We start from the raw sequence: 144,179 nt of genomic DNA, 5'->3' as shown, positions 1-144,179 counted from the left end.
GGACATCAAGGTGTAGAGTCTTCCAGAGTCTTGCACCTGTGCATAAACCTTCTATTCGGCCACCACTAACCAATGCTCACAAGCAGAAATGGCTGCATTGGGCAGAAAAATATATGAAGACTAATTTTCAAACAGTCCTGTTCACTGATGAGTGCTGTGCAACCCTGGATGATCCAGATGGAGGGAGAAGCAGATGGTTGGTATACAGCCACCCTGTTTCAACAAGGCTGCGACGTCAGCAAGGCGGTGGTGGAGTCATGTTTTGCGCCGGAATCATGGGATGAGAGCTGGTCAGCCCCTTTAGGGTCCCCAATGTGTAAAGATGACTTCTGCAAAGTATGTAGAGTTTCTGGCTGACCTCTTTCTTCCCTGGTACAGAAGGAAGAACTATGCTTTCCGTAATAAAATCATCTTCCTGCATGACAATGCACCAGAACATGCTGCAAATAATACCTCTGCATCAATGGCTGCTATGGGGATAAAAGAGAGAAAGTCATGGTGTGGCCTCCATCCTCCCCTGACCTCAATCCTATTGAGAACCTTTGGAGCATCCTCAAGCAAAAGGTCTATGTGTGAGGCAGTTTACATCCAAACAGCAGCTCTGGGAGGCTATTGTGACATCTTGCAAACAAATTTGAGCAGAAACTGTCCAAAAACTCATAAGTTCAATGGATGCAAGACTTGTGAAGCTGCTATCAAATAAGGGGTCCTATGTTAAAATGTAACGTGACCTGTTAAAATGTTTAAAAACTTTAAATGTTGTTAAAAGTTTGATTGAAATAGCTTTTGATTTCAGTAACTATGCTGCAAACACAACAAATGACAATTTTCAGTTCTTTACAACCTATAAAGTGTTTTGAAACTTACAGGCCCTCGTTTACTAACAGGATTCTGACTCTTTTTATCAGGATTTGCGCCTAAATTCTGTCACACAGAATGTGGGACAGGATGTGCAACAGAAGAAAACTGACAGAATCTGAATCACTCACTGGGTGTTGTTTTCGGGAAAAGGGGCGTGCTCCCTACATTTCATCCAAAATCACTCATCTTTTCTGAAAACCACTCTGAAAACCATGTGCATTTTCTGGGAAGAAACCCCTACACTTTAAATCATGTTTAAAGTTTCAGAAAGCAGAGTAAATTCTCTGGCTGTTTGCTCCTTTGCCAAGCGATTCTTTTTCAAGCGATTCTTACTTATGATTTTTTATTAATTTTTTTGCACAATTTAATTTTTAAACAACGTTTTAGCTTCATTTTCACATTCACATCTTTTCAACCCGTTTTTTTTCCTATTGTTTCAGTAATAATGGTGAATCAAAAAAGAAATATATAAAAAAATATATAAAAAAAAAATATATATATATATACTCATTTTAAGACATCTATCTATATGTGTGTGTATATACACATATGTATGGAAAAAAATAATATATATATATATATATATATATATTGATATATAAGATTTATTATCAGTAAACATATACTCCACCACCTTGGGTGAATATTTTAAAATTCAAAAAGTTCCAAGGGGGATGCGGGTACAGCCGAAAACGCTTATGCACATGACGCCGAGTGTAGGAGCCGCTATGAATCTATTTTAAATAAGTACTCCTTCGACCTCCTACTGCTGAACCTAGAATTTCTACACAAAGACATTGATGCCACAAAAGTAAAGGTTGCCGAGCTGTAAACTAACTGGACATACTTTCTGATAACGATTGTGAAGTTTTTATCTCCAAACAGACTGAATACCTACAGAAACTTAAACGAGAAACGGAAAATATCAAAAGACAAAAATGGTCCCAGGATCCCCAGGCCTATATCAATGGACGGGTATAATAATGTAACCTTTTCCTCTAAAAATCTAGGAAAACAAAGGACACTAAATCATCTGTTGTCACGATTCGGCTTCCAGGTAGTGGATCCTCTGTGTCAGCGAGGGATTGGCGTGGACCGTGCTAGTGGACCGGTTCTAAGAGGCTACTGGTTTTCACCAGAGCCCGCCGCAAAGCGGGATGGTCTTGCTGCGGCAGTAGCAACCAGGTCGTATCCACTAGCAACGGCTCTACCTCGCTGACTGCTGAGAAGGCGTGGGACAGAAGGACTAGGCAGAGGCAAGGTCAGACGTAGCAGAAGGTCGGGGGCAGGCGGCAAGGTTCGTAGTCAGGATGGGTAGCAGAAGTTCAGGTACACAGGCTTTGGACACACTAAACGCTTTCACTGGCACAAGGCAACAAGATCCGGCAAGGGAGTGCATGGGAGGAGGTCAGATAAAGGCAGGGAGCAGATGGAAGCCAATTAAGCTAATTGGGCCAGGCACCAATCATTGGTGCACTGGCCCTTTAAGTCTCAGAGAGCTGGCGCGCGCGCGCCCTAGAGAGCGGAGCCGCGCGTGCCAGCACATGACAGCAGGGGACCGGGACGGGTAAGTGACCTGGGATGCGATTCGCGAGCGGGCGCGTCCCGCTGTGCGAATCGCATCCCCAACGGCCATGACAGTGCAGCGCTCCCGGTCAGCGGGACTGACCGGGGCGCTGCAGGGAGAAAGACGCCGTGAGCGCTCCGGGGAGGAGCGGGGACCCGGAGCGCTAGGCGTAACAGTACCCCCCCCCCCTTAGGTCTCCCCTTCACTTTGTCCGGTAACTGCCTCCCCTGGGATGAGGACACCGGGAAAGAATGGAGGGTTTCCTCAACGGCAGGCAGTACAGCAGGAGTGGGAATGGGGAGGGAGGGCAGAGGGCGAGGCCTGGCACGGGGCAGTGTGACACCAGGACGGGGGCCATGGGGAGGCACAGAGGCTTGCCTGACGGGACTGGGAGGGGGGGAGAGGCACTTCCTGTGGCAGGCAGAGTCCCAGTTCCTGATCTCCCCGGTGGTCCAATCAATGGTGGGGGAATGAAGCCGGAGCCAAGGCAGACCGAGGAGGACCTCAGAGGTACAGTTGGGAAGAATGAAGAACTCAATCCTCTCAAAGTGGGGTCCAATAGACATGAGGAGGGGCTCTGTGCGGTAACGCACGGTGCAGTCCAATCTGGCTCCGTTGACCGCGGAAATGTAGAGCGGCTTGACGAGCCGGGTCACCGGGATGCTGAATTTATTAACAAACGACTCCAAAATAAAATTTCCAGAGGCACCGGAGTCCAAGCAGGCCACGGCTGAGAGGGAGGAGTTGCCTGAAGAAGAAATCCGCACGGGTAGCGTGAGACGTGGAGGAGCAGACTTGGAACCAAGAGACGCCACACCCACGTGAGCTGGGTGCGTGCGTGCGTTTCCCAGGCGTGGAGGACGGATAGGGCAATCCACCAAGAAATGCTCGGTACTGGCACAGTAAAGACAGAGATTTTCTTCCCTACGGCGATTCCTCTCTTCCTGGGTCAGGCGAGACTTATCCACTTGCATGGCCTCCTCGGCGGGAGGCCCAGGCGTAGATTGCAACGGATACTGTGGGAGAGGTGCCCAGAGATCTAAGTCTTTTTCCTGGCGGAGCTCTTGGTGTCGCTCAGAAAAACGCATGTCAATGCGGGTAGCTAGATGGATGAGTTCTTGCAGATTGGCAGGAATCTCTCGTGCGGCCAGCACATCCTTGATGCGACTGGATAGGCCTTTTTTAAAGGTCGCGCAGAGAGCCTCGTTATTCCATGATAACTCGGAAGCAAGAGTACGAAATTGGATGGCGTACTCGCCCACTGAAGAATTACCCTGGACCAGGTTCAACAGGGCAGTCTCGGCAGAAGAAGCTCGGGCTGGCTCCTCGAAGACACTCCGGAGTTCAGCGAAGAAGGCCTGGACTGTGGCTGTGGCAGGATCATTGCGGTCCCAGAGCGGTGTGGCCCAAGACAAGGCCTTTCCTGAAAGAAGGCTTACTACGAACGCCACCTTAGACCGTTCAGAAGGAAACAAGTCCGACAACATCTCCATATGCAGGGAACACTGAGACAAAAATCCACGGCAGAGTTTAGAGTCCCCATCAAATTTGTCCGGCAGGGACAAGCGGAGGTTAGGAGCGGCCACTCGCTGCGGAGGAGGTGCAGGAGCTGGCGGAGGAGATGGTTGCTGCTGTAGCAGAGGCAGAAGTTGCTGTAACATGGCGGTCAACTGCGACAGCTGCTGTCCTTGTTGGGCAATCTGCTGCGATTGCTGAGCGACCACCGTGGGAAGATCAGCGAGACTTGGCAGCGGCACCTCAGCGGGATCCATGGCCGGATCTACTGTCACGATTCGGCTTCCAGGTAGTGGATCCTCTGTGTCAGCGAGGGATTGGCGTGGACCGTGCTAGTGGACCGGTTCTAAGAGGCTACTGGTTTTCACCAGAGCCCGCCGCAAAGCGGGATGGTCTTGCTGCGGCAGTAGCAACCAGGTCGTATCCACTAGCAACGGCTCTACCTCGCTGACTGCTGAGAAGGCGTGGGACAGAAGGACTAGGCAGAGGCAAGGTCAGACGTAGCAGAAGGTCGGGGGCAGGCGGCAAGGTTCGTAGTCAGGATGGGTAGCAGAAGTTCAGGTACACAGGCTTTGGACACACTAAACGCTTTCACTGGCACAAGGCAACAAGATCCGGCAAGGGAGTGCATGGGAGGAGGTCAGATAAAGGCAGGGAGCAGATGGAAGCCAATTAAGCTAATTGGGCCAGGCACCAATCATTGGTGCACTGGCCCTTTAAGTCTCAGAGAGCTGGTGCGCGCGCGCCCTAGAGAGCGGAGCCGCGCGCGCCAGCACATGACAGCAGGGGACCGGGACGGGTAAGTGACCTGGGATGCGATTCGCGAGCGGGCGCGTCCCGCTGTGCGAATCGCATCCCCAACGGCCATGACAGTGCAGCGCTCCCGGTCAGCGGGACTGACCGGGGCGCTGCAGGGAGAAAGACGCCGTGAGCGCTCCGGGGAGGAGCGGGGACCCGGAGCGCTAGGCGTAACATCTGTGACTACTAACATGCTTTTACTCCCTCCCTAACAATACTGCTGCTGCTTTTTTAGAACAGAGCAACGACAAGCAATGAGACCAACAAGAAGAGGAGGTATACACTACCACCGAACAAGTAAGAACCAGAGGACAACGAGCAGGGAAGCAACCACAACAGATTCAACTGAAATTTCATCCCCGAAAGAAGTGGTAAATATCTAATGAACAAATATGGCTACTCAGTAAAGGGTTGAATTATTGTCTGACGAATGTTCCAGACTGGTTTCAGACCGAGTTAGACCATAACCAGTTCCTGAGGAATGTCAAATTAAAGATTTGGTTTCATGAAAAAACTGATATTGATAATGCTAGTGTTCCTACTGGTGTTAATGCTTTCCATGCTAAAGACTTTTCCCTAAAAAACCCTAGTGATTTTCAACCCCCCATCGCATCCAATACAGTGGAGACATTCCGCACATTGGTGCGTAGGGAGATTGAAAACTTGAAATATTCTGAAATATCTAGCCATTTTTTATAAGTTAACATCATCTGAGTTACAGGCACTACAAGAGTTGGTCCATGATCACAATTTGATCATCAAGCCCGCCGACAAAGGCGGAGCAATTGTGATCATGGACCGCTCTAAATATGTAGCAGAAGTCATGAGGCAACTTAACGACACTTCCACATATAAGGTGTTAAAATCTGACCCTCGTCCCCATATTGAATATAAAATTAAATCAACACTACAAAAGGTTCTCACCTCAGGTATAATTGAGCAAGCCTTATACCAATAACTGTTGGTCGCTAACCCCAAAACCCCTCTTTTATAAATACTCCCTAAAATCCACAAGTCTCTTGGGGACCTTCCCAGGCGACCAATTGTCTCCCGGAGGGAATCCATCACAATTCATCTGTCGATATTCCTCGACAGGGTATTGAGGGGATACGCCACCAAAGCTAAACCCTACATTAGAGACACATTGGACTTTCTGATGAAAATGGAAAACATCACATTGACAGACCAAGTAATTTTAGTTATTTTAGACATAACAAGTCTTTATACGTTGATTCCTCACATCAAAGGTATTAAGGCTGTCAAGGACGCATCATTCCAGATTTTCTGGACGATAAGGTCTCTATTCGTGTCCCATTACTTACACTGGTCTTAGAAAACAGTTTCATGGTCAAATAGTGAGCACTGCGATGGGTACGAATGTTGCGCCAACATATGCAAATATTTTTGTTGCAACCCTTGAGGACACGTTCATCTATGTTTCGCACCACTTCAGCCTCATGATGGGGTGGTGGCGTTACATAGATGACGTGTTCCTCATTTGGTGAGAAAATGAAAAACAGCTACATGACTTCCATAATTTTCTGAATCCGATTGACTCAAATATTCAATTTACATTACACCGGTCATATCAATCTGTTCAATTTTTTTGATACAACTGTTACAGTGGATGGAACCAAACTTAATACGGACTTATATATAAAAAGGACAGACTTCAATTCCATTCTATGCTTTGATAGCAATCACCCTAAACATATAGTTAAATCACTAACAACAAGCCAAATGATGAGGGCCCGCCAAATCATTAGTAAGGAGGAGAATATTAAGCCAACAATCGATTCTATCGCACAGAGTTTCATCCAAAGAGGGTATCCCCCCAATTTAGTCACACATAGCAAAGACAAAGTTATGGCTATGGATAGACACTCTTTGATACATACCACTAAACAGAAAACTACTAATCCCAACTCTAATAAAATTTCAATAATTGTAAGAAAATACAGGCATATTATAAATAAAAGCGAGTTATCCAAACATTAGAGAATTTAGAGAACCACCTCTTATGTCATACCGCAGGCCTCCAAGCCTACGAAACAAACTAGTCAAAGCAGATATTTCAGCAACTGTGGGGGGATCAACAATCCTATTTGACAGTTCAGAACAAGGGTTCCTACCCTTGTCGAAATTGTGTAAATTGCCAGTATATGATCAAAGGTGTAGAATATAAAATTAAGTTCTATCTAACATGTACATCGGATCATATTATTTATGTTTTAATATGCCCATGCAATTTAATATACGTAGGAGAGACAACTTTGGAGTTTAAACAGCGATTAAACCAGCACAGATACTCAATTCTCAAACAACGAGTCAATTTACCTGTATATAAACACTTCTAGGGATGCTGGACATCGCGAGAAGGATTTAAAGTTCATGTTAATTGACCACATCTCCCCCCCCCCCTTAAATATGGTGGCGATCACACTAACATAAAAAAAAAAACGTGAATTACGTTGGATTTACAATTTGAACTCATTGCAACCTAACGGCTTGAATGCCGAGTTCATTATTACACAGGGCATTCTAAATGCTACATAATATTCAGTAGCATGCAATTTATATTGTTTGTATTTAGTGATATAATTTTTTTGTATAATTTTTGTATGAATTTTATACAGATATTTGTATCTTTTTATTTATCATATAGATGCTCGGGAGGAGGCAGTGGCATGCATCAGAAGAACTCACAAAAATGTCTGCAGATATGTTATTCCATCTCTTTATTACATTTGGCACAACAGGTTGTTCTATATATGCTCCGTTTGCACAGTGGCCTTATATATGTGTTTATCCTGGATTACCGAATTGGACAGACTCCAACAGCGTTTTCAGGTCTCTGAACCCCGATGACCCATTTGGTGTCCCCCTGCACACTATTGGTGTGTAGTGGGCCCATCAGCATCGGTCCGATTCTGTCTTTCCAGCAAATTATTCTACATTCCAATATTTATGTAAAGTTCATCATACGCCAATGGTAAATATGACCACCTGGTATTTGTTTTCCCCACTGCGCCTGTGCAGGCATGACAGGGATATGCTTCCATGACTACCGGAGATGCCTATCTATGATTGGCTGAGCGTATGACAAGCGCGCATGCGCACTAGTAAACACGCCACATGACGATAAACTACCTGAATGCGGCGTTCTTTGCCACGAGGGACCTGTACATGCAGACAATATGATTGTGGGTGAGTGTATGTATGCCACGCCCCTTCCCCCCGATTTCTATAATTGAATCTATCATATATAACACACTTAATGAGAAATGGCAATATTAATGTATATTTTACATCTTCATGAATATTGTATGTTTCTTATGACTGTCACTAATGCACTTTACACTTACGTAATGGATCCTCTTATTACTGTCTATATGGAATCCTTGGAATATGCACTTTGTTACACTATTTGTTAATGAGCTGATTACTAATGTATTGGATTCACTTGTATAAATACCTGGTATGGATCACAATTTGTTATGCTTGAAAATGGCTACAAGTGAGTAACGAAACTTCGCATAGACACGGATGAATGAACTACCTTGGTTTTTCACTATATCAGAGTGTTGTTGGATTACTTGAATAGATTGCTAGATAGGCTATTTTATTACATTTATTAATATCTAGAGATCTCTCTCTCTCTCCAAAAATGGGCTGGACAAAATTATTAGCACCCTTTCAAAATTGTGGAAAAATAAGATTGATTCAAGCATGTGATGCTCCTTTAAAGGAAAACTGTCAGATATTTTCTCCCGCACTGTCCACACTACTGGTGGATAGTGTGGGAGACGCTGATTAAAACGAGCCCTACCTTACCCGGATCCACCCGGCTGTTCGCCCGCAATTGTAGTTTTAATCTATGTGTATATCTTGCTGTAACTGGCACGGGGGCATGGGCGGGGCTTCTGCACAATCCTTTTCTGTGAGAAATACTTCACTTTCTTTCAGGGGTGCCAACATTTATGGCCATGACTGTATATTTCTATACATAAATATTTTTGCTAATTATTATACTTTTTTCTTTTCCCGGTTTTTACAAAAATAAAAAAAAATTCATTGCGACAGATTTATGCATGCGTCAGTTTTTAATGTGCGACAGTATTAACACTGCAACAGATTTGACAGTACGACAGAAGTTACCGTGTGTCAGATTTTTTCCCTGCGAATCGGGATCGGGATAAGTGTGACAGATTAGTAAATACCAAGAGAGGTTGGAAAAGCAATTAAACACAAACCGACACTCCACTCTTAGTAAATGAGGGCCACTGTGCATAATAATTTTGAACAGTGCATTGTAAGTTTTTTATGTTTAAAAAAAAGTTCTGTTATCATTGGAAGGTTTGTTCAATAAAATTTTAATTGTACTATTAATAGTTGATAACATGAGAATTATGCTGAATGTTATTTACATTAATTATTTAGGTAAATGAGAAAAATATAATTTGAATAATAATTTGGAACAGGGTGTAGATAAAGCAAGTCCTTACATATAAAAGTAAGAAAGAGCTGCTGGGAGCTTCTTCAGGATCCTGTAAAGTACACGCAATATCCTATAAAAGTAAAATTGAGCCACCCTTACTTACTGTCCAAAGAAGCAGCTAACCCTGGCGCACAGGTAAAGAGTAGTACAGAACAAGTAGTACCACTCTGTACTGTAGGGAGGCGCTACCAAACAGCCAGTCAGTGCATGCACTTCAGTAATACAGGTGTTTTACCAGTAAAATGCCCATTCCGATTGGTCAATTCTTCCAGCCATTGACACATTTCAAAGATCTGGATTGTATGTTGAGTCTGGTTTCAAGTTACAATGGTCCAGAAAAGACCATAGTATGTGGAAACTATTGTATGCTGAGTCCATTGTAAGTTGAGGGATCACTGTATTATATTCAGGGGTACAGTGTGTGGCAGTATTATATTCAGAGGTTACAGTGTGTGGCAGTATTATATTCAGAGGGTACAGTGTGTGGCAGTATTATATTCAGGGGTACAGTGTGTGGCAGTATTATATTCAGGGGTACAGTGTATGGCAGTATTCAGGTCATACATCCTCCACACTTCAGTCACTCGTTTGCTGTTTCCTTTATGGCCCCGAGGCCACTAGGTGTGAACCAGGCCTTAGCATTAAGCTCGGACCTTTACCGGATGGCAGACCTGAATAAGAATAAAAATAGTTGAGTACCCCTGGTCTAGATAGTATGTGGGACTATATACCTAGCCACTGACAATAATGGTGTCTTTATGTTTGTAGAGATATCATCACTTTATATCTATCAAGAAGTCTTTTTTGTTAAGAACCGTGGAACGTGCTCAAACCACCCAAGTGCAAAAAAAAGTGCAAAACCAGTTCCCACAAAAAAGTGCACGAGGATGCAGTCTATCTCTTAGTCTTTCTCCTAAAGGAAAGAGCCCCCCCCCCCCCACCCCCAACAAACCATATCCTTTGCCTGTGGGCCAAAAGGCACCTGAAAGATACCAGGTTCAAAGTCACCAATCGCCAGAAGGGACCAACAATGCTCCTAGCATCCACCTAGCATCCAAATATCAACCATGCACCAGGGCTTGCAAGGAGGTGAGAACCCTGATGGTCAAACACACAAACAAACTATGTAAAGTGACCCAGTGACAAAACATAAATCAGTGCAGTGCAGTGAGTGCCGTGAATTACTGCCCAGTCATCTGGCCGGATCTATAAAAATTATTGGGTCCCTAGACAGAAGGCAAAAAATCAAGGTACGATTATAGTGCCTGTGCCAATGCTTACTGGACTATCCACCACCCAGTAAGATCAGACACTTTAGGGCTATCACTCCCTAAGCCACAAAGTACCTCTGGTCTTATCACATACAACCTGAGAACAGGTATGGTGTTTTACAGATAAAAAGTGCTCTGTTTTTTTTTTTTTTTTTATCCTCTTTAAATAAGGGATATCCAACTATTGATATAATCATTCCTATCATTTCTTATTATGTTTGTTGTTTTTCTACCAATGATTACCAAATGTATTTCCTAGAAATTCAGGATGTTGGTGTCCATTTGTTTAAAATGTCTTTCCTTCAAATTTCCTTCAAAACATATGTGTGCTGCTTATCCATTTGCTTAATTTGCTTAATCTAATCCAGCTTAATCTACTTTCCAGAAATTGTGCCAGTTGTGTGCCAGTTGTGTCCCCTTTCACACTGCCGTTGCGCCCCGTCGAGAATGGCCGTGCCGTTAAGGTCTCTTTTTTTTTTTTGCCTTTAACGGCCATTATCTGGACGGGGCACAACGGGCAACAACGTGTCCCAATGGATTATAGTCAATGGGGTCCATTGGGCACCGTTGTTTTTAAGTGGAAGTAGCAGGAGAAAAAGACGGTGCTTGCAGTAATTTTTCTCCTTCTATTCTCCCCTGATTTTCTTTGTGACAACGGCAGTATGAAAGGAGCCGTCTATTTCACATTAGGCTCCTTTCACACTATCTGTTGCTCCATTTTAAAGACCTGTTACAATGCTCCATTAAGAAAACCTTTAAAAACGGCCGTTAAACGGCCGTTACAAAATCCCATTCAAGTCTATGGGATCTTTTGATTATCTATTATCACCCGTTATAGCCCGTTATGAATATCGGACATTTTTTGTGATGGGAGAAAAATTAGTGCATGTAAAGTTTTTTCGGCCGTCACAAATAACGTCCGTTATTCATAACGGGCTATAATGGGTGGGAACAGATAATCAAAAAATCCCATAGACTTGAATGGGATTTTGTAAATGGCCATTTTTAAGGCTTTTCTTAATGGGACATTGTAACAGGTCTTTAAAAGGGGGCAACATATAGTGTGAAAGGAGCCTTAGCGCTAGCAGTGTGCTGCTGTAATTCTTTTGTTTGTACTTGTTGTTCAGTTGCAGCAGCTTGCACATTTGTACTTGTTATATATAATAGTTGTGTAGGATGTGCTGACCAATATTTGCTTTTTATTTTTCTGTCCTTGCTGTAATGAGTTTTTGGTCAGTTTGTGCCGGGCTTGTGCTAATACATAACAGACTATCTGACCAGGCAGAGCTGCTAAGTAAAACATGGCAAATGAGAGGAAGCAGATTAGACTATGTAGTTTAGTTGCAGTGGTTCTATTCCAACAATGAAATTAAAACCAGCCAACACTGAAGAAATTGAATAGCAGGTTAGAATTACTCGTAGAAAGTCATTTTTATTTGTATTTTCATTAAGTTCACCACTGTGCGTCTGCATTAGAAGAGGTTAAATCCTTGAGGTTAACAGTGTGCTTTCCATATATATGCATTTTAATTCTGAAACAATGAACAATGTAATTGTTACCACTGATGTATATAAAAGCTGAGTAAAGAATGTTAGCGGGACAATGCCAAATCCTGAGAACCTTGTCTGTCCCTAGAAAAATTATTTTACATTGGCTACTTTTTAGACACATAATTGTGGTTGTGGGAATTCAGATATTTAAAAACAGGATCTATTAGCCACCCTGGCTTGTTTGTTTTTGTGCATACTTGTGTTCCTCAAGAATTAACAATTCTGGAACATATTTCCTATATCTCTGTGTTGTACAGTTCCTTTGTTATTACTCCTAAATTTATAACCAGGTGTTCTTATTCCCCTCGTCAACAGGGTGTGTCCTGTCACTACGCCAGTGATTGGATAGTGGTAGAATTTGCAGTAAATTTTATGGTGGAGAAGGATTTAGGTAAGCGTAATCCAATCAAGGTGGTGCTCTTACCCAAGCGTAAGATATTGATACAATACCCAATCAGGAAGTGTCGAAGGGGTACGGCACTCAGCGACAGGCTCTTTCTTTTGTCTTAAAGGCATCTGACAATTTGACAGGAAGGCAGTTCAGGGATACATTGAACTCTTCCAGCCTTGTATCACAACACTGCTCTGGCTGTGTGAAGATAAGGGTGTGCGCAACCGTCATCAAGGCAACAAGTAAACAAAAGTACCAGATGATATAACAACAGGTTTATGTAAAGTAGAAAGCACAAATGATATCTATTATCAATATGATAGAAATAAAGACCGGTCATTCCTTTTGTTTTGTCCCATAGGGCCCTCTGTACCTAACTCCAGCAGGCTTTTGCCTGTAGCAACAACTTATGCTGATCTTCATTTCTGACAGAAGTATTACCCTTTCTAAACCCCCAAACTTCAGGATCTCTCTGCATTTTTCATGTGCTTCTCTAAAATGGGAGGTAAGATGGAAAACACCTATTCTTGTTTTTTATAGAATAAAAGTGTTCTCTTATTCTTACACCAAGCTATCGCTTGGTGTTCCCAATATAGAAGAAACCCAAGGAGCAGATAAGATAGTACATGATGTACGTGCATTTGCAAGTAGTCAGCTGTCTAACAGTGTAAGGGAAACCACCTAGTCAACATGTTTACCTAGATACATTGTATCTGCAATTAGAGCAGTGACCACAGGCACAATTTCCTACCGGAGCATTATTGGGCAACCAATTTTCTTTACTCTTATCTCTAGAGTTGGTGTTCTTCCTATTCTTAAAGGAAAACTGTCACATATTTTCTCCCGCACTATCCACAGGTATTGGTGAATAGTGCGGGAGACGCTGATTAAAACGAGCCCTACCTTGGTCTGATCCGCGCCGCCGTTCACCCGCAATTGTAGTTTTAATCTCTGTGTATATCCTGCTGTAACTGGCAAAGGCGGGGCTTCTGCGGGCTAACGGACACTGACGTCAGCGTCGCTCATGAATATTCATTCCTCCTGTTCTCCCTCTCTTTGCCGCTCCTAACCAGAGGGAGGGATGGATATTCATGAGCGGCGCTGACGCCAGTGTCCGTTAGCCCGCAGAAGCCCCGCCTTTGCCAGTTACAGCAGGATATACACAGAGATTAAAACTACAATTGCAGGCGAACGGCGGCGCGGATCAGACCAAGGTAGGGCTCGTTTTAATCAGCGTCTCCCGCACTATCCACCAATACCTGTGGATAGTGCGGGAGAAAATATGTGACAGTTTTCCTTTAATGAAATCCCTTTTAGCTTTATTTCTTCTATAGTGATAACTGGTTTCCTCTCTGCTACTGTTGTCAAATCTGGATCCCCCTCAAACATAAACCAATACCTGTGAACGACTCTGTTAATAACTGCATTTAGTTGTGTGTTCCTAAAGGAATAACAGGGGATCAACACAATGATGTTACCAAAAAGTTCCTTTGTGGAAAGGAGTTAAATACTGTTGTTAGGTAAATTGCACTTTAAAAGATCACAAAAAAAAAAAAAATCTCAAATTATCGTCTCTTATTTTTGTCCTTAACAAGTCTCTAAGAAGCATTATAGTTATCAAAGAAAAAGAGGTGTCAAGAAAGCGCCTGTATTTGCATCACAAACAACAACTAATTAGAAAAGGATAATAATCTAAGCTTTGGAGAGATGGAAGTGTCTGCTTTGTCTTTCCAGTCTGGGCTTCTTCTTTTTTATCATTCTTCCTGTTATTGATCTGAAGGCTGTGAAAGGGTGTTACATGGCTCAGAGCTAGTGAATCACTTTCCTGCTTAGTCATCTGTTGCTCAAATATTTTAAAGGTAAAAAAAACAGGAAGATAATTTCAAAGAAAAAACAAAAAGTAAAGGAAGGAACAACAAACACAACTCTCTGGTTAAAGAACTTAGTCATTTCATTTCCATAAACAAGCAGAACTGTTCATTGGCCACAGCTAGAGTCATTTCTGCCTCCATTATTCTGATTGTCTATCATAACTTTCCAGGGGTGTAGCTAGGGAGAGCATGAAGGTGGATCAGTGGGGATCCGGTGGGTTTGGAGGGAAATGGGGATGAGGGGCACTATCAGGTCTCTTTGCCTTGGTCAGAATATTGAGATTTATGGCTCAATTATTATCTACTACATTCACACAAGCAACTACCCAAAACAATTTAGCTGCTTTGTAAATGTATTGTTTGCAAATAACTATATAAATGATGAGATAAACCACTTATGATGAGATAAACCACATACAGAAATGTAATATAAAAAAAAGTTACAAGTTTAAAGAAATGTCTCAAGGGAAAATGTTTACACAGGAAAAGTTTTTAGCTAAAACCATTTAAAACTGTTAATGTGCTTAGATGTTGATATTACACACTTATTATGGCACCCTATGGTGTTCTTTTCATTTCCTCTCAGAATACTCACCTAATCTGTTCTGTACCAGTGGTCGCACATGTTCAGTAGCTTAGTAGCACCCCAAGGATCCTCTTGGTGTACAGACAGAGTGATTCCTGTTATTAAGCAACATGCCAAAAAGATTGGAGCACTAGAAGTGGCTTTTTCTCAAAAAGCAACATTAGGTCGTTCACATGGCGGAATTTCTGAACATAATCCGGCAGAAAGATTTAGCTTAGAAATTCTGGAAATTTGCAGTAATACAAATCTAAGACTCTGCAGAAAAAAATGACAAATAAATTCTTGGGACAAAATCTGCCCGTAAATGAATTACCATCTAAGGAAAAGGCACAATTCTGAGCGGTTCTAGCGCTGGCATGTTCTGCCGGCTTCTGTAGCCTGCAGAATGCCTGCCTGGAAATTTTCTGCCATTTGAACACAAGAGGGAATCAAAAGAACATTGGGGCACCATAACGAGTATGTTCCAAGAGCATTTTTTAATTGTTCCAAATGAAAATGTGTTCTATTTTGCATAAATCAATATTTAATCGTATAGGATAGAGATGAGCGAACTTACAGTAAATTCGATTTGTCACAAACTTCTCGGCTCGGCAGTTGATGACTTATCCTGCATAAATTAGTTCAGCGTTCAGGTGCTCCCGTGGGCTGGAAAAGGTGGATACAGTCCTAGGAGACTCTTTCGCTCATCTCTAATATAGGAAAAAATGACTAACAGTGTACCCCTTTAACCCCTTAAGGACGCAGGACGTAAATGTACGTCCTGGTGCGGTGGTACTTAACGCACCAGGACGTACATTTACGTCCTGTGCATAACCGCGGGCATCGGAGCGATGCCCGTGTCATGCGCGGCTGATCCCGGCTGCTGATCGCAGCCAGGGACCCGCCGGCAATGGCCGACGCCCGCGATCTCGTGGGCGTCCGCCATTAACCCCTCAGGTGCCGGGATCAATACAGATCCCGGCATCTGCGGCAGTGCACGATTTCAATGAACGATCGGATTGCCCGCAGCGCTGCTGCGGGGATCCGATCATTTAGAACGCCGCATGGAGGTCCCCTCACCTTCCTCCTTCCGGCTCCCGGCGTCTTCTGCTCTGGTCTGAGATCGAGCAGACCAGAACAGAAGATAGCCGATAACACTGATCTGTTCTATGTCCTATACATAGAACAGATCAGTATTAGCAATCATGGTATTGCTATGAATAGTCCCCAAATGTAAAAAAATGTAAAAGTAAAAGTAAAAAAAATGTGAAAAATCCCCATCCCCAATAAAAAAGTAAAACGTCCGTTTTTTCCTATTTTACCCCCAAAAAGCGTAAAAAATAAATTTTATAGACATATTTGGTATCGTCGCGTGCGTAAATGTCCGAACTATTAAAATAAAATGTTAATGATCCCGTACGGTGAACGGCGTGAACGTAAAAAAAAAAAAAAAGTCCAAAATTGCTACTTTTTTAATACATTTTATTTAAAAAAAATTATAAAAAATGTATTAAAAGTTTTTTATATGCAAATGTGGTATAAAAAAAAAGTACAGATCATGGCGCAAAAAATGAGCCCTCATACCGCCGCTTATACGGAAAAATAAAAAAGTTAGAGGTCATCAAAATAAAGGGATTATAAACGTACTAATTTGGTTAAAAAGTTTGTGATTTTTTTTAAGCAGAACAATAATATAAAAGTATATAATATTGGGTATCATTTTAATCGTATTGACCCTCAGAATAAAGAGCACATGTCATTTTTACTGTAAATTGTACGGCGTGAAAACTAAACCTTACAAAATTAGCAAAATTGCGTTTTTCTTTTTAATTTCCCCCACAAAAATAGTGTTTTTTGGTTGCGCCATACATTTTATGATATAATGAGTAATGTAATTACAAAGGACAACTGGTCGCGCAAAAAACAAGCCCTCATACTAGTCTGTGGATGAAAATATAAAAGAGTTATGATTTTTAGAAGGCGAGGAGGAAAAAATGAAAACGTAAAAATTTAATTGTCTGAGTCCTTAAGGCCAAAATGGGCTGAGTCCTTAAGGGGTTAAGGCCTCATACACTGGAATTTATTATGGTTCCCTTTCATACAGAGCCCTAATAGGGCACTGCACTCATAGCAGTGCAAAAGTTCTTTTTTTTCCTAATCCAATAGGAACAATTGTGGAATATTCCACAAATACCATTTTATTAAGATTTTTTTCCCTAAAAGAAGATGAGAATAGAAATATTCTACAATGCAACCTCCTCCATGTACATTATACCAGTGTTAGTAAATAACATTAACTAGTGATTGCTGAATATAGAAAAATAATTGTGTCACCAATGTTTCCACTGTAAAATGTTTGCTGTTGACTACAGACAAGGTGACATATATGCTTATTTTGGTGCTACAGTCAAATGAGAACTGACTTGTGTTTGCAGAACTGCCAAGTATTTTTATTATGTATGTCATAATGATAACAACTTCACTTATAACACTTCTCAAATTCTTAACTTACTCTATGGAACATTTGGTTAAAAAAACTGAAGCTCTTACTGATTCTAATGATACAATGACAACTGTATGCTAACATGGGACAACAACATGTATAAGTTACTTAATAATCTTATTGTATGGTTTCAACACTCGAGTGATATTTTAACCTGTTAAGGACCAAGGGCATAACTGTATGCCCTGAGCCGCTCCCTTTCTATAACGCGGGGCCACAGCGTTCAATGTTGATCGCCGCATCTAAAGTGACACTAAACTACCCCCGGCTAGCTCAGTGGGCTGTTCGAGACCGCCGCGGTTAAATTGCGGCATCCCGAACAGCTGTAGGACACAAGGAGGGTCCCTTTACCTGCCTCCTGGTGTCCGATCGCCGAATGACTGCTCAGTGAATGAGATCCAGGCATGAGCAGTCAAGCGGCAGAATCATCGTTTGAAAAACCATTGATCAATGTAAAAGGCCAGTGTGTGCAGTATTATAGCCCCCTATGGGAAAAGTGAAAAAAAAAAAGTTAATAAAGATCATTTAACCCCTTCCCTAATAAAAGTTTGAATCACCCCCTTTTCCTACTTAAAAAAAAAACCTGTGTAAATAAAAAAAAAAAAATGTGGTATCACCACGTGCGAAAATGTCAGAATTATATATCGTTAATTAAACCGCACAGTCAAAGGCATATGCATAAAAATAATTCCAAAGTCCAAAATAGCGTATTTTTGGTCACTTTTTATATCATGAAAAAATTTATAAAAAGCGATCAAAAAGTCTGATCAATACAAAAATGGTACTTCAGAACACGACGCAAAAAATGAGCCCTCATACCGCCCCGTAAGCAGAAAAAAAAAAGTTAAATAGGGGTCAAAAGATGACAATTTTAAACTAATACATTTTCTTGCATGTAGTTATGATTTTTTCCAGAAGTACGACAAAATCAAACCTATATAAGTAGGGTATCAATTTAATCAAATGGACCTACAGAATAAAGAGATGGTGTCATTTTTACCGGAAAATGTACTACGTAGAAACGGAAGCCCCCAAAATTTACAAAACGGCATTTTTTCTTCAATTTTGTCGCACAATGATTTTTTTTCCGTTTCGTCGTAGATTTTTGGGTAACATTACTGATGTCATTACAAGGTAGAATTGGTGGCGCAAAAAATAAGCCATAGTATGGATTTTTCGGTGCAAAATTGAAAGTGTTATGATTTTTTAAAGGTAAGGAGGAAAAAACGAAAGTGCAAAAATGGAAAAAACCCTGTTCCTTAAGGGGTTAAAAATACTGTACACCAAGTGTCTGCCGCCATTAAAGACCTACCTTTTATTCTTTGAAGAGGAAATAGAATCTTGGGATAAAGGGGAACATTTACTTTACTTTTTATTGTTACACTATTAGAAAAGACTTTGCTTGCTATATTATGTAGCCCAAGCAAGGGACGGGCTGGGTGTCCCTAGGTATCTTTCCCCAGAACTTTCATAAAGTAATTACAGTATATGATTTTTTAAAGTATAATATTTTGAAAGAGGTCAGTATTAGAATTATTAAACTTTTTGCATAAGAAAGACATGTTAAAAGTTTTGATCAGTCACATCTCCCGCCTCGGTCAGTGATTGGCTATATTACGTATTGATGAGAAGAAAGACTGGTGCTGGGGCTCAATACGTCACATTGGCGCTCAGCCAATCACTGGCCTAGGCGGGACATTCGTTACACAAACTATACTATATTTTGTGCATAACTACCATGAGTTCTATCAGATCTGCATAAGGATTGTGGTTTGTGCAATAGCAAATATATTTGCCAATAAGAACTGCTTGCACTGCGTGCTTGGACTTTAAATGAATAAATAAATACCGTAACTAACTAAATAAATAAATAATACAATTCTGTTTAGTTGTCTTAGATTCTATAAACATAAGGACAATAGCAAGCGTTCGGCCTCCCTGCAGTGTTCCATCCACTGAACTAGAACATAATGATGCAGGCTCACATTCAACTAAACCCTGCTAATGGTTGTTGGCTTGATGGCTAAGCCTTTATGTGTATGAAATACAAATTGCTGACAAAATTGATAGGAGACATACAGGACATTCGAGTTGGCAATAAATTAGAGAAATATAATAAATATAAAGGAAAAACTATCAATTATTTATATTCACTATTTGTAAGTTGAGTTATTACATGTTTTTTTTAAAGCCACACTATATCATACATGTCTTATTTTAGTCTCAGTCATGATCCATTTTACTCTCTAATCAACTTAAATGGAAAATACTGCAGACTTACTGTAGGAACTGTATGTAAAAGCTAGGCTTTATACGCAGTTTTTTTTTTTTTTTAAACAAACAACAAAAAACGTGGTCTTAAATGGCTGGAGGTGCTCAACCCCAAATGCAGTTGTGCATTTATACTGGGGGAGGAGATCCTGCCCTTGTAGTCCGTTGCTAGGGTCGATCCCCAGCATAAAAATGCATACAATGGAGGATGCCTGTAGTGGACTACAAGTGCCACAATAGAATCCGACACCAGATAGACGGTGTGGATGTGTGACAATTAGAATAATACAATACAGGAATATGGGTGCACTACTGTGGTAGATGTATACAATGACATTGGCTAATCCCTCAACACTGATGTTAAAATTGAGACATTCGCCAGTGTATCCTTATATGAAGGACACACCACAGCCCGCACACCAATGCCAAGGTTTCTCAAAATGGTGCGAGACCTAACGCTAATCCTACCTGTGCTTGATAAGCAAAACAGGGGCCAGTGGGCAATTACGGCAGCATTCGGTTGACTCACAACTTCCTTCCAGATACCCTCCAGTGTGACTGAGCACACATGCAATGGGAGGAGGGAGGCAAGCTGCAAGCCCCACCTGAGTTGGCTAATATGGGTGCCTGGCCTCACAGGTGCTACCTTAATGCTGCCTTGTAGATATTCAAGGCGCATTAATGTTGGAGTTTACACACCTCCAAGTATAAAATTTAAACAAACAACAAAAGACGTGGTCTCAAATGGCTGGAGGTGCTCAACCCCAAATGCGGTTGTGCATTTATACTGGGGGAGCAGATCCTGCCCTTGTAGTCCGTTGCTAGGGGCGATCCCCAGCATAAAAATGCATACAATGGAGGATGCCTGCAGCGGACTACAAGTGCCACAATAGAATCCGACACCAGATAGACGGTGTGGATGTGTGACAATTAGAATAATACAATACAGGAATATGGGTGCACTACTGTGGTAGATGTATACAATGACATTGGCTATCCCTCAACACTGATGTTAAAATTGAGACATTCGCCAGTGTATCCTTATATGAAGGACACACTAGAGCCCGCACACCAATGCCAAGGTTTCTCAAAATGGTGCGAGACCTAACGCTAATCCTACCTGTGCTTGATAAGCAAAACAGGGGCCAGTGGGCAATTACGGCAGCATTCGGTTGACTCACAACTTCCTTCCAGATACCCTCCAGCGTGACTGAGCACACATGCAATGGGAGGAGGGAGGCAAGCTGCAAGCCCCATCTGAGTTGGCTAATATGGGTGCCTGGCCTCACAGGTGCTACCTTAATGCCGCCTTGTAGATATTCAAGGCGCATTAATGTTGGAGTTTACACACCTCCAAGTATAAAATTTAAACAAACAACAAAAGACGTGGTCTCAAATGGCTGGAGGTGCTCAACCCCAAATGCGGTTGTGCATTTATACTGGGGGAGCAGATCCTGCCCTTGTAGTCCGTTGCTAGGGGCGATCCCCAGCATAAAAATGCATACAATGGAGGATGCCTGCAGCGGACTACAAGTGCCACAATAGAATCCTACACCAGATAAACGGTGTGGATGTGTAACAATTAGAATACAATACAGGAATATGGGTGCACTACTGTGGTAAATGTAAACAATACATTGGCTATCCCTCAACACTGATGTTAAAATTGAGACATTCGCCAGTGTATCCTTATATGAAGGACACACCAGAGCCCGCACACCAACGCCAAGGTTTCTCAAAATGGCTTGGGACCTAACGCTAATCCTACCTGTGTGTGATAAGCACCTGTGAGGCCATGCACCTATATTAGCCAACTCAGGTGGGGCTTGCAGCTTGCCTCCCTCCTCCCATTGTATTTGTGCTCAGTCACGCTGGAGGGTACCTGGGAGGAGGCTGTGAGTCGACCGAATGCTGCCGTAATTGCCCACTGGCCCCTGTTTTGCTTATCACGCACAGGTAGGATTAACGTTAGGTCCCGTGCCATTTTGAGAAACCTTGGCGTTGGTGTGCGGCTCTGGTATGTCCTTCATATAAGGATATGCTGGCGAATGTCTCAATTTTAACATCAGTGTTGAGGGATAGCCAATGTCATTGTATACATCTACCACAGTAGTGCACCTAAATTCCTGTATTTTATACGCAGTATTGTAATGAGTGATCTCTAAAAACAATAGAAAAAAAGAGGTGTCAAAAGCTTTTACCAGTCTACAAGTACATAAAAGTACTTACCAAACACTGGTACTATAAAATACTAGCAATGGGTGAACAATGGTTAAAACAAGCTTCGAGGCTGGCGTCATCAGGGCTCAAGTAGCTGGAGTTCTACAGGACCAGCCTTTGATTTGAAATCTTGGATGAGTTCCCTCACATTTTTTCCAGTACTTGAACCCTGGGCGTCATCCTGTTTCTTTGGGATTCAAATGGGCCAGTATAGCCCACTGGTGTGAGAAATGTTTACATTCTATTAAAGGGTTCAACCAACATAGACTTTTATATCCCCTTTCCACAGGAAAGAGGACAAGCATATGATCATTGGGGGTCTGACTGCTAGGAATACCCGCAATCTCGGGAGCAGGCCTCCCTAACAGGCTACAGTGTGCAGGCTCGACTGCCACTCAGTTTATTGTCAGTAGAATTTCTGAAGATATCTGGAGTGCAGCACTTGGCTATCGTTTGCACTCTTATAAACATTGAATAGAGCGAAGGTCTAGTCTACACAATGACACTCAGAATACCATTCGAAATTTCCTTTCTCGAGTTCATGGGGCGTACAGTGGTCAATAATTGGGGCAAAAGTGGCCCTATATAAAGCTGTCTGTAGTGCTGCTCTAACCATGCACCTATGTAAGATGGTGTAACACTTACTAAGATAATTTGTTTAGCAGAACTGAGTTGCTATGTACTCAGGTTGATACTTTAGGTATATGCAGTCAAGTTTGCCTCCTACAATAATTCTGTATCTCTGCTCTGTGCAATCCATTAGGGAGACTGAACTGGACTCTACTAACTTTAAAGGAACTCTGTCACTATGTTCATGTTGCCTATCTGAAGGCAGCAAAAGTTAGTTGTAGACATGCTGCCCTATAGCAACTGTGATGCACTTTTTGTAAACCTCATAGTTTAGGGCTTTGTTCCCACACAGTTTTTTTCAGCGGTTTTCAGTTGTGGACTGTTCTTCAGCTGGTACTTAAGGACGGAGGGCGTACCTGTACGCCCGTGGGAATTTCTGTCCCGCCACGCGCCGGGCGGGGACTGGACCGGGATGACTGCTGATATCTACCAGAAGGCATCCCATAGCAATGCCTAGGGGGGTCCTGAGACTCCCTCCCCCCCATGTCAGCAATCACCGCAAATCGCCGGTCAATTCAGACCTGCGACTTGCGGTGATTCCGGGCCAATCGGGTCACTGGTGACCCGATCGCCCCCAAAAAAAGAATGATCGGAACTGTCAGAGACAGCTAAAGGATAGGAGCAAGGTGGTAGTGCTGCCACCTCCTCCTATTCCCTGCCATTGGTGGGTCAGTACGTCCACCAATGGCAGTTGGGGGCGGGGAGTTAAAGTTCATTTCCCTGCTCTGCCCACTGATCGAAGTCCGGGCAGAGTGGGGGGGAACACGAGCGGCGAGGGGGGGGGGGCATGGCCGGCTTACCAGGCGGCATGGAGCAGGAGGAGTGCGGCCGGAAAGTGCAGCAGTGGAGGAGGCTGCAGTGAAGATCGCCGGTAAGGCTGTCTGGGCATTCAGGGAGTTGTAGTTTTGCAACATCTGGAGGGCCACAGTTTGGAGACCACTGGGTAGTGGTTTCTAAACTGTGGTCCTTCAGATGTTGCAAAACTACAACTTTCAGAATGCACTGACTGTCTGGGCATGCTGGGAGTTGTAGTTTTGCAACATCTGAAGTGGAACAGTTTGGAGACCACTATACGGTGGTCTCCAAACTGTAGCCCTCCGGATGTTGAAAAACTACAATTCCCAGCATGCCCAGACAGTCAGGAATACTGGGCATGTAGTTCTGCAATATCTGGCCCTTCATATGTTGCAGAACTACAACTACCAGCATGCCTTGACAGTCTGGGCATGCTGGGAGTTGTAGTTTTGCAACATCTGGAGGGCTACAGTTTGGAGACCACTACTTAACGGTCTCCAAACTTTTCTTCCCCAGTTGTTGCATAACTAAAACCCCAAACATGCCCAGACTGTCCAGGCATGCTGGGAGTTTTAGTTCTGCAACATCTGAAGGGCCAGATATTGAAGAACTACACGCCCAGCATCCCTGACTGCCTGGCCATGCTGGGAATTGTAGTTTTGCAACAGCAGTTGGGAAACAGTGAGCTAGAGTCTGTTTCTTAACTCAGTGATTCTAACCTGTGTGCCTCCAGCTGTTGCAAAACTACAACTCCCAGAATGCACTGACAGACCGTACATGCTGGGAGTTGTAGTTTTGCAACAGCTGGAGGCACACGGGTTGGAAGCAATGAGCTAGAGTCTGTTTCCTAACTCAGTGGTTCCCCACCAGTGTGCCTACAGCTGATGCAAAACTACAACTCCCAGCATGTACGGTCAGTCAGTTCCTTTCTGGGAGTTGAAGTTTTGCCACAGCTGAAGGTTTGGGGCACCCCCTACCCCCCCCCCCCCCCCATTGTGAATGTACAGGATACATTCACACGGGCAGGGGTTTACAGTGGGTTTCCTTCTACATGTTTGAGTTGCGGCAAATTTTCCGCCACAGCTCAAACTCTTAGCGGAACACTCACTGTGAACCCCCACCTGTGTGAATGTACCCTAAAAACACTACACTACTCCTACACAAAATAAAAAGTAGAACACTACATATACATATATCCCTACACAGTTACCCCCTCCAATAAAAAAAAAAAAAAGTGTTTGGTACGGCAGTGTTTCCTAAACGGAGCCTCCAGCTATTGCAAAACAACAACTCCCAGTATTGCCGGACAGCCATTGACTGTCCTGACAGGCTGGGAGTCTTGCTACAGCTGGAGGCACCCTGTTTGGGAAACACTGCTGTAGGGTTTTGGTGGAGACAAGCCCCATCCTTGTATCTGGGTACACCCATATTGCAAATTCCTCATTAAGGCCTCAAATGCACATGGTGCTCTCCCACATATGGCTCAAGAGCCACATATGGGGTATTTCCGTACTCCCGAGAAATTGCGTTACACATTTTGGGGGGCTTTTTCTCCTTTTACTCCTTATGAAAAGGTAAAGTTGGGGTTTACACTATCATGTTAAAGTAAAAAAATAAAAATGTTTACACTAACAAGCTGGTGTTGCCCCATACTTTTCATTTTCTCAAGGGGTAAAAGGAGAAAAAGACCCCCAACATTTGTAATGAAATTTCTCCTGAGTACGGAAATACCCCATATGTGGATGTAAAATGCTCTGTGGAAGAACTACATGGATCAGTGAGTGAGTGAGAGAGTGCCATGTACATTTGAAGCCTAAATTGGTGATTTGCACAGAGGTGGCTGATAGTTACAGCAGTGCTGTCATGAACGGAAAAAAATAAAATAAAAATACCCACATTTGACACCAGTTTGGAAACTACACCCCTCACGGAACGTAACAAGGGGTATAGTGAGCCTTAACACCCCACCGGTCTTTGACAAATTTTCGTTAAAGTTGCACATAAAAAAAAATAAAAAATTTCCATGAAATGCTAGCGTTACCCCAAATTTTTCATTTTCACAAGGGGTAATAGGAAAAAAGCCTCCCAAAATTTGTAACTCCATTTTTTCTGAGTATGGAAATACCCCATATGTGGATGTAAAATTCTCTGCCGGCGAACTACAATGCTCAGAAGAGGAGCGCCATTGGGTTTTTGAAAGATAATTAGGCTGGAATGAAAGGCCATGTGTGTTTACAAAGCCCCCATGGTGCCAGAACAGTGGACATTTTGGAAACTACACCCCTCACGGAATGTAACAGTGAGCATTTAAACCCCCCAGGTGTCTGACAGATTCTTTGAACAGTTGTCCTTAAAAATTTCATTTTTCATTTGCACAGCCACTCTTCCAAACATCTGTCAAATGCCAGTGGGGTGTAAATGCTCACTGCACACCTTATTAAACTCTGTGAGGGGTGTAGTTTCCAAAAAGGCATCACATGTGGGGGGGGGGGGTCCACAGTTCTGGCACCACGGGGGGCTTTGTAAATGCACGTGGCCCCCGACTTCCATTCCAACCAAATTCTCTCTCCAAAAGCCCAATGGCGCTCCTTTTCTTATGAGCATTGTAGTTCGCCCGCAAAGCACTTTACATCCACATATGGGGTATTTCCATACTCAGAAGAAATGGGGTTGGAAATTTTGGGGGGCTTTTTCTCCTATTACCCCTTGTGAAAATGAAAAATTTGGGGGTAACACCAGCATTTTATTGGAAAATTTAAATTTTTTATTTTTACGTCCCAATTTAACGAAAGTTTGTCAATCACCTGTGGGGTGTTAAGGCTCACTGTACCCCTTGTTACGTTCCTTGAGGGGTGTAGTTTCCAAAATAGTATGCCATGTGTTTTTTTTTGTTACTGTTCTGGTATCATGGGGGCTTCCTAAATGACACATGCCCCCCAAAAACCATACAAACGTTTGTATGGCACACCCATACAAACGGGGTGCCGCGTGCATGATCACGGGCGTCCCCAGCTGCGGGACTTCCGCGATCAGGCATCTTATCCCCTATCCTTTGGATAGGGGATAAGTTGTGTAAGCACTGGAGTACCCCTTAAATGCATAAAGTAATAGAGGTCAGATTTGCTAAAAATTCTCCCGTCCTTAGGGTTATAATGGGCTCCGTTCCCAAGGGGTTAAAGAAAATGCTCCAAAATGTCATTTTTTTAGTGGGAAAAAAAATGCTCTGGCCAGATGTTAGCTGGAAATCAATATAAAAATATATATCAAAAATATTTAGAAAATATAAATCAAACATTAGAGGAAGGCAGCTGGATCTTTCTCAAGCATAAAACAACAAGGGGAAGATAAATCTGGTTATGCTAAAAATTTGGTGCAATTTGTACCAAGAAAGAAAATTAATTTACATGACTTGCACCACATTTTCAATGTGTTTTAGACACTTTTGCCGCTCATCTGAACATTACTGTCACAAACTGGGTTCTACTGTGTGGATATTGGTAACTGCTTATACTTCTAGTTTTTTAGATGCATCATAGCAGACAATAAAAAAACTGCTATTTTAACGTATATATTGTTTTCCTGTTTCATTGTTTCCATGATTTATACAGGGGGTGAAATATGTTTTAAACATGTCACCATTTTTCTACTTTTACTCAAATTTTCAGCAGACATTGGTAAAAATCAGGGGCGTCACTAGGGAGGCTAATGGGGCTCTATATAGCCCCGGGTGTCACTGTGCCGTTTTTAATTATTTATTTTGCCACCGTTGCTTCAAAAGCGCAGTGGCTCATGGAAAGTGTGGTGTGGCATGGGGGGCAGGCGTGAGCACAGCACGCCAAAAGATACTAAGGCAATGACAGGTCGGCGGGGCGCAGCCGCGCTTACACCAGTGGCGGATCCTGGCGGTATGTACCATCTGAATTAGATAAGGAAAGACTGTAGAGAAGACATTACCTGTAATCACTGATATTGTGTATGCACCCACCCTTAAAACTTAACTTTTATTGTGAATTATTTAAAATATAAACTTATAAGGTAACCTAATAGTTAAAAACCCAGCAGCTTAGCCACACTGACTATATATGAACTCTCATTCGAGATTGTGTTTGTGCCCTGTGCAGCACTACAGGGTCTCATTAGTGGATACACAGCTGATATTAAAACTGTAGTTGCACAGCCTCCCCTACATGTTTTGTGACCACAGTCATGTCATCAGAGGTGTCTGAGGCTTATGGCCTGCCGAGACTAGGCTCTGGATCCGCCCCTGACTTACACAGGGGAGGAGAGCAAAGAAGAACGTACCTCCCTCTCCCCTGTGTCCCGTCCTGTTTGTGCTTTGCTTCCTGCTCCACCACATTCCTTGACACCCACGTGTGCGCCGGAAAGAAGTCTTCCAATCTGATGCCGCCCATCGCGTAAGTGATTTACTACTAATAGAACAAGGGCCTGCAATAGGGGTGTGCGGCCTGTGCATCAGCTTCTCCTACTGAAGGAGGCGCACACATTGCATTTCTGTAATGGCAGCAGGAAATTATATTGGCAGCAGGAAATTCTATCAGAAAAGTGTCCAGCCATCCCATATACCAGTGTTCCCCAACCAGGGTGCCTCCAGTTGCAGCATGCCTGGACAGCCAAAGGCATGCTGAGAGTTGTAGTTTTGCAACAGCTTGAGGTACATTGGTTGGGTAACGCTGCCTTAAAAGCCATTCAAGGCAGTGTATCACAACCAGGGTGCCCCCAGGTTTGGCAAAACAACAACTCCCAGCATGCCCAGGCAGCCAAAGGCTGTTTGAGCATGCTGAGAGTTGTAGTTCTGCAACAGCTCGAAGTACATTGGTTGGGGAACGCTGCCTTAGAAGCCTTCCAAGGCAGTGTTCAACAACAAGGGTGCCTCCAGATATTGCAAAACTACAACTCCCAGCATGCCCAGACAGCCAAAAGCTGTTTGAGCATGCTGAGAGTTGTAGTTTTGCAACAGCTTGAGCTACATTGGTTGGAGAACGCTGCCTTAGAAGCCTTCCAAGGCAGTGTTCCACAACCAGGGTGCCTCCAGGTGTTGCAAAACTACAACTCCCAGCATGCCTAGACAGCCAAAGGCTGTTTGCTAAGAGTTGTAGTTTTGCAACAGCTGAAGGCAACCTGGTTGGGAAATACTCACCTACTGTCATACCTGGCTACCTAACTTATCTACATACTTGCCTACCAAGCTACCTACCTACTTACCTAAAAAAACTGGCTACCTAACTATCTACTAGTTACCTACCTATATACCTAACTATTTGGCTACCTACGTGCCCATTTTTACTGAGCGGGGCACCAAGGGGCCATTTTTATAGTGTGGAGGCCTATAGATGGGGAGATTGTGTAGAGGAGGAGTCTAACATGTTTGTCCTGCAGATGCCGAGGAGATGAAGTTTTGGCTGGAAGTAGCCGTCATGTTGGTCTGATCTGAATGGAGAAGAAAAGTAAAGAGGACGCTGCTTATCAGAAAAAATGCCATCTATGAGTCCCTAGATGTAATTTTATGTCTACGTTCACACCTGCGTATTTTCTGCTTAGATTTGCTTTAGTAGATTTTGCTGCCAACTGACTTTATGCGGTAGCAAAATCTGCTATAGCAAATCTCCAGCAGAAAATATGCAGGTGTGAATGTATCCTTAATCACTTATGGAGTCCAACTCCAAGGTTTTGGTGATCAAATCAGGGCTTAAGATTTATTGCACCATATAACATAAAGTGCTTAAAGGGGTACTCCGGTGGAAAACATTATAATTTTTTTTTCTTATGAACTGGTGCCAGAAACTTAAACAGATTTGTAAATTACTTCTATTAAAAAATCTTAGCAGCTGTATGCTACAGAGGAAATTCTGTGCTTTTTAAATTTCTTTTTTGTCCTGTCCACAGTGCTCTCTGCTGACACCTGATGTCCGTATCAGGAACTGTCCAGATCAGGAGAAAATCCCCATAGCAAACCTATGCTGCTCTGGACAGTTCCTGACCCGGACAAAGGTGTCAGCAGAGAGCACTGTGGACAAGACAGAAAAGAAATTCAAAAAGAACAGAATTTCCTTTGTAGCATACAGCTGCTAAAATGTACTGGAAGGGAAAAGATTTTTTTCATTTACAAATCTGTTTAACTTTCTGATACCAATTGACTTATAAAGACCTAAAAAAAAAATGTTTTCTACATGAGTACCCCTTTAATGTTTTCTGGTGCAATAAATCTTCAGCTCTGATTTGATAACCAAAACCTTGGAGTTGTGCTGTTACTTTCTTTGTCTTTCTGTACTGTGTACAGCTGGTATCTACCTCTATATGGTCCTGAATATAATCATTTACATGGTATAAATATCCTGTGCACAGCTGGTATCTACCTCTGTATAGTGAATGTATTTGGGAATATGGTCTTTTGCATAGTTTATTTAATTCAGTAACAAATATAGTGTTATTAGTCAGTGGTAATGGTGGTCATGGTATGGCGGTATTATTTGTTCCTACTGGTAACACACAAAACTGGCAGTGTGCACGTGCTTCATTTGTTTGGAGATGCTGAGAATTTTTGTTTTTTTGTACTGGTATTATTGGTAATATTGGTTTTAGTTTTGGATAGATACTAACAGTATGGCGGTAATATGTATGGTGATAATATTTCTCCTTGTATACTGTGTGCGATTGGGTGTGATTAGGGGCGTGACTAGTGTGTGGTTGGGGTGTGACTGGTGTGTGGTTAGGGGCATGACTGGGGTGTGATTAGGGGTGTGACTTGGGTTATGGGCTCTAGCCCCTGGTCTTTTGCAGTCCTACCAATACCCCTGGTAACAACCCAAGTAATCTATACATACAAAGAAACCAAAACAAATAAGCTCAGATATTAAGTTATGAAAAATAATATGAAATGACACAGGGAAAAAAGTACTAAACACACTTACTGATATTTATTTAAAGGAGAACTACGGGATTGAAAAATTCATCCCCTATCCTAAGGATAGGAGATAAGTTTCAGATCGCGGGGGTCCGACTGCTGGGGCCCCCCACGATCTCCCGTACGGGGCCCCAGCTCTCTGGTTAGAGAGGGCGTGTTGACCACCGCATGAAGCAGCGGCCGACACGCCCCCTCCATACACTGTTATGGGAGAGCCGGAAATTGCCGAAGGCAGCGCTTCGGCTCTCCCATAACAGTAAATGGAGGGCGCGTGTCAGCCGCCTCCTCGTGCGGTGGTCGACACGCGCTCTCGATGCAGAGAGCCTCGGCCCCGTACGGGAGATCGTGGGGGGCCCCAGCGGTCGGACCCCCCGCGATCTGAAACTTATCCCCTATCCTTAGGATAGGGGATAAAACTTTCAATCCCGTAGTTCTCCTTTAATATTTTGCACAAAAGCCTTTGTTGGTAATGACTGCTTCAAGACGCCTTCTGTATGGAGAAACTAGTCACATGGATTGCTCTGGTGGGATTTCACACAGTCTTCATATCTTGAAGGTTCCATGAGCCTCTTCTATGAGTAATGATTTTTAGTTCTTTCCATAGGTTTTCTATGGAATATAAGACTGGCTGGCCAATTCTAGCAGTTTTACCTTTTTTGAAACCATTTGAGAGTTTCTTTACCTGTGTCTTTGGGATCATTGTCTTGCTGAAATGTCCATCCTTGTTTCATTTTCATCATCCTGGTAGATGGCAGCAGATTTTTGTCAAGAATGTCTCAGTAAATCATGCTTCCTTCTATTTTGTGAAGTTTACCAGGAACATTTTGCAGACAAGCAGCCTTACACCATGATTTTCCTACCACCAAACTTTACTGTTGGTATGGTGTTTTTAGTGTGATATGCAGCGCCAATTTTGCTCTCATCTGACCAAACTAGATTCTCCCAGTATTTTACTGTATTTTCCAAATGTTGTGCAGTAAACTTCAAATGAGCTTCAACATGCTTTTTGTTGAGCAATGGGGGCCATGGTGGCGGAGTGCATTACTTACTGTACCTGCTAATTCCAAGTCTTTTTAAAGCTCTTCACAAGTGTCCTTGGAACCTGGACAACTTTTTACTCCTCTGTCAGAAATCCTACGGGGAGAATCTGGTTGAGGCAAATTTATGGTAAAATGATTTTCTTTCTACTTCCATATTATGGCCCAAACATTTAGAATCTTAGAAATATACCTGTAACCAATGCCATTGTTATGTTTTGCAACAGTTAGGTTGCGAAGGTCTTGAGAGAGCTCTTTGCTTTTACCCATCATACCATGTCTTGTGTGATACCTTGGCAATGAGATCTTTTTGTAGGCCATCAGTTGGGACTTTACCAGCTAGTATTAATTTGCACTGACAAGGGGCTGGATTGTTTTTTTCATTTATAATAGATCTCAGATCTCAGCTGCTTTCCAAGCCTTTTTGCAGCTTCCATTCTTCATGCCAAAAGAAAAAGTAGTCCAGCGTTTTCACTATGTGGAGTAACAAACACAAAATAGCAAGCACAATCTTGTGCATCATCAAATACAGCTGAGAGGATGCTAATTTACATACAAACATGAGTGCGAAAGCTCTAACTAACAAAACACGTACATATTTGAACCATTACTTGAACATACAAGATACAAACTTTTTAGCTCCATACATGTTCATATGGATGCATTGTTTTTGAAACCCCATATCATATCCATACATGCATACATCAGTATTATATGGTACACCTTTAATAAATGCAAAAATTTTGAATAAAGACTAAAAACGTGTCATTTTTTTTCTACTGTTGCTTTATTTCCTTTTTTTATAAGTATGTAAACATGGATGCAACTTATAAGCAAGTATACTACAAAAGAAATTCTACATTCTACCGTATCTGCACTACCATTGCTCCTGCGATCATTCTTTGGTCTGTATAGTGTGTTAGGGCCATGAGTTACTTGATTGTTTTCAGTCACTTAGCGCTTTAACTTTATCTTTGCACTGTATTGAGTTTACCCTTTCAATGTACATTTATATTTTATTTTTCCCAGTGCATTTTTTCTGTGCCACAACTGAGTCCTAATTTTTATGCAACATCCTTCCCAGCTGTTGTACTCTGACCTACCACTGTGACATTATTGTATCTTGTATGATTTAACGTGCAGATCTGGTGATATCGTCTTATTGTTGATGTCTGGGTTCCTCCTTATATTTACGGTATATATACACTGCTCAAAAAATAAAGGGAACACTAAGATAACACACCCTATATCTGAATGAATGACCTAATTGTATGAAATACTTTCATCTTTACATAGTTGAATGTGCTGACAACAAAATCACACAAAAATTATCAATGGAAATCAAATTTATCAACCCATGGAGGTCTGGATATAGAGTCACACTCAAAATCAAAGTGGAAAACCACATTACAGGCTGATCCAACTTTGATGTAATGTCCTTAAACAAGTCAAAATGAGGCTCAGTAGTGTGTGTGGCCTCCACGTGCCCGTATGACCTCCCTACAACGCCTGGGCATGCTCCTGATGAGAGGGCGATCTCCTGAGGGATGTGCTCCCAGACCTGGACTAATGCATACGCCAAATCCTGGACAGTCTGTGGTGCAATGTGGCGTTGGTGGATGGAGCGAGACATGATGTCCCAGATGTGCTAAATCAGATTCAGGTTTGGGGAACGGGCGGGCCAGTCCATAGCAACAATGCCTTCCTCTTGCAGGAACTGCTGACACACTCCAGCCACATGAGGTCTAGCATTGCCTTGCATTAGGAGGAACTCCGGGCCAACCGCAGCAGCATATGGTCTCACAAGGGGTCTAAGGATCTCATCTTCGTACATGGCAGTCAGGCTACTTCTGGCAAGCACCTGGAGGGCTGTGTGGTCCACCAAAGAAATGCCACCCCACACCATTACTGACCCACCACCAAATCGGTCATGCTGGAGAGTGTTGCAGGCAGCAGAACGTTCTCCACGGCGTCTCCAGACTCTTTCACGTCTGTCACATGTACTCAGTGTGAACCTGCTTTTATCTATGAAGAGCACAAGAGCATCAGTGGTGAATTTGCCAATCTTGGTGTTCTCTAGCAAATGCCAAACGTCCTGCACGGTGTTGGGCTGTAAGCACAACCCCCACCTGTGGACGTCGGGCCCTTATACCACCTTCATGGAGTCTGTTTCTGACCATTTGAGTGGACACATGCACATTTGTGGCCTGCTAAAGGTCATTTTGCATCGCTCTGGCAGTGCTCCTCCTTGCACAAAGGCGGTGGTAGCAGTCCTGCTGCTGTGTTGTTGCCCTCCTATGGCCTCCTCCATGTCTCCTGATGTACTGACCTGTCTCCTGGTAGCGCCTCCATGCTCTGGACACTACGCTGACAGACACAGCAAACTTTCTTGCCACAGCTCGCATTGATGTGCCATCCTGGATGAGCTGCACTACCTGAGCCACTTGTGTGGGTTGTAGACTCCGTCTCTTGCTACCCCTAGAGTGAAAGCACTGCCAGCATTCAAAAGTGACCAAAACATCAGCCAGGAAGCATAGGAACCGAGAAGTGGTCTGTGGACACCACCTGCAGAACCACTCCTTTATTGGGGGTGTCTTGCTAATTGCCTATAATTTCCATCTGTTGTCTGTTGCATTTGCACAACAGCATGTGAAATTGATTGTCAATCAGTGTTGCTTCCTGAGTGGACAGTGTCATTTCATGTGTGATTGACTTGGAGTTACAGTGTGTTGTTTAAGTGTTCCCTTAATTTTTTTGAGCAGTGTATTTACACTTGTCTGTATTTTACAATCATGTTTCAATAAAAAATTTTTATTTCAATACATTTTTTAATGTCTATTGACACAATTTTTATACAGATGACTGTTTTTTTTGTACATGGAGTTGTTATAGAGTACACCATATGATGCCAAATTACATATAGGGGATAACACTAGTTATTGGCATTTTCTGTTCACCCTATTTTGCCTCTTTTTTATCTTTTACTAATAGACTTAGAATAGCTCTATCAGTAATTTTTTTAAATATTAAAATACTATATCAGTGCTTTTCCTTTAAAAGAGTTCTCTGGCTAGATGAAGTTCCTCATTTTCCAACGTTAACTTTTGGCTTTGTGCTGACTCAGACCGACAACCTTTCCCCTGGTTTGAATGGGGGTTGGGCTGTTATCGTGGGACAGGTACTATTTGGTGACAGCCGCATACAGGCAAAATCACTCCTGCATGTGATGGTCAATATATGCACGATGTTGGTGCAACATTGATGTTACGCCGAGCGCTCCGGCTCCTCCTCCGGAGCGCTCGCGGCGTCTTCTGCCCTCCAGCGCTCCGGTCGGCAGTGCTGACCGGAGACGCTGCTCTGTTGTGCCCGGCGGGGATGCGATCCGCCTAGCGGGACGTGCCCGCTCGCGGATCGCACCCCATTCCACTCACCTGTCCCAATCTCCTGCTGGGTCCCGGTGCGCGCGGCCCTCCTCTCTAAGGCGCGCGCACGGGGATCTCAGATTTAAAGGACCAGCGCACCGCTAATTGGTGCCTGGCCCAATCTTCCTAATTAGCTCGCACCTGCTCCTTGTGAATAAAAACCCACTTCCCCTTCCTGTCCTTGCCGTATCTTGTTTCCTTAGTGTCCTGTGAAAGCGTTTAGTGTGTTCCCAAGCCTGCGTACCCAGACCTTCTGCTGTTGCCCCTGACTACGACTCTTGCTGCCTGCCCTGACCTTCTGCTCTTGCCTTGTCCCTGTGTATCGCGCCTGTCTCAGCTGTCAGTTGCGGTTGAGTCGCTATCGGGTAGAACGACCTGGGGGTTACCTGCCGCTGCAAGTCCATCCCGCTTTGCGGCGGGCTCTGGTGAAAACCAGTTACCCCTTAGACTCTGTTCCCTTGGTACGGCCCACGCCATTACCCCACTGACACAGAGGATCCACCTCCAGTGTCCTCGCTGCATACCACTCCGGATCCTGACAGAAGATCCGGCCATGGATCCCGCTGAGGTCCTGCTGCCTAGTGTCGCTGACCTAACCATGGTGGTCGCCCAGCAATCACAACAGATCGCGCAACAAGGACAGCAGCTGACTCAACTGACCGTTATGCTGCAACAGCTTCTGCCACAACTACAGCAATCATCTCCTCCGCCAGCTCCTGCATCTCCTCCGCAGCGAGTGGCTGCTCCCAGCTTCCGTCTGTCTCTAAAGGACAAGTTTGATGGGGACTCTAAACAGTGCTGTGGATTCTTGTCCCAGTGTTCCCTACACCAATTCCCTACAGAACGGTCTAAGGTGGCTTTCAAGGTCAGCCTCCTGTCTGGAAAGGTCTTTTCATGGGCCACACCGCTCTGGGACCGCAAAGATCCCGCCACCGCTACTATCCAGTCCTTCTTCTCAGAAGTACGTAGTGTCTTTGAGGAGCCAGCCCGGGCCTCCTCAGCCGAGACTGCTTTGCTGAACCTCGTCCAAGTGAGTTCTTCTGTGGGTGAATACGCCATCCAATTCCGTACCCTCGACTCTGAGCTATCCTGGAACAATGAGGCCCTCTGCGCGACCTTCAAGAAAGGCTTATCCAGTAACATCAAAGATGTCCTGGCCGTACGAGAAATTCCTGCAAATCTGTCTGAACTTATCCATTTGGCCACCCGCATCGACATGCGTTTCTCGGAAAGACGCCAGGAACTTCGACAGGAAAAGGATCTTGTTCGCACCAGGCAATTTCTCTCCCCGGCTCCTCTCTTCCAAAGTCCTTTGCAATCTGTTCCTGTGCCTTCCGCCGAGGAGGCTATGCAAGTGGATCGGTCCCGCCTGACCCTACAAGAGAGGACTCGCCGCCGTAATGAGAATCTGTGCCTGTACTGTGCTAGTACTGAACACTTCCTAAAAGACTGTCCTATCCTCCCTCCGCGTCAGGAGAAACGCACTCATTCACTTCACAAGGGTGAGACGACTCTTGGTGTGAATTCTGCCTCTCCACGTCTGACTGTACCTGTGCGGATTTCTCCTTCCGCCAACTCCTCCTTCTCTGCAGTGGCCTCTTGGACTCAGGTTCTGCAGGAAACTTTATTTTGGCCTCTTTCGTTAATAGGGTCAGCATCCCAGTAACCCGTCTCATCAAACCGCTCTATATCTATTCTGTTAACAGAGAAAAATTGGACTGCACTGTGCGCTACCGCACAGAACCCCTGCCCATGAGCATTGGACTGCACCATGAAAAAATAGAATTTTTCGTCCTGCCCAACTGCACCTCTGAAGTTCTTCTCGGTCTGCCGTGGCTCCAACATCATGCTCCTACCCTCGACTGGACCACCGGGGAGATCAAAAGTTGGGGCCCTTCTTGTCACAAACGATGCCTCACATCTCCTCCCACTTGTCAAACCCCTGAGGCTCCACCTTTATCGGGCCTTCCCAAGGCTTACCAGGACTTTTCAGATGTTTTCTGCAAAAAGCAAGCAGAGATCTTACCACCACATAGGCCTTATGCTTGTCCCATTGACCTCCTTCCTGGTACCACTCTGCCCCGTGGCAGGATTTACCCTCTGTCAGCCCCAGAGACTCAAGCCATGTCTGAGTATATCCAAGAGAACCTAAAGAGAGGTTTTATTCGGAAGTCCTCATCCCCTGCTGGAGCGGGGTTCCTCTTTGTTTCTAAAAAGGATGGATCCTTACGACCATGTATTGACTACCGCGGTTTAAATAAAATTACCATCAAAAACCGCTATCCCCTGCCTTTGATCTCTGAACTCTTTGACCGTCTTCGCGGAGCAAATATCTTCACTAAATTGGACTTAAGGGGCGCGTATAATCTTATTCGCATCCGGAAAGGTGATGAGTGGAAGACCGCTTTCAATACCAGAGATGGACATTTTGAATATCTAGTTATGCCCTTTGGGCTCTGCAACGCCCCTGCAGTCTTCCAGGACTTCGTTAATGAGATCTTTCAGGACTTATTGCATACCTGTGTTGTGGTTTACTTGGACAACATCTGGATTTTTTCCTCTAACTTAGAGGAACACCGTCGTCATGTCCGTCAAGTACTCCAAAGACTTTGTGAAAACCACCTGTATGCTAAATCTGAAAAATGTCTCTTTGAATGCAACAGTCTTCCTTTCCTAGGTTACCTAGTCTCTGGCCAAGGGCTTCAAATGGATCCAGATAAACTGTTTTGGATTGGCCACGCCCTTCTGGACTCCGTGCTATCCAACGTTTCCTGGGATTTGCCAACTATTATCGACAGTTTATTCCCCACTTCCCCACCATAGTGGCCCCTATTGTGGCCCTGACCAGGAAGAATGCTAATCCTAAATCATGGCATCCTCAAGCAGATGAGGCCTTCAATCGTCTCAAAACTGCTTTTGCCTCTGCACCAGTGCTGTCCAGACCTGATCCTTTGAAGCCATTCTTCCTGGAAGTTGACGGTTCCTCAGTCGGAACCGGAGCCATACTTCTTCAAAAAAACGCTACCGGACGTAACATTACTTGTGTTTTTTTCTCAAAAACGTTCTCTCCGGCAGAAAAGAATTACTCCATTGGAGATTGTGAACTTCTGGCCATCAAGTTAGCACTTGAGGAGTGGAGGCATCTATTGGAGGGTTCCAAACACCCCATTGTCATTTACACTGACCACAAGAATCTCTCGTACCTCCAGTCCGCTAAGCATCTGAATCCTCGCCAGGCTAGATGGTCGTTGTTTTTTGCCCGCTTTAACTTCGAGATACACTTCCGTCCCGCTGACAAGAATGTCAGAGCTGACGCCCTTTCTCATTCCTCTGATGCCTCCGAATCTGAAACCCCTCTGCAGCATATCGTACCGCCTGAGTGCCTGGTCTCCTCTTCTCCAGCCTCACTGGGACAAACCACCCCTGGAAAGACTTTTGTTCCTCCACGCCTTCGCCTCAAGATCCTCAGATGGGGGCATTCCTCTCACCTGGCTGGTCATGCTGGCATTAAAAAGTCCATTCAGCTCATTTCCTGTATGTATTGGTGGCCTACACTAGATGGTGATGTTACTGATTTCGTTCGGGCCTGTACTATTTGTGCCCGGTATAAAACCCCTCGCCAGAAGCCTGCTGGACTCCTCCTTCCTTTGCCCGTCCCTGAGCAACCATGGTCCCAAATTGCCATGGATTTTATTACTGATCTTCCCGTATCCCATGGCAATACCGTCATCTGGGTGGTCATTGATCGTTTTTACAAAATGGCTCACTTTATTCCGCTTCCAGGTCTTCCTTCTGCGCCACAGTTGGCGAAGCAATTTTTTCTGCACATTTTTTGCCTTCACGGGCTTCCCACGCATATCGTCTTGGATAGAGGCGTTCAATTTGTGTCAAAATTTTGGAGAGCTCTCTGTAACCAATTAAAGATCAAATTAAATTTCTCGTCCTCCTATCACCCCCAATCCAATGGACAAGTAGAGAGAGTAAACCAGATTCTTGGTGACTACTTGCGACATTTTGTCTCCTCCCGCCAAGACGATTGGGTCGACCTTCTGCCCTGGGCTGAATTCTCGTACAATTTCAAAAATTCGGAATCCTCCACCAAATCCCCATTCTTTGTGGTGTACGGCCGTCACCCTCTGCCCCCCCTCCCCATTCCCACTTCTTCTGGAGTTCCTGCCGTAGATGAAGTAACCCGGGACTTCTCTGTTATCTGGAAGGAGACTCAAAAGATTGCTCCTACTAGCCTCGTCTCGTATGAAGAGACAGGCAGATAAGAAGAGAAGAACTCCTCTTGTCTTCGCTCCTGGGGACAAAGTGTGGCTCTCTGCCAAATATATCCGGTTTCGTGTTCCTAGCTACAAGCTGGGTCCATGTTACCTTGGACCATTTAAAGTCAAATCAATTCTTTCTCCTACAAGCTTCATCTTCCTCCTTCTCTTCGCATTCCTAACTCCTTTCATGGTTCCCTTCTCAAACCTCTCATTCTTAACTGCATTTCCCCCAAGGTCACCGTTCCTGCTCCTGTCTCTGGCTCCTCTGATATCTTCACGGTAAAAGAAATCCTCGCCTCCAAGCTTGTCAGAGGTCTCTCGTTGACTGGGAGAATTGTGGCCCCGAAGAGAGGTCTTGGGAGCCCGAGGACAATATCCTCGACAAGGAACTCATCCATAGGTTCCTGGGCTCCAAAAAGAGGGGGGAGACCTAAGGGGGGGGGTACTGTTACGCCGAGCGCTCCCCCTCCTCCTCCGGAACGCTCGCGGCGTCCTCTGTCCTGCAGCGCTGACCGGAGACGCTGCTCTGTTGTGCCCGGCGGGGATGCGATCCGCCTAGCGGGATGTGCCCGCTCGCGGATCGCACCCCGTTCCACTCACCTGTCCCGATCTCTTGCTTGGACCCGGTGCGCGCGGCCCCGCTCTCTAGGGCGTGCGTGCGCCGGGGCTCTCAGATTTAAAGGGCCAGCGCACCGCTAATTGGTGCCTGGCCCAATCTTCCTAATTAGCTCCCACCTGCTCCTTGTGAATAAAAACCCACTTCCCCTTCCTGTCCTTGCCGGATCTTGTTGCCTTAGTACCCTGTGAAAGCGTTTAGTGTGTTCCCAAGCCTGTGTACCCAGACCTTCTGCTGTTGCCCCTGACTACGACTCTTGCTGCCTGCCCTGACCTTCTGCTACGTCCGACCTTGCTCTTGCCTTGTCTCTGTGTACCGCGCCTGTCTCAGCTGTCAGTTGGGGTTGAGTCGCTAACGGGTGGAACGACCTGGGGGTTACCTGCCGCTGCAAGTCCATCCCGCTTTGCGGCGGGCTCTGGTGAAAACCAGTAACCCCTTAGATTCCGTTCCCTTGGTACGGCCCACGCCATCACCCCACTGACACAGAGGATCCACCTCCAGTGTCCTCGCTGCATACCACTCTGGATCCTGACAATTGAACAGCCATTGGCTACTGCATGTGGGCATGGTTTTACTCGCATAAAGTTGTCACAACATAGGACCTGCCCCACAGACACAGCCCACCCCCTTGAAGAGAATGAGGTATCAGGTTTAGACAGCAAGTTGGAAATGAGCCACCAGGGAGCAAGGAAAGGCAATAACTTTTCAGTTCCCTGGATAACCCAATGAAGAAACTGCATTTTGAAAGCTATATATTTTGAAAGTGAGAGGCATTTGTTAATTTTCCACCCCATTAACTGTGTAGCTACAAATTTTTCAGTGATGTTGAGTTAATATTAGAATTGTTGTGTAGTTTGAACAACCCTCTGCAACTCTTAATGAATGCTGAGGGCTACAAAAGGATAGTTCAGACTACTGAAACCAGCAGAAGTCTAAGTCAACCTGAGACGGGTTACAGAAATTCTCAAGTTTTCAAGTCACTTGCTAAGATAACCGCACAGTATAAATCTTAAACTGTATACAATGATGAGCCATAAAATTAAAACCCCTGACAGGCAAAGTGAATGACATTAATCTTGTGAAAAAGGCCTCTCTCAAGGGGTATGCTATACTGAGTAGCAAGGAAACAGTGAGTTTTTGAAGGTGATTTGTTGGGGAAAAAAAATAGGAAAGTGTATGGAGGATATGGGGTCTTGTGTAGAGTTTTCAGTAAGAAAGGGTTAGCACCCAACAAAAATGGTCCCAAAAAAAGGTGTTGGCAGTAAAAGCTATCTAATCTGGTCTGATCCTACAGAACAGTTACTGTAGCACAATTGCTGAATAAAAGAAAAAAATAGGTTATCAAGCATTAGAAAAACATAGCTACTTTCTTTCAAAAAACAGCACCACAGTTAGAACTCAGCTCTATTTACTTCAAATGGACTGAGCTGCCCTACCACAAACTGAGGATAAGAGTGGCACTGGTTTTCAAAAAAAGCAGCTATGTTTTTATATCCCTGGATAACTCCTTTAAAGGGATATGTCAGCTCTTTTTGCTGCTAAAAGCTGCAGACAGCATTGGATAGTTGTTAGGGTATAAGTGCAAACTATACCTTTACTAGAGCAGATGGTGGTTGCCAACCTCAAAAATCGCCTTTTATTTCTTAGCCAACTGTCCAGGTGGTGAGGTCAATCTGCTTGGTCACAGCCTGGAGGGCTCACCTCCCAGACCCTCTGTGACTGACATTCAGATAAGGTGGGGATGGGTGAAAGGGAACAAGAAGGTGTTCCATGCTGTGGCACTTAAAGGAAATCTGTCATCAGTATCACCCTCACTAAACCTGTTACACAGGCTTGTAGTGCGGGTGATCCTGATTAAAACGCTTCTTACTTGGTTAAAAATGGTTGAGCGGTTCTTCAGATATCTATATTTTTAGTTTTCTGTTATTCCCTGGCTTGGGACTCAGTGGGAGGTGTTATCATCTGGGACTCGGCTATACGTCATTCTAGCTGCGCGAAGCGGCCGCCCGGCTCATGAATATTCATGACCTTATCCTCATGCGCGGTCCTCCCCACCAGACCTTGAAAAAGGAGTTAGACCATGAGGATAGGTTCATGAATATTCATGAGCTGGGCGGCCGCTCCGCCCAGCTAGAATGACGTGTAGCTGAGTCCCAGATGATAAGACCTCCCACTGAGTCCCAAGCAAGGGAATAACAGAAAACTAAAAATAAAGATATCTGAAGAACCGCTGAACCATTTTTAACCAGGTAAGAAGCGTTTTAATCAGGATCACCAGCACTACAAGCCTGTGTAACCGGTTTAGTGCGGGTGATTCTGATGACAGATTTCCTTTAAGTAGCTCAGCCCCACCACCTGGACAGTTAACTATGAAATAAGCGATTTTTGAGGTTGGCAGCCACTATCAGCTCTAGGAACGGTACAGTACGTCAAGTGAAGGATGGTAAAGAGACATTCCAGCCTATGGCACTCGAGCAGGTCAGCTCTGCCTTCTTGACACTTGGCTGAAAAAAATAAATAAATAAATAAAAGGCAACCACCCTTAGCTCCAGGAAATGTACAGTTTGCTCTTATACCCTAACAGCTATTTAGGATACAACGGGTGTCTGCAGCTCTAAGCAGCAAATACAGCAAACAGATTCCCTTTGAAGCTGGCTATGAAAGAAATGTGTAAGAACATGTATTGCATCACAATTAGCTGTGTTTAAGTTTGCATAGCTGTAGAAAGATCAGAGTAACCATGCTGATCCCTGTCCGCCACTGAAAGCACCTACATTGTGCACATTAGCATCAAGAAAATCCCATGAAAGAAGTGCCTGTGCATCATTTACCTGAAGAAGGCAAGTTGGCAGAGGCAACGTGATGTTATGTTCTGCTAGGCAACTGTGGGTCCTGACATTATGAGGGTGTTACTTTGGCACATACCACCTGCCTAAACATGATTTCAGATCAAGGACACCTCTTCATGAAAAAGATATTACCCAATACTAATGACTTCTCTTAGCAGGATAATGTGCCCTGCCACACTGCAAAAATTGCTCATGGTTTGAGGAACATAAAGGGGGACATTTGTCAATATTTGCTTATGTATTCCTTTTTTTAGTTATTTATTTCTTACAATTTTTTTGCTTATGTGCAACTTATTTATCAACTGGTTTCAGCCTGTTAATACATTTTTTTCACATAAGAAATTAATTTTTTTGCTTTGGTGGTGGAGCTGGAGTAAATTTAGTAGGTTTTTTCATGTGATGCAACTTTTTTGCGACTTTCTCACTTGATAAACCTCTGACCACTGCAAGTCAAAAATCACTTTTTGCTTTGGTAAACAAGTTTATTTATTTTTTATTTTTTGCTTAGGGCACTGCACAATCAAAAAGTCGCACAAAAAATAGAGTAGTCGCACATGCGACTTTTTTGCGACAATTTTAAGCAAAAAAACCTACTAAATGCTTTGATAAATGTCCCCTAAAGTGTTTTCGCTTTTTCCTCCTTACCTTTTAAAAATCATAACCCTTTCAAATTTCCCACCTAAAAATCCATATTATGGCTTATTTTTTACGCCACCAATTCTACTTTGTAATGACATCAGTCATTTTACCCAAAAATCCATGGCGAAATGGAAAACAAAATAATTGTGCGACAAAATTGAAGAAAAAACGCCATTTTGTAACTTTTGGGGGCTTCCGTTTCTACACAGTGCATATTTCGGTAAAAATGACACCTTATCTTTATTATGTAGGTCCATACAGTTAAAATGATACCCTACTTATATAGGTTTGATTTTGTCGTACTTCTGGAAAAAATCATAACTACATGCAGGAAAAACTTTTTTATTTTTCCGCATACGGGGTGGTTTGATTGGACTTTTTGATTGCTTTTTATAAATTTTTTAATGGTATAAAAAGTGACCAAAAATACGATATTTTGGACTTTTTTTTTAAGTGTACGCCATTGACCGTGCGGTTTAATTAACAATATATTTTTATAGTTCGGGCATTTAACCCTTTAAGGACCCAGCCAATTTTCACTGTAGGACCCGGCCATTTTTTGAACATCTGACCACTGTCACTTTAAACATTAATAACTCTGGAATGCTTTTAGTTATCATTCTGATTCCGAGATTGTTTTTTCGTGACATATTCTACTTTAACATAGTGGTAACATTTTGTGGTAACTTGCATCATTTCTTGGTGAAAAATCCCAAAATTTTATGAAAAATTAGAAAATTTTGCATTTTTCTAACTTTAAAGCTCTCTGCTTGTAAGGAAAATGGATATTCCAAATAAAAAAAATTTTGATTCACATATACAATATGTCTACTTTATGTTTGCATAATAAAATTGACAAGTTTTTACTTTTGGAAGACACCAGAGGGCTTCAAAGTTCAGCAGCAATTTTCCAATTTTTCACAAAATTTTCAAACTCACAATTTTTCCGGGACCAGTTCAGGTTTGAAGTGGATTTGAAGGGTCTTCATATTAGAAATACCCCACAAATGACCCCATTATAAAAACTGCACCCCCCAAAGTATTCAAAATGACATTCAGTAAGTGTTTTAACCCTTTAGGTATTTCACAAGAATAGCAGCAAAGTGAAGGAGAAAATTCACAATCTTCATTTTTTACACTCGCATGTTCTTGTAGACCCAATTTTTGAATTTTTACAAGGGGTAAAAGGAGCAAAATGTATACTTATGTTTGTAGCCCAATTTCTCTCAAGTAAGCACATACCTCATATGTCTATTTAAATTGTTCGGCGGGCGCAGTAGAGGGCTCAGAAGCGAAGGAGCGACAAGGGGATTTTGGAGAGTACGTTTTTCTGAAATGGTTTTTGGGGGGCATGTTGCCTTTAGGAAGCCCCTATGGTGCCAGAACAGCAAAAAAAAAAAAAAACACATGCCATACCATTTTGGAAACTAGACCCCTTGAGGAACGTAACACGGAATAAAGTGAGCCTTAATACCAAACAGGTGTTTCACGACTTTTGCATATGTAAAAAAAAAATTTTTTTTTTTCACTAAAATGTGTGTTTCCCCCCAAATTTCACTTTTTTGCAAGGGTTAATAGCAGAAAAGACCTCCCAAAATTTGTAACCCCATCTCTTCTGAGTATGGAGGTACCCCATAAGTTGACCTGAAGTGCACTACGGGTGAACTACAATGCTCAGAAGAGAAGGAGTCATATTTGGCTTTTTGAGAGCAAATTTTGCTCGGGGGGCATGTTGCATTTAGGAAGCCCCTATGGTGCCAGAACAGCAAAAAAAAAAACACATGGCATACCATTTTGGAAACTAGACCCCTTGAGTAACAAGGAATAAAGTGAGCCTTAATACCTCACAGGGGTTTCACGACTTTTGCATATGTAAAAAAAATAAAATAAAAATTCACTAAAATGTGTGCTTCCCCCCAAATTTCACATTTTTGCAAGGGTTAATAGCAGAAAAGACCCCCCAAAATTTGTAATCCCATCTCTTCTGAGTATGGAAATACCCCATGTGTGGACGTCAAGTGCTCTGCTGGCGTACTACAATGCTCAGAAGAGAAGGAGCGCCATTGAGCTTTTGGGAAAAAAATTGTTTGGAATGGAAGTCAGGGGCCATGTGCGTTTACAAAGCCCCCCGTGGTGCCAGAACAGTGGACCCTATTTTGGAAACTACACCCCTCACAGAATTTAATAAGGGGTGCAGTGAGTATTTACACCCCACTGGCGTTTGACAGATCTTTGGAACAGTGGGCTGTGCAAATGAAAAATTTAATTTTTCATTTTCACGGACCACTGTTCCAAAAATCTGTCAGACACCTGTGGGGCGTAAATGCTCACTGTACCCCTTAATACACTACATGAGGGGTGTAGTTTCCAAAATGGGGTCACATGTGGGTATTTATATTTTTGCGTTTATGTCAGAACCGCTGTAAAATCATCCACCCCTGTGCAAATCACCAATTTAGGTCTCAAATGTACATAGTGCGCTCTCACTCCTGAGCCTTGTTGTGCGCCCGCAGAGCATTTTACGCCCACATCTGGGGTATTTCCGTACTCAGGAGAAATTGCTTTACAAATTTTGGGGGTCTTTTTTTCCTTTTAACGCTTGTGGAAAAAAAAAGTATAGGGCAACACCAGCATGTTAGTGTAATTTTTTTACACTAACAAGCTGGTGTAGCCCCAACTTTTCCTTTTCATAAGTAGTAAAAGGAGAAAAAGCCCCCAAAATTTGTAGTGCAGTTTCTCCCGAGTACGCAGATACCCCATATGTAGCCCTAAACTGTTTCCTTGAAATAAGACAGGGCTCTGAAGTAAGAGAGCGCCATGCGCATTTGAGGACTAAATTAGGGATTGCATAGGGGTGGACATAGGGGTATTCTACGCCAGTGATTCCCAAACAGGGTGCCTCCAGCTGTTGCCAAATTCCCAGCATGCCTGGACAGTCAGTGGCTGTCCGGAAATGATGGGAGTTGTTGTTTTGCAACAGCTGGAGGCTCCGTTTTGGAAACACTGCCATACAATACGGTTTTCATTTTTATTGGGGGGGGCAGTGTAAGGGGGTGTATATGTAGTGTTTTACTCTTTATTATGTGGTAGTGTAGTGTTTTTAGGGTACGGTCACACTGGCGTGTTACGGTGAGTTTCCCGCTAGGAGTTTGAGCTGCGGCGAAAAATTTGCCGCAGCCCAAACTTGAAGCAGGAAACTTACTGTAAGCCTGCCCGTGTGAATGTACCCTGTACTGGGAGAAGTAGTTATGCAATAGCTGGAGGTACGCAACTACAACTCCCAGCATGCCGAGACAGCAGATTGCTGTTTGGACATGCTGGGATTTGCAGTTTTGCAACATCTGGAGGGCTACAGTTTTAGAGACCACTGCAAAGTGATCTCCAAACTGTGGTCCTCCAGCTGTTGCAGAACTACAATTCCCAGCATGCCCTGACAGCAAACAGTTGTTTGGGAATGCTAGGAGTTGTAGTTTTGCAAGATCTGGAGGGCTACAGTTTAGGGACCACTATATAGTGGTCTCAAACTGTAGCCCTCCAGCTGTTGCAAAACTACATATTCCAGCATGCCCAAACAGCTGTCTGGGCATGCTGGGAGTTGTAGTTTTGCAACATCTGGAGGACTACAGTTAGAGACCATTGTATAATGGTCTCAAACTGTACCCTCCAGATGTTGCTAGGCAACTCACCGGCTTCCGTCGGATCCAGCCGCACGTCATCGCCGGCCACCGATCTCCGTCGCCTGCAGCCTCCGACGCCCGCCCGGATCGGTAAGTGGATCTCCGGCGCCGTTCCCCCGTCCTGCCCCACCTATTGAGGGAGGGCAGGACGGGGAAAACGAAAGTAAACCCCCCCCGCCCCCGATCTGCTATTGGTGGTCGCGTCTAGACCACCAATAGCAGGGATAGGAGGGGTGGCACCCTTGCCACCTCACTCCTATCACTTCAGGGGGATCGTGGGTGTCTTAGACACCCGCGATCCCCCTTACATTCCGGGTCACTATAGACCCGTAATGACCCGGAATCGCGCAAATCGCAAGTGTGAATTCACTTGCGATTTGCCGCGATCGCCGACATGGGGGGGGTCTAATGACCCCCCTGGGCATTTGCACGGGATGCCTGCTGAATGATTTCAGCAGGCATCCCGCTCCGATCCCCGCCCGGCGGGGACCGGAACTGCCCATGACGTAACTGTACGTCATGGGTCCTTAAGACCCAGGGTGTCGGGACGTACCGTTACGTCATGGGTCCTGAACGGGTTAAGCACGCGGCGATACCACATATGTTTATTTACACATTTTTATTTTTTTTTATGGGAAAAGGGGGGTGATTCAAACTTTTATTAGGGAAGGGGTTAAATCACACATATTAACACTTTTTTTTTGCAGTGTAATAGCTCCCATAGGGGGCTATAACACTGCACACACTGATCACTGGCATATATTGATCAGTGTTATCAGCGCTTGACTGCTCCTGCCTGGATCTCAGGCACAGAGCAGTCATTAGTCGATCGGACACAGAGGAGGCAGGTAGGGATCCTCCCTGTGTCCTGTAAGCTGTTTGGGATGAAATCGCTGCGGTCCCGAACAGCCCGACTGAGCTGCCGGGATACTTTCAGTTTCACTATAGACGCGGCAATCAACTTTGATCACCGCGTCTGAAGGGTCAATACAGGGAATCATCGCAATCGGTGATGTCTTGTATTTGCCGCCGGGACAGACCCGATATGATGCGGGGTCAAATATGCAGCATGAAATATACAGCAGATTTTGTATGTGTTAGGTACTCTTAATGCTGTGTATTTGAAGCTGCGGATGTCAATGTAACCTGCGCGTTACGGAATGCCTCCTTTCCAGCATACTGCTGCAGCCCTGTCCAGGAGATCCCGGGGGCCCCGGAGCTCGTACCCCCCGCGATCTATAACTTATCCCCTATCCTTCGGTTAGGGGAGAAGTTATATTGCATTACTGATCTCCTTTAAAAACACTAAAATACATGAATCACTGGTTTCAGATTAAATCTACCAGAGTTCTGCAGGGATTATCTACTGTGATAGCTAGACCTTTATTCCTAATTTTTAAGGATTCATTGATGACAATGTTTATTCCACAGGACTGGCGCATGGCAAACTCTGTGCCAATATTCAAAAGGGGTCAAAAAGTGATTCGGAAAACTGTAGGCCTGCAAGTTTAACATCTGTTGTGGGGAAACAATTTAAAGGTTTTCTGAGAGATGCTACACTTGAGTATAAAAAAAAAAATAAAAAAAAATTTAAGTAACCTGTCCTGTCAGATCTGATCAGCTTCTATAAAGGAGGTCATTTGGATGATGGGACCAGGGTGAAGCTAAGCTGTGGTGTTGTGTATATGGACTTTTCTAAGGCATTTACATAAAACAAGGATGCTTGGGCTAGACATATGTAAATGGTTAGCGACTGGTGTTGGGAAACCACAGGGGTCAGTAGTGGGTCCTCTTTTAACAATTGCAGATGACACTAAACTGGGTAAGGTGATCACTATAGAGGATACCATAATATTACAGAGGGATCTGAGGAAACTGGAGATTTGGGCACAGACATGGCAAAAGAAGTTTAATGTGGACAAATGGAAGCTTATGTACTTGGGCTGAGGCAAGAAGATGTATGACTATGTGCTAAGTAATAACACATTAGGTAAAATGACCACCGAAAAGGAGTTAGTGACCAGTGTAAGGCAGAGAAAAACATAGGGGGAGATTTCTCAAAACCTGTCCAGAGGAAAAGTTGCCCATAGCAACCAGATTGCGTCTTTCATTTTTGAAAAGGCCTCTGAAAAATGAAAGAAGCGATCTGATTGGTTGCTATGGGCAACTCAGCATCTTTTCCTCTGGACAGGTTTTGATAAATCTCCCCCATAGTTTTGCCTCTATACAAATCACTAGTAAGACCACACACAGACAATTTTGGACACATGTATATAAGAAGGACATGGCTGTATTGGAGAGGGTGCAGAGGAGGGCAACAAAGATAATTAATGGTATGGATGGATTAGAGTACCAAGACAGGTTATCAAGCTTGGAGTATTTAATTTGGACAAAAATGTCTTTGGGGCGATTTAATAAAATTGTATAAATGGACAGTATAGAGATCTTTGTTATAATATATATATATATATATATATATATATATATATATATTATATAAAACTCAATGATTGTGTATTTTACAGCATCACGTCCAAACGGCTAAAGATATTAACATGAAACTTGGCACACATGTTACTTATATGTCAACAACAAACATAGGATAGGTAATTTAACCCTTACTCACCCCCATTTCCAGGTCCTGGGTTTTTGTTTAACCCCTTAAGGACTCAGGGTTTTTCCGTTTTTGCACTTTCGTTTTTTCCTCCTTACCTTTTAAAAATCAAAACCCTTTCAATTTTCCACCTAAAAATCCATATTATGGCTTATTTTTTGTGTCGCCAATTCTACTTTGCAGTGACATTAGTCATTTTACCCAAAAATGCACGGCGAAACGGAAAAAAAAATCATTGTGCGACAAAATCGAAAAAAAAACGCCATTTTGTAACTTTTGGGGGCTTTCGTTTCTACGCAGTGCATATTTCGGTAAAAATTACACCTTATCATTATTCTGTAGGTCCATACGGTTAAAATGATACCCTACTTATATAGGTTTGATTTTGTCGCACTTCTGGAAAAAATCATAACTACATGCAGGAAAATTTATACGTTTAAAAATGTCATCTTCTGACCCCTATAACTTTTTTATTTTTCCACGTATGGGGTGGTATGAGGACTCATTTTTTGCGCCGTGATCTGAAGTTTTTATTGGTATGATTTTTGTTTTGATCGGACTTTTTATTAATTTTTTAATGATATAAAAAGTGACCAAAATACGCTTTTTTGGACTTTGGAATTTTTTTGCGCGTACACCATTGACCGTACGGCTTAATTAATGATATATTTTTATAGTTCGGACATTTACGCACGCGGCGATACCACATATGTTTATTTTTTATTTTTTTTACACTGTTTTATTTTTTTTATGGGAAAAGGGGGGTGATTCAAACTTTTATTAGGGAAGGGGTTAAATGACCTTTATTAACACTTTTTTTTTACATTTTTTTTGCAGTGTTATAGGTCCCATAGGGACCTATAACACTGCACACACTGATCTCTAATGCTGATCACTGGCGTGCATTAACACGCCTGTGATCAGCATTATCGGCGCTTGACTGCTCCTGCCTGGATCTCAGGCACGGAGCAGTCATTCGTCGATCGGACACCGGGGAGGCAGGTAAGAGCCCTCCCAGTGTCCGATCAGCTGTTCGGGACGCCGCGATTTCACCGCGGCGGTACCGAACAGCCCGACTGAGCAGCCGGGTCACTTTCACTTTCACTTTAGAAGCGGCGGTCAGCTTTGACCGCCGCTTCTAAAGGGTTAATACCGCACATCGCCGCGATCGGCGATGTGTGGTATTAGCCGCGGGTCCCGGCCGTTGATTAGCGCCGGGACCGACGCGATATGATGCGGGATCGCGGCGCGATCCCGCTTCATATCGCGGGAGCCGGCGCAGGACGTAAATATACGTCCTGCGTCGTTAAGGGGTTAAAGTCCCATACAAGTCTATGGGAAGTATATGTTACTGCATAACTTCCAAATGGCTGGAGATATTTTGATAATACTTGGTCACATGTTACTTATATGTCCACTTAAAATATAGGATAGTTAATTTAACCTGCATCTCCTAGTGAATGTATCAGTCCTGGATATGAGGACAGGATATGAGGACGGGATGAGGTTGGGATATGGGGTCGAGATAGGAGGTTGGGATATGAGGTCGGGATATGAGGATAGCATATGAGGACGGGATATGAGATCGAGATATGAGGACGGGACATGAGGTTGGGATATGAGGACAGAATAGGAGGTCGAGATAGGACGGGATATGAGGACAGCATATGAGGACGGCATATGAGGACAGGATATGAGGATGGGACATAAGGACGTGATATGAGGTCAGGATATTAGGACAGCATATGAGGTTGGGACATGAGGACGGGATAGGAGGTCAGCATAGGAGGATGGGATATGGGGTTGGGATATGACAACAATATGAGGATGGGATATCAAGTCAAAAGCTTTCTCCTTTGTTGATTTTCCTCCCCAACAAGGATAAGGAAGAAAAAACCGGGCAACGCCGGGTACTCCGCTAGTAACATAATAAAAGGGGGCATCCTCTACATCTAAAGGAAAGAGGGATTCTTTACTCTTAGAGCAGCGAGACCATGGAACTCTCTTCCATGAAATGGTGATAGTTGATTGTTAATAGAATTCTGGAGGTAGGAAGTTGATTCTGGGCATTTGCCTCCAAAAGGACTTTTTTTGCCCTTCTCTGGAACAACACAGTAGTGTTATATGTTAAAGTTGATAGACTCGTCTTTTTTTAACCTTATGAACTATGTAAGGCTACAAGCTATTAGAACTTTGAATAGCCAAAATCTTTATTTTTAGTATAAATAAAATGACCAAAATACTGCATTATAAAATAACTGATCTCTATACAAATTGCAAAAACACACCGTACATGAACTTTTAGATTTTATTTTTCAGTTTCTTTTTTTCATGGTATAAAATAAAATATGTTTTTAATACATATGTTTCACACAATTTAAGAATTGCTGTAGGTTAGATATTCTGCTATACTTTACAACACCGTTCATATTATTTTCAGTATTTTTCAATATCCACTCAGCAGCCCATATGTGCATACACATGTACAGATATACAAATCTTAACATTGTGACCAGGATTTCCCAGAAACACTATAATGAATTTTGTGCTGGTTCATGATCAGTGCAAGTTGCTTTGTGGCACAATTTGACAAAGATTATCTACAGATAGACTGTTACATGACAATTATTAATAAAAAAAAATGCACACAGGAGAAAAAAAAAAAAAAGATTATAGGCAAACGTCAGTGTGCTTAAAGGGGTACTCCGGCTCTAAGACATCTTATCCCCTATCTAAAGGATAGGGGATAAGATGCCTGACCGTGGGGGTCCCGCCGCTGGGGACCCCCATGATCTCCCACGCTGCACCCCGTTAGCATCAGCCTGGTCTGATTTCTAGCGATCACAGGGACGGAGCATAGTGACGTCACGGCTCCGCCCCGTGTGACATCACGCTCCGCCCCCTCAATGCAAGCCAAGGACAGGGGATAAGATGTCTTAGCACCGGAGTACCCCTTTAATATTCGACAGCTAGCATCCAGTGACAACACAAAAAACAAAATTGGGGCTTTGGGTTTGTCTGTGCTGTACCATGCAGCTGTGAACAAACTCAACATAATAAAAAGAAAAACTAAGTATAAAATGCACTGAGCAGACCCACGGCAATTTTTTTTTCTTTAGAAAGTGAAATGGACAGACAACTGTGGTTTGTAATGGACCAATCTAATAACATATACTGTGAAGCAACAGCTTTAAACTTCTATTCTTTAGTTAATGTTTTAAAGGGGTACTGTACTCCGCCCCTAGACAAGGATAAGGGAAAAGATGTATGATCGCTGGGGTCCCGCTACTGGCAACCCCCATGATCACCTGCACACCACCCTGGCATTCTGAACTTTTCATTCAGAATGCTGGGTTTGGGGCAGTGACGTTACACCATGCCCCCTCCATTCATGTCTATCGGAGGGGGCATGGTGGCCATCACACCCCCTCCCATATACATGAATGGAGGTGGTGTGAAGTCATAACGAAAAGTTCAGAATGCAGTCATGCCCCCTACCATGTCTAGGGGCGGAGTATCCCTTTAACTAATTGAAGCATTAGATTTAAAAAGAAAAATTATATATTACAATAATATATAGCAAAAACGCAACATGTACCAAGGAAAGTTTGGGGGAAAAATAAAAATTAGCAGCATTTCAAAATCATGATCAAGTTCTAGATATAAACCTTAAAATGGAAGACAGTCCCAAAATGATAAAAATGGCAGCATAGATAAACCCTGTTTTAACTGAACATTTAAAAGAACTGTCTGTTAAGTGCTACATGGTATTGAACTGAAAAGTATCTATTATCCCAACCACCTTCCCCTTGAACTGTTTTAGCAATGTATAAATTATTTAAAGGAAAACTGTCACATGTTTTGTCCCGCACTATCCACAGGTACGCACTATCCACAGACGCTGAACAATTTGAGTCCTACCTTGCCCAGATCCGCTGCGCCGTTTGCCCGTTACAGGTCTTTTTCTGTGTATTAAAATTAGCACTTAACTGGCAAAGGCGGGGTTACTGCCTTCAACTGCTATTGTGTTGTAACCGCCGCCCTGCCCGGCTAATGAATATTCATATATTGCCTTACTATGTTGTCTCATATCGGCCGAGTCTCAAACTGCCTACACCCTTACTTCAGCGCTGCTCCGGACGAATGAAGCAGCGATGAAGACCGCTTCCGGGTGTAGTGAGAAATCCCGCACATGCACAGTAGCGTCCGGGACTCGGCCGATATAAGACAACATAGTAAGGCAATATATGAATATTCATTAGCCGGGCGGTGCTGCGGGCAGGGCGGAGGTTACAACACAGTGGCAGTTGAAGGCAGTAACCCCGCCTTTGCCAGTTAAGTGCTAATTTTAATACACAGAAAAAGACCTGTAACGGGCAAACGGCGCAGCGGATCCGGGCAAGGTAGGACTCAAATTGTTCAGCGTCTCCCGCACTATCCTCAGGTACCTGTGGATAGTGCGGGACAAAACATGTGACAGTTTTCCTTTAAGGAAAAAGAGGAGAGAAAGAAATAGTCTTATTTGTCCACAAAAATGCGGTGTGTATAAAAATGTTATATAAAATGTCAGGGATTGAACAACTGATATGTAACACATTATGATATTTTGCTCCAGAACATTCTCTTTTTTTTGGGAAGCAACTAAAACATTACTGAGCATGAAAAATACTCTTGGATAAGTTTCCACTCCTAACCTGGTAGGATGCTAAAAAGGAGAAAATGTAGAACATGGAAATGATAAAACTCAAGTGTTATCTAAAGAATTAGCTTGCAGTCTACAAATGAAAATCAAAGTCTAAATATAAAGTTAGCTGCAATATCAATGATTTACACAATCTCAGGCTTAACTTTTCCCTCCATCTAAACCTTTAAAGTGTACATCTCATGAAACAAACTTTTTATATATTAAAGATAAAGCCCTACTGAACAACTTTTTAATTGCTTTTATTTAAAAAAAAATCCTCCTTTCATGTTTTTTTTTACTTTAAAAACTTCTCCACTAGGGGTCTCCCTAGCAATCTTGTCAGCAAGCATTTTGGACTCAGTGAGTGAGTCTGAAATCAGCTCAGTGCAGCTCCCACCTGTCAGACAGGCAGGAGGGAGGGAGCACTGAGTTGTACACAAGCAGGGAGCCAAACAGAGAGGATACATGCTTTCCACATGGCTAATTATATATGCACTGCTATGACAGCCTCCCCACTCTGTGCCTACAACTGAGCTACTGAAGTGCATAGAAAAAGGTATTTTTAGGGGGTTTTATAGCAAAATAAATGCAGGGATAGACTGTCAGAGACAGATGGGGAGGGGGATTAGGGAAAGTTTAGCTGGTGATAGATACTCTTTAAAGGAGTTCTCCAACTGAAATCTTTTATCCCCCGCTGTGCCCGGGCTGTAAAACTATACATAATAAAATTTCACTTACCTGCCTACGATCCCCCATTGTTCTGATATCGCCGCCCGTGCTCCGGTCCCTGTCAGCTTCCTCTTCCTTCACTCTGCGCTCAGCCTATCAGCGGTTGCGACGGGACATTGTTGCGGCCGCCGATAGGCTGAGCACAGAGTGAAATCACCGACCCGCAGGAAGTGGAAGAGACCGGGATGGCGATATCGGAACAACGGGGGATCGTAGGCAGGTAAGTGAAAGTTTATTATGTATAGTTTTACAGCCCGGGCACAGCGGGGGTTAAAAGTTTTAGCTTAGAGAACTCCTTTAAGTTGCTGACTTTGAAAGTGATGCTACTTTCTGCTTAAGTGATGACAATTTAACTGCAAGTCAGTTTAAATGAATTACTGCCAGTTAGGCCTTTTCTAATTCAATAAAAATGTTAAAGGAGTTCTGTAGTGAAATATAAATTATCCCTTATCCAAAGAATAGGGGATAAGTTATAGTTCGCGGGGGGTCCGACTGCTAAAAGGGGGTGTGCAGACCCCTGCACGGAGTGGCGGCTGACACACACCCTCCATGTATCCCATAGAGATACGCTGAGGGGGCGTGTTGGCCGCGGCTTCCTTGGGGGGGGGGGGGGGGGGTTTGCTTCGTAATGGGTGCTGCCAGCAGACTGCTGGGCCCAGTTCAGGAGATCTGGGACCCCCCCCACGATCTATAACAGGAGATGTTAAATTTCACTGCACTACTACTTTAGCAACTGGATGACATAGAAGGGAATTAATTGGGTGTTAATGGTTTTGTCTCAATAAAAAAATAATCTTCTTCTCATATGCAAATAGAGAACGTGTATGTCAAAACTGGGGGGTTCCTTTATGAGCTTGAGTGGAGCACCAGCGGCTCAACAACCCTGGATCCAGCCCTACCATTATTTACATGTAAAGCCATTTAATTTAATGGCCATGGGCCATCATTGCCTACTAAGCTGCTGCAGGTGTGTGGCTTGCTGCAACACTGGTGGCATAAACTGGTTTTCTAGTTTCAGAGGCTTATAGACAAAACAGTTTCAAAGAGACATTTGGGGAGATTTTTCAAAACCTGTGTAGAGAAGTGGTGCAATTTCCAATAGCAATTAGATCGCTTCTTTTATTTTTAACCCCTTCCCGCTATATGACGTAAGCAAATGTCATGAGCGGGCTCCCGCGATAGAACGTGGGGTCACGCGCTGACCCCGCATCATATCGCGTCGGTCCCGGCGGCTATCAATGGCCAGGGACCGCGGCTAATACCGGACATCACTGATCGCAGTGGTGCCCGGAATTGACCCTTCAGAGTTGATCACCACATCTAAAGAGAAAGTAAACTGTGCCAGTTAACTCAGTGGAGCTGTTCGGGACCGCCGCGATGAAATCGCGGTGTCCCGAACAGCTTGCTGAACAGCTGGAGGGTCCCTGACTGCCTCCTCGCTGTCTGATCACCGAATGACTGCTCTGTGCCTGAGATCCAGGCAGGAGCAGTCGAGCGGCGATAACACTGATCAATGCCCGGCTATTGCCAGGCAGTGCTCTGTGTAGAAGATCAGTGTGTGCAGTGTTATAGCCCCTTATGGGAGCTATAACACTGCAAAAATAAAGTGTTAATAAAGATCATTTAACCCCTTCCATAATAAAAGTCAGAATCACCCCCCTTTTCCAAATAAAAAAAATAAAACAGTGTAAATAAAAATAAACATATGTGGTATCGCCACGTGCGTAAATGTCTGAACTATAAAAATATAATAGTAATTAAACCGCACGGTCTATGGCATACACGTAAAAAAATTCCAAAGTCCAATACCATAAAAAAGTGAATAAAAAGCGATCAAAACAAAAATGATACCAATAAAAACGTCAGATTATGGTGCAAAAAATGAGCCCTCATACTTCCCCATATGCGGAAAAATAAAAAAAGTTATAGGGGTCAGAAGAGGACATTTTTAAACGTATACATTTTCCTACATGTAGTTATGATTTTTTTCCAGAAGTACGACAAAATCATACCTATAAAAGTAGGGTATCATTTTAACCCTATGGACCTACAGAATATAGAGAAGGTGGAATTTTTTCCGGAAAATGCACTGCGTAGAAACGGAAGCCCCCAAATTTACAAAATGGCATTTTTTCTTCAGTTTTGTCGCACAATGATTTTTTTTCCCCATTTCGCCGTGGATTTTTGGATAAAATGACTAATGTCACAGCAAAGTAGAATTGGTGGCACAAAAAATAAGCCATAATATGGATTTTTAGGTGCAAAATTGAAAGAGTTATGATTTGTAGAAGGTGATGAGGAAAAAATGAAAATGCAAAAACGGAAAATACCCTGCGTCGTTAAGGGGTTAAAAAGGCCTCTAAAAAAATACAAAAACTAACTTCGCACTTTGGAATGATTTTCCATTGCTTGATAGTGTTTTATGAATTGGCAATCTATTAATTACCAATTGATAAGATACTATCAAGCATTGAATAATCATTAGCGTGTCAAGTTTTTGTTTTGAAGATTGGGGTGGGACCCTACTCATGCACCACTGATATTATTGAGTGCAGAATTATTATACACTGTGAAACATACAAGAAGGAATCTTATTAGTTGCTATGGGCAACTGCACCACTCTTCCTCTACACAGGTTTTGTTAAATTACCCCCACTGACCTTGTATGACAATCCTTTGAAGAGCTTTTCCAGCCTTCACTGATGGTTTATTCCTCAGGATGGGCTATCAACATAAGATTGGCGGGGGCCAGACTCCTGTACCCCAACTGATATCAGCTGTTTGAAGTGGCAACAGCATTTGTAGAAGTGCTGTGGCCTCTTTACCTGCAAGTCAGTTTACAGTTGCAAACACGAATTTTAATAGCAGAAAGTGCTAGGTATCACAACATCATCTAATTCGAATGAACAGAACAATGCTGCACAATCTTGCAACATCTGAGGCTGGGTCATCAGTTTTAAAAGGCTGTTACACCAGTAAAGCATTCTATACCTTTACATTGTTTCCTATCTATTCCAAAATATTTACTTTTACCACAAAAGATTTTAGGAGCTTCAGCATATTATGAGGAAATGAAATGTTCACACTACCTATTGCTGGGCCCAATGTTAAAGTTTGGCATAGTAATGTTATTGAGAATTCACAATACCACAATGCAATCATTAAGTGATCCACTACAAGCAATTACTTCAGTATTCCTCAACTCCAGTCCTCAATAGCAAGCAGCAGGTCATGTACTAAGAATCTCCTAAGGCTATGTTTACACTTGAATTCTGCACAGATTCTGGAGCAGCAGAGTCTCATTGAATTCTATGGGATTCTGCGGCGCACTCTATGCACACAGCGGAATTTTCATTTCTGGCACGGAAATTCCGATTTCTGTGTCTGAACAAAGAATGATCTGTTCATTCTTTCTACGGACTCCGCACGGAATACACAGGCGTCTATGAGATGTATTCTAGTGCGGTCTTAGTGCTGGCATGTTATGCTGGTGCCTGCAGTTTTAGGAAAAACTCTGTGCGGACTTTCCAAAGTGTGAAAATAGCCTTAAAGGAACACTAAATTTCCTGCACTACTGCAATAGTCTTTGCATGCCCTTAAAGTAAATCTACACAGGGATCAATTTCCTTTTATCTCCACCATTTTCAACTGATAGCAAGAGTTACTTTAATGCTGGCAGGGGAACTTAAAAGAGGTTGTCCAGGCAAAAGCAAAGTCTCGGTTGTATAAAAATAAACAACCTATAATCACCGCCTCATCTGGTCCCTTGCTACTGCCGCTCCAACACTCCTGGCCCTTCACTGGTCTCTGCGTTCCTTCGGTCAGGCTCCGCAGGCCTTGAGTGATGCGTCTCTCCCTACCAGCTCTCCATCCAGCTGTCCCAATGACTAATGGGTCTGAGCAGCTTATTTAAAAAAACTGTAATTTCTCTAAAACACCCGAGAGTTTCAGAGTAAATCATAGTGTCCTGGGACCCCGCTCCCTGCATCTGTTTTATGCTCCCCACAGACAGCTTCCTTTTAAGATATACAAATCTTAGATTACCACTGTGGGTGGATTTTATGGTAAAAAATAGGCTACTTATGAAGCTAATATGGTAAAAATATGCGGTAAAATGAAATAACAGAGAGAATAAAGTCTTTATAGTATATGTGATTTCTTTGTTTTTGACTAGAATTTTCCGTTCCATGACATCAGTAATTGTCACATGTGTTGCCTTTATGGCAAATCCTTAAAGCCCGATTTACTGGGAGCTTTCAAGGACTGGAGTTGAGGAAAATATGGATTATATTCATAACTATTGCTGCACATCTACATCTACAAGTGCTGTTCCACATATTTTCATCTGGCTTCATTACAGCACAAAAGTGATTCATTCTGAAGGCTTGGACAAGTAGCAGATTGTTAAAGCATTGACACACACAAATGTCACTAGACTCATATACTTGCCAGGAACATCCTACCTTCTTTGGTATGCTACTACACGTTCCTAATAAACATGTGGAAGGGAAATGTGCCAATGTGAATGTGCAAATGTATTTACAAATGTAAATTATAATACATACAATTCTACTTCTTGGGCATGAACCTTTATCTATAAACAATTATGCACATCTTTTGTTCCAGTCTTCGTTATATTCCATCATAACCCTACTTCTCTTTACAAAATGTATATTTAGTCATCCCGTACCTCGCTTATCACTTACAGTATATATATATATAAATATATATATATATATATATATATATCTCAAGTAGACGTGGGCATCTTTAATAATTCATTCTATTTTTTGATTAAAAAAAAGCAACTTCACAAAAATAATACATTATGTACAGCTTTTATCTAGATATAAAAGGCTATGCAATAATTCCCATCCCAAATTATAATGCTCTGGTAGTGTAACCTACTATACGCATATATATATATATATATGTTTATTTAAATATAAGTCATGAGCCACATCTCACCATATCACCAATTTGACATACATTATATACAGCAAAATTATTACATCACGATGATGATGATGATGCATTGAGAAGTAGAAGGGCTTGTTATTCTCCACATTGTTGGTGAAGCGAACGGCTTTTCATATTGCTGTAGCTTTGTGGGGTTTCCAGAATAGGATATTTATATAGGATTTTTTCCTTAGTAGTCAGGAGGTTATATGATCAGACATAGGGTAGGATACCGTATTGAAAGAGGGCCATTACTGCTGCACTAAAGAGACCAGCCACAGGCACCGTCACAAACCAAGCCAGGAAAATGTTCCTAAACAAATGCCAGTCCACAGCTTTTCTCGAGCGGATCCAACCCACTGACACCACCGATCCAACCTTATGTTTTTAAAGACATAGGATGTGGAGAGAAAAAAAAAAAAAAACAACTTAAGATAATCACATATATAAAAGATGTAACAGATTATCTGGTAAGTTAAATGTTGGTAGTAAAACAATGAATAGTTATATTACTGTGTTTCACACTACAGCTGCAATACCAATGTGTATGCAAATGAAAATCAAGTTCTGAAATAAAGTGATGTTCAGAGTCTACTGATCTAATGATCTCATGTTGAGAGCAGTGATATCAACTAAACATTTAAAGGGTTTCTCAGGGATGAGAAAAACATAGGCGCTTCCTTCCAAAAACAGCACCACACCTGTCGGTTGTGTGTGGTCTTTCAGCTCATCTACATGTACATCAATGGAACTGGGCTAAAACACCACACAAAAACTGAAGGCCAAGAGTGGTTCAGTTTCAGGAAGAAAGCAGCTAGGTTTTTTTTCTAATCCTGGAAAATCCTACTAAGCATTTGTTAGATGTTAATAATGGAAAGGAAAAGAAGCAGTTATGGGGTGAATAAGTGACATGAGAAGCAGTAATCCAGCAATCTGAGGAGAACTAATCATTCATCTCTTTGGCTTCAGTCTTTTACATTGTTTTGTAAAGTGTGCCATGCAATAGCTCAAGAATGGAAGTCAACCACACGCGTGAAGGTAGACACCAACAAACACAGCTGCTGTGACTCAATATATCAAAGTGGAAAACTGACCATCCAAGGAAATGGTTTGAAGGGGATTTTAGACCTTTTAGAAAGCCCCAGTATAACATGCATATGGATAGGGACATTTACCGGTTGCACACTTCGATTGCTTGCTGCATGGTGACATGTGACCTTCATAGCCATGTAAAGTAAACCAGTGGAGGGCAAAGAACTGCTGGTCAGAGAGGACCAGACGACAGTTTTTATTTCTTTAAATTGTTTAAACCAGATGCTTGTCAGAATAAGGTCTTTCAAAATGGGAGAAGCCCTTTTAAACATACAAACGTACCTGCGAAACTGCAAGACCCTTGAAACTTAAAGGGGTATTCTGTTGGGATTAAATCAGAGCTACATAAATCCCATGACCAAATTTATGTAATTCACTTGTATTTAAAAAACTCAAGGCTTTCAGTAATCCCCCACCAGAAGCTGTGTACACCCTAAGCTTTTCCTCCTGTGTGTAGTCCCAGCAGCTTGCTCTGCTAGCTCCTTCTTACTTTTTGGGCCCAACATGGCAGATTTAGCTCATGAGGCTCATCTTGTTTAGTGAGGTTGCATTAAGCTGAGCTTGGGGAGCTGAATCTGTGGCATGTTGGACCCAGAAAGGGAGGGGATGCTAGCAAAGAATACTGGTGGAAAAACACATAGGCGGAAAAGAGCAGCTTCTGGTGGTGGGAGACTAAGTAAAATGATCTGAGAACACCTGGAATTTTTCAAATACCAGTATATTACATTATTATGTAATGTTGGGTATGGAACTTATTTATCTGTTCATCTCATCGGAATACAGCTTGTACTTCATAAAAATATGCAGCAGTGCTAACAGTGTTTTTTTGTTTTAAGCTGGTTCCTTCCATTGAATGCATAGGGCCACTAATGAAAAATGTCATGGTCACTTTGATGCATTGTAAAAGAAAATTTTTGTATATAAATGTAACATAACTGAAGTCAAACAGGATTAGCCTATAGCAGTGTACCCAACCAGGGTGCCTCCAGATGTTGCAAATCTACAACTCCCAGCATGCCTGGACAGCCTTTGGCCATCCAGGCATTCTGGGAGTTGTAGTTTTGCAACACCTGGAGGCACCCTGGTTGGGTACACTGATCTATAGCATCATGTTCTGATTATGGAACATAAAGACAATTTTCTATTTTACCACCGCAAACCCAATACCTTGCAATGAGTGGAGCTTATGGGTATACCAACATTAGAGGCTAATAGTACAGTTAGCCCACACATTACTTCAATGCAAAATCCACTGTAGGGGAAAAATAACAGAAGACAGTTTCAAGGGTGAAAGATATTTGCTTGAAAACCACATGCCGTGCATAAACAGAGGAGAGTGGATGGCAGATGACCGGAAAAGATGAGGCTCTGCGAGTGACCTGCTTAAGATCAATTTTTAGTGGCACAAGTGGACCTATCCCTAGCCAGAAGGTGCTGAGTTATATGCAAACCAGTGTATAGGTTAAGAATGGTTTATTTTAAATACATGTGTAAACCAATGTCATGTGCAAAGGATAAACAGGGTCACAAGTATCTCAGAACACACTGTTCTCCTTTTGTAATAATAGGGCTCCAATCCCTTCTTGTATGTAGTGCGACACAAGGCTGTTATAGAACAGACATTGTTGTTGAACACGTCTCCTGTGCCAGTAAACATTGATCTGAACCAAAGGTAAAGCAAATGGATAGCCTTGACTACCCCAGTCACATGCAAAGAGCATACCTTGCAGTGTGTGGTACTGATAGGGAGTCCAATATTTGAAGCTACCACAACTGTGAACGCCGAAGCCAACTCAATAGTGAATCCACTGCAGGAAGCATAAGAAAACACTTGACAGTCACATTTTGTTTGCATTACTGTCGCCCATCATAGCAGGCAAGACAAACATTTTAACTGGAATAACTTTCAATGTCTGCTTCAGTGAAAATAGAACAGCAGACTGCATGCAATCACATGCTCCAAGACAGGACTGAGAAACATCTAGGCCTTTTAATCACAAGATTAAGACTGACAAATAAGATGGGCAACACAAAACCTACGCTCTTAGGGGTAAACTGTATGTTGACCACCTTAAAGTCAATGTGTATCATGTCATGTTCCAGTGGGTAGATCTACACAGTGACTGACAACTATTGTTTGTTGCAGTCGTATAGAGAAGACTGTCAATCACTAAGTAAGACTGCCCACTGGACTCCAAAGGAAAGAAAAAGAAGGTATGTAAATAAAATACATCCTATCCAAGAGCTTTTCTACAAAATAATATGTCAATCTGCTCATCTCTGGTGGCTCTATAAATTATGTTCATGTTCAATGAGTTCATTGTATTCTTGACTGTTACTATTAGCCAAAACATATATATTATGAGGACAACCTAAGCTGCCTGTACAAAGATGACATCAGGTGACCAATCCGCTTTTAGGGTACATTCACACATACAGGATCTGCTGCAGGTTTGATGCTGTGTTCCTTTGAAGACATTTGTCACTATTGTTCTTCTGTGCAAATGTATATTTAAAAAAATAAAAATAAATCTAATTTATTTGTTAGTGCTCACCTTTTAAGAGAAATGCAAATTATGGAATATCCAAATACCAACACAGGTAAACCTATGCTCAGGTGTCAAAAGTAATAACATACCTGTGATTTTAGGGGAAATAAATCTAAACTTCTGCATGTAAACCTGCTTCTTCAGACTCTCTTCGATGAAGCATAGTCCCAATGTTTAACAAAAGGTGTACAAACAATGTACAAACAATATGCACACGGAAAAACATTTAAAGAAGCAATCTGGGAAATTATTATTATTATTTTTTTTGCTTTTAATGTGCTATTAATAGGCTATTAGAAAACAACGTAGAGCACTCGGCTGTCTTTGGTTATGGAGATCGTGGGGTTTCCCACTGGTGAGACCCCCATGATCAGACACCTATCCCCTATCCTATGGATAGGCAATACATTTTAAAACTGAGGACATTACTAATCTAAGGCTAGGGATATGTGACCTGACAAACCTAGTGCAGAGAATGCATTTGTTTGGCCCATTGAGTTCCCTAGTAACCAGACTAAAAGATAAAGTCAGCTAATATATCAAAAGCTAAATCCGTATTCTGTCAGCATAGAAGGAAAAGAAAGGTTTGACGCCATGCCATTTCTAACATGTGGTTGTGGTAGTAGGCAGTATTTTTGACCCACAGCTTATTGCACAAAGTGCAGTTTTTGCTGTGTGTGAACACGACTGCAGACTTTTGTAAAAATAAAAATATGGTTCAGTAACTCCTTAAACGATTATTTCATAGCCATAAATGGCCCTGTCTAGGAGATCTGAAAAGAGCAGGAGGGACGAGCAGTAACTCATTATCTGGACCTAAGTGACCTGACTTTATTGTGGGAAACCCCCCTTAATATGCAACACAAAGAAAAAACGTAAGCGGTTAGAGATGGGAGGAGGAAACATCATCACACAATGGATTGCCTTAGTAATAACAGAGCACATTTTGCATTCATGTTTTATGCAAAGGTAAATACATTGGTTCAGGCACCTAGCTATAACATGAAATATAAATTATGGTAATGCAAAATTGTTTATATCTATTAAACAGATTGTTGGGAGTTTCAGAATTTATCCTAACACCAGTAAATGCTAGAGGATAAAAAAGAAGCATAACTAATCTGTTAAATATCTAGCTACACTGACTCCCACGCTGACTCAGGCAGTACTGACATGATCTATATCTACTTGACTGCTGCAGCCAATCTCTAGCCTCAGCCCTGGTGTACTGCTATATACATGCTAACATTAATTCTAGGCCAGCCACTGGCTTCAGTGGGAAAGTGCTGAAAAATGAAGACTGAAGGGGACCAACACAGCAGTAATGAATTTAACATGCTTATTTTCATTTATTATAACACTTACTGCTGTTAGGATAATTTCTGAAACTTCTGTACAACCCCTTCAATGTAACCTTGAAATATTTTGTTTTTCTTCTTTTTTTCCTTCTTAAATAAAACCCCGCACCATAATTGCAAAATGGCTCAGTAGTATTTACATTAAGGAATACTAAACAAGTACATCACCTGGATGGTGTAATTGGGGTTAGGTCTTTGCCCATAGTTTGGATCACTCTTCTACCCCATACCCAAAGGCCAGTGCAGATACCCACTCCTCCATACAAAAGCAACCACACTGGTGTTGAAGCTTCCTGCATTACTCCTCCTTGCTGGTAAATCAACCACAGAGCAACTAGAGGTCCAATGGCGTTACTGTAAAGAAAGGTAATTATTAAAACAACACAGATTAATGCTTGAGATAATAATAATAAAAAAAACAATATAAAGCAGATGAGACCCAACTATGATCAACTGTGCAGAGTAACACTTATACTGCACAATGTTTTTGCCGCTAATACTCTATTTTAATCCTTCACCATTTTTAATATCTGTGTTTGTGGTTTATTGTTTATATCAAGAGGTTGAAAACCTGTACATACAAAATGCTCTCATAGCTGAGAGGTAGATACCGTGCTATCCAGTGTGGACATTCTGGTGAGCTTAAAGGGGTACTCCACTGGAAAACATTTTCTATTAAATCAACTGGTGTCAGAAAGTTAAACAGAATTGTAAATTACTTCTATTAAAAAATCTTAATCCTTCCAGTACTTATCAGTTGCTGTATACTACAGAGGAAGTCGAGTTGTTCTTTTCTGTCTGACCACAGTGCTCTTTGCTGACACCTCTGTCCCTGTCAGGAACTGTCCAGAGCAGGAGAGGTTTGTTATGGGCTTCTACTCTTGACAGTTTCTGACATGGTCAGAGATGTCAGTGTGAATTAGCCAAAACATAGTCACAAGTAGACTACATTCAGTTTTTCAGAGCACATGGCTACACCATATATATTTACCTTTTTGATGGTATTTCAACATATACTGGTGGTGGGATGAGAGGGGCACAGCAAAAACATGATACAAATGGTGCCTAGCAGCAGTATATAAAAGAGGTCACTTCACAAAGCAGTGTCTCTCACCTGACATCATTCCCTCCATGAGCAAATGATCCAAAGCAGGCTGTCAAAATCTGTAGGAAGTGGAAAAGCAAGTGGACTGCTGACTTGTCTTTTTCTTCTTTGTCCTCTTCCAAAGAGTCATCCTGAGGGGGATTTGGATCAGCTAGTTCTGTAGCAAGCTTCATCTCTATGCCACCTTCGTCTGCCTCAATTTCTGCTTCTGCTACAGCATTGCAGTAACTGGAGTAGCTGTCATACCGTATACGTTTTTTGGAGTAAGACACAGTATCCCCAACTAACTTTTCACTGTCCTCTGCAGTTGCGCTATCAGATGCTTTAAATGTTGAGTGAACAGGCATCCCGCAAATAGCAGCTGTATAACATGTGTAGCTGTTGTTGCGTCTCAACACCCTGTAGTTGTTGTCATGAGGTCGATCATCAGTCACTCTATCCAAGTGTATTTTGTGTAACAAATCCTTGTACAGCCCTGAGTCCTTGTGTACTGTATGATACACATGAACATCACTCTTCATGTTGTGGCCTTCAAAACTAAATGTACCATTAGAAATTGGAGATCTAACTGAGCCATTTGTCATTGAAGCAGCTCTTCCTGTATAAAGATAATATTGTGCAATAGCTTTAGACTATATGTACTCACACATAAATAAATATAAACAACACAAAAAAGTTTAAATCATTAAAAGATAAGTAAGCATTAATAATGACAAATTTAGCACAGTTTTTGCAAAATGAACTTTAAGTTGTATACAACGCAAATCATGACATTATCTTTCACACAATACAAATTTTGTTTTGATAGTTACATAAGGTTGAAAAAAGACCAGAGTCCATCAAGTTCAACCTATAACCCTATTGAGTCCCTACTGAGTTGATCCAGAGGAAGGCAATAAAACACTCATACTAGAGGTAATAATTCCTTCCCGACTCCAAATATGGCAGTCAGAATAAATCCCTGGATCAACGTTCTGTCCCTATAAATCTAGTATACATAACCTGTAATGTTATTACTCTCCAAAAATGCATCCAGGCCCCTTTTAAATTCTTTTACAGAGTTCCCCATGACCTCCTCCTCAGGCAGAGAATTCCACAATCTTGCTGCTCTTACAGTAAACAACCCCCGTCTGTGCTGGTGTAGAAACCTTCTTTCCTCTAAACGTAGAGGATGCCCCCTTGTTATAGATACAGTTCTGGGTATAAATAGATCATGGGAGAGATCTCTGTACTGTCCCCTGATATATTTATACATAGTTATTAGGTTTCCCCTAAGCCTTCTTTTTTCTAAACTAAATAACCCTAATTCTGATCATCTTTCTGGGTACTGTAGTCCTTCCATTCCCCGTATTACCCTGGTTGCCCGTCTTTGAACCCTCTCCAGCTCCACTATATCTTTCTTGTACACTGGTGCCCAGTACTGTACACAGTATTCTATGTGTGATCTGACTAGTGATTTGTACAGTGGTAGATTTCCTTGTCGTGGGCATCTATGCCCCTATTGATGCACCCCATGATTTTATTTGCCTTGGCAGCAGCTGCCCGACACTGGTCACTACAGCTACATTTACTGTCAACTAAGACTCCTAAGTCTTCTTCCATGGGAAGGAATGGCTTCAAGGAAGAGATCCGGCTCACATGGCGCTGACCGACCAGAACACAGGGGGAGGATACAAATGGACTTTGATAACCAAGATGTAACGTGTTTTGCTGGGAATGAGCAGCTTCCTCAGGCAGCTGAGGAAGCTGTGCATGCGCAGAGAAACGCATTACATCTTGGTTATCAAAGTCCATTTGTATCCTCCCCCGTATCCTGGTCAGTAATCGCAGTGTGAGCCGTATCTCTTCCTTGAAGCCATTCCTTCCCATTGCACCTGTCGTTATTACCGGAGGGCTGCAGATGACCAACTATTCATTGTGTCTTTATCATTGTTGTGGGTGAGCAGTCATTTATTTCCTATTTCACACTGGGTACCAACAATATTACCCTACGGAGTGCTTGTTTTTCTACTTCTAAAGTCCTTTTCCATGTCAGTTGTCCTGAGTGTGGTCCCATATATTACGGCCTGGATGTTTCCTGGATATGTCAGAGACATAGCACAAGCTTTGAGTAGTCATGGTCTGAGTGTCTAAACTCTGACTGATCAGTAAAACGAGCCGGGAGACACTCAGTGCCTTCTTTAACGACTCTGTGTCACGTGACCAAGATGGTCTTTATGCAAGTCTGAGGGATCGTCTAGCTCACATAGACACAGAGCAGGGAGAGACGTGTGCTTGTACTAGTGATCTGTTGGGGTCTGAACATTGGGACATGTTACACAAAAAAAAAAAAAAAAATACTTCAAATCTAATCAGAAACCAAAAGAACAAAAAGGGAATTTTAGCAAAGCAGTATATTAAAAGATATAAGGTTTATTGATATACATAAAAACAAAAAAAACAAACAAACATATATGTAAAGAGGAAACATCAAAAAAGCGGCATCACTGGACTTATTGAAAAAGATCTTAGTATAACAATGGGAGAGGTAGGTACGTGTATGAGGTAGAAAAATTGACAATATAGTAGCTAAAGGCACTTGTAAAAGGTTAGAGCTGTGAAAAAGTTGCATACAATATAAAGTGTCATGTGCTACATGTCATAATAGTAAGAAAGACAATGCAAATACAAAGTAAAGATAGCAAAAAAAACCGGAATACCTACACACTACACAAGTGGTATAAGTCCGGGATGACGCTACTCCAACGCGCATTTCGGCACATGACCTTCGTTTTTCTTTTTTATGTATATCAATAAACCTTATATATTTTAATATACAGGAAGGAATAAAGGAAATCTGTCATCAGAATCACCCGCACTAAACCTGTTACACAGGCTTGTAGTGCGGGTGATCCTGATTAAAACGCTTCTTACCTCATTAAAAACTGTGCAGCGGTTCGCCAGATATCTTCATTTTTAGTTATATGGTATTCCCAGGCTTGGGACTCAGTGGGAGGTCCGTAGCATCAGCACGGACTCGCTTACGTCATTTTCGCCGGGCAGAGCGGCTGACCGGCTCATGAATATTCATGGCTGCCTCATCGCAGTCTTCCTCCTGGTGTAGGTCACGTGGGTAGCGCCGCGCGCCGTACACCCGGAAGCGGCATTCTCCTGCATCTATCTATGCAGGAGAACGCCGCTTCCGGGTGTACGGCGCGTGGCAGCCATGAGGCAGGATGGATATTTATGAGGCAGCCATGAATATTCATGAGCCGGGCAGCCACTCCGCCCGGCGAAAATGATATAAGCGAGTCCGTGCTGATGCTGCGGACCTCCCACTGAGTCCCAAGCCTGGGAATACCATATAACTAAAAATGAAGATATCTGGCGAACCGCTGCACAGTTTTTAATGAGGTAAGAAGCAATTTAATCAGGATCACCCGCACTACAAGCCTGTGTAACAGGTTCAGTGCGGGTGATTCTGATGACAGATTTCCTTTAAACATATAGCATAAACTTCATCTTACAATGCTATTTTTTGGTTTTCCTTAGAACCATTTTGGTTGCAGTCTGTTTCACTGAAGGGTACACAAATTTAATCTTCCTAACGGAGCTCTAACTATATGTCTCACTGCATTTTCTATTAAACTCAAAACACATAGGATCACTTTGACAGGAGTTAACCAATCTCTGCTTGTAAAATGTATATGAAATCTCAAAATGTCATCCGCACAGTTTTTCTTCCTGCTCTCTGAAAGACAGTAACAGGCAACAAGCAAAATAAAAATGGTGTTAAGACATACCATATGGTACCCTTGTACTTCCATTTGTTACAGACTCTGATACAATCGCAGCTTCAGTGGCAGTGCTAGTAAGAGGCACCACACTTTCATCATTCCCCTTTGCACCAGGCAACTCTTTGAAGACAGCAACATCTTCATCTTGAATTTTATCAAGGCTTTCCTCTGATATTCGCGACAGTGCTTCTTTCTTTAATCGACCTACATAAACACCAAGTACGAAATCCTTCATCTTACAAGAACTTTCACACATACCAATGGTTCTTGTCACTCATATTGCTTTTTCAGAAGCAAAGAAAAAAAATCCAAAATGTTGAACCTATTTAAAGCTAGTTTATGACCTTGTATATGCTATTCAAGGCATCGTGTTGTAATATAGAACATCACAACTATGTTACATGCTAATTGTCTAAATGACCTAGCAATGATAAGCCTTTTAACTATTTTGTCAAGCACAGGTAAATACAAATGAGAATAAATAAGATTTAAGTTTAAGCGACACACAGCTTTCTAAAGGCCCTTGTACACTAGCTGATTATCAGGCAAATGAGCATTTGTTGGTTGGATCTTTTGCGCTGCCATTTAAATTATCGCTACCGGCTGCACTTTGCCCTTTGTAAAGCTGGTGATGTGGAGCTAACAGTGATAAATCTAATGGGCTGCACGAACAATCCTCAATAAATAAATTGCCTTCAGGGCTTTTGCCCCTCAGGGACTAGTTCCCTTTACTAGGGATACCCTTCTAAAACTTCACTTTTATTTTCTCTATTTCAATATTCAAAGGTGCAATGAACAAAAAATGCAAAAAGTGTATTAAAACTACAAAACAGTGGTGGAGGTTCTCAACTTAGGTTCTCGGTATATCATTCCTTGGAATATATGTAAGGAACCCCTTATTGGTAGGTATTCTTAAGGGACACTGATCCTGGTCCTCTTTAATTCTATAGTTCCTTGCTCCCTCTCTCCTTCCATCTACTGTTTGCTAGTTAAAATTTAGTACATTATAGCATCCCCCCGACGTTTCGCTGATCATGACCAGCTTTATCAAGGAGTCGGATACTAATGCATTAAGTTGGTCACGATCGGCAAAATACCTACCAATAAGGGGTTCCTTAACCCCTTAAGGACCGGAGGTTTTTCCGTTTTTGCATTTTCGTTTTTTGCTCCTTGCCTTTAAAAAATCATAACTCTTTCAAATTTACACCTAAAAATCCATATGATGGCTTATTTTTTGCGCCACCAATTCTACTTTGTAATGACGTCAGTCATTTTGCCCAAAAATCTATGGTGAAGCGGGAAAAAAAATCATTGTGCGACAAAATTTAAAAAAAAACGCTGTTTTGTAACTTTTGGGGGCTTCCGTTTCTACGTAGTACATTTTACGGTAAAAATGACACCTGATATGTATTCTGTAGGTCCATACGATTAAAATGATACCCTACTTATATAGGTTTGATTTTGTCGGACTTCTGGAAAAAATCATAACTACATGCAGGAAAATTAATACGTTTAAAATTGTCATCTTCTGACCCCTATAACTTTTTTATTTTTCCGTGTATGGGGCGGTATGAGGGCTCATTTTTTGCGCCGTGATCTGAAGTTTTTAACGGTACCATTTTTGCATTGATAGGACTTATTGATCGCTTTTTATTCATTTTTTCATGATATAAAAAGTGACCAAAAATGCACTATTTTGGACTTTGGAATTTTTTTGCGCGCACGCCATTGACCGTGCGGTTTAATTAACGATATATTTTTATAATTCGGACATTTCCGCACGCGGCGATACCATTTATGTTTATTTTTATTTTTATTTACACTGTGTTTTTTCTTTTATGGGAAAAGGGGGGTGATTCAAACTTTTAATAGGGAAGGGGTTAAATGATGTTTATTCACTTTTTTTTGCACTTTTTTTTTGCAGTGTTATAGGTCCCATAGGGACCTATAACACTGCACACACTGATCTTTTACATTGATCACTGGTTTCTCATAAGAAACCAGTGATCGATGATTCTGCCGCATGACTGCTCATGCCTGGATCTCAGGCACTGAGCTGTCATTCGGCGATCGGACAGCGAGGAGGCAGGTAGGGGCCCTCCCGCTGTCCTGTCAGCTGTTCGGGATGCCGCGATTTCACCGCGGCTATCCCGAACAGCCCACTGAGCTAGCCGGCATGCTTTCGGTTTCACTTTAGACGCGGCGTTCAACTTTGAACGCCGCGTCTAAAGGGTTAATAGCGCGCGGCACAGCGATCAATGCCGCGCGCTATTAGCCACGGGTCCCGGCCGTTGTTAGAGGCCGGGCCCGAACCGCTATGACGCGGGGCCACGCCGTGGCCCCGCGTTATAGATCGGGAGTGGACACATGACGTTCCAGTACGTCATGTGTCCTTAAGGGGTTAAATATATAAAAGTAATGATATACCAAGAACCTAAGGAGAGAACCTCCACCACTGTTTTGTAGTTATAATACAATTTTTGCATTTTTGGTTTATTGCACCTTTCAATATTTTAAAAGAGAAAATAAAAGTAAAGTTTTAGCAGGGTATCCCTAGTAAAGGGAACTAGTCCCTGAGGGGCGAAAGCCATGAAGGGAATTGATTTATTAAGTTCACAAATACCCTGGGTACCCTATGGGAGATTGGATTGTGTTATATTGCATGAACAATCCGGCAATCATTGGTATTGCCTAGCCACAGCAAATGGACGCTGATCAGCGAGAACTGTGCTTGTTGTTGCTTGTCTCCCATCTGCCTATCTAAACAGATCAAATCAAACAGATATAAATGGGCTGTCCCACAATTACAGCAAATACTTATTTTCTTGTTTAGATTGTGTAAATTATTTTTCAATTGAAATCATAAAAAAAATAAAAGAATGCTCCAGTGTCTACGTATAACTGCTACATACTAGTTGAAGCCCCCTACTGTTCTTCCTATTCTATTTTAGAACGACCCCTTAATTAATCTGAGCCTCCAGTCACACTTATTCATTAGCTCAGTCAGACTAACTGGATCCTCTAGTCCACATGCAAGTCATTCCTACTACTGTGCAGGCCAACCAGTAGGAATCAGCACATCACAAGCACTTGATATATTAGGTGGACATTCTAAGAAAGAATTAAAAGTGCACCAAGGGGTACTATAATGAATATGTAAAAGTCATATCATGATGCAAAAGCATTCAATTAAAATTTTATATTTTGTGTGATCTAAATCTATACACTAGGAGACCTCAGTACTTTAATAATGATAACCAGCTGCACAACGCAACATGAGAGAAATGGCATGAAACACACCTTAAGAGTACAATGAATACTTAAGAATTCAGGAATTTGAGGGTAGGCATTTTCATACAGAAACAATATTATGAATATCTTTTGTATAAACACTTAAGAAATAAAACATACTTGCTATTTTCTTTTTCATCCATGGGCAAACAAAAAACCACACTAACAGACCAAATAAAATGGCAACGCCTAATGATATTAACACAGTGCCCCACACAGGAAAGTTCTGAAGTCCTAGCACTGAAAAGAAGAAATCAAAACATTACATAACACAGATCAGACTGATATTGCAACACTTATGCATACATTTCTTATACACATAAAAAGTCAGAACAAGAAAACAAACATTGTTTATGCAATCACTAAATACATACAGTATCTATACATCTATCTTGTGAAAAACAAAATATTATTGCAATAACAAAATTATAGGTGTGCCTAAAGGAAATGTGTCATCATAAAATGGCCTCTTGTTTAAAGGGGTACTCCGGTGGATTTTTTAAATATTTTTTTTAAATCAACTGGTGCCAGAAAGATTTGTAAATGACTTCTATTAAAATATTTACCCTTCCAGTACTTTTTAACAGCTGTATGCTACAGAGGAAATTCTTTACTTTTTGAATTTCTTTTTTGTCTTGTCCACAGTGCTCTCTGCTGACACCTCTGTCCCTGTCAGGAATTTGTCCGGAGCAGGAGAAAATCCCCATAGCAAACCTATGCTGCTCTGGACAGTTCCTGACACGGACAAAGGTGTCAGCAGAGAGCACTGTGGACAACATAAAAAAGAAATTAAAAAAGAAAACAATTTCCTCTGTAGTATTGGGAAGGTTATTTCTCATTTTTCACTTTTTTTTATCTATATTATAAAATAATCCTTAAATCTTGCAGTTTTAGTCTGGCTTATAAGCTCTAAAACTAAGCATGACTTACTGCTCTGTCTGTGATAAGGAGGAGGCTGCTAGAAAGTGATCAGTACAGCATTAAAGTGAATGGTGACAGCTGTATATTGTGTAGAGAACAAAATAGATTAACTCACAGCTCACATCCGTGAGTATTAGCAACAACAGCATGGCGTTAAAGCAGGACCACTCTGAGGATTCCTCCTGTGCTCTACCACCCCCCCGTGGAATGACCTTTGAGCATGTCCAGTAACATTTAGCATTGATGTGAATGGGACAGCGCCTGTCTATTTGTGGCCTAATGCAATGGGGCTTGCTGTAAAACTTCTCTCTTAAATTCTGTTATAAGCAGCTCAGGGTAGCTGCACAAATAATAATAAATAAAAAAAAAAATTGTAATATATATATATTACAATCAGGACATGGAAGATTAGAAAAAAGAAAAACATTTTCTTTGAATAAATTCTAGTAGGAAGGCTGTCTTCCTCCCTGTGCTACATGAATGCAGCAGCCAGATGAATGGAGTTGGATGCTGTAACTGCCATAGATATAAAGGATTTATATCACCGGCAAAGAAAGTAATTTAGTCAAGAGAATCTGAAGTCTGAGTAGATGAAGGGATGACCAAAACAAAATCAAATAAAAAAGTTTTTTTTGACAGAAAGGAAGAGTGTTTTAAGCAAATTCCTGAATATGTAGGAATAAACTGACAATTGGCTGTTACCATACCCTTTAATGGGGTCTGACAGTGTACAATAATTTCTGACTAAGGAAAGATATGTAGGGACATGGGGTAATGATAATAACTGCATTGTGCCTTCCCTTCGCCCTTTGCCTGGAAATGTACAAAGAAATTAAAGGGGTATTCCAGGAAAAAAATTTTTTATATATCAACTGGCTCCAGAAAGTTAAACCTATTTGTAAATTACTTCTATTAAAAAAATCTTAATCTTTTCAGTACTTATGAGCTGCTGAAGTGGAGTTGTTAGTTTCTGTCCAGTGGCGTACCAAGGGGAAAAGGGGGGGGTGCTCTGCATATACCTATGGGGAAAGGAGGGAGAGGGGGGGGGGGGGGGTGCTCTGCATATACCTATGGCGAAGGGGGGGGAGAGGGGGTGTGTGCTCTGCATATACCTATAGGGAAGGGGGGGAGAGGGGGGGGGGGGGTGCTCTGCATATACCTATGGGCCAGGGAGGGAGAGGGGGGTGCTCTGCATATACCTATAGGGAAGGGGGGAGAGGGGGGGGATGCTCTGCATATACCTATAGGGAAGGGAGGGAGAGGGGGGTGCTCTGCACATATCTATGGGAAAGGGAGGGAGAGGGGGGTGTAGCTCTGCATATACCTATGGGGAAGGGGGGGTGTAGCTCTGCATATACCTATGGGGAAGGGGGGGGTGTAGCTCTGCATATACCTATGGGGAAGGGGGGGGGGGTGTAGCTCTGCATATACCTATTGGGAAGAGGGGGGGTGTAGCTCTTCATATACCTATGGGAAAGAGGGGGTGTAGCTCTGCATATACCTATGGGGAAGGGGGGGGGGGTGTAGCTCTGCATATACCTATGGGGAAGAGGGGGGGTGTAGCTCTGCATATACCTATGGGAAAGAGGGGGTGTAGCTCTGCATATACCTATGGGAAAGAGGGTGGGGTGTAGCTCTGCATATACCTATGGGGAAGTGGGGGGGCGTAGCTCTGCATATACCTATGGGAAAGAGGGTGGGGTGTAGCTCTGCATATACCTAAGGGAAAGGGGGGGGTGTAGCTCTGCATATACCTATGGGAAAGAGGGGGGGTGTAGCTCATCATATACCTATGGGAAAGAGGGGGGGTAACCTGCATATATCTACAGGAAAGAGGGGGGTGTAGCTCTGCATATGCCTATGGGAAAGAGGGGGGGGAGTGTAACTCTGCATATACTTATGGGAAAGAGGGGGTGGGGTAGCTCTGCATATACCTATGGGAAAGAGGGGGTGGGGGGTGTAGCTCTGCATATACCTATGGGAAAGAGGGGGGGTGTAACTCTGCATATACCTATGGGAAAGAGGGGGTGTAGCGTAGCTCTGCATATACCTATGGGAAAGAGAGGGGGGTGTAACTCTGCATATACCTATGGGAAAGAGGGGGGGGGTGTAACTCTGCATATACCTATGGGAAAGAGGGAGTTACCTGGCTACCTACCTACCTACCTGCCCTTTTACTGTGCAGGACATCAAGGAGGGCATTATTACAGTTTGTGGGCCTATAGATGGAAAGATTGTGTAGAGGAGGGCACTGAATATATGCAGTCTGACATGTTTTTCCTGCAGATGTTAAGAGATCCACATGGCGGTCTTATCCGGACAGGGAAGAAAAGGAAAGAGGACGCAGCTGATCAGAAAAGACGTAATTGTGAGTCCCAAAATGTAACTGTAATCACTTATATGGTATATACATCCTGTGTACAGCTGATATCTACCGCCATATGGTCCTGTATATAATCACATATTGTATACAGATCCTTTATAGTATAGTGGTCTGTATATAGTGGTTTTATTCAGTACAGTATGGCGGTATTATCCAGTTATTGTGTGGTGGTATATATTTACTCCTTGTATACCAGTATTATTGGTCATGGAAATTTACCTACGTTAAAGTGTTTCTTATATAAACATATATACATTTTAATTTGTGTGTGGGAATTGGGTGGAATAAGAGCATGGCAGAAGATTGACGAGCTGCAGAGCCTAGCAGGGGCCCTCGCCTTTTTTTTGGTCCAGGGGCCCCGAGTGTTGTCAGTCCGCCCCTGGGGAAGGGAGGGTGTGTAATTAAGGGGGGGTGCGTGTGTGTGTGTGTGTGTGGGGGGGGGTGCCAAACAAAGGGTCCGCCCCGGGTGCCAAATGCTCTAGGTACGCCCCTGTTTCTGTCAAAGTGCTCTCTGATGACACCTGTCTCAGGAACTGTCCAGAGTAGAAGCAAATCCCCATAGCAAACCTCTTCTACTCTGTGCAGTTCCCGAGACAAGCAGAGATGTCAGCAGAGAGCACTGTTGCCAGACAGAAAAAAACAACTCAACTTCAGCAGCTGAAAATTATTGGAAGGATTACATTTTTTTTAATAGAAGTAATTTACAAACTTGTTTAACTTTCTGGAGCCAGTTAAAATATTTTTGTTCCCCTCTGGAATACCCCTTAAAGTTTTAATGAAAGGCTCTCCAGCAACATCACGCTAGCTTCAGTTAGTAATCACTATTTATCAAACAGAAGTAACTCCATTGTAGATATATATATATATATATATATATATATTGCAGCACGGGTGCAAGCAACCAAACTGTCCAGGTAAAGGACTAGGTAAGACAGGATTGGAAAAATGTTGCAGCACTCCCAAGTAGAATAAAACAAGTAGCTTCGTTCCATCAAGCAAATAAGGTGCAACGTTTCAAGCATGCTTGATAATGGCTGCACGGGCAGCCAAAACATCGCACCTTTATCGCTTACCTGGACAGTTTGGTAGTTGGCACCCGTGCTCCTTCATTGGAAGTTCTGCCCCGATTTTTTTCATGTATATATGCGCATACACACACACAGTCATGGTCGTAAATGTTGGCACCCCTGATATTTTTCTAGAAAGTGAAGTATTTCTCACAGAAAAGGATTGCATTCCCTTTGTGTGTATTGGAGTTAAACTATAAAAGGGAGGGAAAAAAAGCAAATTGGACATAATGTCACACCAAACTCCAAAAATGGTCTGGACAAAATTATTGGCATCCTTAACATAATATTTGGTTGCACACCCTTTGGAAAAAATAACTGAAATCAGTCGCTTCCTATACCCATCAATAAGCTTCTTCCACTTCTCGGCGGGAATGTTGGACCACTCTTCCTTTGCAAGCTGCTCCAGGTCTCTCTTATTGGATGGGCGCCTTTTCCCAACAGCAATTTTAAGATCTCTCCACAGGTGTTCAATGGGATTTAGATCTGGTCTCATTGCTGGCCACTTCAGAACTCTCCAGCACTTTGTTGACATCCATTTCTGGGTGCTTTTTGATGTATGTTTGGGGTCATTGTCCTGTTGGAAGACCCAAGATCCTGGATGCATACCCAGCTTTCTGACACAAAATCCGTTGGTAATCCTCAGATTTCATGACGCCTTGCACACATTCAAGGCATCTAGTGCCATAGGCAGCAAAATGACTCCAAAACATCATTGAACACCCACCATATTTCACTGTAGATACTGTGTTCTTTTCTTTGTAGGCCTCATTCCGTTTTCGGTAAACAGTAGAATGATGTGCTTTACCAAAAAGCTCTATCTTGGTCTCATCTGTCCACAATATGTTTTCCCAGAAGGATTTTGGCTTTCTCAAGTTCATTTTAGCAAAATGTAGTCTTGCTTTTTTATGTCTCTGTGTCAGCAGTGGGGTCCTCCTGGGTCTCCTGCCATAGCGTTTCATTTCATTTAAATGTAGGCGGATAGTTTGCACTGACACTGATGCTCCCTGAGCCTGCAGGACAGCTTGAATATCTTTGGAACTTGTTTGGGGCTGCTTATCCACCATCCGGACTATCCTGTGTTGACACCTTGCATCAATTTTTCTCTAACGTCCATTCCCTGAGAGCTTAGCTACAAGGCCATGTGTTGCAAACTTCTTGATAATGTTGTGCACTGTGGACAAAGGCAAATCTAGATCTCTGGAAATGGACTTGTAACCTTTAGATTGTTGATATTTTTCACAATTTTGGTTCTCAAGTCCTCAGACAGTTCTCTTCTCCTGTTTCTATTGTCCATGCTTAGTGTGGCACACACACAAATACAATGCAAAGACTAAGTGAACTTCTCTCCTTTTTATCTGCTTTCAGGGGTCATTTTTTGTATATTCTGTTACTTGCCCCAGGTGAGTTTAAAGGAGCCTCACATGCTTGAAACAATCTTACCTATCCACAATTCTGAAAGGGTGCCAATAATTTTGTCCAGCCCATTTTTGGAGTTTGGTGCGACATTATGTCCAATTAGCTTTTTTCCTGCCTTTTTTTGGTTTAGTTCCAATATACACAAAGGGAATAAACACGTGTATAGCAAAACATGTGTTACTGCAATCCTGTTCTGTGAGAAATACGTCATTTTCTTGAAAAATTTAAGGGGTGCCAATATTTACGGCCATGAATGTATGTGTGTATTGATACACCATAAATGTGAAATAAACACAGTTGCATTTCATCTCAAGAACACTGACATGTCATAATTTATGGTCTATTCACATGTACAGTATTCTGCGCCGAGAAGCAGCAGTACGGCAGAGAAAGACAGGTGCTGGACGGAGATCGCGGGGGTCCCAGCGGTGAGCCCCCCCCCCCCCACAATCACCTATCTTATCCCCTATCCCTTTAAATATTTCTAATGTCAAATTTGTTCTACAAGTATGAATATCTCATGGCTGTTTACAGGTTCCAAACAGTAAAATGTAAAACATAATTAAAATAAGTCATTATACTGATCTAAGCAGGACATTAGGTTACAAATTAAATGTGAAATTATTACTTACGTGGTGCACCAGTGTATAATATGGAAAATACATTAATCCCTATTGTAGCAGCATAAAATATTGGGAGAGCCCGTAGTCCATCAGGAACTGGATCCTCCTGCAAAAACAAAAAGGTAATTTTCTTACTGTGTAAATGAAACAATGGTTCATGTGATCTATATTGTTGATGTACACAAACATTTTTTTTCATAATCCGTTTCTATTTCTTGTTTATACATTTTTTCATGTTTCATAATTTTTGTACATTATTACAGAAGCGACCATTTTGCCTGATCTGTTTTTAACAGCATTTAGAGATCTTCTTTACAGCAGCTACATGGACATAAGTAACAATGGTCTACATCAATTATTGACATAAATGGGAGAGTTTTCTAAGCAAGTTCTGTGACCAGTCCAGAGGTCAGTTAGGAACACTACTATATTTGAAGAATGTGAGATGAAAGAAATAATTGTCTAGTATATTCTGACAGCTTTAATTTCTTTCATCAAATTTTCAATGGCTCAGAAGTTGCATACACATGGTTAGTACTTTCTTTAGTTTTCTGGCTGATGCCTTGAAATGTTTCTTCATTCACTTCCCATAATTTTCCTTCTTCATAATGCCACCTATGTTGTCAGGTGCACCAGTACCTCCTTCAGTAAAGAACCCCACAACATAATGCTGCCATCCCTGTGCTTTACAGTGTGGGTGGTGTTATTTGGCTTGGAAGTCTCCCTCTTTTTCCTACATATGTTGGCCAAACTAAAATAAATCTCTCCATAAAGTAAGATCTATGCACTTGCACACGGGGACAAACTTTAAACGTTTTGGGAGCAATGGCTCCTTCCTTTGTGGGTGACCTTTCCAGTACTAAATCGGTACTCCAGTGGAAATTTTTTTTTCTAAATCAACTGGTGCCATTAAGTTAAAGGGATTTGTAAATTACTTCTATTTTAAAATTGTAATCCTTCCAGTACTTATCAACTGCTGTATGCTCAAGAGGAAGTTAGTTTCTTTTTGAATATCTTTTTATTTTATTTATTTTTTTACCACAGTGTTCTCTGCGGACACCTCTGTCCATTTCAGGAACTGTCCAGAGCAGGAGAACATCTCCATAGCAAACCTCTCCTGCTCCAGACAGTTCCTGCCATGGACAGTGGTGTCAGCAGAGAGCACTGTCAGAAAAAAAATTCAAAACAGAAAAGAACTTCCTGTGGAGCATACAGTAGTGGATAAGTACTGAAAGAAAAAAAAAAGTTTTCCATTGGAGTACCCCTTTAAACCCTTTTAACAAAACAGGATTTAAATGTACGTCCTTGTGCGGTGGTACTTAACGCACCAGAACATACATTTACGTCCTGTACATGACCGCGAGCATCGGAGCGATGCTCGGGCCATGCGTGGCAGTTTCCGGTTGCTGATAGCAGCCAGGGACCCAACGGTAATTGCCGATATCCGCGATCACGTGGATGTCTGCCATTAACCCCTCAGATGTCGTGATCAATACAGATCACGGCATCTGCAGGAGTTCAGGCAGAAAAATGCATGATCGGATCGCCCGCATCGCCTCCGCGGCGATCCAAACATCTGTAATGACGAACTGAGGTCTCCTCACCTGCCTCCGTCCGTATCCCAGCATCTTCTGCTATGGTCTGAGATCGAGCAGACCAGAGCAGAAGATAGCCGATAACACTGATAGGCATGATAACATCCAGGCATGGTAAGAAACCTTGTTTTACACTGTGTAATGTGTTCCCACCAGTAATATACAATAAAACCTTGTGACCCACGGTGTAATCAGGAGGATCCGATTAGACGGTGGCTGGATCAGTGATTTTTGGTCACCTTCTAAAAATCATATCACTTTCAATGTTCTACCTAAAAATCCATATGAGGGCTTGTTATTTGCGCCAACAATTTTACTTTGTAATACTATTAATAATTTCACCACAAAATCTACTGCGAAACCAGAAAAAAAAATTTAGGGCCAAAATTGAAAAAAAATACAAAAAACATTTTGTCATTTTTAGCGTCTTCCGTTTCTACGCAGTGCAGTTTTCAGTAAAAATTGCACCCAATATTTATTCTGTAGGTCCATACGGCCGCAACGATACCCAATTTATGTAGGTTTGATTTTATTTTTTTACTAAAAAAAAAAAAAGATTATAAAGTACATGCACCAAAATTAATACGTTGAAAAATGTCCTCTTCTGACCCCTATAACTTTTTTATTTTTCCGTATATGGGGCGGTATGAGGACTCATTTTTTGCGCCGTGATCTGAAGTTTTTCATCGGTACCATTTTGGTTTTGATCTGACTTTTTGATCACTTTTTATAAAAAATTTTATGGTATAAAAAGTGACCAAAAAAAAAAAAACGCTGTTTTGGAATTTAACCCCTTAAGGACACATGACGTTCTCATACGTCTCCATTTCCGAGTCCTTAAGGACACATGACGTATGAGAACGTCATGTGTTTTACCGGCTCCCCGCAACCATCTGGAGCGGAGCCGGTCCCCGATGCCTGCTGAAATCGTTCAGCAGGCATCGGGGCATATCACCCAGGGGGGTCATTATGACCCCCCATGTCGGCGATGGCCGCAGATCACTGGACAATTCAGTCCAGCGATCTGCGGCGGATTCCGGGTCAATCGGGTCTCCAGTGACCCGGTGACCCGGAATTATTGGCTGATCGGGGCCGTCAGAGACGGCCCCGAACAGCCAGAGCCAGCAGGGGTGAGGTGGCACTGGTGCCACCTCACGATCGCCCTGATTCGTCGGCCGGATTACCGGCCGACCAATCAGGGAGCCTGCTGCGGGTGTCACTCCCGCAACCCGCTCCGCCCCTCTTCCGGAGGACGTGAGCGGGTGCGGGACGTGCACCCCGGGTGCTGAGGACCCCGATCCCCGGCGCCCCTGTTGGGATCGGGGCCCCAGGAGCAGCGGCGGCGGCGGAGACGACGAGGGACTGACCTGTGCGGCGAGGATCGTTGGAGGTGAGTGACAGCCTCCTGCTGTTGCTTAGCAACAGCTCCCAGCATGCAAAAAGGGCATGCTGGGAGCTGTAGTTATGCAACAGCAGGAGGCAGACCACCACAACTCCCAGCATGCCCTTATGGGCATGCTGGGACTTGTAGTTTTGCAACAGCTGGAGGCACATTCTTTCTATGGAAAAGTGTACCTTCAGCTGTTGTGTAACTACAACTCCCAGCTTGCACAATCAGCTAAAGTGCATGCTGGGAGTTGTAGTGGTGCATCTGGTGGTTGCATAACTACAACTCCCAGCATGCCCGTTGGCTGTCGGTGACTGCTGAGAGTTGTAGTTTTGCAACAGCTGAAGGCACACTGAGTTAAGTTGCAAACCAGTGTGTCTCCAGCTGTTGCATAACTACAATCCCCAGCATCCCCAGCCAAAGTAGTATGCCTCCAGCTGTTGCATAACTACAACACCCAGCATGCCCTTCCGGTGTCCGTACATGCTGGGGGTTGTAGCTTTTGCAACAGCTGAAGGCACACTGGTTGAAAAACACTGAGTTTGTTACCAAACTCGGTGTTTCACAACCAGTGTGCCTCCAGCTGTTGCAAAACTACAACTCCCAGCATGCACTGATAGACCGTACATGCTGGGAGTTGTAGTTTTGTAACAGCTGGATGTTCCCCCCCACAATGTGAACGTACAGGGTACACTCACATGGGCAGAGGATTACAGTAAGTATCCGGCTGCAAATTTGAGGTGCGGCAAAATTTCTGCCGCAGCTCAAACTGCCAGCGAGAAACTACTGTGAACCCCCGCCCGTGCGACTGTACCCTAAAAACACTACACTACACTAACACAAAATAAAATAAAAAGTAAAAAACACTACATATACACATACCCCTATACAACCCCCCCTCCCCAATAAAAATGAAAAACGTCTGGTACGCCACTGTTTCCAAAACGGAGCCTCCAGCTGTTGCAAAACAACTACTCCCAGTATTGCCAGATAGCCGTTGACTGTCCAGGCATGCTGGGAGTTTTACAACAGCTGGAGGCACCCTGTTTGGGAATCACTGGTGTAGAATACCCCTATGTCCACCCCTATGCAAGTCCCTAATTTAGGCCTCAAATGCGCATGGCGCTCTCACTTTGGAGCCCTGTCGTATTTCAAGGCAACAGTTTAGGGCCACATATGGGGTATCGCCGTACTCGGGAGAAATTGGGCTTCAAATTTTGGGGGGTATTTTCTGCTATTACCCTTTTAAAAAATGTAAAATTTTTGGGAAAACAAGCATTTTAGGTAAAAAAAATATAGATTTTTTTACATATGCAAAAGTCGTGAAACACCTGTAGGGTATTAAGGTTCACATTACCCCTTGTTACGTTCCCCGAGGGGTCTAGTTTCCAAAATGGTATGCCATGTGTTTTTTTTTTTGCTGTTCTGGCACCATAGGGGCTTCCTAAATGCGGCATGCCCCCAGAGCAAAATTTGCTTTCAAAAAGCCAAATGTTACTCCTTCTCTTCTGAGACCTGTAGTGCGCCAGCAGAGCACTTTTCACCCCCATGTGGGGTGTTTTCTGAATCGGGAGAAATTGGGCTTCAAATTTTGGGGGGTATTTTCCGCTATTACCCTTTTTAAAAATGTAAACATTTTGGGAAAACAAGCATTTTAGGTAAAAAAAAAATATATTTTTTTTACATATGCAAAAGTCGTGAATCACCTGTAGGGTATTAAGGTTCACTTTACCCCTTGTTACGTTCCCTGAGGGGTCTAGTTTCCAAAATGGTATGCCATGTGTTTTTTTTTGCTGTCCTGGCACCATAGGGGCTTCCTAAATGCGGCATGCCCCCCAAAAACCATTTGTCGCTCCTTCCCTTCTGAGCCCTCTACTGCGCCCGCCGAACAATTAACATAGACATATGAGGTATGTGCTTACTCGAGAGAAATTGGGTTTCAAATACAAGTAAAAATTTTCTCCTTTTTATCCCTTGCAAAAATTCAAAAATTGGGTCTACAAGAACATGCGAGTGTAAAAAATGAAGATTTTGAATTTTCTCCTTCACTTTGCTGCTATTCCTGTGAAACACCTAAAGGGTTAATACACTTACTGAATGTTTTTTTTAAATACTTTAGGGGGTGTAGTTTTTATAATGGGGTCTTTTATGGGGTATTTCTAATATGAAGACCCTTCAAATCCACTTCAAAACTGAACTGGTCCCTGAAAAATAGCGAGTTTGAAAATTTTGTGAAAAATTTCAAAATTGCTACTGAACTTTGAAGCCCTATGGTGTCTTCCAAAAGTAAAAACTCATACATTTTATGATGCAAACATAAAGTAGACATATTGTATATGTGAACCCCAAAAAAATATATTTTGAATATCCATTTTCCATACAAGCAGAGAGCTTCAAAGTTAGAAAAATGCAAAATTTTCATTTTTTTCATCAAATTTTGGGATTTTTCACCAAGAAAGGATGCAAGTTACCATAAAATTTTACCACTAAGTTAAAGTAGAATATGTCACGAAAAAACAATCTCGGAATCAGAATGATAACTAAAAGCATTCCAGAGTTATTAATGTTTAAAGTGACAGTGGTCAGAATTGCAAAAAACGCTCCGGTCCTTAAGGTATAAAATGGCCTGGTCCTTAAGGGGTTAAAGGGGTATTCCAGGCCAAAACTTTTTTATATATATATCAACTGGCTCCGGAAAGTTAAAAACAGATTTGTAAATTATAAAAATTATAAAACGTATATACTAACAACCTGTTAGTTTTTGAAATTATGCTGAGAAGCAATTAGATCATTGTGCAAGATTGTAGATGTGCGACCATGTCTGTCTTCTACCTGAATTCAGATTTGTAAATTACTTCTATTAAAAAATCTTAATCCTTCCAATAGTTATTAGCTTCTGAAGTTGAGTTGTTGTTTTCTGTTTAACTGCTCTCTGATGACTCACGTCCCGGGAGCTGTGCAGTTCCAATGGGGATATTCTCCCATCATGCACAGCTCCCGGGACGTGACATCATCAATGATCAGTTAGAGAGAAAACTTCAGAAGCTAATAATAATAATAATTTTATTTATATAGCGCCTACAGATTCCGCAGCGCTTACAATTATGGGGTGCAAACAAAGACAACTATCAGATATAATATTACACAATAACTATTCAAACAAGAGGTGTGGGGATATGTTGAGGATATGTTGAGGCCAATTAGAGAATGTTATAGGCCTGTCTGAAGAGATGTGTTTTCAGGCCACGTTTGAAACTATGGATGTTGTTGTAAACTATTGGAAGGATTAAGATTTTTTTAATAGAAGTAATTTACAAATCTGTTTAACTTTCCGGAGCCAGTTGATATATATATATATATATAAAAAAAGGTTTTGCCTGGAATACCCCTTTAAGTGTACACCATTGACCATGTGGTTAAATTAACTATATATTTGTATAGTTTGGACATTTACGCACGCGGCGATATCACGTTTACTTTTATTTACACAGTTTTTTTTTTATGGGAAATGGGGGGGGGGTGATTTAAACTTTTATTAGGGGAGGGGTTCAATGATCTTTATTAACTTTTTTTTTGTTTTTTTTCTTAAACTTCTTTTTGTTGCAATGTCATAGCTCCCATAGGGGGCTATAAAATTGCACACACTGATTGAATACACTCGTCACTGCCATGCAATAGAATAACACTGATCAGTGTTATCGCTGCTTGACTGCTCCTGCCTGGATCTGCGGCATGGAGCAGTCATTCGGCAATCGGATGCCCAGGAAGCAGGTAGGGAGCCTCCTCGCGTCCTGCAAGCTGTTCGGGACGCCGCAATTTTGCCCATCGGCGAAGTCCGGCATTAGCCGTGGGTCCCGGTTGCTACCCACCGGGTATGATGTGTGCTCTCCTGAGCGCACGTTATACCTTGGGAGCTGCAAATGGACGTGAATGTATGTCCATTTGCGTTAAGGGGTTAAAAGGAGAAAAGGAAAAAAAAATTAAAAGCTAAAATTTTAATGGGCTGTGTCCTCAAGGGGCTTAGATTAGAAAAGCCAATTGATTCTGATAAAATAAACATGAAAAAAAAAAAAAAAAAAAAAAAAATCACATTAGAAGGCGGAGAGGTGAAAGCAAGTTGTCTTTTTCGTTTTGTTATTTAATTTTTTTTTGCATTTTAGGGTTTATTTGCAGCAACTTTAGATAGGTAGCATGTAAAGGGTTGGATTTACCTTATTCAAGATGAAAAACTTAATCAGCATAAAGAGAGCACCAGACATCAGGCCGGAGAGAAGAGGTGAAATGAACCAAGAGGCAACTGCAAGGAAGAATAAAGAAGAAGAGGAGCTTTACTAACGATATGGACTACATAACAGAACACTTTATTAAAATAAGTTATTACAACATTAGAACATAATGTATGGTTAGTCAAGTACACACAAGCATTATAAAGGTAGATCCGTGCTGATCACACAATACATGCTTTCCTTCACAAGTGTTGAAACATTGCAGACTAAGCTTATATCTGGACCATTCACTGGCAGTTATAAATGTACAGATAACTATTACAATGAAACAAACTCCACATAACATTACAGGCATCCCATGAAATGTGTGTTTCTATGATCACAGCATAAAATCCTCTTTTAATACAAGAAAATGTGTGTCCTGGATATTTACAATGACAAAAGCTCAACTATTTCCACTGATAAGATAATTCGCAATAGACACCCCTTTAGAGGGGTTGTCCTAGAAAAGTAGCAGATACAACAGGGAGTGTACCAACAGAGCACTATACCTTTCTCCCTACTTACAAGAGACCTGCTGCATCACCGGGGCTGGTCATATGTTGCAGCTATGGAGGCAAAACCATGCCCTCCATGCAGTGGTCAATGGGCACACAATGTAGTAGTGGTGGTTGTAACATAGGAAAAGCTTTGTCAACACAGAGCACCCGCATCAAGCAGGGAGAAAGGTATTGTGCTATGTGTGCACACATGAAAATTGAGCACTGGGAAGGAAGGGTATGCTATATCTTTTAGTGTGCTGGGACAACCCCTTTAAGAAGGTTTATCAGTTTTTTGTAACTATTAAAAGGGGTTTTATTTGAATAAAGCTTACACATTCAATAAATGTTAAGCTCTTAGACTAGGCAGTATAAAGATGTGCCAGATTTATCAAAACAGTCCATGTCACTGTAAAAATCTGGTGTATTTTTAGTCTGGAATTACACCTGCATTGAAAGCTCTGCTGGGTGCCTCCATCACAGGTTCTGGAAAAAACTACAGAACAAAATAATGTAGCATGAAAAGAGTTGGACAACTAAACCTGGTGGACACCGTTTAAGTTATAAGGTCTGCAGGGTGCTGTTGGTGTTTTTTTTTGTAGTGGTTCTACTCCAATGACAAAGCAGAACAATGCAGGAGTGAACACAGCCTTAGACAGTCTTTCACTGTACAAGGGCCTTATTACACATTGTGACTATATTGTGGTTGGGCCAGCATTCTGCTACCAAAAGAGCAAATGATTGCCCATCAGCTTTGCCCAGTCAAAAAACATCATTGGCTGTTGGTCACACAGCTCCCTGTGTAAGATGTGCAGCTGACAACAGCAAAGGGCTGGATCATTCCTAGGAGGGTGGTCACATGTAATAGGCTCTGTAAATGAGCGCTGAGCTATCAAACTGGCACTCGTTTAAAGCAGCGGCCATTTACTACGACCCTTAAAATTCGCAATTTTGGTAAAACCGACTCATATCTATTCTTAGACAACAGATTGTATTGTATAGTGGCCATGCAGTTCAGCGCCCTCAGTACTCTAGCATTGTTTTGATGCTGAAACCCTCCTTCTTTGCATGTGGTTACCCTTCTAAGTTCTTTAAATCATTTGGAATTTAAGTCTTCATAACTAGAAATAGTGAATAACAGTATTTTGGAGACAGAAAAACAGATGCTTTCTTCAATCCACATATGTGATATTCCACTTACAGAAATGATAACAGTTTTAGTAAAATAGAGGATTTCTCTGCCAGAATCTGTTATCTTCTAAATGATGCCAAGGTGGTTTGGTACCTTATAAAATACTTGAAATAGGAAATCCCACAATTGTGCCTCAAAACCAAATCAAATTTTTAATAGAAGCCTCTCATAAAAAACTGGACAACTTCCAACATAAAAATTATTCAAAATCTAACAAAACAGTAATAAACCCATTACTATCAGCACTTAATTCACTATGTGGTGAGAAAATAATTAATAAACTGTCTGAGCCCTACCCAGCTATCCCATGATAAAATTAGACATAAAACATAAAATTCATGAAGAATTAGTGAGGAATGCAAACCATATAAAATCAGAAACATGCAAATGCAGAGTACTTAAATGGCTCTTCATGCCACCAGTTGCTCACCCCCCCCCCCCATATAACTCCCCTATATATAATTTCCTCTAAATCTCACCTAAAGAACAGCAACACATAAGGCACATGTAAAAGGGTGCAATACGTAAAAATAGAATACAACTTAAGATAAAACTAACCAAAGATGACCTGAATTTCTACCTCTTATATGTCTACATCAGGTTAATTTAAAAAGGAATATATAGCAATATTGAAGGCTAAATTCACACCGTGTTTACTGACTGTCTTCCACAGGTTAAAAGCACTAGAGGCCTTATACACTGCTCAAAAAAATAAAGGGAACACTAAGATAACACATCCTAGATCTGAATGAATGAACTAATCGTATGAAATACTTTCATCTTTACATAGTTGAATGTGCTGACAACAAAATCACACAAATTATCAATGGAAATCAAGTTTATCAACCCATGGAGGTCTGGATATAGAGTCACACTCAAAATCAAAGGGGAAAACCACATTACAGGCTGATCAAACTTTGATGTAATGTCCTTAAAACAAGTCAAAATGAGGCTCAGTAGTGTGTGTGTGGCCTCCACGCCTCCCTAAAACGCCAGGGTATACTCCTGATGAGGTGCCGGATGGTCTCCTGAGGGATGTCCTCACAGACCTGGACTAAAGCATCCGCCAACTCCTGGACAGTCTGCGGTGCAACATAACGTTGGTGGATGGAGAGAGACATGATGTCCCAGATATGCTCAATAGGATTCAGGTCTGGGGAACGGGCGGGCCAGTCCATAGCATCAACGCCTTCCTCTGGCAGGAACTGCTGACACATTCCAGCCACATGAGGTCTAGCATTGTTTTGCATTAGGAGTAACCCAGGACCAACCGGACTAGCATATAGTCTCACAAGGGGTCTAAGGATCTCATCTCGGTACCTAATGGAAGTCAGGCTACCTCTGGCAAGCACATGGAGGGCTGTGCGGCCCACCAAAGAAATGCCACCCAACACCATTACTGACCCACCGCCAAACTGGTCATGCTGGAGGATGTTGCAGGCAGCAGAACGTTTTCCATGGCGTCTCCAGACTCCGTCACATGTGCTCAGTGTGTACCTACTTTCATCTGTGAAGAGCACAGGGCGCCAGTGGCGAACTTGGCAATCTTGGTGTTCTCTGGCAAATGCCAAACGTCCTGCACGGTGTTGGGCTGTAAGTACAACCCCTACCTGTGGACGTCGGGCCCTAATACCACCCTTATAGAGTGTTTCTGACCGTTTGAGTGGACAAATGCACATTTGTGGCCTGCTGAAGGTCATTTTGCAGGGCTCTGGCAGTGCTCCTCCCTGCACAAAGGCGGAGGTAGCGGTCCTGCTGCTGGGTTGTTGCCCTCCTCCAACCTCCTCCATGTCTCCTGATGTACTGGCCTGTCTCCTGGTAGCGCTTACATGCTCTGGACACTAAGCTGAAACCTTCTTGCCACAGCTCGCATTGATGTGCCATCCTGGATGAGCTGCACTACCTGAGCCACTTATGTGGGTTGTAGAGTCCGTATCATGCTAACACTAGAGTGAAAGCACCCCCAGCATTCATAAGTGACCAAAACATTAGTCAGGAAGCATAGGAACTGAGAAGAAGTCTGTGGCCACCACCTGCACAACCACTCATTTATTGGGGTTGTCTTGCTTATTGCCTTTAATTTCCACCTGTTGTCTGTTCCATTTGCACAACAGCATGTGAAATTGATTGTCAATCGGTGTTGCTTCCTGAGTGGACAGTGTGATTTCACAGAAGTGATTGACTTGGAGTTACATTGTGTTGTTTAAAGGGGTTCTCCGGTGCTTACACATCTTTTCCCCTATCCAAAGGATAGGGGATAAGATGCCTGATCGCGGGAGTCCCGCCGCTGGGGACCCCGGGATCATGCACGCAGCACCCCGTTTGTAATCAGTCCCTGGAGCGTATTCGCTCCGGGACTGATTACCGGCGTGTGACGTCATGCCTCCACCCCGGTGTGACATCACGCTCCGCCACTCAATGCAAGCCTATGGGAGGGGCGTGATAGCTGTGACGCCCCCTCTCGTAGGCTTGCATTGAGGGGCGGAGCGTGACGTCACACGGGGGCGGAGGCGTGACGTCACACGCTGCCGGCCCGGTGGTCGCCTGTAATCAGTCCCGGAGCGAACACGCTCCGGGGACTGATTACAAACGGGGTGCTGCGTGCATGATCCCGGGGTCCCCAGCAGCGGGACTTCCACGATCAGGCATCTTATCCCCTATCCTTTGGATAGGGGAAAAGATGTGTAAGCACCGGAGAACCCCCTTAAAGGGGTACTCCGGTGGGAAACTATTTTTTATATCAACTGGTGCCAGGAAGTTAAACAGATCTGTAAATTTCTTCTATTAAAAAATCTTAATCCTTCCAGTAGTTATTAGCTGCTGAATACTACAGAGGAAATTCTTTTCTTTTTGGAATACAGTGCTCTCTGCTGACATCACGAGCACAGTGCTCTCTGCTGACATCTCTGTCCATTTTAGGAACTAAAGGGGAGAAAAGGGAGAGCACTTCTTGGTGTGATAAAAGAGAGATACTCAGTATAAAAATGAAATGAAGACAGCAGCTCACCAGATTTGGTTTTGTAACATCATACACAACAATGGTAAGTGCATCAAGAGGTGGTGTATCCGCAGCCCTCTGGCTATGCAAGGTATTCAATCGGTCTGGCTTCAAGGAGAACACCGACTCCACGTGGCACAAGGCAAAAAAGTAATGGAGATCAGATAAAATCGAGGTAGTTTATTTCCAAAGATGCAACGTGTTTCGCTGCGGGAAAGCAGCTTCATCAGGCATAAATTTATACCTGATGAAGCTGCTTTCCCGCAGCGAAACGCGTTGCATCTTGGCAAATAAACTACCTCGATTTTATCTGATCTCCATTCCTTTTGTATCCTGCGCCACATGGAGCCAGCGTTCTCCTTGAAGCCGGACCGATTGAATACCATTTTAGGAACTGTCCAGAGCAGCATATGTTTGCTATGGGGATTTTCTCCCACTCTGGACAGTTCTTAAAATGAACAGATATGTCAGCAGAGAGCACTGTGCTCGTGATTCAGTAGAGAGCTCTGTGTTTCAAAAAGAAAAGAATTTCCTCTGTAGTATTCAGCAGCTAATAAGTACTGGAAGGATTAAGATTTTTTTTATAGAAGAAATTTGCAAATCTGTTTAACTTTGTCACCAAAAAAAAAAAAAAAAAAAAGTTTTCCACCGGATTACCCCTTTAAGTGTTCTTTATTTTTTTTGAGCAGTGTATGAAAAATTTTCCAAGATAATCTGCTAGTTCTCCTGTCTGTTTTAGTAAATACATGTATTCATCATGAATAATTTTTTTTTTTTATAACGCTGCATTGTGCCATTTTTCTGTTATTCCACCAATAAAACGGATGAATAAACTGGGCGTTAGCAATGTTAACATCATGACACTGTTACATCAAAGACACCAGTTTTAGATTGTGTAGGGACACACACTACAAGGGGAATGGTGAAAGCAGGGGCGCAGTTAAAGGTTCATCGGCTCCGATGCAAAAGCTTGGTTTTGCCCATCATCTATAGTCTTACAGATGTGCTTTCTCCAATTTATATATGCGCTTTTGTTCATGTAGAGATAAACTGCCGACAGTGATGTCCTCGCACCCACTGGATCAGGCAAAATAATTTGGGAACCAAGTATGGGCCTCTTCAGTCTTGTGTATCTATGCAGTCCCCTGCTGTAGCCAATGCCGTCTTTAATATGAAAATACTAAGTCTATTCCGTCTTGGGGGCAGAAGATCAGGGACTGAGCTGGAGGTCCAGGAATTGTAATACGAATCTGGCCCTGGCCATAACTATGATTTATAAAAGAAGTCTAAAGGTATGTTCGCACTGCAGAATATCCACTCGCAGAACCTTGTGAGCGGAGATTCCGCCTGGCGGCCACCGCCGGGTGTATACTTCGAAGTTAGCACCTTGCAGCACTGCGCCGTCACCATTGACGGCTATGCAGTGCTCACGGACTCTGCATGGAACAATTTCAGTGGGGCAATTGTCCGCCGCTTAAATTACTGTGTAAACAGGTCTCGCGGAAGACCAATTCACACTGATGCTAAGGTTCACAGCGCATAATATCCAAGCGTGGAATTACGCAGTGTGCACATACTCCAAATAATAAATTATTTCTTTTAACCCTTGTTGTTGGAAAGCATAGCAGATATAGGTGGTAGCCAAATATAATCCATTTATCCTCTTATAAATGGGGACAAAGGGGTTAAACAGCACTTCTCTACTCTGCTACTGTCAGTGCAGCCACTTTATTTAGGAGTTTACTGCTCCTCTATCTTATGTGACATCTCTGCTCCTGTCAGTGCTAATGCACAGACCTCCATCTACTGCTGAGCATTCAAACTGAGTTTTAGCAGGTCAGGTATAAAACAGCCAACCTTCTGTAGCTACTCCACTGGGCGACAGCAAATTGCCAAATGAAAAAAAAAAAAAAAAGAAGATGTTCCAGAATAGTTTTTTCATTGGGAATACAACAATATACCAAAAGAGGCATACTACAAGTGGTGAAAGGTCTCCTTTAGTGTAAATTCTTCAATTCTGCATTGCAGGCGCCTAAGTATCTATGGTAAATTAACTGGAAACTTTCACTAATCATTTTGGTTCATCAACCGTAATGTTTATGGGTACCTTTAGGCTGGGTTCACACTTCTTCAAGCTACTTAGAATATGAACACTGGAGGTAGCATTTTGGACCTAAATAATATCGCTGTTAAACAGTGAAGATAAAAATGCTCTCAAAATGCAGTGCTGCCATTGGGGCACAAGGGAAAAAAAGGCTGTAGGCATGGCACCCGTATTGTTACATACTTTAAAGTACACAATAAAGTCTTAAATGTTAAGCAATTCAAAGCCAAAAAAAGGGAAAGCAGGAAGAACACTAACATGTGTTTTCAATATTTAAAAATAAATCTGACATCGTAGCTCTTACCTGCAATTTGAGAAATGCTATATAGATTTGAAAATTTAAAAAGGAAACAATGTAAGAATTGTCCCTTTTTTATTATATGTTTTGAAAAAATAAGTGTATTATATTTTGACCAGATATTTCTAGAAACTTTTTCCACATACCCTCACTCATAAAAGGAAATGTCAATTACCAATCTTGACAAGCTGCATCCACTGCACACCATGTGTACCAATAGCAACAAGAGAGAAGCCAATTGTTGCTCCGACTATGCAATGCGTCCCGGAGATTGGAAGTTTCAGGAAGGATGCGATCAACTGCCACACAGCCGAACCTGCAAAGAGAATGAGAATGTTACATGGCAAGTCCAAGATTACAAATATGAGAAATATCACAGGACCGCTTAGAAGGAGATGGTTAAGCAGAGTAATAGTAAAAAGCCAATTACACTCAACTATTTGTTAGGGCGGGGTCAAATCCACAGCATATTTTAAGCTGCGGTTGCACCGATCGCAATCACAGAGGAACTGCATAGTGAACTTCTGGCTACGGCCGGGTAGCTCTGTGTGTTTGCTCATAGTGGTGGATTTCTACAGCAGGAAATCGCCACTTTAAGCGGACACAAAAAGCTGCCTGGCCGTAGACAGGAGATCGCTATGCAGTTCCTCTGTGATTGCCATCGGCACAACTCCAGTGTAAAATACCACTTTTTAGTGACTTATCAGACCACAATGCAGACCTACCATATTCTCTGCATCACAACCTCCACAATTATAAAGTATGACAAACAGAATGAGATATTGTGGTTAACTGCAGTTACAGCTCAACTCTAGGGTTCTGAGTAGGGATCAACCGATATCGTTTTTTTAGGGCCGATACCGATAGTCGGTGGAGGTTAGGGCCGATAGCCGATAACTTATACCGATATTCCGGTATAAGTTATCGGCTATTTATCCCCCCTCGACACCGCTGCAGGTCATTGATTTGAAGCAGGCGCTTTAAATAAATGCACTGCAGTGGCTTTTGCGGTGCCATAGGCCACCGCCGCCACCACCCGCTTCTCTCCACTACCTGTCAGGGTGGTCCAGGCCATCCATCCTTCCTTCCTGTAGTGTCCGGCGCCATTCCGGGTGGAGGGTGCACCGGTCCGGGCTGTCCTTCTCCGGGGGTCATCTTCTCCACTCCGGGCAGGCTCCGGCCTACTACGCTGCATAGACGCCGCTGCGCAGTGACGCCCATGCGCAGCAACGCACCTGACGTCACGGCGTCTATGCAGCGTACTAGGCCGGAGCCTGCCCGGAGTGGAGAAGAGGACCCCCGGAGAAGGACAGTCCGTACCGATGCACCCTCCACCCGGAATGGCGCCGGACACTACAGGAAGGAAGGATGGATGGCCCGGACCACTCCCATTACGGGTAAGTTTATTTATTTATTTATTGACTCGGAGGGTGGGGGAGGGGCCCGACCGGTATAGCAGTATGGGCAAAAATCCATACCGGTATACCGCCCAGCACTACGGTGGGGGGTGCGACGTGGTGGGTCGAGGCGGTCGCGGTGCGGTGGGGGCGGTGCGGGGAATTATCGGCTTATCGGCAAGGTAATTGCCGATACCGATAATGCCCAAAATCATAATTATCGGCCGATAATATCGGCCATACCGATAATCGGTCGATCCCTAGTTCTGTGTGAAGTAAAACTATTACAATGTGGCAGCACTGTGGTTGAAATTTTAACCAGCACGGTGGCTCAGTGGTTCAGATCCCACCACGGATAACAGGGGGTATTTATGAAGCATTTTACCCTTGTTTTCTTGGGTAAAATAGTTGCAATATCTTGGAGCAGTGTTGTTTTTGCGACTTTTGGTGCGATTTTTCACATACGTGCATTCCTGTGTTTGGCTGTGGTACGCGTGTTTTGATTTGGGTTTTTGCAGTAGTCAAGAATTTATGAAAATGCAACTTTTAAAAAAAGGCGCAAAACTTGGCACAATCTCTTTAAAAGGGCGCAAAACACGACCATAAAAAACACACATTACAATAATTAGTTGATTAATACAAGCAGATCAATTTGTTATTTAAAAAAAAATATTTATATATAATATATACACACACACACACACATACAGTCTTGGCAGTAAATGTTGGCAGTCCTGAAATTTTTCAAGAAAATTAAGCATTTCTCATAGAAAAGGATTGCAGTAACACATGTTTTGCTATACACATGTTTATTCTCTTTGTGTGTATTGGAACTAAACCAAACAAGCGAGGAAAAAAAGCAAATTGGACATAATGTCACACCAAACTCCAGAAATGGGCTGGACAAAATAATTGGCACCCTTAACTTAATATTTGATTGCACAACCCTTGGAAAAAATTACTGAAATCAGTCGCTTCCTATAACCATCAATAAGCTTCTTACACCTCTCAGCCGGAATGTTGGACCACTCTTCCTTTGCAAACTGCTCCAGGTCTCTCTTATTGGATGGGCGCCTTTTCCCAACAGCAATTTTAAGATCTCTCCACAGGTGTTCAATGGGAATTAGATCTGGACTCATTGCTGGACCCTTCAGAACTCTCCAGCACTTTGTTGCCATCCATTTCTGGGTGCTTTTTAACGTATGTTTGGGGTCATTGTCCTGCTGGAAGACCCAAGATTTCATGATGCCTTGCACACATTCAAAGCACCCAGTGCCAGTGGCAGCAGAAAAATAAATGAATAAATAAATAATAAATCATTGAACCTCCACCATATTTCACTGTAGATACTGTGTTCTTTTCTTTGTAGGCCTCATTCCGTTTTCGGTAAACAGTAGAATGATGTGCTTTACCAAAAACCTCTATCTTGGTCTCATCTGTCCACAAGACGTTTTCCCAGAAGGATTTTGGCTTACTCAAGTTCATTTTGGCAAAATGTAATCTTGCTTTCTTATGTCTCTGTGTCAGCAGTGGGGTCCTCCTGGGTCTCCTGCCATAGCATTTCATTTCATTTAAATGTCGACGGATAGTTCACGCTCACACTGATGCTCCCTGAGCCTGCAGGACAGCTTGAATGTCTTTGGAACTTGTTTGGGGGGCTGCTTACCCACCATTTGGACTATCCTGCGTTGACACCTGTCATTAACCCCTTAAGGACGCATGGTGTTTCAGTTTTTGCATTTTCATTTTTTCCTCACCACATTCTAACAATCATAACGCTTTCAATTTTGCACCTATAATTCCATATTATGGCATATTTTTTGCGCCACCACTTCTACTTTGCAATGACATTAGTCATTTTACCAAAATATCCACTGTGACGTGGAAAAAAACTCATTGTGCGACAAAATTGAAGAAAAAAATGCAATTTTGGAGCTTTTGGGGGTTTCTACACAATGCATTTTTCAGTAAAAATGACACCTTATCTTTATTCTGTAGGTCCATACGGTTAAAATGATACCCTACTTATATAGGTTTGATTTTGTATTACTTGAAAATGTATATGTTTTCCACGTATGGGCCGGTATGAGGGCTCATTTTTTGCGCTGTGATTTGAAGTTTTTATCGGTACCATTTTTATACTGATCAGACTTTTTAATCGCTTTTTATTCATTTTCCATTATATAAAAAGTGACCAAAAACACACTATTTTGGACGTTGGAATTTTTTTTGCTCGTACGCCATTGACCGTGCGGTTTAATTAACAATACCACATGTTCATTTTTATTTACACAGTTTTTTTTATTTTTTTTTTACGGAAAAAGGGGGGTGATTCTTACTTTTATTATTAGGGAAGGGGTTCAATGATCTTTTTTTAACTTTTTTTTTCATACTTTTTCCCCCCCCCAGTGTTCTAGCTCCCCCTAGTGGCTAATACACTGCACACACTGATCTGCTACACAGATCATTTCTGTGCATTGACACGGCAAAGATCAGTGTTATTGGCGGTCGATTGCACAAGCCTGGATTTCAGGCTTGGAGTAATCAATCGCCGATCGGACGCAGCTGAGGCAGTTAAGGGGACCTCCGCTCGTGTTCTAGCTGATCAGGACATCGCTATTTCACCGCAATGGTCCCGATCAGCCCAACTGAGCTGATGGGAAGCTTTCACTTTAATTTTAGACGCGGCAATCAATTTTGAATGCCGCGTCTCAAGGGTTAATAGCGCGAGGCACAATGATCGGTGCCGCACGCTATTAGCCCAGCGTCCCGGCTTTCATTAGCCACCGGGACAGACCCGGTACGATGCTATATACCCGGCGCTATATACCGGGACCGGGCGCTATATACCGGGACTTCTGTCCACGCCCAGGGAGATTGGCTACAGTGCCATGGGTTGCAAACTTCTTGATAATGTTGCGCACTGTGGACAAAGATCTCTGGAGATGGACTTGTAACCTTGAGATTGTTGATATTTTTTCACACTTTTGGTCCTCAGACAGTTCTTCCACAATTTTGAAAGGGTGACAAGTAGGGATCGACCGATTATCGGTTATATTCACGATTTTGGATGGTATCGGCAATTACCTTGCCGATAATCCAATAATGCCCCGCCCCCCGCATCACCCGCACCGCCCGGCCAGAGACCGCCGCCGCCCCATTGCCTCTCCCGTCCCCGGTTTTATAATTACCTGTTCCCGGGGTCCACGCTTCTTCTGGCTCCTGCACTACGCTGTGCGCTGCGACGAGTGACGTCCTCAACGCAACGTCACCATCAGTGACAGCTCAGGAGGATGCCACAGGAGCCAGAAGAAGCGTGGACCCCGGGAACAGGTAATTATAAAACCAGGGATGGGGGAGGCAATGGGGCAGCGGCGGTCTCTGGCTGGGGTGGTGCGGCGATAGGACTCAGGACACGCAGGGGGAGAGAAGCGGGAGGCGGCGGCGGTTTCTGGCACCGCAAAAGCCGCTGCAGTTCATTGATTTAAAGCACCCGCTTTAAATCAATGATCTGTAGCGGTGTCGCCGGGGGGGATAAATAGCCGTTAACTTATACCAGAATATCGGTATAAGTTATCAGCTCTCGGCCCTAACCTCCACAAAGTATCGGTATCGGCCCTAAAAAAACCATATAGGTCGATCCCTAGTGACAAGTATTTTGCCCAGCCCATTTTTGGAGTTTGGTGTGACATTATGCCCATGCTTTTTTTCCTCCCTTTTGTAGTTTAGTTCCAATACACACAAAGGGAATAAACATGTGTATAGCAAAACATGTGTGACTGCAATCCTTTTCTGTGAGAAATACTTCATTTTCTTGAAAAATTTCAGGGGCACCAACATTTACGGCCATGACTGTATATAACTTTTTTTTTTCAATTTGTAAACATTTTTCAATATGGTTAAGATGGTCATGTTTAAAAGTCAGTAGAGGCAGTGGAAAATAACCCTTTGAATGGCACTGCTGTTCCAATAAGAAGTGAGGTCCAGACCAGAAATATTTCAAAATACTGGAGTGGTTTATTGAAGTAAAAAAATAAAAAACAATATACAATAGGAGATGATGTGTTTCGGCAGAGCCACCCCCTTCCTCAGATCAGTGTCTGACATCAGCCCTTCTCCTGCAACCCTGGGCACAGCAGAAGTTCCTGGTTTCTTCAGTTACGCATTTTGTTGGGTTATATGCAAATTTTATATTTGCTCCAGGTGAGCGGCCATTACCTAAGGGCAAGTAAAACCTGTCCTTCCACCCTATTCCCCACAGGGTCTAAGTGGTAATACACGAGGCGCCCCCACAGGTCTTTTTTTTCTCTTTTTCTACAGATGTTTAAAAGTCTGGATATTTGGTACAATTAAGTTTACAAACCATACTTGTTTACATGTTTATGCAAATTATTAGTTTTTACGGATGCAAATTAGACACCTTTTGTAATATGTTTGTTTCACAAATTTCTAGTAGTTTATCAAGATAACGGCTCATCAGAATCCCACCACTAAGGGTCCCCATGCATACTGAGACACTAACCAGTCCTGCAGCAGCCTCAGGCTTGTCCATTAATCATAGACAAGAGATGACTCATGGACAAGGCTGCATGAGCAGCTGCACCAATCACATCCCACCACAAGGTAGGGACATGCCCCCTCCCTCCACCACAAGGAGGGACATGCCCCCCTTCCACTCATAGGGATGTGTTGCAGATTTTTCCCATTGAAGTTCTTTTTGTTACAAAAAAAAAAAAAAAAAAAAAAAAAAACTTTACTAATACAAAGCAATGTTTGTTTTTTTCCAGCTCCCATTGTTTTTAATGTGAGCTTTCTAATTAAACTGCTCTGAAAAGAGACAAGTCACTTCTTTTAGTGATGTTTCTTTGAAAACCATATACAGTGACCCCCAATGGCCCCGACATACTATAATTTCAACATGCGGTGGCCTCTTAGTATGTCGAGGCCATCGCATAAACGGCTATCCATTTACGGTGCCCCGTAAGCTCCGGTGATGGTCAGTCAACTGTCCGCGGCGCTCCAGGACGTCATCTTCAGCATCTCCTGCATCACCGTTGGTATCCATAGTAGTCATCACGTCGCCGCACACGGCGTCCCGTCATCCAATAGGAGCGGAGTGCATAGTGACGTAATGTTGGCGATGAGGAACGATGATCCCAGGCAACAGAGACGTCCCAGAGTGGCGGGGACACCCCGGGGACGCGGCGGCAGCAATGGAGGGCGACATCCAGGGCAGCGGTGACGGCGGGGACAGGTGAGTACAACGTCCTATATTTAACATTGCACGGATCCCTCAACATACGATGGTTTCAACAAACGATGGTTCATTTGGAACGGATTACCATCGTATGTTGAGGGACCACTGTATACAGTCATGGCCATAAATATTTGCACCCCTGAAATTTTTCTAGAAAATTAAGTATTTCTCACAGAAAAGGATTGCAGTAACACATGTTTTGCTATACACATGTTTATTCCCTTTGTGTGTATTGGAACTAAACCAAAAAAGGGAGGAAAAAAAAGCAAATTGGACATAATGTCACACCAAACTCCAAAAATTAGCTGGAAAAAAATATTGCCACCCTTTCAAAATTGTGGAAAAATAAGATTGATTCAAGCATGTGACGCTCCTTTAAACTCACCTAGGGCAAGTAACAGGTGTGGGCACTATAAAAATCCCACCTGAAAGCAGATAAAGAGGAGAGAAGTTCACTTAGTCTTTGCATTGTCTGTCTGTGTGTGCCACACTAAGCATGGACAACAGAAAGAGAAGAGAACAGTCTGAGGACTTGAGAACCAAAATTGTGGAAAAATAGCAACAACCTCAAGGTTACAAGTCCATCTCCAGAGATCTAGCTTTTCCTTTGTCCACAGTGCGCAACATTATCAAGAAGTTTGCAACCCATGGCACTGTAGCTAATCTCCCTTCGTGTGGATGGAAGAGAAAAATTGATGAAAGGTGTCAACGCAGGATAGTCCGGATGGTGGATAAGCAGCCCCAAACAACTACCGAAGATATTCAAGCTGTCCTGCAGGCTCAGGGAGTATCAGTGTCAGCGTAAACTATCCGTCAACATTTAAATGAAATGAAATGCTATGGCAGGAGACCCAGGAGGACCCCACTGCTGACACAGAGACATAAAAAAGCAAGACTACATTTTGCCAAAATGAACTTGAGTAAGCCAAAATCCTTCTGGGAAAATGTCTTGTGGACAGATGAGACCAAGATAGAGCTTTTTGGTAAAGCACATCATTCTACTGTTTACCGAAAATGGAATGAGTCCTACAAAGAAAAGAACACAGTACCTACAGTGAAATATGGTGGAGGTTCAATGATGTTTTGGGGTTGTTTTCTGCCTCTTGCACTGGGTGCCTTGAATGTGTGCAAGGCATCATGAAATCTGAGGATTACCAATGGATTTTGGGTTGCAATGTACAACCCAAGGTCAGAAAGCTGGGTTTGCATCCGAGATCTTGGGTCTTCCAGCAGGACAATGACCTCAAACATACGTCAAAAAGCACCCAGAAATGGATGGCAACAAAGCACTGGAGAGTTCTGAAGTGGCCAGCAGCGAGTCCAGATCTAAATCCCACTTAACACCTGTGGAGAGATCTGCATGCAGTAATTTTTCCGCCACGATGTCCCGTCACTATATAACGTCCGTAAGGAATTACGGGCATATAAGGGTGCAAACGGGCAGTTACAAAACCCCATAGGCTGCAATGCGATTTAGTCGCGGCCGTCAAGGGTTTTGTAACGTCCAGTTTTCCAAGTTATAGTGATGGAACTTCTGACGGAAGTTCCTAAATGGAACAATAATATAGTGTGAAAGGAGCCTAACACTTTGAAAATAAAAGAGCCCTTACTTCATAGCAATTTTCTGTGTAACAATTTTGCATAAACCTCAATCCTTTTGCAGTACACCACCAGGACTATTAGAAAGTATGCCTCCCCCAAAGGTTTCTTTTCTCTGAGGCTATATTCACACTTCTGGAATGTCTGCAGGGAAAATCTCCGTGTGGATATTCTGGAGTGCAGGCGCCAGCATAATATAGTAATCTCGTAGATGGCTATGCATTCCGTGTCTGCAAAAAGAATGAAGAGGTTCATTCTTTGTGCAAACACGGACAACGTAATTTCCGTGCTAGCAACACCTGGAACGGAAATTCCCGAATGCCTGCACAGCGCAGCAGAATCTGTTGAAATCACAGGGACTCTGCTGCTCCAGAATCTCTGGTGGAATTCTGCACAGAGATTCCAGATGTCTAAACATGGCCTAAGAGGCCTACCCACTTTCTTTTGAGGTTTTAACAGTGTAAAATGCTGTACCATTAAAAGTCTGAAAATTTGTAACCTAAAACCAGTATATAGGCTAACAAAAAACAAAACCGATAATGGATTCATTATAGATTTAAAAACAAAACTACTAAAGTTAGTGTGAACAGAGCTATCTCTTGCTATTTCGGCTGCCATTTTCCCCTACACTCTTCATGGCTCCCCTGCATGCATTGTTTCCTTATTTTCAGTGCACAGAGAACACCTCAGATTGGTTACCCAGTGCAGGAGCAGGAACAGCCATCAGTAAAAATGTGCTATATACTGAAGGTATACAGACAGAATAACTCTGTGTATATTTTAGCTGTATACTTTGAGAGGTATGAGGATTGTCAATACCATCATGGGTTCCAGTTCATACAGACTCACAACAATATAACCCCGAAGGGTTAGATAAAGCCTCTATAATACACGTGTCAAAAGTAATAAAACATAACTTTTATTGTATATTAATTAATAAATAAAGGTGAGGATCACACGTTTTAAAAACACAGTTCCACTGGAGCCCTATACTCATTATGGAATGGACCAGCAGGGTCCTCTTCGATAGGGCAACAGGGGTTGATGGATCTGAATTATTGGCTAAACAAAAGCCTACATCACCGGCCAGTGTGTATCATAGGCTTATATACATTGTGGTCAGACCTATTCCAGGCGTATGTATCGCTATTGATGTACTATACACACATATGAACATAGGATTCTGAAGAAGTGCATTCTTTGAATTTATTCTTAGTCTACTTACCTGCAAAATAATCACACCTCTGTACGAATAAGAAATATTCTCCACCTTTTTCTCTCCATAAAGAAAAATAAGTGGTTCCCACTTAGATAACACCTTAAAATATATAACAAAATGTTGTCTTTCACTCAAAGATATGGGCAAATATAACTATTTTTAATTAGGACTTAAAAAATGTAGATACAAATACATTTTTACAAATATTGTCGGGAATTGTGACAGTTGCCCATATATTCCATCGTTTTGTATTAGTGCACATCTCAGCAATACAGAGCTCTTAACTGAATATGGGGAGATATGCATGAGAATCCAGCATGATACACCCGAGCATTAAGGAGTTAACATCAATTGGAGGTTGAAGCTGCGTGCACCTGCACAGTGTGGAACAGACAGACGCACGCGCATACAAAGAGATGCACTTGATGTGGCAGAACGTAGAGCGCGGTGGGTGATCACATGACCGCAGCCGGTTACATGACTGGACGGCAGACGTCGTCGCATGGATCCGGGTAATATGGACGGATGTTTACAATGTCCTGACCGTGGATTGGTCCATAAAAAAATGATCGTGAGTGGACAGCCGCCTGAGAAGTGAGTGATGTAATCTAAGATCCTTCATGGTGATTGGTATATGAGTATGGAGAGTTGCCATTGATGTGGCTGCATATGTTAGGAGCATATGGATTGGCTCTAATAAATGTAGACTATGAGTGGTCATTTCAAGTGTGATGTCAGGAGAGCACCGTATAAAAAGGCTCATTTGGCTCTGACATTCAATGCTGTCAGTTGTCTCCTTGATAAAGCCACACTAGTGGCGAAACATGTTGGGGTGTGATATTTTTCTGTTTTAATTGCGGTTCCACTGGGTCCAATGCCAAACTGTGACTAAAGCAAGTGTCTAGATAGGCTAGTCAGTTACCATATAGCTCACACCTGCGGTGCACAGTAGGTGTTAGTGGCTGGCAATCTGAGTATCTCATGATGGGGTTGGGGATCTGATAAACAACCACATATATAAGTGGTGTTTATACACAGAGGTCATAAAGAGCAATATACCTGAGTGCTTGCTATTTCAGAGGAAGCACCGGTACATAAGATCATATTCACAAGTGTTAGCATACGAACATTATACAATACCATTCTTGAGTGGTGAACATATGTGTATAGTACACCAGTAGCAATACATACGCCTGGAATAGGTCTGACCACAATGTGTATGAGCCTACGATACACACTGGCCGGTGATGTAGGCTTTTGTTTAGCCAATCATTCAGATCCATCAAACCCTGTTGCCCTATCGAAGAGGACCATGCTGGTCCATTCCATAATGAGTATAGGGCTCCAGTGGAAATGTTTTTAAAACGTGTGATCCTCACCTTTATTTATTAATTAATATACAATAAAAGTTATGTTTTATTACTTTTGACACATGTATTATAGAGGCTTTATCTAACCCTTCTGGGTTATATTGTTGTGAGTAACATATACCTCTACATGTGTTATTGGGCCGGAATTTAGTAGTCCAGTTCATACAGACGACACATCACAGGTTACAACTGCAGAAGAGATACTGGGTGCTGCTGGGAAAGTACACTGTGCACACAGGGGAAAGGGAACCAATGCAAACAAAAGGAGATCTATGCAAGTTAATTTTGGCATGAGGCTGCCTATTTCCACTAGTTGTCAGGATCTGGCGCTGTTTGTAACAATTTTGGAATAACCCCTTTAAATTACTAGAACAGAGTGTTAAAGTTTATAATAAAAAGTGTCTCCTATCCAATTTCTCCACACAGCCACTTATTCTTCTACACATATTTTCACCTCTAGATTTATTGAACTTAGCAGCATGTCTCCTGAAAGCTGGCAGCCAAAACGCCCTTTTTTTTTCTCTCCCTTTTTTATAAGAATTTTCCACAATGACTTTCACGTGTACATTTTATTTTGCAGAACATTTAATTGCAACTTTATGACTTTTTCTACGTCAATGTACTAACTATGGACTGCATTCCAAAAACTTCAAAAGGGGGTAGTCTAGGTTTTTAAGAAAACTTTATTCACACGTACATAATCTTCTGTGGAAAATCTGCAGATTTGCTGCAGACCCATTGAAGTCAATGAGTACAACAACGGCATATTATGCGGGCGCCCAGTTTGCAGAATGTGACAGGTTCCCTTAAATACAGGTGACAGGCTCCCTTAAATACACCAGACAACCTCTTTATGAATGGCTTATATTTGAACAATTAGCTGGGGCATACATTTTTATATAGAACAGATTCTAGCTTTTTTTTTTTTTTTTTAAAGGGGTACTCCACCCCTAGACATCTTATCCCCTATCTAAAGGATAGGATCTATCTGTCTGATTGCGGGGGTCCCCAGCCGCATCTCCCTGCTGCACCCGGTGTTAGTTTAGAGCGTCGGATGCAGTGTCGTAGGCTAGTGACATCACGGCCACGCCCCCTCAATGCAAGTCTATCAATGCAAGTCATGCCCCTTCCCATAAACTTGCATTGAGGGGGCATTGCCATGACATCACAAACGGGGCGTGACGTCACGAGCCTTGCCCTGCATCTACAGTAAGCCAAAGTTCGCTCTGGGCACCGGATGTCTGGGGTTCTACTGCAGAGATCACGGGGGTCCACAGCGGCAGGACCCCGCAATCAGACACCTTATCCCCTATCCTATGGATAGGGGATAATGGGGGAGATTTATCAAAACCTGTCCACAGGAAAAGTTGCCCAGTTGCCCATAGCAACCAATCAGCTCGCTTCTTTAATTTTTAACAAGGCCTCTGCAAAATGAAAGAAGCGATCTGATTGGTTGCTATGGGCAACTAAGCAACCTTACCTTTGCACAGGTTTTGATAAATATCCCTCAAGATGTCTACGGGCAGCGTACCCCTTTAACAGCAAGAAAAAAAACAACTTGAAATGTATGCAATATCCAATACATTAGCGAACATAAAAAAATATGATAAAATATTTCTTGTATATAATACTAATAACTGAAACAAATTAGTTTCATGAGGTTTTTAGCTGTAAACAAGATGAAAGGGCTTGTGCAAAATTAGAAATATATGGCTGTTTTCTTCCAAAAATACTGCCCCATCCATCCGCTGGTTGTGTATGGTACTAAAGCTCAACATCATTAACATATATGGGGCACTTTGGTTACGCGGATGTTTTTTTCTAGATCAGGAAAATAAAATGGACTCATGAAAACAATATTTGGCATGGATAGTGGAGATTAATGATAAATATTCTACATCGAGCTTGATCAGCTTTGCATGATGTAGTATTGTTATGAACCATTTTTTTTTTTACTTCCATCAAAAATATTTCATTAGATTGAGATCCAGGCTGTATTCTTGCCATGTTATATAGTTGATAAACCTTTCTTGAATAACAACTTTAGCTCTTTATCATATAGGAAGATGCATGATTATCCTGAAAAATGATTTAATCATCACCAAATGTATTTTCTATTAAATAGAGAAGAAAAGGGAAATTTCTATGTATGCCTGTGTATTGACTGTTGAGGTAATAATTGTCATTTTACCTTGTCCTTTATCTGATATACAACCCAATATTGTAAGTGAGTAGGGAAATGTGATTGTTTTCTTCAGGCATCATCTTTATAGGTTTCATTAGAATGCCAGACAAGTATTCCAGCATCATCTCTATGACCAGTACAGATTGGTGATTCATCATTGAACATGACATTCATCCAAACACTCACTCCATGGTCACTTCTTTTAGGCACTGTAACCTTGTTGTTCTTCTGTTTAAAGGGGTACTCCGCCCCTGGCATCTTATCCCCTATCCAAAGGATAGGGGATAAGATGTCAGATCGCCGTGGTCCCACTGCTGGGGACCCCGGAGATCGCCACTGCGGCACCCCGCCATCATTACTGCACAGATCGAGTTCGCTCTGTGCGTAATGACGGGCGATACAGGGGCCGGAGAAGCGTGACGTCATGGCTCCGCACCTCATGACATCACGGCCCGTCCCCTTAATGCAAGTCTATGGCAGGGGGCCCCCTCCCATAGACTTGTATTGACGGGGTCGGGCCGTGACGTTACAAGGGGCGGAGCCGTGACGTAACGATGCTCCGGCCCCTGTATTGCCCGTCATTACGTGCAGAGTGATCTCGCTCTGCGCAGTAATGATAGAAGGGGTGCTGCAGCAGCGATCCCCGAGGTCCCCAGCAGCGGGACCCCGGCTATCTAACATCTTATCCCCTATCCTTTGGATAGGGGATAAGATGTCTAGGGGCGGAGTACCCCTTTAAGGCTGGGTTCATACTGTGGCTGTCCCCATAGATGTCAATGCATTTCTGAGCAGATCTCCCAAAAGATCCACCCAGAAATGCATTGCCATCTATGGGGACGGCAATGCAGTCCATGAGGTCCGGCAGAAATTCTGTCCTGAGATTCCGTAGTGTTAACCTAGCCTAAGTCTTAGTGCTGCTTTTAACCCCTTAAGGACCGGAGGTTTTTCCGTTTTTGCATTTTCGTTTTTTGCTCCTTGCCTTTAAAAAATCATAACTCTTTCAAATTTACACCTAAAAATCCATATGATGGCTTATTTTTTGCGCCACCAATTCTACTTTGTAATGACGTCAGTCATTTTGCCCAAAAATCTATGGTGAAGCGGGAAAAAAAATCATTGTGCGACAAAATTGAAAAAAAAAAACGCTGTTTTGTAACTTTTGGGGGCTTCCGTTTCTACGTAGTACATTTTTCGGTAAAAATGACACCTGATATGTATTCTGTAGGTCCATACGATTAAAATGATACCCTACTTATATAGGTTTGATTTTGTCGGACTTCTGGAAAAAATCATAACTACATGCAGGAAAATTAATACGTTTAAAATTGTCATCTTCTGACCCCTATAACTTTTTTATTTTTCCGTGTATGGGGCGGTATGAGGGCTCATTTTTTGCGCCGTGATCTGAAGTTTTTAACGGTACCATTTTTGCATTGATAGGACTTATTGATCACTTTTTATTCATTTTTAAATGATATAAAAAGTGACCAAAAATGCACTATTTTGGACTTTGGAATTTTTTTGCGCGCACGCCATTGACCGAGCGGTTTAATTAATGATATATTTTTATAATTCGGACATTTCCGCACGCGGTGATACCACATATGTTTATTTTTATTTTTATTTACACTGTGTTTTTTTTTTTATTGGAAAAGGGGGGTGATTCAAACTTTTAATAGGGGAGGAGTTAAATGATCTTTATTCACTTTTTTTTTGCAGTGTTATAGGTCCCATAGGGAACTATAACACTGCACACACTGATCTTCTATGTTGATCACTGGTTTCTCATAAGAAACCAGTGATCAATGATTCTGCCGCTTGACTGCTCATGCCTGGATCTCAGGCACTGAGCAGTCATTCGGCGATCGGACAGCGAGGAGGCAGGTAGGGGCCCTCCCGCTGTCCTGTCAGCTGTTCGGGATGCCGCGATTTCACCGCGGCTATCCCGAACAGCCCACTGAGCTAGCCGGGATGCTTTCGGTTTCACTTTAGACGCGGCGTTCAACTTTGAACGCCGCGTCTAAAGGGTTAATAGCGCGCGGCACAGCGATCAATGCCGCGCGCTATTAGCCACGGGTCCCGGCCGTTGTTAGAGGCCGGGCCCGAACCGCTATGACGCGGGGCCACGCCGTGGCCCCGCGTTATAGATCGGGAGTGGACACATGACGTTCCAGTACGTCATGTGTCCTTAAGGGGTTAAATTGTATTTAATCCCTTAAAAAGGACAAAGCCCATTTTGACCTTAAGGACCAGGCCAATTTTCGCTTTTGAACTTATGAATTTTAGAAAGGGGAGGAGGAAAAAAAAGAAACACTTTCAATTTTGCATCTACAGACCCATATAAGGGCTTGTTTTTGTGTCACCAATTGTACTTTTCAATGACAACAATCATTTAATAATAAAATCTACCGCAAAACCCAAAAAATATTGTAAAAATGACATCTTTATTCTGTAGGTCCACATGGTTACAAGTAGGGATGTTCAAAATAGGTATAGTCTGGCACTTCAGCTAACGTGGGGTTAACTACGCTTCAGAAGGGCTTCGCTACACCAAGGGAATAACTGCACGTATTGTGGTATGTCGGTGGTGCTCTATTGTAGTGGTTTAGCTATCACAAAGGCATAACTTGAAGATTCAAAGGAGACAATGGCAACTCACCAATACCGGTCAATTCAGTCTTTTTATAAAGACTGAATTGACCGGTATTGGTGAGTTGCCATGGTCTCCTTTGAATCTTTAAGTTATGCACAAGTAGGGATGTTCCGATACTCGGCATTTGCATGGTATCGGGGACTCGTTTAATGTCCCCGATACCATGTCTGATACCTGCTGCTGTGCGGCCCTGCTCCGTTGTCCCGTTCGCATCATGGGCTGGTATCATACCCTCGAGCTTTTAAACAGACAGAACCCTATTATACCTCCTCAATGCTGGAGTTGTGGTGTGGGTTTGGGAACAGTATTCCACATTTTCTGATCCTGTCCTAGTATAAGTGACTATTGGAAGCTGGTGCAGCGATTGGTCTTTGACTCCCTGGGTGTATTGGTCCCTCTGGATCCCCGTATTTATCTCCATCTTTCCCATCCCGCCCTATCTAAAAAAAAATGTTTAAACTTTTCATGTACATCACCTTTGGGGCCAAAACCCTTATAGCTAAATGTTGGAAATTAACTCTCCCCCCCTGAGTCTGACCTTCTGGCCCGTGTCCGAGAGGTACGCTCCTTGTAATAACTCACAGCCTTGTTGAATAACTCGGTCCATGCCTTTCTCTCGGTTTGGGAACCTTGGGATCACTTCTCTGACCGGCAGACGCCTTGACCTGTTGAACTCTATTTCCCTTTTCCCTTCTTTTCTCCCCTTCCTTTTCCTCTCCCTCCATGTTTGATGCTTTGTTTTGTGTTTGTCTGCATGTTCCCTTAGTGTTTTCTTCCTCTCTCTCTGCCCTCATCCTCCCCCCCTCCTTATTTAGGTGTGTGTCGCCCTTCGGGCCTTATAGGTTACGTTGTCAATGTCCAGAGATGTGCCTTATTTTTTGGCATTGTTTGGCTCTTGTATTGCTTATTATTTTGTGGGTCCCTGGGTGGGATGTCTCCTCAGGGGTCTACCCTTCCTCTTTTAGCTATGCCATAGTAGCTTACTGCAAGCCTCCTTTGTATGCATTTTTGCATTCTTGTGGGCATGGCCCGTATTGCGGTTATTCGCTTGTTGTTTCTCTTTGGATTCATATATATTTGAAAAGGTCAATAAAAATCACAGTTGAAAAAAAAAAAAATTTACAATTTGACAATTTATTTTATTTTATATGTATACCATCTACCATGCGGTTTAGCTACCCTTCTATTTTAATAATTCTGACATTTACGAACGTGGCAGCTCCACATGATTATTTTTCATTTCTTTATTTGATTTTTTTTTAAATGGGAAAAGGGGGGGGGGGATTCAAACTTTTATTAGGAAAGGATTAATTCACTTTCATTAAAGTATAAGTATAGAAGTAGGTGGATAAAAATCAGGCAGTAATAAAAAGGACAAAAGCTGGAATGACCTAGGTTCTTTTGGTGCTGGGGAATGCCCCCTGGGCTTTTTAGTCTAACTTGCATAATAACAGAAAGGCTTAGAACGTTGGACTGGGAAGAACTATAGCGATTAATTTTTATAGAAGTCATGGCTTATAAAATCGCGTACCGTATTTTAAAAGGCGTATAAGACGACCCCCAACCTTTACAGTTAAAATATAGAGTTTTGAATATACTCACCATATAAGACTACCCCTCTAGGTACTACCCACATTAGATTGTCAGTATAGTAGAGTTGGGCGGTATGACCAAAAATGCATATCACTGTATTTTTGAAAGTTATGGCGGTTCAACGGTATTTAACGGTATTCTGTGCCCCCCCCCCCCCCCCAAGCTGGGGAACTAATCATAAGTGACCCACGGGTGCTGCCCTGCTTCTCTAACCTCCCCCCCACAATGAATTATCGGCCGCTGCACTGTCCCCCACATCAGAGAACTAATCAAATGTGACCCGCTGGCGCCTTAAATTAATTAAGCAGAGCAGAGGTGAGACAGCTCACCCTTGTGCCCTCGCCACGACACGGACAGGACCGGACCCCAGTCCAACAATAGTAGTAGAAATGAAGAGAAAGTCCAGCGTGGCAATTCAAGCAATGCTCGCAATTCAAGCAATTCAACAATCAGCCAGCATGGAAGACAGGTGACGCGTTTCGGCCACAGTGCGTAGCCTTAGTCGTACGACTAAGGCTACGCACTGTGGGCAAAACGCATCACCTGTCTTCCATGCTGGCTGATTGCTTTATAAAGTACCGAGCATTGCTTGAATTGCCACGCTGGACTTTCTCTTCATTTCTACTACTATTGTTGGACTGGGGTCCGGTCCTGTCCGTGTCGTGGCGAGGGCACAAGGGTTCTCTTCATCTTTAAATTAATTAGTTGCGTGCCGCAGCGCTGTAAATTATCAATAAAGGACATCTGTACTGTGCCCGGGCTGCAAAAACAAAAAAAATAAACTTTTACTCACCTTTGACAGCGCAGCGGCTGATAATTAATTGGGGGGGGGGGGGGGGGGAGGGGAGGTTAGAAAAGCAGAGCAGTGCCCGCGGGTCACTTATGATTAGTTCCCCAATGTGGGGACAGCCGCTGCGGCTGAAAATTCATTCGAAGGGGTGGGGGAAGTCAGTGACGTGCCTTGTGCGCTACCTCCTGGCGGCCCCTGCGTTTTTAAAGTTAACGTGGGCCACAAAAAAGAAACCGGGACATTCTTGTGTCCCGAAAAGATCTTTCGGGACACAGGGATGTCCCGAATGTGAGGAGGGGGTTGCTGCAGTCAGCAGACTATACAATTAAGAATATACGATTAAGCCCCTAGGAGCAAAATGCATCAGAAATATTGCTATGTGCTGTGGCACTTGTCCTTGACTTTAAAAGGAGTACTCCAGCGCAAAATAACTTATCCCCTATCCAAAGGATAGGGGATAAGTTATAGATCGCGGGGGGTCTGAGCGCTGGCGCCCCCCGGGATCTCCTGGACGGGGCCGCGGCAGTCTGCCGGAAGTGAAGTTTCGTCCCCAGCAGAAAGCCGCGGCAGACACTCCCCCTCTATGGGACAGAACGCCCCCTTTCCTGAATACTGCAACGGCCCCATACCGAAGATCGCGGGGGGTGGGGGATGGGTGCCAGCACTCGGACCCCCGCGATCTATAACTTATCCCCTATCCATTAGACCCCCCCCCCGTCGGCGATCGGCGCAAGTCGCAAGTGAATTCACACTTGCGATTTGCGCCGATTCCGGGTCATACGGGTCTATTGTGACCCGGAATAGAAGGGGGATCGCGGGTGTCTAAGACACCCACGATCCCCCTGTAGGCATAGGAGTGAGGTGGCAGGGTTGCCACCCCTCCTATCCCTGCTATTGGTCTGCTATTGATAGTCAGAGGCGACGACCAATAGCAGACCGGGGGCGGGGGGGGGTTAACTTTCGTTTTCCCCGTCCTGCCCACCGACAATAGGCGGGGCAGAACGGGGAACCGAAGGGGACCGGGCGCCGACGTCCACTTACCCGTCCGGAGGCTGCGGCGACGTTGATCGGCGGGCGGCGTCACGTGCGTTTGAAGAGGACGGCTGCCGGGAGCCTACGGAAGCCGTAAGTAGATCTGGAGGGCTACAGTCTGAGACCGTGGTCTCTAACTGTAGCCCTCCAGATGTTGCAAAACTACAACTCCCAGCATGCCCAGACAGCTGTTTGGGCATGCTGGAATATGTAGTTTTGCAACAGCTGGAGGGCTGCAGTTTGAGACCACTATACAGTGGTCTCTAAACTATATCCCTCCAGATCTTGCAAAACTACAACTCCTAGCATGCCCACATAGCTGTTTGTTGTCTGGACATGCTGGGAGTTGTAGTTTTGCAACATCTGGAGGTCCACAGTTTGGAGATCACTGTGCAGTGGTCTAAAAACTATAGCTCTCCAGATGTTGCAAAACTGCAATTCCCAGCATGCCCAGAAAGCAAACAGCTGTCTCGGCATGCTGGGAGTTGTAGTTGGGTACCTCCAGCTATTTCATAACTAAATCTCCCAGCATGCCCTTCGGTGATTAGTACATGCTGGGAGTTGTAGTTTTGCAACAGCTGGAGGCACACTGGTTGGAAAATATTGAGTTAGGTAACAGAACCTAACTGAAGGTTTTCCAACCAGTGTGCCTCCAGCTGTTGCAAAACTACAACTCCCAGCATGCACGGTCTGTCAGTACATGCTGGGAGTTGTAGTTTTGAAACAGCTGGAGGTTTGCCCCCCCATGTGAACGTACAGGGTACATTCACATAGGCGGGTTTACAGTAAATTTCCTGCTTCAAGTTTGGGCTGCGGCGAATTTTTTGCCGCAGTGCAAACTCCTAGCGGGAAATTCACCGTAACCCGCCAGTGTGAATGTACCCTAAAAACACTACACTACACTACCACATAATAAAGGGTAAAACACTACATATACACCCCTTACATTGTCCCCCCCCCCCCCCCAATAAACAATTTAAAACGTCTTGTATGGCAGGGTTTCCAAAACGGAGCATCCAGCTGTTGCAAAACAACAACTCCCAGCATTTCTGGACAGCCACTGACTGTCCAGGCATGCTGGGAGTTTAGCAACAGCTGGAGGCACCCTGTTTGGGAATCACTGGCGTAGAATACCCCTATGTCCACCCCTATGCAATCCCTAATTTAGTCCTCAAATGCGCATGGTGCTCTCTTACTTCGGAGCCCTGTCGTATTTCAAGGAAACAGTTTAGGGCCACATATGGGGTATCTCCGTACTCGGGAGAAATTACACTACAAATTTTGGGGGGCTTTTTTTCCTTTTACCGCTTGTGAAAAGGAAAAGTTGGGGCTACACCAGCCTGTTAGTGTAAATTTTTTTATTTTTTTACACTAACATGCTGGTGTTGCCTCATACTTTTTATTTCCACAAGCGGTAAAAGGAAAAAAAGACCCCCAAAATTTGTAACGCAATTTCTCCTGAGTAAAGAAATACCCCAGATGTGGGCGTAAAATGCTCTGCGGGCGCACAAAAAGGCTCAGAAGTGAGAGTGCACCATGTACATTTGAGGCCTAAATTGGTGATTTGCACACGGGTGGCTGATTTTACAGCGGTTCTGACAAACGCAAAAAAAAAAAAAACCCACATGTGACCCCATTTTGGAAACTACACCCCTCACCGAACTTGACAAGGGGTATAGTGAGCCTGAACACCCCACAGGTGTTTGACGAATTTTCATTAAAGTTGGATGGGAAAATGAAAAATTTTTTATTTTTTCACTAAAATGCTGGTGTTACCCTAAATTTTTCATTTTCACATCGGGAAATAGGAAAAAAGCCCCCCCAAATTTGTAAACCCATCTCTTCTGAGTAAGAACATACCCCATAAGTGAATTTAAAGTGCTCTGCGGGCGAACTACAATGCTCAGGAGAGAAGGAGCGCCATTGGGATTTTGTAGAGAAAATTTGTCCGGAATTGAAGGCCACATGTGTTTACAAAGCCCCCATAGTGCCAGAACAGTGGACCCCCGACACATGTGACCCCATTTTGGAAACTACACCCCTCACGTAATGTAATAAGGGGTACATTGAGAATTTACGCCCCACAGATGTGACAGATTTTTGGAACAGTGGTCCGTAAAAATGAAAAATAAACTTTTTCATTTACACAGCCCACTGTTCCAAAGATCTGTGGGGTGTAAATACTCACTGCACCCCTTATTAAATTCTGTGAGGGGTGTAGTTTCCAAAATGGGGTCACATGTGGGGGGTTCCACTGTTCTGGCACCACGGGGGGCTTTGTAAACGCACATGGCCCCTGACTACCATTCCAAACTAATTCTCTTTCCAAACGCTCAATGGCGCTCCTCCTATTCTGAGCATTGTAGTTCGCCAGCAGAGCATTTTACGTCCTAACATGGGGTATTTCCATACTCAGAAGAAATGGGGTTACACATTTTGGGGGTCATTTTCTCCTATTACCCCTTGTAAAAATGTTAAATTTTGGGGAAAAACTGCATTTTAGTAAAAAAAAAAATTTTCTCATTTACACATCCAACTTTAACGAAAAGTCGTCAAACACCTGTGGGGTGTTAAGGCTCAGCGGACCCCTTGTTACGTTCCTTGAGGGGTGTAGTTTCCAAAATAGTATGCCATGTGGGTATTTTCTGCTGTTCTGGCACCATAGGGGCTTCCTAAATGCGACATGCCCCCAAAAAAACATTTCAGCAAAATTCCCTCTCCAAAATCCTATTGTCGCTCCTTCCCTTCTGAGCCCTCTAGTGCACCCGCCGAACACTTGACATACACATATGAGGTATTTCCTTACTCAAAAGAAATTGGGTTACAAATTTTGGGGGGATTTTTCATCTATTACCCCTTGTAAAAATTCAAAAACTGGGTCTACAAGAACATGCGAGTGTAAAAAAATGAAGATTTTGAATTTTCTCCTTCACTTTGCTGCTATTCCTGTGAAACACCTAAAGGGTTAACACACTTACTGAATGTCATTTTGAATACTTTGAGGGGTGCAGTTTTTATAATGGGGTCATTTGTGGGGTATTTCTAATATGAAGGCCCTTCAAATCCACTTCAAAACTGAACTGGTCCCTGAAAAATTCCGATTTTGAAAATTTTGTGAAAAATTGGAAAATTGCTGCTGAACTTTGAAGCCCTCTGGTGTCTTCCAAAAGTAAAAACACGTCAATTTTATGATGCAAACATAAAGTAGACATATTGTATATGTGAATCAATATATAATTTATTTGGAATATCCATTTTCCTTACAAGCAGTGAGCTTCAAAGTGAATTTTTCACCAAGAAATGATGCAAGTATCGACAAAATTTTACCACTAACATAAAGTAGAATATGTCACGAATGCTTGAAGTGACAGTGGTCAGATGTTCAAAAAATGGCCGGGTCCTTAAGGTATATTTGGGCTGGATCCTTAAGGGGTTAAAATTGCTCTATTGTGACCCCTATACCTTATTTTTGCAGTGTACTGGGCTGTATGAGGGCAAATTTTTTTGGGTCGTGGTCTGTGGTATTCATAGATACCACTTTTGCATATGTGACTTTTTGATCACTTTAATAATTTTTCTGAGCTCTGGGATGCTTTATTTTTTCATTTGTAGAGGGGGAAATGAGTGTGGGGGGGGCTTATTAATGTTTCCCCACAGGGGACAGCTAGTGCTGTTCACTGCTATGCACAGGCAATTTCTATGGTCTGCCAGAATACGGATGGTCCAATGAGCCTCTCAAAGCCCCTCTTATGCTTGTATCGATCCTGTCATCTGAAGGGTGAACGTCAGGCATCAGCATGAACGCTGATGTCCACCATTAGTATATTAATAACATAGTATTTAAACTTTCATGATAGACACCTGAGAAACATTGCAAGTTCTTCAGTCTTACCTAAAGCTAAGCAAAGCCTCTGCATCATTTACATTTTTTCTGAAAATGTCCATTGTTTTCAGGTAAAACCATTTTCTTCTATGGTTTCAAAAGTTCCAGAAATGTTACATTTCTATGTGGGACCCCCCTTTTTTTTTTTAACATTTTGTGGTAACAGTAAGGAAGTTTTTTTTTTCTTTTTTTTGCCAGCCTCAACTTGTACTTCAAAATGATGTGGCCCCAGATAATCCCTTTAAAAGAAGCACTTATCCCAACGTTACAAAGTTTACAAACATCATTCATAAAAATTGAGTACAAATTAAAAATCGGGTTGAACAGCTGCTTGCAAGAGATAACGCATTCAACTTTGCAGCAATGCAGCTAAGATACATAACACTTTGAAAAAGACACTGGCAAAACTGAGAAGAAAAAAAAAAAAAAGCATGCAAACCTGCTGAAAACCACCATCACTGCCTTTTTGATGTTGGTTTGTTCCCACTGATGATCAGATTGCTTCCCGGTTCAGTCTTAACAAGCAAGAAATGTCTGTTCAGCCATCACTGGCTACAGCCGTCAGCAAAGCAGTTTCAAAGCATGACAGTGATTGGCTGAGCACAGAACATGCTTCCTTGTATTAAAATAGGGAGCAGGCAGCACAGATAAGTAGGAACCATGTGCCATAAAAAAGGCAATGGTTTGAGATTGAGCAGGTGAGGTTATCATTTCTATCTTTATTTTATTTATTTATTTAGTATAAAGCCAGCCTGAGCCATTGTAAAAGTTTTCAATCACTAAACATCTTTAAAAGATAAAAAGTCCAATCTGATGCAACTAATGCAGAAACTAGGTGAGATTTGCTTGCCGTTAGTCTACAAACACAACCATTCTTCTTTTCAGTTACACACACGTGTGACATTTCATTCATAAAAGAACACAAACTACTTACCAACCATAGCGCTAACCTCTCCCGCCATCAGTAAGTCCACTGAGTTGTTGTAAAGGTTTACATCGATGATACCCTTCCGAATAGTTTCCCCAACTTTAGCTCCCAGCAACACCGAGCCGGTTGTTTCAAAAATTGAAGCCAATATGCACGCCTGCCGTAGAGTTACCACTCCCGAACCCACCGCAGTGCCAAACGAATTGGCCACATCATTTGCACCGACAGAAAAGGCCAAGATGAAAGCTATGATGAAGCCCAATATAACCATCCACAAATATTCGTCAAGAACCATTTTGGCGGTTTCTTTTTCTTACTTCAGTTGAAAACAAGTAAAGTGAGAAAGAATAACTAAAGACTAAATGAAGCAGGCTCCAGAGTATGAAAACCCGTCACGCAGAGCTATGTAAACAGTGATCAGCTCTATCTGGAAATTGCTAGTGTTCAAGAGAATGAACAAACTGCTAACTGAGAATTTTAAAAGTACTGTTAACAAAGTTCCTCTGGTCGTGCTCATTCAACAGTAAAACGCATTCCATATTTTTCTCCCAAATAAGTTTTCTTGATATTATTCTGTCCTATAGAAAAAAAAAAATAGGGGAATTAATTATTTTAAAGTAACAATATGATCTTTGGCAAAAACTAAGAAGGGAAAAGGGGAGGGGAAAATAAATCTGCTCACTGGATCTTAGCTTCAGCATGTGACATTTCAACCGTGATACACAAAAGAAATAAGATTATAAGACTCAATAAGCTACATTATGTAAGTATGTCTGAAATTCAAAACTTATTGGCTGAAACACAAAGCTGTACAATAAGGACAGTTCAAAGGGATTACTGAAGAAAAAGAAAAGTGTGTCCTGGAATCACACACAAATTGATTGATTGAAGCACACAGCAAAGACGGGAAAGGGCATTGTTCACCGACAGATGACCCTGACAACCAGTTTCCACTGCTCAAAGTATAGCTACACCTACCACACTTTGTGCACATGTGTTGCTTGTGTTTAAGAATAGGTTTGTAATTTGAAGAATCACTGTCATGTGAGAAAGAGGTCATCTAGAAGACATAGAAATAGTTTGTCTAATAGTAGGTGCCAAGATCTACTATACAGCTACCTGAACCAGAGGGCTGCATACCAAGCTGGACACCCAGCTGAAAAGGACATTTTGGAGAAGCAATGTGGAGTCTTGTGTTAGCTCCAAGTGATTTAACATAGCTTAAAACGGGTACTCCACTGGAAAACAAAAAAACAAACAAAATTTAAATCAACGAGTGCCAGAAAGTTAAACAGATTTGTTAATTACCTCTATTAAAAAATCTTAATTCTTCTAGTAACTTCAACAGGAAGTTCTTTTCTTTTTGAATTTTATTATCTGTCTGCTCTCTGCTGACACCTCTGTCCATGTCAGGAACTGCCCAGAGCAGGAGTAAATCCCCATAGCAAACTTATCCTGCTTTGGACAGTTCCTGACATGGACAGAGGTGTCAGCAGAGAGCACTGTGGTCAGACAAAGGAAATTCAAAAAGAAAAGAACTTCCTGTGGAGCAACCAGAAGCGTATAATTACTAGAAGGATTAAGATTTTTAATAGAAGTAATTTACAAATCTGTTTAACTTTCTGGCATCAGTTGATTTAAAGAAAAATGTTTTCCAGTGAAGTACCCCTTTAAACCCCCCTGGCAGTGCTATTGGCTGAAATCAGCTATGTTCACACAGATTGTGCGGAATTTATGCAAAATTTCTGTACAGTCAACACAGATTCTGGCCAAAATTCAGAGTTCTCTGCATGCAATTCTGAAAAAACTATTCACAACTACTGCAGTAAAAATTCTGCTCTGTGGATGGGTCTATGAAATTCCCATTCAACACCATATGCAGTAAATTTTGCTGAATTTCCTAGCAGAATTTTTCCAGTAGATTCCATTTGTAAATTCTACCGTGTGAACAGAGCCTAACAGTACTCATCCTAAATGTCATTTTAAGCTGGATGTCACGCACAGTATACATTACACCCATAGTATTAAAGGAAAACTGTCAGATAGATTACTCATACAGATCAATAGAGTTCTATTGAACTCCATTGATCTGTGTGCTATGCGATCCAAACCCCCTCCTTCATTTTTAACATATATGTATTCTATTTAGATGGGTACTATCAAATATAAAAACTATTTGTACATCTTGGCAAAACAATAATTTTTTGTAATGATGGTTTGAGGAAGTATGATACAGCTTTGACCACCTCGCTGAGGTCCTCGTGTTCCTGTTTGCTTCGCTTGTCTGACACTGCACCTTATGTCTGCTCAATAAAGAAAATATGAAGCCACGTCCCTGGTGAGTGCCATCTATCATTTTGCGAGTTTTTGTAATAAACTTTTAAAAAAAATTTTTTTTTTAAATCACATTTTATTAAAGAAAACTGCCTTTGAAAATCCTGCCACTAGGGATCCCTAGTGTTACCCAAACCCTGTACCTACAACTATTCAAAAACTGCAAGGCCCAGCATTACAGGATTGCCAAAGGATGATACCCATGAATGACATAGGAACGTTATAATGACATAAGTTATACGCTTACCATATTGTCTTTGGTAGAGTACAGGCAATCTCCAATAATCAGTGTGTGTGTACACAGCATAAAACCAGAGGAAAAGGTTACAGTGCAGGGCTGCCAGTGGGTCAGCAGAGTGAGGGAGGGGGAGGAGCAAGTGTAGGCAAGAGAACGCGCCCCCTTCCCTTGTATAGATGAAAGAGACATCATTGAGCGAGTATAATATGCTATTTTTTTTTTAAATATGGGTGATAGATACATCAAAATTACATGTACCTGATCATGATTAGGTGCTGAGTAGAGATGAGCGAACTTACAGTAAATTTGATTCGTCACAAACTTCTCGGCTCGGCAGTTGATGACTTATCCTGCATAAATCTGTTCAGCTTTCAGGTGCTCCCGTGGGCTGGAAAAGGTGGATACAGTCCTAGGAGACTCTTTCCTAGGACTGTGTCCACCTTTTCCAGCCAACCGGAGCACCTGAAAGCTGAACTAATTTATGCAGGAAAAGTCAGCAACTGTCGAGAAGTTTGTGACGAATCAAATTTACTGTAAGTTCGCTCATCTCTAGTGCTGAGTAACATATAGCAGCTTTGTTTTGTTTTTTTGTAGGATCTGACAGGTACACTTTAAACATCAAATTTAACTATTAGGTGTATGTTTAGAGGAATGTTTCCTGCACCCTACATGCTAAAATATTTCATACTGTGTATCTTATTGACCTTTTTTCAGATGAACAAATTGCCAGAACATTAGATACACAAGACAGGTGGTGAAGGGTAACTTGGAAGATATGATGTATTTGTCTGGAGTGTGCTCTGTATCATCACTTTCCCCTGGAAAAAAACTACATGCAAATGATACTCCTAAATAAGCAAATGGGCTTCTAAAGATGTCTACACCAAAACTGGGTAGATAAAATGCTAGTAATGCTCAAGAGACAGCAGCAATCTTCCCAATACACAGGGCAAACACCACTGGAATAACCATGCTATGCCCCCATGCCATATGACTGTATACTGCACATGACAATGCTACACAAGTAAACCTTAGTCACATCTCATGATGTAACGAGTACCTCTAATGATCTTGTTACATTTTATATTCCTGGCCCATCATGATAAAAAATAAAAGGCAGGGGGTGGTTTATTTTTTTAGTTTTCTACCTTGATATCGCTCTGTATTTTCTGCTCAGTCAGATTCAGACTAGGTATGAACTATGTTATTGTCTAGGACAGTGTTCCCTAGCCTGTGGCTCTCCAGCTGTTGTACTACAACTCCCATCATGTCTGTGTGCTATTCTGAGAGTCAACTATGCTCCAGTTTCCCCCAGCTAGCATGCCGGGCATTGTCATTTTGCAACAGCTGGAGAGCCACAGGTTGGGGACCACTGGTCTAAGACAGTCATCCACACTAAATGTTTACACCATATGGATAGTGTATACCAGTGGTCTTCAACCTGCAGACCTCCAGATGTTGCAAAACTACAACTCCCAGCATGCCCGGACAGCCAACGGCTGTCCGGGCATGCTGGGAGTTGTAGTTCTGCAACATCTTGAGGTCTGCAGGTTGAAGACCACTGGTGTATACAATAAACAAGCCCCTCCCCCCATTAAATAGGAAACAAATGAATGCAAGCACTCTGAGAACAATATTTAACCTGCCACTCAACAATGGGGAAAATACATCAGCAGTCACAGCACCTAAGCCAGTGATCACCACTGAGGCTCCAAATACACTGCTAGTCACATGACCACCTACCCCCATATACCTACAGTTAAGTGCCATATACCTAAATAACCCCTTCACCACATGACTTACCTCTCCTGAATATGAGAAAAAAAACCTTCCTATCAGTAAGTGATGCTGCCACCTACTGGCCCTATGCGTTCTAAGCACGAGACATCACTGAGGCTTCCAGGTGGTATACTGAACAAGGGGAGAGGGAAGCTGGGGGGCACATGCCAATTGCCCTCCTCAGTCCTGCAAGCTCACAGCTGATCATGTGACCTCACAGGGCTCCACCCATGACGGAGAGGAGCCTTTTATTATTAATGAGGAGTTCCACCATAAGTCACCCTGTGTATAGAATAACACACACAATGCATATAGAAGACATGAGGGACCCGATAGGGAAGAAACTACAGGACCTCCCGTCGTCCTGTCAGTGTCCAGCACTAGTCCCGGCCGGCGCCCTTCCAGTCTCCAGCACCCTGCCGCGCCTCCTCCTTCTTTTACCCCGCGGTCCTCCCTCTCCATTTCCTCCCCATGACAGGCACATGTCTCCCTATACACGCCCGCCTGATACTATCTCCACAAGAGAGGGCTCCGGGCAGCGCTGAGAAGAAGCCGTCACCCGGGGACATAGACCCTTTCGAGGCCGTAGAGCGGGAACGCTGTTGCTCACTCACCTGGGCTGATCAATGGGACAGAGCGCTGCACTCTTCTCCGCAGGCTGCCGCTGCTTCCAGTGCGCTCAGCGATAGGAGAGGGGGCTGAGCTCTGCCATTGGTCCGCCCGGCGTACATGATGACGTCAGCGCGCTATCAATGGCGTCATCCCCCATAAGAAATGCGAGCGCGTTGGTAGTGCACTGCGCCACGATATCTGCGCTGTGTGAGAAGAGCGGGGAAGTGCGCACGGGAGGGAGGCGATATCAGCTTCATTGCATGGACTTATATAGAGACGTGCAATCGGCGAGCTGCGTGCGCACATGGCGGGATAACGGAGGTGGATAAGCTGTATAGCGAGGGAAGGGAGTATTCACGGACGGAGACCACACGGCCATTTCCTGCTGGTGGTAGACATTAATCTGCTGGGAATCCACACTGTGGAGTCCCAGCAGACAAGCGAGAAGCAGCCTAGGTGACTACCTCAGGGCCAATGAAAAATAAGGGGTTAACCGGGAATATATATAAAAAAAAAAAAAACAGTTTAGACTAGGTTTACACTGCTGTTGTGCTCCAACGAGTTCTGTTTCACCTTTTTTTCTGTGCCCAAAGGACCCTGTACTGGTCGGTGTACAACTGCCAAAGACTGATCTCACTGACTGAAAGGGGCTCGGTCAGGTGTCCGGTATTTTGCCAAAGTGGCCATGCAGTATTTTTTTTTTTATGACTCTGAGATGGAGGCAATGTAAACAAGCCCTTCGGTTAGGTATCACCTTTTCACCTTTTGGCTAACATCAAGCGTAGTATCTGTTCTTATCAGTTTCCTGCAAGTGGACAACCACGCCGGTGTGGGGATGGGTGCTGCATGGAGGGGGCAGGTGTCCCGGGGCTTTCTGGGGCTGGTTTTGAGGAATCAGCTCGACGGCTGCCCCGATGTAACCTGTTCCCTCCGCGTCTCGCCATGAGGCTGAGAGGGTCTAGAGCCGAGGTACTTTTGTGCCTCAGGGAGTGGTGACCCCGAAGTGCCGAAACTCACTGGGAGTATTGGCTCACTGAGTTGAAGCACGGGCATCATAATCTCTACACCTTGTGGCACTCACCTCTTGATTCCCGGCCTTCTGGCTAGGATCAGAGAAATTTTTATAGATCCGGCTGGATGTCCGGGCAGTATATCTGCACACATTCACTTATTTATTTCTTTTTGTCTCACTGTGTCACTTTTTGCGTGTTGTGTGTCCACAGGATGTGTCAGGATGCGGTAGCCTTTCTGGGTGTCCCTTCTGGTGGTCTAGGGGAGGTGTGTGTGGCCATTAGGTTCCTCACCTCCCTGCAAACACCCCAGGTACTCCTGCTTTGGCAGGGTACAGACGGTTATCGGCTCTGCGGGCAGATACATTGGCTAACGCCAAGGGGGATGTCGGGAGTATTTGTGGTCCCTTAGTAGCTTCGAAGAAAAGGGACATTGAACCTGGCAAGTAACTTTTGGTCTGGAGTCGAAGGGTAACGTTTGTTGGGGGGCCTCTCTCCTATCGGAGAACGGCTTGCGATAGACCACATCCTTTGTGCACGTTTTTTTTTGTGTAACACGTTTGCACTTTTTCTTGCACTTTGGGTGATTTGAGAGCATGTTCCTCGGCTCTTAAAAAAATTAATAAATAAAAAAGCCCTTAGGCTAGGTGCAGAGTACAATAGTGCACCCATTGGGGAAGAGGTTGTCCAAACTTGGCTCCTCACAGGTTTTCTGCTAAGCTTCTGCCTATTTGAATAGTCAGAAGGTGGTGGGAAAAGCCCAAAGTGGCTGAATTATGGAAGTTACACAATTTGCAACCCCTTTAAAGGAAATCTGTCATCAGTATCACCCATACTAACCTGTCATACAGGCTTGTAGTGCGGGTGATCCTTATCAAAACGATACTGCGTTTCGCTGTAATTTTTCTTTTTCTCTATATGCAAATTAAGGTCTTGGGGCATGGGCGGAGCTCTGACCTGAGCTCTGGGAAAACTGTCATCATCTTTGCCAGTCGGCGCTCCGCCCGGCTCATCAATATTCATAACCCCCTCCCTGCTCTCCAGATGCCACACATATATACAATATATAGCATCTGGAGGCATAATACGATATTACTATGGAGGCATAGTATTATATAAGTGAGGGTGGCAGAAAGAAAAGCAGGCAGACAATGGACAATGACAGTGTGCACAGAGAAACCACGGAGGCTTCTTCCAAGCTGGCTGCAGGAGTGAAGTAAAAGCGAGTGCTGCTTCCGGGAGAACCCAGGAAGCATTGCATGTTCAGTACACTAATACGGGGCGCGAGAGCAGGGAGGGGTTACGAATATTGTCAAGCCGGGCAGAGCGCCCGGCAAAGATGATGTCAGCGTTCCCGGGGCTCGGGTCGGAGCTCTGCCCCAAGGCCCTAATTTGCATATACAGAAAAAGACAAATTATGGCTGGACGGTTCCGGACGCCGTAAGTATTGTTTTGATCAGTATCACCCGCACTACAAGCCTGTTTAGCGTGGGTGATACTGCTGACAGATTTCCTTTAACATAATCCCATTCAAGGCAGACTGCTGACTGATACCTGTGGTAGTATGAACCTAACCTTAAAGTCCAACTGTCACCAAAAATATGCTTGTGAAGGAGCAAATACAGTGCACTAGGGGTTCACAAGCATATTGGTATACCTTTATCAATAATTTAGGCTGCTTTATACTTACAAAAAACAGCTTAAAGAGTATCTGTCATCAAACTTACTTTCTAAACTAGCTCAGATTATATTCCCTAACTACTCCTAACACCCCTCTTGCCCTTAACCTCTTCAGGACCCATGACGTATGCATACGTCATCACATCCTGGGTCTTAAGGACCCATGACGTATGCATACGTCATGTCTTTTCCTGGTCTCCGCCGCGTGATCGGAGGCGGATCCCTGCTGAAATCCTTCAGCAGGGATCCAGGGCAAACGCCGAGGGGGGCCATGTAGGCCCCCCATGTCGGCGATCGCCGCAAATCGCAAGGGAAATCGCCCTTGCGATCTGCGGCGATACCGGGCTGATCGGGTCTCTGGGACCCGACCGCCCGGTAATTTCGCATGATCCCGGCTGTCACAGACAGCCAGGACCATGCTGAAGACTATGAGCGAGGTGACAAGCCTGCCACCTCCTCCTATTCCCTGCGATCTGTCGGTTAGTTAACCGACCAATCGCAGGAGGGGGGGCGGTTACTTCCTCCCGTCCTGCCCGGCCCCTGGAAGTCCGGAGAGGATGGGAGGAAGACCGGAGGACGCGGCGAGGGACGGGGGAGTGCTGGGGACCGGCCCCGGTACTTACCTCGTCCCTGAAGACCCGGATCCCGGCGAGGAAGACGGCGGCGGCGACGACAGGTGAGTAGATCTTCAGCCGCGGTCGGGCCCTTTACAGCAATACACGTCGCCTTAAAGCGACATGCATTGCTGTATTGGGACCCTATATACTACAACTCCCAGCATGCCCAGACAGCCCTTGGCATCTGGGCATGCTGGGAGTTGCAGTTTTGCAACATCTGGAGGTCCACAGTTTGGAGACCACTGTGCCCTTCCAGATGTTACAAAACTACACATTATCAGCATGCCCTTACTGTCCACGCATGCTGGGAGTTGTAGTTCTGTAACATCTGGTCCTTCAGATGTTGCAGAACTACAACTCCCAGCATGCCTGGACAGTTTTGGCATACTGGGAGTTGTAGTTTTGCAACATCTGGAAGGGCACAGATTGGGAACCACTGTATTAGTGGTCTGCAAACTGTAGTCCTCCAGATGTTGCAAACTACAACTCCAAGCATGCTGGGAGTTGTAGTTCGGCAACATCTGGCTCTAAAGATTTTGCCGGACTACTACTCCCAGCATACCTGAGAATGTTTGGGAGTTCCGGTTTTGCAACAACAGGAGGCACACTGGTTGGGAAACATTGTCTGTTTCCTAACTCAGTGTTTCCCAACCCGTGTGCCTCCAGCTGTTGCAAAACTATAACTACCAGCATGCACTGATAGACTGTGCATGCTGGGAGTTGTAGTTTTGCAACAGCTGGAGGTCCCCCCCTTGTGAATGTACAGGGTACATTCACATGGGCAGGGGGCTTACAGTGAGTATCAGGCTGCAAGTTTGCGATGCAGCAAATTTTGCGCGGCAGCTCAAACTCGCAGCGGGAAAATCGCTGTAACCCCCCGCCCGTGTGACTGTACCCTAAAAACACTACACTACACTAACACAAAATAAAATAAAAAGTAAAAAACACTACATATACACATACCCCTACACAGCCCCCCTCCCCAATAAAAATGAAAAATGTCTGGTACGCCACTGTTTCCAAAATGGAGCCTCCAGCTGTTGCAAAACAACAACTCCCAGTATTGCCGGACAGCCGTTGACTGTCCAAGCATGCTGGGAGTTTTGCAACAGCTGGAGGCACCCTGTTTGGGAATCACTGGCGTAGAATACCCCTATGTCCACCCCAATGCAAATCCCTAATTCAGGCCTCAAATGCGCATGGCGCTCTCACTTCGGAGCCCTGTCGTATTTCAAGGCAACAGTTTAGGGTCACATATGGGGTATCGCCGTACTCGGGAGAAATTGCCTTACAAATTTTGGGGGGGCTTTTTCTCCTTTCACCCCTTATGGAAAGGTGAAATTGGGGTCTACACCAGCATGTTAGTGTAAAAAAATAAAGTTGCCCTATACTTTTCATTTTGACAAGAGGTAAAAGGGAAAAAAGCCCCCCAAAATTTGTAATGCAACTTCTCCCGACTACGGAGATACCCCATATGTGGGCGCAAAGTGCTCTGGGGGCGCACAACAAGGCTCAGAAGGGAGAGTGCACCATGTACATTTGAGGTGATTTGCACAGGGGTGGCTGATTGTTACAGCGGTTTTGACAAACGCAAAAAAAAAAACCCACATGTGACCCCATTTCGGAAACTACACCCCTCACGGAATGTAATGAGGGGTGCAGTGAGAATTTACACCCCACTGGTGTCTGACAGATCTTTGGAACAGTGGGCTGCGCAAATTAAAAATTTTGTACAGCCCACTGTTCCAAAGATCTGACAGACACCAGTGGGGGGTAAATGCTCACTGTTCCCCTTGTTACGTTCCTCAAGGGGTCTAGTTTCCAAAATGGTATGCCATGTGGGGGTTATTTTGCTGTTCTGGCACCATTGGGCTTCCTAAATGCGACAAGCCCCCCGAGCAAAATTTGCTCTCAAAAAGCCAAATATGACTCCTTCTCTTCTGACCATTGTAGTTCGCCCATAGTGCACTTCAGGTCAACTTATGGGGTACCTCCATACTCAGAAGAGATGGGGTTACAAATTTTGGGGGCTATTTTCTGCTATTAACCCTTGCAAAAATGTGAAATTTGGGGGGAAACACACATTTTATTGAAATTTTTTTTTAAAATGTTTTACATATGCAAAAGTCGTGAAACACCTGTGGGGTATTAAGGCTCACTTTATTCCTTGTTACGTTCCTCAAGGGGTCTAGTTTCCAAAATGGTATGCCATGTGTTTTTTTTTTTTCCTGTTCTGGCACCATAGGGGCTTCCTAAATGCAACATGCCCCCCCAAAAACCATTTCAGAAAAACGTACGCTCCAAAATCCCCTTGTCGCTCCTTCCCTTCTGAGCCCTCTACTGTGCCCGCCGAACACTTTACATAGACATATGAGGTATGTGCTTAGTCGAGAGAAATTGGGCTACAAATAGAAGTATACATTTTCTCCTTTTACCCCTTGTAAAAATTCAAAAATTGGGTCTACAAGAACATGCGAGTGTAAAAAATTTAAATTGTGAATTTTCTCCTTCACTTTGCTGCTATTCCTGTGAAACACCTAAAGGGTTAAAATGCTGACTGAATGTCATTTTGAATATTTTGGGGGTGCAGTTTTTATAATGGGGTCATTTGTGGGGTATTTCTAAGATGAAGACCCTTCAAATCCACTTCAAACCTGAACTGGTCCCTGAAAAATTGTGATTTGGGAAATTTTGTGAAAAATTGGAAAACTGCTGCTGAACTTTGAAGCCCTCTGATGTTTTCCAAAAGTAAAAATACGTCAATTTTATGATGCAAATATAAAGTAGACATATTGTATATGTGAATAAAATAAAATAATATTTGAAATATCCATTTTCATTACAAGCAGAGAGCTTCAAAGTTAGAAAAATGCAAAATTTTCAAATTTTTCATCAAATTTTGGGATTTTTCACCAAGAAAGGATGCAAGTTACCAAAAAATTTCACCACTAAGTTAAAGTAGAATATGTCACGAAAAAATCTCGGAATCAGAATGATAACTAAAAGCATCCCAGAGTTATTAATGTTTAAAGTGACAGTGGTCAGATGTGCAAAAAATGGCCGGGTCCTAAGGTGTAAAATGGCTGGGTCCTTAAGGGGTTAAAAAAAAATAAAAATTCTGAGCTTTAAAAAGCTCTGTATCATATCTTTCCCCTTGCTCACATTGTGTGAGCTCCTGGCAGGAGAAAGTTGGTGTTCCCCAGCAGGCATGACATCACTGAAGCCTGCGAGAGCTGTACCTCAGCGCACGCACTTCCTGAGTTTGGTCTCATCCCGGCCTGGCAGGAGACCAAACTGTTTGACTTGCGGCAGAGAACAGAACATAGCCACCTAGTGGCTGTTTTTTCAATCACATAAGAAAATAAAGGTTGAGAATTTTAACAACAAGTAAATAACAAAGTGTCTTATAATTACATAATGAACCATATATTAAAAGTTAAGTTTGGTGACAGGTACTCTTTAATAGTTTTTCTAAGTCAGGCCAACAGAGAAGAGCATTCTGCTCCAGGGTCGCACTGCCTCTTTCTGTTTTAAGTTGCACAGTTAATTGACAGCTGGCATGTGTGCAGCAGAGCTTCATAGGGCTGATGAGCCATGTGTGTCAATCAAGTGCGTGACAGAGAGAGGCGGTGCAGCCGCGGAGCGGATCTGGGCTCCGCCCCTGTTAGCCTGACTGCCCGAGAGGTTTTAAAGTTGTTTTTTGTAAGTATAAAGCAGCCTAAATTATAAAAAAAAAAAAAAAAAAAAAGTATGCTAACAATGTTTGTGAAGCCCTAGTGCACTGTAGGGGAGATTTATCAAAACCTGTCCAGCAGAAAAATTGCTCAGTTGCCCATAGCAACCAATCAGATTGCCTCTTTAATTTTTCATAGGCCTTTTAAAAATAAGTGGTTGCTATGGGCAACTCAGTAACATTTACCTTGGACAGGTTTTGATAAATCTCCCCCTGTGTGTGCAGCTTCACAAACATATTCATGGTGACAGTTGCCATGTAAAGCTTTACTTTTTATTTATATAAACTTGTCATGTCAAAACTTTAAATTGCACCTGGTCTCAGTGTGAATGTAAGTTACAACCGGTAAAGTGAGCTTCTCTCCCCGTCTGGATGCCAGGTCAGACTGGTGCATTTGATTATAGTTCACATGACATGTCAAACTGACAGTAACTCTTTGAAAAGGGTATCTGCCAGGCCCCCTAAGCCCTCCCCAGTACATTGTAGATGAAGGGCATAGCTTTTGGACTATGCCCCTGCACTTTTTTTCATGCCACACTATGAAAAACAAAAAAAAGCTTTAACAATCAATTCCCACTGCTGAGTAAGCAGTCCAGCATGTAGTCAAGCTGCCCCCACCCTCATTCAAGCTCTGTGGTGTCACAGAGAGATGAGGGGAACAGTGTTTGGGCACTGTTGTTCTGACTTGTCAGGTCATGGTGTTGGTGTGAGACCCCAAAAACTTGACAGGTTCCCTTTAACTTCATCATTGTTGCCTGCTCATCATTTCTATACAGGATGATGTGCAGCCAATAATGATGATTTTATTGGCAACACAGAAAAGGTCCGATCTACAAATGAACAAGTGTTTTCATGTTTATCAACTGATCGCTGGTTCCTTTTACCAATTATTGGGAATGAGCATTTCTAGGACCACTCATTCAGCCCATTATTGGCCTCTAATTAATAATTGCATATCACTAGGGCTGATCTGTAGAATAAAGGGTGCTGGTATAGCACTGCATCCCTTTCTGTTTTTTTCTTATACATTTGGGGGAATTTATCAAAAGTGGTTGTAGTATGCCTCTTATGTCAGCTGGTTTTCTTCAGTTGATTTTGGCAGACATGTGCCAAATTGATAAATATTGATAAATTTGGTGCAGATTAAATAGCATCTCATAATTTCAATACACAGGCACTTTTCTGGCTTGGGGTTGTGTCTTTTTAAAAATGTCACATAGTAAATTAATGACCGCTGCACAAGTCAATCCAAAAAACTACTGTAAAACACCTTACATACTTCCCTGTTTCAAAAGGTGCACTTTTTTGATGCAACAAGTTGTTTTACCAAAAATAGACAAAGAATACCCTCCAAACATAATGATAAACTCCCCTCATTGATTCCTGTGCTATCTGGCTGTGCAGTAGAACAACACGGCGTTTAATCTCATTCACATAAATTGAGACATGCACAGCTCCCTGCCCAGCTGGGTGGCCAGATGTGTTGCTCTACAGTTGCCCGCACTGTCAGTGCTCTAACTGGGGGATCAATTACCATAGCAGATGGAGGTTTTCTGAAGGTCTCCATAGCTGCCATAGGCAGGCTGTACTAGCAGACTTTTGATTACACAGATCAGTACAATTCAGATATATATACAATTCAGTACAATTGTGCAATAGGTGTGGTTGCAGTATAGCGGCAAGGAAACAGTATTTTCCAAATCAAAGTTCAGTGTTTTATTCACACTTGTCACACAGCAAACAGTCTTTAAATGCAGAACAAAGGAGAACATAACAAAAGTCCACTTGTATTTGTTAGGTGTTTGTTCACACCTCAGACCTTGCCATGAGGCATAAAGCAAGTGTTTTCCAGACAGGCTGCTCACCAGCTTCCAACCTTGGAGCAAACGTAGGGAAGAACTCCACTCTCAGCTCTCTCTGGCAGTGTGAGCTGCAACTAGCAAATCTCCCTCAGCTGGTGAAACAGGTTGCATTTAAGGCCAACAAAAGGCGGCCTGGATTGTGGGGAATGACCCCACCCTGCACTTGGTCATTCCCATTAAGAGCCATCCTGGATTGACCTTCCAGCCATACTACGACCATAGTGTCAGTCTGCATCGCAGCACAGACACTGAATGAATACCGGCTCTTACTTCACCAAAGCCAGGAGCCTTGGTGACACATGGTCCATCCACCACGATACCTTTCACCTTCTCAAATACCCCCCCCCCCTTTTGTTCACGTCTGAAGGGGTGAACACTTGTACAACAGTGGACTCGTGATAGGGCATGGGCATTGCCTAGCAAATGACCTGCTCTGTGTTTCAACCCTAAACTTGAAGTTCTGTAATGACAGAAACCACCTAGTGACCCTGGCATTTTTGTCCTTGGCTTGACACATTCACTTAAGGGGGGAATGATCCGTGACGAGACGAAATTTCCTGCCCAACAGATAATAGCGGAGAGACTCGAGTGCCCACTTAATGGCCAGGCACTCTCTCTCCACTATACTATACCTGGTCACGGCCAGAGTCAGTTTTCGGCTGAGAAAGACAACAGGATTCTCTTCCCGTTGACTTCCTGGGAGAATACAGCACCTACCTCAGAGGCATCGGTCTGTACCACAGATTCCCTTTTGAAGTCAGAGACCCACATAGGGCCGACTTCAAAGTGGAAAACGTCTGCTCTGCCTGTTCGTTCCAATGCACCATGATGGACTTGCGTCCCTTCAGGAGGTTTGTTAAGGGCGCGGCCACCATCACAAAATGGGGGATAAACCTCATATAGTAACCCACCATTCCTAAGAACGACCTCACCTGTCGGGTAGTGACAGGTCAGGGCCAATTCCGAATGGCCTCTATTTTGTTTACCTGGGGTTTGACAACTCCATGCCCAATGACATACCCCAGGTATTTGGTCTCTTCCAATCCTTTGGCACATTTTTGGGGGATACCAGTTAACCTGGCCTTCCTAAGGGAGTCTACCACTGCCTGTATTTTGGAAGGTGACTCTCCCAATTTGTACTGTGGATGATGGTATCGTGCAGATAAGCTGAAGCATACCGACGATGTGGCTGAAGTACAATATCCATTAGCCTTTGAAACGTAGTGAGAGCGCCGTGTAAACCAATGGGTAATACCTTGTACTGGGACAAACCTGGTTTTCTCTTTGGAAGCCTCTGTCAAGGGCACCTGCCAGTACGCTTTGGTGAGGTCCAAAACAGAAAAATACAGAGCCTGTCCAAACCTTTCAATAAGCTCATCAACTCGGGGCATGGGATATGCATCAAACTTGTACACCTCATTAAGTTTGCGGAAGTCGTTACAGAACTGCAACATACCATCTGGCTTGGGTATTAAGACTATTGGACTGGCCCACTCACTCTTTGATTCCTTGATGACATTCAATTTTAACATCTGCTGTACTTCTGAGATGGCTTGTCGCCACGACTCAGGTACCCGGTATTGCAGAGTCTGTGCAGGGGAAAGGCTGTCAGCAATTTTCACTGTGGCAACTGCTTCTCTCACACCAGACTGAGGGACGGGAAACCACCCCTAACAAACCTGACCGGGGGTTGTTATCCACACTAGTCTCCCTATCTTTCCAAGGTTTCAACAAGTTTACATGGTACACTTGCTCTGGCTTTCTTCGCCCGAGCTGGTGTACCCTGTACGTCACCTCCCCTACCTTTTTGATCACTTCATAGGGACCCTGCCACCTGGCCAGAAATGTACTGTCAACCATTGTTACCAGAACCCGATCTCCCGGGTTAAAGTTCCAAACCCGAGCCTGGCGTTTTTAAACCCTGCTCTGAGCTTGCTGAGCTGCCTCCATATGTTCCCTCACCCAGGGGCAACACTATTTCCATCCGTTCCTGTTACTGAGTGACATATTCAATTACATTTTTATGCTGCGTGGGCTGTTATCGACTAGTTTCACGTGGGAAGTGATGCTTCTTCTGGTCACTGACCAGAAGAAGCGTCACTTCCGACTTGAAACTAGTCATCTTGTGGTACGCCCCCCGCACCTGAGAGCTTCGGCTCTTGCTCCCCACACATCCACCTACCTGTATGCCGTTTGCTGTACGGACACTGAAAATAAAAGCATCGCTTGGCAACTTACATTTCTGGGTGAGTGCAGCTTCATTCTTTTCTACGTTTCTACGTTTTCCCACTCGGAAAAACATCTCCATTAGCTTCTTAGCTTCAGTAGTAGATTGTGACCCCGGGCCGGACCGGATCACAGTGGGGGCAGCATACACTGTATATGGCTGGAGGCTGTATGTCTGTGGGGAGGGGGAGGGGGTGCTGCCAACCTAATGTTGGGGGAACTATACTGCCAACTAATGTGGGGGAACATGCTGCCAACTAATGTGGGGGAACATGCTGCCTACCTAATGTGGGGGGAACTATACTGCCAACCTAATGTGGGGGGAACTATAATGCCAACCTAATGTGGGGGGAACTATACTGCCAACCTAATGTGGGGGGAACTATACTGCCAACTTAATGTGGATTAACATGCTGCCAACCTAATGTGGGGGAACATGCTGCCTACCTAATGTGGGGGGAACTATACTGCCTACCTAATGTGGGGTGAACTATACTGCCAACCGAATGTGGGGGGGAACTATACTGCCAACCTAATGTGGGGGGAACTATACTGCCAACCTAATGTGGGGGAACATGCTGCCTACTAATGTGGGGGAACATGCTGCCAACCTAATGTGGAGGGAACTATACTGCCTACCTAATGTGGGGGAACTAAACTGCCAACCTAATGTGGGGGGAACTATACTGCCAACCTAATGTGGGGGGAACTATACTGCCAACCTAATGTGGGGGAACATGCTGCCAACTAATGTGGGGGAACATGCTGCCTACCTAATGTGGGGGGAACTATACTGCCTACCTAATGTGGGGGGAACTATACTGCCAACCTAATGTGGGGAAACATGCTGCCTACCTAATGTGGGGGGAACTACAAGGTACTGTACATTGTGGTAGGAGGGGTAGTCTTATATGGCGAGTATATCCCAAACTCTACATTTTACCTGTAAAAGTTGGGGGTCGTCTTATACACCCAGTCGTCTTATACGCCGGCATATACGGTATGTGGGGAGGGGGGGGGGGGGAGAGGGGTCCTACAGATACAACCGGCCCTTTGAGGGTGACCAAACTGCTGATGCGGCCCCCGATGAATTTGGATTTGACACCCCTGCCACATGTCACATATTTTTGTATCCTTGCATTTGCTATTTTAATGGACCTAATAAAGGTTAACCCCTTAAGTACCGAGGGTTTTTCAATTTTTGCATTTTCTTTTTTTCCTCCTTGCCTTTAAAAAATCATAACTCTTTAAATTTTGCACCTACAAATCCATATGATGGCTTATTTTTTGTGCCACCAATTCTACTTTGTAATAACGTCAGTCATTTTGCCCAAAAATCTACGGCGAAACAGAAAAAATAAATTGTGAGACAAAATTGAAAAAAAACACTGTTTTGTAACTTTTGGGGGCTTCCGTTTCTAAGTAGTAAATTTTTCGCTAAAATGACACCTTATATTTATTCGGTATGTCCATACAATTAAAATGATACCCTACTTATATAGGTTTGATTTTGTCGTACTTCTGGAAAAAATCATAACTACATTAATACGGAAAATTAATATAACTTTTTTATTTTTGCGCATATGGGGCGGCATGAGGGCTCATTTTTTGCGCCGTGATCTGAAGTTTTTAGTGGTACCATTTTTGCATTGATATGACTTATTGATCAAAAATGCACTATTTTGGACTTTGGTATTTTTTTGCGCGTACGCCATTGACCATGCGGTTTAATTAACGATATATTTTTATAATTCGGACATTTCCGCACGCGGCGATACCATATATGTTTATTTTATTTACACTGTGTTTTTTTTATGGGAAAAGGGGGGTGATTCAAACTTTTAATAGGGAAGGGGTTAAATGATCGTTATTCACTTTTTTTTCACCTTTTTTATCTTTTTTTTTCTCATAGGAAACCAGTGATCGATGATTCTGCCGCTTGACTGCTCGTGCCTGGATCTCAGGCACTGAGCAGTCATTCGGCGATCGGACAGCGAGGAGGCAGGTATGGACCCTCCTGCTGTCCTGTAAGCTATTCGGGATGCCGCGATTTCGCCGCAGCTATCCTGAACAGCCCACTGAGCTAACCGGCATGCTTTCACTTTAGACGCGGCGTTCAACTTTGAATGCCGCGTCTAAAGGGTTAATAGCGCGTGGCCCCGCATTATAGATCGGGAGCGGACACATGACGTTCCAATACGTCATGTGTCCTTAAGGAGTTAAGTTTTAGTTCTCACACGCACCTGGAAGCTGGATCCTACTTCATCACTTACATCAAACATGCACATGATACTGTACGTGTGAATAGACCCCTAAGTCAAACTTTTACAACATGCAATGTTGCAAACACTTTTATCCTTGTCTCATAACATGTCTCTTGGCAGGGTCTCCAATGCCAGGTGAAGAATCACAAAGGCATAGAGCATTATAAAGAGTAAATTACTCTACAGAATTAGGAGTAGTGAAATTTGCAAGCAGGCCATAGCTTTTTCTGCTTGATTTCATAGACTTTAAATACCATTATACATGCCTACTCACAGGTGTGCACCCCTGATGTAGGCAGTTTGCTTATATGATATTTCAGTCAATACTGCTAGAAAATATATTTCAGTCAATGCTGCAATGACTGTACATTGTGCTTTGACAACTGCATCCTACCCCTCTTAGGGTATGTTAACACTACGGAATTCCTGCGGAATTGCATGGGCGGAATTCCGCGGTGTGAACTTAACATTAGTGTGAACAGGTCTCCGCGAGACCCGTTCACACTGCGGAATTTCAGCGGCGGACAATTCCGCCGCTGAAACTGTTCCGCGCATTCTTTGCGCAGATTCCACGAGCACTGCATAGCCGTCAATGGTGATGGCTCAGTGCCCCGCGGCCCTAGCGCCGAAGTAGCCTCGCTGGCTGCTGCCAGGCGGATCTTCAGTGTGAACGCACCCTTATACTAAGCAGAAAATTGGTTTCTATTATCATAGAATTAACTTTATCTTTCTGTTTTCAGTAATGTATTGTTATTATTCTTTTCATTCTTATTCTACAGGAAAGCTGCAGATTTCATCCTTTGCAATGCATAGGGGGAAATCCATGGAAGTGTTATGCTCAGTGCACTGTACAATTTATATGCAGCATGCAGATTAATCCGCTAAATCCAGAGTGGAATAATTGTACCACACCTAAACTAGACCTTTTTCTTACTGACTGGTAGCACTTATTTAACACAGTCTTTTCACACCACCACATAAACAAGTCTGCTTTGATGTTAGAAAATTCTAAGTATAATCTAGTCGAAATGCTTGCTAACTTCATTTAAAAGTTACTGATGTAATAGTTAAGCTGTGAGGACTCTAAGCGATATTCTAAATAAGAATCGTGGCAGCTTTTGTGTCGATGAATGCCATACTAGAAGCCGTGTTTGACAAAACTTTTTTCATCAGTCATCTATTTTTGTGTCGACATCATTCATTCATCCTTTAAGTGTCTTTTTCTGTACTGGATCTGTAACACTTTTTTAAAGATGAGGAATGAAATTAGAATTGGACTGATTGAAATAAATGGAGCCTGCCAAACGTTTTTTGGCAGATATCTTCACGCGTTTGATGGCAGCTATCTCAGTCAAGAACTTAAATGCGTATAGTAATTATAGAATGTCAATATTCATAGCGCACATTTAACAAGGAATGGTATTCAAGTCTTCAGAACCAAAACAGAAGGCATTCTTTTATCTTTCTACTATAATTAGATATTGAAAAAGGCACTAAATGTATTGGAAGGCATTGATGTGCTGGTGCATTTCACATTTTGTAACTGTACTGCATCGTTAACACTTGTTGCTGCCTAGTTTTTTTCATACACATTTATTGAACCTGAAAGATGTTTTGTCCACAGCAAACCCGTGCTTTCAATGACAAGTAAAACTAGTGCCACTCTGTTCCCTACTGCTATTCAAATTCTCTGCTGTGAAGCCAACAGCTGGAAAAGTGCCAGAGCCTTATATTTCAGTAGAGGGCTCCCTTTCTTGCCAGACAATTATGGCACACAAGTAAAGCACTTCTTTGTGCATTTTAGATGTTGAACTTCAGATAACCCAGCAGAAGACTTGAAGTACAAGCAGGTTGTAGTATCTTGCAATCTTATTTCTGCTGTCTGTGCAGAAGAGTGCTGCGTGCTGTCACCGCTCAACCTAATTTAGGCAAAAGGTCACAGTTCAGCTGAGCATTTGAAGGTCTGCCAATGCCTTTCTAATAGCTCACAAAGTTCTATTTTTACTACAGAATGTAACAGTCCAGAGCCAAGCAATACATGAAAAAAATTGTGATCTAGGGGAAGATTAATCAAAACCTGTCCAGAGGAGGAGTGGTGACTTTGCCCAAAGCAACCAACCAGATGGCTTCTTTCATTTTTTAAAAGCCTCTTTAAAAATGAAAGAAGCCAGCTGATTGGTTGCTATGAGCAACTGCACCACTCTTCCTCTACACAGGTTTTGATAAATTATGTTAAGGCTCACTGTACCCCTTGTTACGTTCCTTGAGGGGTATAGTAGAGCTGGGTGGTATGACCAAAAATGCATATCACGATATTTTTGGAAGTTATGGCGGTTCCACAGTATTTAACAGTATTCAAGTATGCACCCACAGAGCACTTTACATCCACATATGAGGTATTTACATACTAGAGGGAAATAGGGTTACAAATTTTGGTGGGCTTTTTCTCCTTTTACCCTTTGTAAAAATAAAAAATATGGGTCTACAAGAACATCTTATTGTAAAAAATTAAGATTTAGAATTTTCTCCTCCATATTCCTGTGAAACACCTAAAGGGTTAATAAACTTCCTGAATGTAATTTTGAATACGTTGAGGGGTGCAGTTTTCCATTATGAGAGTCCATTATGGGGTATTTCTAACACCATTAAATTCACTTCAAAACTGGACTGGTCCCTGAAAAATTCAGATCCTGAAATTTTCATGAAAAATTTGACAATTTCTGTTAAACTTTGAAGCACTCTTGTCATGTCTTTCTTGGTCTGTGTTCACTCACAGCTATTTGATTTTGCTTGTGTGTGAATAGTTTTATGTTCCCTGGCCAGGGAATAGTTAAAAGCCTCTGATTTGCTAGCCAATAGCTCCTTGGGAGTGTCTATTTAAAGTCAGCCCAGTCTACCCTCTGGGCTGGTGATTGAGAGCATTACATTCTGACTTGCTAACATGCTGGACATGCTGCTTTGGAGCTCTTGGTGAAACACTCTTTATTTGAGCTTTTAATCTACTATCTCTGTTTTAGCATGCACCTTGTATGTTCTGGTTTTAGCCATGGTTATGTGGCATGCTTTTAGTAGATTTTTAAGCTGTGTTTGTATAGTCGGTTTTAAGATTTGTATATCCTTTCTGTTATGTATCTGTTCACACCGTGTTTTCTCTTGTATCCATTTTCTGTGTTATTGCTCCATGGGGACATTTCTTTGTCTACTAGAGGCTCTGATCTAGGCATCCCTGTTGCCGTTCCATGGGGACTCCATGTCTACTGGAGGTGTTCTGAGGGATTGCGATTTTATCCTGTCTTGTGTTCAGTGTGAAAAGTGTTCTATAATTATATCCTGTTGTATCCGTTTTTCGGAGTTGTAACTTGGCATCCCTGTTACCTGTCCATGGGGACTCCGTGTCTACTGGAGGTGTTCGGAGGGATTGCGAGTACTCCTGATTAGTGATGGATCCCTGTTACTGGTCCATGGGAACTCGAGGTTCTGGGGGACTATGCTATATTCCTTTCTGTTCCTAAAGTCTGTTCAGACTCATCCATTTTCTTGTCTGGTGTTTTGAACTCTCTATGTTTATTAGTTCTTGATTTCAGATCTTTGCAGTTCTGTACATGACTACTGATCTGTAGTGTCCTCTGTTCATGACCACTGAGTCCTCTGTTCATTTCCGCTGATCTATAGTGCCCTCTGTTCATTAACCCCTGATCCATTGTATCCTCTGTTCATGACCGCTGATCCATAGTGTCCTCTGTACTAACTCACTAACTCTCGGATCTATGTCCTCTGAACTTAATCTGTTATTATAGAGTTCTATGTTCCTGTTATGTGTCTGGTTTGTGACCAACTATTTATTAATATGTGTTTTTAGGCCCCTGCATTTTAGTTCAGGGAGGGACCGGCGCCAAGTTGTTAATCCACTGTTTAGGGTGGATGGGCAAGTAGGCAGGGAGAATGGTTTTAGGGTCAGTTTAGGGCTCACTCTCCCTGTCCCCCTGGTCAGTCCCTCTAATGTCTTCAGAAAAGAATAACATGTCAACTTTATGATGCAAACATAAAGTAGACATGTTGTAAATGTGAATCAATATATCATTTATTTGGACTGTCCATTTTCCTTACAAGCAGAGAGCTTCAAAGTTAGAAAAATGCAAAAATAATTTTTCATCAAGAAATGATGCAAGTATCAACGAAAATTTACCACTAACATAAAGTAGAATATGTCACAAAAAAGCAATCTTGGAATCAAATTCATAAGTAAAGGCATCCCAGAGTTATTAATACATAAAATGACAGTGGTCAGATGTGTAAAAAATGTTCTGTTTCCTAAGGTCATAATGGGCTTCGTCTCCAAGGGGTTAAACTGATCCGTAGTAGTTTTACATAAAGTTTCTGTTAGAGCTCCGACTAGAGAAAAATGCACTTTTTCACTATATTACTAAAGACCAAAGTAACATTTTTTCTTTGTATTACTTAAGGATGGATAACTAACTTGGCACTATGTGTGATACGTCTAAAGTACTTCAGAAAATACTGTGCATTAGTTTAGGACACTTTATATATCCCTGTACTCCATTGAATAGTGTATATGTTATAATTGGCCCTGATTTACTATTGTAAACTTGACCTGCTTTTGTCAGGTTGTGCTCCAAAATATGCCGCAGTGCGCCACACATTACAGTCATGGCCGTAAATATTGGCACCCCTGAAATGTATCTAGTAAACGAAGTATTTCTCACAGAAAAGAATTGCAGTAAAACATGTTTATTCCCATACACATGTTTATTCCCTTTGTGTGTATTGGAACTAAACCATAAAAGGGAGGAAAAAAAGCAAATTGCACATAATGTCTCACAAAACTCCAAAAATGGGCTGGTCAAAATTATTGGCACCCTTTGAGCGTACCCGACAGATCCAACTAAATTTTTTTTATTTTTTTTTTAATATATCACTCAGTACCTAATCCTGACCATGTACAAACATTTTTTATGTGTCTAGCACCTTTATTTATTTTATTACACTTTTAATTTAACTCACTAGTCTGAATTCCTCTCAAAGGGAGGGGGCGTGGCCTCACTGTGCAGGTCTCCGCCCCCTCCCTCAGTATGCTGTCTGCTCACATCTCCCCTAGCATTAGCAAAACTACAACTCCCAGCTTGTCCTCATTGACAGTAGCGGGACACAAGCTGAGAGTGGGAGGATTTTTCCTCCAGCTGTGAGCCCTGCGCCTACAGCTGTCAATCAAGGAAGTGAGTCCATGACACATGGACACAGCAAGACTAGTATGTGTCTAAGCAGGCAGGGGGGGCAGTTGTTTGACTGGCTTTTTCAGTATGAAATACTGAAAAATTTCTAATGAAAGCAATTGTAAAACCTATTGGTTTTGCATGCTTTACAACATTTCAAAAGTTTTTGTATCTGACAGTGCCCATTTAACTTAATATTTGGTTGCACACCCTTTGGTTTGGAAAAAATAACTGAAATCAGTCGCTTCCTATAACCATCAATAAGCTTCTTACACCTCTCAACCGGAATGTTGGACCATTCTTCCTTTGCAAACTCTTCCAGGTCTCTCTTATTGGAAGGGTGCCTTTTCCCAACAGTAAATTTAAGATCAGGTGATCAATGGGATTTAGATCTGGACTTATTGCTGGCCACTTCAGAACTCTCCAGCGCTTTGTTGCAATCCATTTCTGGGTTCTTTTTGACATATGTTTGGGGTCATTGTCCTGTTGGAAGACCCAAGATCTCGGACTCAAACCCAGCTTTCTGACACGGGGCTGTACAGTGCAACCCAAACTCCATTGGTAATCCTCAGATTTCATGACGCCTTGCACACATTCAAGGCACCAAGTGCCAGAGGCAGCAAAACAACCCCAAAACATAATTGAACCTCCACCATATTTCACTGTAGGTACTGTATTCTTTTCTTTGTAGGCCTCATTCGGTTTTCAGAAAACAGTAGAATGATGTGCTTTACCAAAAAGCTCTATCTTGGTCTCATCTGTCCACAAGATGTTTTCCCAGAAGGATTTTAGCTTACTCAAGTTCATTTTGGCAAAATGAAGTCTTGTTTTTTTATGTCTCTGTGTCAGCAGTGGGGTCCTCCTGGGTCTCCTGCCATAGCGTTTCATTTCATTTAAATGTAGACAGATAGTTTGCACTGACACTGATGCTCCCTGAGCCTGCAGGACAGCTTGAATATCTTTGGAACTTGTTTGGGGCTGCTTATCCACCATCCGGACTATCCTGCATTGATACCTTTCATCAATTTTTCTCTTCTCTCCACGCCCAGGGAGATTAGCTACAGTGCAATGGGTTGCAAACTTCTTGATAATGTTACGCACTGTGGACAAAGGCAAATCTAGATCTCTGGAGATGGACTTGTAACCTTGAGATTGTATATATGTTTTCACAATTTAGGTTCTCAAGTCCTCAGACAGTTCTCTTCTCCTCTTTCTGTTGTCCATTCTTAGTGTGGCACACACAGACACACAATGCAAAGACTAAGTGAACTTCTCTCCTTTTTATCTGCTTTCAGGTGTGATTTTTATATTGCCCACACCTGTTACTTGCCCCAGGTGAGTTTAAAGGAGCATCACATGCTTGAAACAATCTTATTTTTCCACAATTTTGAAAGTGTGCCAATAATTTTGTCCAACCCATTTTTGGAGTTTGGTGTGACATTATGTCCAATTTGCTTTTTTTCCTCCCTTTTTTGGTTTAGCACACAAGGGGAATAAACATGTGTATAGCAAAACATTTGTTACTGCAATCCTTTACTGTGAGAAATACTTCATTTTCTTGAAAAATTTCAGGAGTGCCAACATTTATGGCCATGACTGTATGTCTGCCCCAGATGTTTATGCATTTTGTCAAAATTAACCTACAAACCTGGAAAAGGGGTGTGACCAGACAGAAAAGGGGCATGTTTTCACAACCCAACCTATTTACAGTTCTCTCTCTCTCTCTCTCTCTCTCTCTCTCTCTCTCTCTCTCTCTCTCTCTCTCTCTCTCTCTCTCTCTCTCTCTCTCTCTCTCTCTCTCTCTCTCTCTCTCTCTCTCTCTCCTCTCCCTCTCCCTCTCCCTCTCTCCCTCTCTCCCTCTCTCCCTCTCTCCCTCTCTCCCTCTCTCCCTCCGCGAATGTCGCCCACCGGACGAAGCTGCGGCCGACACCCCCCCTCAATACAGCGCTATGGCAGCGCTCCGGCTCTGCCATAGTTATATTGAGGGGGCGTGTGAGCCGCCACTTTGTGCGGGGGTAAACACGCCACCTTCCCGCGGGCTGCCAGAGCCCCGTACAGGAGATAGGGGATACGTTTTTCAGCACTGGACTACTCCTTTAACCCCTTAAGGGCCAAGGGCGTACAGGTACGCCTTTGCGCCCTGGTACTTAAGGACTTAAGCTGTTTAGGCTTGCTGGGAGTTGCAGTTTTGCAACAGCTGGAGGTCTACAGTTTGAGACCACTGCAAAGTGATCTCTATACTGTGCACCTCCAGATCTTGCAAAACTACAGCTCCCAGCATGCGCAGACAGCAGTTTGCGGTCTGGGCATGCTGGGAGTTGTAGTTTTGCAACATCTGGAGGTCCACAGTTTGGAGACCACTATGCAGTGGTCTCTAAACTATAGCTCTACAGATGTTGCAAAACTGCAACTCCCAGCAAGCCTAAACAGCAAACAGCTGTCTCTGCATGCTGGGAGTTGTAGTTGCGATCCCTCCAGCTGTTGCATAACTACATCTCCCAGCATGCCTTTCGGCGATCAGTACATGCTGGGAGTTGAAGTTTTGCAACAGCTGGAGGCACACTGGTTGGAAAATACTGAGTTAGGTAACAGAACCTAACTGAAGGTTTTCCAACCAGTGTGCCTCCAGCTGTTGCAAAAGTACAACTCCCAGCATGCATGGTCTGTCAGTACATGCTGGGAGTTGTAGTTTTGAAACAGCTGGAGGTTTGCCCCCCCCATGTGAACGTACAGGGTACATTCACACTGGCGGGTTTACAGTAAGTTTTCTGCTTCAAGTTTGGGCTGTGGCAAATTTTTCACCGCAGCGCAAACTCCTAGCGGTAAATTCACTGTAAACCCGCCAGTGTGAATGTACCCTAAAAACACTACACTACACATAATAAAGAGTAAAACACAACATATACACCCCCTTACACTGTCCCCCTAATAAAAAATAAAAAATGTATTGTACGGCAGTGTTTCCAAAACAGAGCCTACAGCTGTTGCAAAACAACAACTCCCAGCATTTCCGGACAGCCACTGACTGTCCAGGCATG

The 144,179-nt window shown here is 43.0% G+C and overlaps 1 protein-coding gene and 1 long non-coding RNA gene across 5 annotated transcripts; one reads left to right on the top strand and one right to left on the bottom strand.

The window, feature by feature from the left end:
* Positions 1 to 53,385: 53,385 nt before the first annotated feature.
* LOC130366652 (uncharacterized) lies at positions 53,386 to 86,584 on the top strand. Of its 2 annotated transcripts, XR_008891909.1 has the most exons (5): positions 53,386 to 53,757; positions 62,965 to 63,032; positions 79,044 to 79,115; positions 79,368 to 79,432; positions 86,453 to 86,584. It is a non-coding gene; the product is annotated as an uncharacterized LOC130366652 (long non-coding RNA). The 2 variants fall into 2 exon arrangements; XR_008891908.1 differs by lacking the exon at positions 53,386 to 53,757 and having other exon boundaries at positions 62,543 to 63,032.
* SLC20A2 (solute carrier family 20 member 2) lies at positions 56,787 to 122,854 on the bottom strand. Of its 3 annotated transcripts, none has more exons than XM_056568965.1 (11): positions 122,521 to 122,854; positions 117,562 to 118,133; positions 93,825 to 93,965; positions 86,504 to 86,589; positions 79,320 to 79,416; positions 73,018 to 73,137; positions 69,613 to 69,810; positions 65,840 to 66,428; positions 64,894 to 65,079; positions 61,986 to 62,070; positions 56,787 to 60,104 (listed from the first exon to the last, which is right to left on the bottom strand). In XM_056568965.1, exons 2-11 carry the CDS (start codon positions 117,848 to 117,850, stop codon positions 59,940 to 59,942), a joined length of 1,956 nt encoding a protein of 651 aa, XP_056424940.1. In that variant the 5' UTR covers positions 117,851 to 118,133; positions 122,521 to 122,854; the 3' UTR covers positions 56,787 to 59,939. The 3 variants fall into 3 exon arrangements, with proteins under 3 accessions (XP_056424940.1, XP_056424932.1, XP_056424934.1); XM_056568957.1 differs by lacking the exon at positions 61,986 to 62,070 and adding an exon at positions 62,542 to 62,626 and having other exon boundaries at positions 122,521 to 122,836; XM_056568959.1 differs by lacking the exons at positions 61,986 to 62,070; positions 122,521 to 122,854 and adding exons at positions 62,542 to 62,626; positions 121,931 to 122,200.
* Between the last annotated feature and the right edge of the window lie 21,325 nt (positions 122,855 to 144,179).

Source organism: Hyla sarda, chromosome 1 (assembly GCF_029499605.1).
Source record: "Hyla sarda isolate aHylSar1 chromosome 1, aHylSar1.hap1, whole genome shotgun sequence".
In the NCBI taxonomy this organism is placed as follows: Eukaryota; Metazoa; Chordata; class Amphibia; order Anura; family Hylidae; genus Hyla; species Hyla sarda.
The sequence above is the reverse complement of the archived record's forward strand: the minus strand, read 5'-3'. Positions and strand labels throughout refer to the sequence as shown.

Excerpts from the sequence above, each read along its gene's own strand:
- SLC20A2 (XM_056568965.1), bottom strand. The coding sequence starts at position 117,850 with ATGGTTCTTGACGAATATTTGTGGATGGTTATATTGGGCTTCATCATA. Across the intron at positions 65,080-65,839 it reads CATGGAGGGAATGATGTCAG|TAACGCCATTGGACCTCTAG; the intron begins GTGAGAGACACT and ends CTTTCTTTACAG. Across the intron at positions 60,105-61,985 it reads TAAGCTCCACTCATTGCAAG|GTTGGATCGGTGGTGTCAGT; the intron begins GTATTGGGTTTG and ends TAAAAACATAAG.